This window comes from Leptidea sinapis, chromosome 32 (assembly GCF_905404315.1).
Source record: "Leptidea sinapis chromosome 32, ilLepSina1.1, whole genome shotgun sequence".
NCBI lineage: Eukaryota > Metazoa > Arthropoda > Insecta > Lepidoptera > Pieridae > Leptidea > Leptidea sinapis.
Genome location: NC_066296.1, coordinates 8,004,706 through 8,144,013, shown reverse-complemented (window position 1 = coordinate 8,144,013; position 139,308 = coordinate 8,004,706). Strand labels below are relative to the sequence as shown.

The window sequence follows — 139,308 nt, the reverse complement described above, 5'->3', positions numbered from 1 at the left end:
AGTGGGGAGATCCGCTAATTGAAGCTCCCTGGTGACCTTCTTTACTAACAATTCTCAAAACAAACACATTTCCCCAAACACATTCTCTCGCAGCTTCATTGGCAGCAACCACTTCAGCTTCTGTTGTCGAAATTGCAACGCTTTGCTGCTTCTGACTTATCCAGAAGACTGGCCCGCCGGCATACATGCAAAGTATTCCAGAGGTTGACCTACCAGTGCCAATATCACCTGCATGGTCAGCAACACTGTATGACTCTATAATTCCCTTTTTATAGTTCTTTTTATACATAATGCCGAGGTCAGGTATGTATTGTAGTTACCTCATTATACGTTTTACTCTGACACATTCCGCTGGAGTTGGTTTCTCCAGACTCCTTGATACTACGCTGACGGCAAATGCAATGTCAGGCCTTGTTCCAACCATTAAATAGGCAAGACTACTTGTCTGTAGTTATTCAGAATGAACTCATCATTCTCGTTTTGTGACACTACATCTTCCTTGACTATAGATGTAGTCACCGGTTTACAGTTCTGCATTCCAAACCTGTTCAAGACATTCTTAACTTACGATGTTTGATGTATTACTACTTCATCACCTTCTCTGGTTGAAATCTCTATTCCAAGGAAATAGAAAGCTGGTTTCGTTGTTATTTTAAATCTCCCCTTCAGTTCTTCAAGAAACTCGTCAACCAGTTATTGATCTGTTCCAGCTACAAGGCCATCATCTACATAGAGAACCACAATCAGTTGCCGGTGTCTTTCTCTCTTACAAACAGACAGGTATCTGCTTCACTGATTTTAAAACCAACTTCTTTAAAGAAATTTAGAATTGTTTGGTTCCAACATATGGAGGACTGCTTTAGCCCATGCAGACTTTTCTTCAATAAGCAAACCCTTCCTGAACCATCATCCATCAGCCTTCAGGTTGCTTTAAGAAAATTTATTCTTCCGAAAGTGATCCATACAAAAGAGCTGTTGATACATCTTCATACCTTCGCTTGCTGCTATGCTGATTACAGTACGGACAGTGGTCATTTTCGCAACAGGACTGAAAGTTTGATCATAGTCCTTTCCTTTCTTTTGGCGAAAACCCTTAGCAACCAGTCTTGCTTTGTATTTGTCAACTGATCCATCAGCATTCAGCTTCACACGAAAAACCCATTTACTTTCTATTTTTCGGCAATTTTTCTAAAACCTATGTTTCATTTTTCTTCAGGGAGTCTATTTAACTATCCATAGCTTTCTTCCAAAGCTTCCTTTCATTGCAGGATACTGCATCTTTGTAAAATGTCGGTTCGAAAAATCCATTTGTAATCATGACATAATCATTGAACCTAGCTGGACGATTGATTAATGATCGATCTCGCAGTACACTATCACTCTGTGCATTATTCAATTGTTCAAGACTATCTTCCTCTTCATCATCATTTTTAACTAACTGTTCAAAATAACTATTGTCATTTCTATTCTCTCCCCTTGGTTCAATTGGTTCTTCATGATTTGACACCGCATCTTCAGAGTTGTCTTCCTCGATAGCATGAGTATCAATCTCCAATTGAATTTCTGACTCATTATCGTCTGTTACTTTATTGTTAATTGGAGTCGTTGTCACTTCCTCGTTGCATTCCTTACGTACTAGAAGAGGAACTTCCACTTCTGTGATTTCCTGGTCTGGCTCTTCGAATTTATTTCTAATGGCATTTCATCTAAAATTATGTCTCTTGATCTGTCAATGTAATTTGAGTCTTTGTTCCATAGTCTATAGCCATCATCGATGTCGTATCCAATCAACACGCATCTTTTAGCTTTCCTTTGCAATTTCTTCCTGTACTGTTTAGGAACATGCGCATAACACACAGAGCCGATAATTCTCAGGTGTTTTATTCTCGATTTTTTCCCAAACCATAGCTCAAACGGAGTCTTTATATTACACGAAAGTTGGTCCTGTTCTGTTTAAAACGTAAACTGCTGTTTGTAACAACTCCACTCACAAATATTGAGGTAACTCTTCATGCGCATGCATCATTGCTCTAGCTGACTCTACGATCGTACGGTTTTCTCTTACACTACACCCAATTTGTTCGGGCGTATTAGCCTTTGGTGTATTCCGTATTTTGAAAGTTCTTTACGGACTAGTTCGATATCGAATTCACCACCATTATCACTAAGGAACTCCTTTATTCTGTGTCCTGCTACCTGTGATTCGGTCAGCATTTGCTTCAGCTTTTCAGGTACTTCAGATTTAGCTTTCATAAAGTAGATATAACGAAAGCAGGTGAATTCACCTTTGAAAAGCACAAAATATCGGAACCACAAACATCCGAATGTATTCGTTCTCCAGGCATTTTAGCTTTTTCACTTCTGCCAAACTTCTGTCTGTGTGCTTTTCAAAATATACCATTATCCTTTGCTTTAATATTGAGCTCTCTCTCTCTATAAGACCTTTTACATGTCTTTTATCCTGATGATTACGTTCATGGTAAAGCTGCAAGGTATCTACTGAATTGACCGATGCAGCTACCTTTGGTTTCACTGCTACACAGTTCAGTTTAAATAAGCCACCATACCTTTTCCTGGTTCCTGTTACGGCGATAGTTCCATTTATCTTTTAAAAACATGTAGTTACTCGTGACTCAAACAAACTATTTGTATTCTTATCCTGTATCGCTAGCACCGAAAATATATTCTTGCTAATACAAGGAACAAAACAGGCATTACTAAGAAAAAACTCATCTCCAATATCAGGGTGTATTCTAATTGTCCCTTTTCCTAAAGCCTGTATGACATTTCCATTAGCAGTAGTAACTGTGTGAGGTTGGCTGAAGTGCTCAACATTCTCAAATAAATCTTTTCTCATCGTAACATGATGTGTAGCTCCGTTATCTACAAACCACCCTTCACGATCTTCACTGCATTCAGTCATATTCAGTAGTACATCATATTGCTACTTCTACTACCGTTCCCTCAATCTTACTTATTCTTTAGACAATCTTTCCTAAAGTGACCAACCATTTTACAAACATGGCATCTGAACTTAGTAACTTTTTTATTCCCGGTGTCTGTTCCTTCGTTTGTTCAACAAACTTTTTACTTGTCTTTGTGAGAAGTGCTTCACTAGACATGCCCTTGTTGCTTTCTGTCATTGCTCTTTCATGCGTACAAAGTTGACTGGTAATATTATCGACAGTTCTATCTTTTTTCGACATCAACATCCAACTCGACTTAAAAGAAAAATAATTCTCTGGCAAAGTATCTAAAATCTTGCAGATTAAAAAAAAGTTCTGGTAATTCCTTACATTCTTCAGCTTTTAATAATTCCTGATTCAGTTTATGCCACAAATTTTTCAGTTTAGAAATATGCGTTGACATGTCATCGGAAGTGTCCTTTTGAACTTTAAAGAAATTTATACTTACTTCATATAACTTATCTTCGTTGACACCATCATATAATTTATGAAGTTCATCCCATATTTCCTTAGGACTTGAAAATCTTATTACAACATCTCAAGTACATTTTTATTTTTCCTTATTACAAGAAATTACAAAAGACAAGTGAATGACAAGCTAGTTTCAATTTTATGGTGGTACATTGTATCTCTAAGCAGTACGCATATCTTCTGAGGTTATATGCATTAACTTTAACAATAATTTGGTTACTTTATCAAACCAAATACCATATGATGCAAAATATTGAGTAAGGTAGGAATTTCATCTACGCTTTCTGTTAAAAAAAAATATCAAAAACTCAGCGCACTCGCGGAATAAAAAAATGGTATTTTATTGTACTTTGGTTTGAGCTGATGGCCTTTTTACCAATGCTCTAAATCAATAAATAAAATAATAATTATAGAATAATTATGTAGTGTCAAATGCCATAACAAACGTCAAATGTCATTTTTCATTGATTACATTTTGTAATTTAATTATGTTTTGTTCGAACATAGGTAAAATGTAATTTATTGTAGGTTCTGACAAATAAATCTTATTTCAAGAAGTTTGAATGAAATACCTAAAATGAATACCCTTGACAAGCAATTGGCAGACTTACGTATTTATGCGAACGAGTTGGATGCAAAACTACAGGACGATATAAACACAAAAACAAAACCTTCTATACCACCAAAAAAATCAAAACCCCCCTTGCCGCAAATACCTCAAAGTTACTCTGTAAAGTCTGCTTGTGAGCCGTCTTACTCATCACGATTAGAGTACGGTAGTCGGACAAGTTCTACATACTCAAATTTAGTTCCTGTTAAGAGCTGTATTGTGAGAAATTCCTCGCGAGGGAGAAGCGGCGATGTTATACTTTATAGTAACTTGGTACCCCCCGCGGGCGGCACTAACGTGTATTCGAATGTACCGATACATCGTAATGTAGAGAGCTTTTACGACAGAGATACACGGTCTGAGGTGTCCAGAATTAGTGATTTGGGCGTTCAATCAAATTATAGTGAATTGCGGCGACCCGGATCGGCGTACCCACCTTCGTCAGCATCTGTCAATGCCCAAGACTTTTCCACATATGGGGGATCTCAAGCATCATCAACATATGAATCACTATATGAACCAATTAATCCGAGGCCATGCAGTCAGTTATCAGGTACATCACTATATGCTGGGTATGTCGGGACAACAGTAGAGTCTACACCTGAGCCAGATGATGCACTTTACTGTGGCAACTGCTATAGATGTGGTGAGAAGATAATGGGTGAAACAACTGGTTGTACAGCAATGGAGAGAATCTATCACATCAAATGTTTCTGTTGTCAACAGTGTGGGATAAACTTACAGGTATAATTATGTTTATAATCACAAAAAATACATGCAATAATCCATTGTAAATTGTTATATAATCATTGCTTTGACACAAATTTTTCTATCATCTTCCCACTTCTTTTCATGTCATGAGTGTTTTTACATTTACAATGTCAGTTCTTGTACATGTTGGTTGTAGTTCACCTGGTGTTAAGTGATCACCGCCGCCCACATTATCTTACAACACTATTAAATTTCAATTATGATTCTCTCTTATCTTGGTAGTATCATCATTTCAAGCAAAGGGTTCTTCTCAAGGTTGTGTGAACCCCTTTTATATAGTTTAACTTTGTTGTTGCCACAATTTCTAATTAATTCATTTATTCATTTCATTATGATGTTATCAATATTGATTAGTCTCATGGCCTCTCTCTCTTTTACCAGGGAGGCTCCTTTTGCACAGGATGCCGGCTAGATTAGGGGTACCACAACAGCACCTATTTCTGCCGTGAAGCAGTAATGTGTAAGCATTATTATGTTACAATCTGAAGGGTGGTGTGGTTAGTGAAATTACTGGGCAAATGAGACTTAACATCTTATGTCTCAAGGTGTTGAGTGACATTGTAGTGCCACTCTGAATTTTTGGGTTATTTAAGAATCCTGAGTGTTACTGAATTGTAATGGGTAGGGGGTATAAATTACCATCAGCTGAACGTCCTGCTTGTCTCGTCCCTTATTTTCATAAAAAATAAAAAATAAATGGATTGGTTGTTGAATAAGTGAAATAAAAAAAGTCTGTATTCACAGCAGTAAAAGATCTAAAAAACAAACCTGAACCTAGGTATAGTGAATTTCATCCAAATCATTAGAGCCCATTCTTAGAAATAATAAAAATTCTTAAAGGCCGGCAACGCTCCTATGATTCCTCTGGTGTTGCAAGAGATTGTGGGCGGCGGTGATCACTTAACAACAGGTGACCCGTACTCTCGTTTGTCCTGCTATTCCATTAAAAAAAAAATCTGAGAATATATATACAGAAGTATATGCAAGAGTGCATTGTTTTAATATGTTTAAACATTCTAATGAAATGAAATTGAAATGTGGATTTAAGTCGCAATTCTATAATATAGTATTATTATAACACTAGAAATGAGGGATTGCTTGTAACTAATTCTAGTAGGCTTCATAAGATACATCATAGCTTTAAGGGTAAATGTATACACTTCTATAATAAAGTCCCAGCCACTGTTCAGGCATTATCTATAAATAAATTTAGATGTTTTACAAAAAAATGGCTCTGTCGTAAATCCTATTACTCCACTGCTGAATATCTAAATGATCGGACAGCCTGGGACTAGATTGTGATTATTTTAAAGCGATAGAAATGACTGTACAATATTGTATATTTTTATTGAGAAGAGCGCAAAAAAGAATGCTGGGAGAGTTTCTTGCGCCGCTTCTTCTCTCTCAGAGCGCCATTTGTTTCCGAAGCGGTACTAGTATCTAGTAGTTATTAGAAATGACATCAAAAAGAATTCTAAAGGAATCAATTTTGAGAAAATAAATGCCTTTTAAATGGGATACCTACATGGAATAAAATAGGACTATGAGTGTGACTACAAGTCAAAGAATTGTATGAGAGACTGCTGAGTAGCTTTGTTCATATAGAGAGAGAGAGCGGATGAAGGTAGATTGACAGCACAAATTTTAAAAGAATGATAATGAAAGTATTGAATAAGATCAACCTGATCAAGAGTACCAACATTAAGAACTTTTTTTAAACGGTTGATGCAACTTTGAGTCTGTGAAGTATGTATTAGGATCATGGCAAATGACAGGTGATCACCAAAAACAGATCTTGTTTTTGGTGATCACCCTTTGGAGAGCCAGACATTCTCATTAAAGATTTATTGAATGAATTTACAATTTTTATGCCATCCCTGTACCAGAAATGATGTCAAAAAGTATTTTTAAGTAAATTTTAGACAAATTACTGAGTTGCACTGCACATAAGAGTTTTTTTTATATGCTCACTTAAATACTAATAAGTTTACCAGAATGTTACTGTCTATCATTCCAAAGTATTTATAAACACATGGCAGATAATAGAATGTTTCTTTGCTACTCCTCATATAAAATATGACAAGATGAATAATTTTCTTCTTAATACTTCAGGGACGACCATTCTATGCAGTGCAAAGTCGAGCTCTATGTGAAAGAGATTACCTCGAAACATTAGAGAAGTGCTGTGTCTGTGGTGATCCAATACTTGACCGCATTCTTCGAGCTACGGGGAAGCCATACCATCCTCGGTGCTTCACTTGTGTAGTCTGCCAAAAGAGCCTTGATGGAATACCATTTACAGTTGATGCTGTAAATCGCATACATTGTATTGAGGATTTTCATAAAAGGTATTTTATTTTTTTGATAGTAATGTTCTGTTTAAATATTTACAGGTGACAAGCTGACCCGGCAAACATTGTTTTGCCATATAATTTATTTTTAGTGTTTTTCTCTGACGTATTTTACAAATACAACTACTATGAAAAAGTCTTTTCATTTTTTGGGTAAATATATAGATTATAGAGCATATATGACACTTTGGCTTTCTATTGACAACAGAATTTTCAAAAGCGGTTCAGTAGCTCCAGAGATAAAGGCCGGCAACGCTCTTGTGATTCCTCTGGTGTTGCAAGAGTATGTGGGCGGCGGTGACTACTTACAGATCACATGGTGGCCATTACGCTTTTAGTCCTCCTTTTCCATAAAAAAAGATTACCCTTAGAAAATTGTGATAATGATTTTAAATGGAAGAAAGTATTATCTTTTTTCGTCAATTTTGCAATGTTTTTTTATTATTCTGCTATTCGGACGGAGGCAAATCCAACAAATTACAAATCATGAAAATCAGTCCAGCCGTTCTCCAGAAATAAGTGTTCAAATAACTATAGTTTGTAGGGATATAAAGGTACGGATCTATGTATATGATGCAAAAGTTATAGCTATTCCATTGTCCTATGTCTTATGTCCTCCTAAATTATGTTAAACGATGTATTTCAGTCATCATAAACAAGCAGATTTTGCGATTAAGAAACGCGTGAGCAAGTCACGTAGAGTTGGCCATAGGAAACGCATGGCATGCCCAAATGTATGCCTGTTTATTTTATGGTTTGACCCCGCGATTTGGTGATAGTCATTGAAAATGCAAATTAATTGGAACTGCAGGCGATAAAATTAATAACTCCACCCGCAGTCCTCCGATCACCCGTATGCCCGTCCCACCGCCTGCCACCAGACCGCAGTACAATATCGCGCACTCGGTTGTTTCTCGTCATCGTCATAACTATCTAAATATTTGTTCAAACAATGTAGTAAAGACAAAATCTATCTACTATAAATATCTGTTATGTGAGTGTTATTCTGATATGTAAGCTATATTATTGTAGTTTAAATAAAATCCATTAAGTAGATTTCGCTTGAAAGAGCATCCATCCATTCATTCTTACAAACTTTCTTATTTAAAATATTAGTAGGTACTTCTTTGGAAAGCCAGAAGGTAGGGCTGAGATTTCTACAGGGTTGTATGATTATGTATTGATGTACCTATTTATTATTTCTGACTAAATGACTTGTTGTTCTCGCTCTTTGCCTCAGGTGGATATGACGTCCGTCACACACAATTGATTTAAAATGAATGACGCTATGTTTTTGTAGTGTTTTCCTTTCCCGCGGGAACCCGCACTTATGTCGTCATTGGATTTGTAAATTTTATAAAACACATTGTTTTACCGGCAACTTGACAAATTTTATTAAATAAGTGCTTAAGTTGCTGTGTACTAAATAAACTATATATGAAACTATACATTTTTAACGTTGCCATGGGAAATCGTTGATTTTACAAGATGAAAAGTATCCAAGATAGTGATCGGCAATATAAGGTATCAACATGCTAAATTTGATTAAATTATGTGCATAAGTTATTTTGCACTAAGCAATATAAGTTACTTTAGTTTTTCAACTATCCTACGGGAACTCTTAAAAATAGCGACAAAAAAGATAGTGACAGCTGTCACAGGCATCGACAGACGTATAAATTGTCTAAGTTCTTACGATAGCATGGAACACTTTGTGTGCTAGTCCAGACAAGCAAAATAAACAAACCTGTGAGAATCATAAGCTAGCTATCTCGACATGATGGCAGAAATTTTGACTTTTTTGGCTTACCTTCAACACATCGTAACGCAGAAATCAGATCTTAAGTAACTTCAAAACTAATTATCGTCGTGATTGCTTTAAAGGTATGCACCGCGCTGTGCACGATGCAGAGAACCGATAGTCCCAGAAAATGGGGCTGAAGAAACTGTTCGCATAGTAGCCCTGGATAAGAGCTTCCACATCATCTGCTACGCGTGCGAGGACTGCGGGGCCTCCCTGTGTTCCCGGGAGGAGGGCAGAGGCTGTTACCCGCTCGACGGACATCTGTACTGCAGGGAATGTAATGCTAAACGTATACAAGATCTTTCGAGAAATATTCAATATAAGTAACCTCTGAAATGATATTATTAGTGATTCAAGCTCTCAAGAGCTCCAGCGCTAGTCGCCTTGTGGGTATAGTAATTAAGGATTATTAGACGTAGAGATGCTTGTCGCCATTTCAAAACATTTTCAACTCAAAAGCAAGATTTGAAGGTAGTTTGAGTTTCTGTGACATTTTCTATTTTATGCAGTTCGTGATTAATAAAACTTCTAATTCCAATGACGTTCTAAATAATATTAATATAGTGACCTCTTTTCTATAAATATTATGATAATATATATTAATTATGGTACCGCCAGGAGCGCTGTAAAAATGTTCCCGAAAAAACCACCTGATAGCCCGGCTGACCAATTTTGACTTTTTAATGTGTGGGTTATCTATTGGTAAGCTATACTATAAATACCAAGTAGCTATTCTAGTAGAATCCTATAGAAATTCCAAGCGTGGCTGACTATTTACTTGTCAATCAGAATCAGTTACAGTTACTATGGATTCACAATCCTTTCTATCTTCCTGTATCTCTGTTAGAGATTTTCTTCTCTGTTCCCGTCTGTAGGGTGTACTGGTGTCTTTAGTGTTCTGTGATTGTATTATTGTGATGAATCCAAAGACCGATAATGGGTCATTAATTATATTACTTATATGGTATTTCTTTTTTCATAATAATAATAATAATTCTTTATTTGCAACAAAAAATACTATCACACTCAACACATTAGCCAAAAAGAGTATGCAAATTATATTAGTTACACATCACACATAGCACATAATATATCATTAAAATATACATGTCATATATATATATGTAGTCAAAGTTAAACACAAGATTATAAAAAGAAAATCACAAAGTGCTCACCTCACCAGGAAATGTGGTGTATAGTACTGACACGTATATTGATCTATTCCTTATAATCTCTAGATTACAACGGTATATTTAGTTAGAAATGATCTAACCGAAATACTGAGAAATACAACAAAAATGTGAACGTCAAAATAACCTAAAAATCATAAAGATACGATGATAATAAGATATTATGTAATATTTTGCCATAATTAAGTAGGGACTATGTGATATCAAAATAAACAGAGCCTGTTGGAAGAGTAAGGATACAAGCTGATAAAATATGGCTTACAATGATGCACAGAACAGAAATGTTCATCACACAAGTATGTTAAAGTGAGTAGGTACTATTATGTTTTTCTTATATTCTTCAGTGATTCAATTCATAATTGTACTTAGTTCCTGAAAAACGATCCATACATGTGGGTTGGGCTGCTAAGTCATGATGTCGTTTATAGAGTGACATTAGGGCTACCATTTTTTCTTAGTCTGTTAATATGAATCACATGTCCAGTTTTGTGTTCTTAACTCAATTTCGACATGATTGTGGTCTGGAGCGTTTTTCTGGCATTACGTCCAATTGGTGTTGTCAATGTTAAGCATTAAGTATCGAGTTAATTAGTAATTTATATTTTCATTCAATATTGTAGGGTAAACAAATATTGATGGTGAGTGATGTAAATTATTTGTAGATGTTTAATTTCAGTATAATTATTAAGATCTGATTTTCTGTAGATATTAGGAATCTCATCTGTGGGTATGTGTAATTGTTATTAAAATAATTCCGCGGCTTTTTGGCCTAATATACAATGTTTAAATATTAGTATTACATTCCAGTATGCATTTATTTATTTATTAGTTACATTATAGGGCTGTGTAGGAATCACCGTTTGACAGTATTAATGAACGCGAAAGATATTAGTGTAAGGATAGGTTTAAGATTAGTGGGAGGCTCCTTTGCACAGGATGCCGGCTAGATTATGGGTACCACAACGGGCGCCTATTTCTGCCGTGAAACAGTAATGTGTAAACACTACTGTGTTTCGGTCTGTAGGGCGCCGTAGCTAGTGAATTTTCAGGGCAAATCACACTTAACATATTTATGTCTCAAGGAGACGAGCGCAATTGTAGTGCCGCTTAGAATTTTTGGGTGTTTCAAGAGCCTGAGCCTTTCCTGAGCGGCACTGCATTGTAATGGGCAGGGCGTAACAATTTCCATCAGCTGAACGTCCTGTTCGTCTCGTCCTTTATTGTCATAAAAAAACCTGTATCACTTCTTTCTTTCTTTTTTTACGTTCTTACAAAGAATAACGGCAATTAAACGCCAATTTAATGTCTCCCTTCCTTTTCACTCTCTTCGGCACACAAACTTTTTCTCTTTCTTTCCGTAGCTATCTTTCGCTGTCGTTCGCTATATGTGGACCTGGCCTAACACTAGTTACTAGTGTCTAGTCGTTTAATCACAGAGTCGTCTTTGTAAACTATGTCGTGTAAAATATTCAATTGTTGGTTTCTAGAAGGTAATACATACTTTTTTTGTAAGGTATAGTAGATGGAAGGAAATAATATAAATGTAGTGAAAACTTTTTACTTGTAAAGGGTGTACAATAATCAATTTTACTTACTTAATATTTATTTTCTTGTGTATGTTATAGACTTAGAATATACTAGCTTATTATGACCTGAAGGCCTACCATCGCCTTTTAATTAGCGATTCAATTCCGATGCAGTTCAATTTAGGTACCTAAATTGAATCGCTAAGATTCGTACCATGAAGTATCTATTGCTGAATAGCGTTTGAATCGCTTATGGAAGAATGAACGAAAGAAATTTGTCTGGTCCGCAGTGTGAGACAGAGATGACGCTGTACAGTCGTTGCATAAGTCAGTCTCTCTTACTCGACCCGTTTCAAAACCTAAATTATAGCGGTTTTTTGAGTTTTTAATTTTTTTGAATCACTCACTTTGACACATATGCTATCCAGTTTAGGTTGAAATATTAACTCATGATTGACTTGATTTGACGTCAACCTAAATTGGATCGCTCTAATGACGCCGTGGTATGAAATAGCAAAGCAGTTCATTTGAAGTCGTCAATTGAATCGTAATAACAGTTCATGGTAGGCCCGCTAACAGTCCGATCAAGAGTGACCCATTTTGAAATATCAATGTGTGTTAGCTAGTGGTTTAATATTCAAAATACTAAGGATCTAATGAAAAGGCTGACCGTTTACGACTTGCCAGTCAAAAGCGGTTACAGTAAGAATATATTCGCTTTCCTTTTCTAGCTTCCTGTAACTTCATTAGAGATGTTCTTCTCTCACACTCCGATTGTATGTTTTAAGTTTATGTACTATAATTAATTTTATCTACACCCATGCTTTAAATCCTCTATGAAAAATTCTGAAACAGTTAGCTTATTACCAACATTAAAACACCCAATGTCGTAATAACCATTACGTCATCCAAACGAGTGTTGTAATGTTGTACTGAATTTTATAACAACACTCCTTGGTTTTTTTTTCGATCCCTTCATGCACAGAGTTTCAACAAACAGCCACATTCTTATTGCTCGATGCGTGGTATCTGTATGAATTTCAAAAAAAATACATTTTCGTTTACGCGCGTTCCACACTACCAGAACATGGCGCCCCATAAAAAAAAATGGTAGGTTATTCGAAACCCCGCCATTTTTCTTGAAAAAATGAGCGATTCAAGTTTTGACAGCACACCGCCGGATATTTTAAACGCTGCAAAATAACATAATAATCAAGTGAATTTTAATAATTGCACTATAGAAAATGTAAATAACTACTAAAATTAATAATTCTTTCATTAATACTTAGTTTATTTGTATAAAATCAGTAAGGGATGATATAAGGTTACTACTAGGGCTGGCTGTTTTAATGTTAGCAGTTAGCTGTTTCAGAAACTTTTAGAGAATTCATATTCTGGGTGTAGATAAAGTCTTGTATGCATATGCATTTGATAATTAGGTATTAAAACACTCATGTGATACTATTATCACACTCGGCTTCGCCTCGTGTGATAAACCCACGTTCGTGTTTTAATACCCCTTATTACACAACAGTTGCATAAATAACTAATGTAAACAAACGCGCCAATGTCAGTAATTATCGCCGCCATCACCCAAACCAACAGAATGTAATGATGGAAAGGTTAACACATTGTTGTAGCGTGCCTTGGCAAGGCCGCGTATAAAAATTTGTTGAGCCCTTATGAAGGGTAAAGATTTCTTACAAAAGAAAAAAAATGTATGCATAACATTAAAAGATTTTTTTACAAACAATTCAAATTAAATACTATACACTCTCCTTGCCTTTTTTTGGCAAAACGTTTAATTAAATCATTTATAGCTGATGATGACTTTAGTTTTTCTAAAGTAACTCTATGGACAATAGTGAATGGTCTTACAGGCATATTAGCTACGCCCCTGGGTTAACATTAATTTCTGATATTGTCTTCAATAAGTTTGTTATACCGTCAGACTTGTATTTAAAACACAGACATAATATATATATTTTACTTTTAAACATGTTTGGAATTGGTACAGATGTCCCCTAGCCTGGGCCAGTGCAAGTAATGTGATGAATTAAAATTCTGTGTTTTAATTAAAAAAAAATAATGATAAAATCACAGCATAATAATAGCCTTTAATCAACGAATATTATTATTAACGATCTACTAGATAATATTTTTTAAAGATGATGAACCCCAGATGGCGTTATATGCTTTTAAATGCGAACAATAACATCATAGCTTATCTGTATACTATTTCCAATCACGGACTAGTAAAAAAAGAAGGACTCCGCGCCGTGGTATTAGCAAGAAAGGGCCTTTATGCTAGTGTGTGTGAGGTTACGGGGTATACCAGTTACACAATTTTTTCTCCCTTAAATAATCATATATCCACAAATACTTTTTTCACAACGCACGACGGCAATTTTAAAGTATTTTATTGCGACGCAAACTGATCTGTCACAGACGATAGCAAATCTCATAATGGCTGCCAATCGGCGTGTATTAGTGTAAGTGTATGCGTGGGGCTATGTATTTACACGTTTACCGGCTTGTTATGTAAGGTGACACGGAGTCCTTATTTTTTTTCTCGTCCATGTTTCCAATGGACTTTATTTGTTTTGGAATGAAAGTATTTGAGATGGAATTGTTTGTGGTCAGCAAAACAGACGTTGTTTGATTTGTCAATGATATGATGGAAAAAAAAACTACGACATGTTTTAGGAAGACGACATTAGATAAGACGTAGATATATTATTAGCACTCTAGCGATCTACCTGTGTTACATCACAACTTATTTTGTGTGTATCATACACAATGATGTTATTTTTTTTTGTATTATAATATTTAAGTATCTCCCTTACTCGATAACCCCCATTTAAGTGCCATTTTATATAAAGCAGATTAAGTTTACATCTTGTTGTTATAAATTGTATACGTTTTATATTATATAGTTCACAAGTACTTAATATTCGTAGTTGTAAAGTGTAATGTGTGTATTTTAAATGTAATGAATATATTGCAATTATTGCCAAATATATATTAGTATTTTTATTTTATACTACCTTATTGCATTCTCTTTATTCGATTTGCTAGTAGGTACTTACTTCTAACTACAATGACCACAATTAGAACCAAACAGAGTAAGTATTTATTCAGTGGTCAGTAGAGTGATGAGAATTCTTAGCGCCCATAACATTGAATAATAACGCTCAGAACGATAGTTTCATTAATAGTTCCTGTAAATATAGAAGAAACATAATAATTAATGTGTGCGTGAGCGTCACGTACTTACATTCACCAACACGCAACAGACAGCCAAAGATTGTTGCAACTGAATAGACATTTTCCTAAATCAGCAAATTTTAAGAAATACTAGATTATATGTAATAAGAAAGAAGAAATAAAATATAAATTTAGAATTTAATAAAAACATCACGTATAGTTATATTTAATTATTGTTGCAACAATTTATGAAGTAAGTAGATATAAGTAAAGAAGTTCTTTAGAATCGTTGTTTTTTGAAACTCGATGAAACGAAAAAGCGAGACGATAGAGGCGCCGTTCCCAGCTATATCCAAGGTTTTCGAGAGTCCAGAGAACATTGTCCTGGAAGTTGACAGCGGGACACTGATGCGGCGGGAAACGTATGTGGTTTAAAAAGAACAACTTGAAACTACTTCATTTCGGTTGGGCCTACTCACGTTCTGAGCGTTATAATTCTAAGGCCCATAAACTCATCTGACATCATCTCCGCGAGTGATTGGCCCCTTCATCACGTGTACAGTGCGGTTGCAGCCTGAAAGTTTTTACCTAGTAAAGACGGAAGATAATAAGTCGATGATAAAGATAGAGGTTTAATATATTATTATGAACATTTAAAATAATTTAATGGTCTTTACTGCAAGTTTCTTATAAAATTATCACAAATTTTTATTTATATTGTTTGAATAAGTCGCCTGTATGCTCGGCCCACATCCGCTCCAACTGCCTGTTTGTTAGTTTCCCCTAATTTCGTGTAAGTAGGTATGGTTTTAGATAATAAACTGATATTTTTCTAATTTTATCATGAGCCGCTTTTTTATTTCATAAATATTTAACTAATTTTCCATGCATGGTACACAGATTACATTCAGTTCATTTTTGCTGGGTACTTATTATTAGTTACTGAAAAGCCACTGCACAAATAAAACACCACACTTAATCAATAAAATTTAATTCTGCGTACTAAACATGCATCCAAATACAAATCTCTGCCAACCATCAGTGAACCTTAACTAAGTTACTTCATAACAAGAAGACTTTGGCTTCTCCGCCTGCACCCGCACCTATTATTATTATATAAAACAATTATTAAAATAACACTTCATCTTATTCACATCAACTATATACAGACATTGACAAGCAATAATTCATACAATGAGAACAAATTCTGTAACATTATTACATTGTAAATTAAACTCAGAGCTGTTTAGACTTATTTTGGACAGACAATAATACATGTGTTGAAAGAATATCATTTACTGGTTTGTTGGCCCATCGGCCTGGGTCATCATTTTAATTCAGTCTTTTTAATACATTTGCAAAAATAAAACAACGAAATGGCCGAGCAACGGTTTTTCTGCAATAAGCCACATAACAATAATTTAATTTTGATCGCGTTATTTATTTCTATTGTACATATTATATGTAAAATACATATCTATGTACACAACATTATAAATATATGAAAATATTTTTAAATAACTCGTATTATTTACGCTGCAAAATATTCATTTGATACCAATAATGTTTTATACACAGACAAATCACGTCATATGAAAACAAAGCCAAAATATGGAAAATGCCACAAATTACACCATAATAAGTTTCAACTGCTGTATCTATACATTGCTGCATTTACTCCAGTTGTTTAAAATATTTTGGACAATAAGCAGCAATGTTAAACATTTACTCAGTTCAGATTTGATTCGGACAGTGACAGTTGACACACAATTAAGGAGAAAAGTCTGCTTACATTGTCTCTAAGCACACTTTTGCTTTTCCGCTGTGAGACTGCGAATATGTCCTTATATGTGTATAGAATGTCATTGTTTGATAGGATTTTGAAATTTTTTTGACTAAGAACATCCTCCATGTATTTTGAATGTTATGTGCAGGAGAAAAATAGCACTCACGCAGAAAAGAATAACTTTACACAAAGAGGAATTATACTTTTTGAGCAAATGTATTAAAAAAATATATTTGACAGGTTAAACTAATTAATTTTGAAACCCCCTTTAGTGGATTTGACTTTAGCATATTATGTCGTGTAGTAAAAATTAGGTATACTTAATAAACCATTCCATAGTTGGTAATGAAACATATAAAATCAGTAAAATATATTACAATATAATCTGGGGCCGGTGGTACAGTGACGATGTTGTATTCAATTTGTCGTCGTTATAACCAAAAGTCCACAGAATATACACAAACATCACACATATTAATTATTGAATACAAAAAACAGTGAACTAATTAATGTTAACATTGGTTTTCTAGTTTAGGAGCTTCAGAATTTGTTTCAAACAGCCAACACGACCCATATGGTCGATGAGGCACATAGTATCACATATATATTTACACGAGCGAAACAATATATTTACAGGTATCATTACTGGTGGTTCCTATAAATTAACAGTTTTGATTTTAATACATGGACCAGCTTGGTATCGGTCACTTGTATAAAAATTATATTTGTTTTTCATCTGTTTTGGAACACCCTATTGAATGTAAAGTGTGTTGGATGATGGGCAATAAACAAAGCACTTATTCAGAAATAATTTTACATCTACAGATAATTCCAAATATTTTATGCTCACAGTACCAACCCTTCTTTGGCTATATCCATAACATGTATCAAGGTGGTCAAAGGTACCCAGCGGCAACACAACAACGGCTGTGACAACATTTTTTGTTAAATACCGACAGCTATCACGGTCAACGGATTTCTGCTTTGATTATAACGATTATACGAACTAGGTATATACCTAAATGTATATAATTCTTCAATAATTGCGGCACAGTAATTCCCTCTCATGACATACCGATCCTGCCCGCGTTTCTCTTTCTATGCATTCATTTTATCTCACTGAGTTAGTCTTAAATGTAGGGTAAGAGCATTAACAACAATATATTCTTAACATTTTTGTTCCACCTTTCATATAAACATGTATACTTATTAATCACAGGAACCACTCACACATATAATTTGAAAAATACTACAAGTGAAATGTTAATTATGATCTCAGACACTATAATGTCGTCGAACATGAATACTCTTTAAGAGATTCACGTGATAGGTTCCCTGCGCCCCGCGTCCGGCGGCGGGCTGGCTATCTACACTACCACTGACCTGTATAAATACCACTGGACAGACTGTTCACAGCAAATCTTTTGTGCCTATTTGAAGCGCCACTCTCGGGCGTCCAGAGAACTAATTTTGACGTATAATACTCTGAAGTATTTTTGCATTTTGAATTAATTTCGTTATTTTTCCGTGTTATTTATACTTCAAGAATCAACGTAATAAAGTACACATTTTTTTTGTAAATAGTTTTCCTATTGATGTTTGTTTAGCTGAGGTTGTCATCACTAGTTTTAGTTCCGCAGACTCTCGCTATATGGCCAACAGCGCTAAAATGGCGACTATCAAACAGGCACAAATGCACTTTGACAGCCGCCAGTCCAGTGGTATATAGTAGAGGTCAGTGTACACTTCGCTATGCGTCGCGCTTGCACTCACACACACACACGCATTCACGCACGCACACAACTCTTAGCTACTTATATAATACTTGAAGAACAAAACAAACTCGGCTAAACCCCACATTCAATATGCCGAACAATGAAATACTTATATCATAAGACTAACACAGACCTGAAATTGTAACATCAATGTTCATCATTCATCAATCATGTTTTACATCAACATGTGACTGACCACACAGCAATAACATTATTGCAGTTGTCTCAAATCAGTTAGCTAAATAGTGGCAACAATACAACATTGACCTTTTAAGAATATGTTGGCTACACACTCATCTAGGATTCATTATATTTGTAACCAAAATAACAAATTGTTTAGATTTCAGAAAGAGCGACATCTCAAGTCATGTTCCTAATATGCAAATATTGGGGTTGAGCAGGTTATCAACTGTTAAGTAGATCCTGTAGATGGAGCCACAACCTCTCAGGTGAACAAGACATACCAAGATTTACGAACCATGCGTCACTCGGACGGTTGGCTCGGTTCTTAAGAGCGCTCGGACGGAACCCAAAAGGTCGCGGGTTCGAGTCGCCGAGCCGCATCGTTCATAAATTTTGGTCACAAATCTAATTTGTACTATATGACTTGAAACTGACAATGGGCGAGAGTGTCACAAGAAATTTGAGGTCTCTATGTCAGATCCGTTCACTAATACCGCAGCTGGCGGTTCAATAGAACTGAGCTTGTCTACAGATTAATAATAATATAGTGAATTAGTATTATTGTTAAACATTTTAGGCCAAGATCCTTGTTTACACTCAATAACTCAATTGTTATATTGCGCGGTACCAATTCAGAACAGAGATAAATGAGACAATATAAAATACATACACGACATAATTAAGAATTAGAGCGCGCGTCTGATAGATAATATAGTTGTAATTAATCTAGCTCATGTTTGACAAAGTTTTAAAGAAAGTGCAATCAATGGCAATCAAATACTATAGATAATTATAAATAGATTATAATATAACAAAATGCATGTTCTATGTAACTACAACAACAAAATTATCAATATTCTTAAGCACATTAATAAATCCAACTGTGCAGGCATTCATTCAATCTGCAGTTATATAAATCATCAATCAATCAATTAATGACTAAGAATCAAGACTTATATTAAATTTCTTACACACAATAGCATCATACAAATAAAAAATGACGTGTTAAGCACACCACAGAAGAGAATACTTCAGCCGAGCGAAGTTAATATTATCAAAGATAAATATTTATTTAAACTAAGTATAATTGTGTATAAATTACTTTGGTAAGTTTTGCCGTTTGATCACACTCTCCTAGTCGACTGAAGTGGACTTTACCCGAACATATCTTACATAATTTGTTTTGTTTTTAAAGAAATAACGCTCACTTCTAGGATTAAAACACAAATAAAATTTGAAAACAATATTTTATGAACAATGCGGGACTCGTTCAGCTCTGAACGGTTAGCTCAGTTGGCAGAGCACTCACACGGAAGGCGAGAGGTCGTGGGTTCGACTACCGCATCGTTCATTAAATTTTATTTGTGTATAAATCTTACATAGCCATAACCACCAAATAAACAAGTTTTCTATTTGTAATAAGTTCTGCTGAGTTTGTTGCGCCCGATCTTCTCAGTTCTAAGGCCAATATATTTGATGGATGTCAATTTTCAACAAGTGATCCAAAAAATATTTCTATTTGAATAGATAATAAACATAAAAACAAGTTAATCGATTGTATTGGCAAATTATGTAAACTTGTTATTTTCATTTTTGTTTTGTATTAAGTATGCTTTGGTATAAATGAATCGGTCTAAATATAAGTATTTTAGTTGCTAGCTTTTTCGAGCACTACACAATTTTTAATTTCTGTTATAAAATGTGAGAATGAATACACACAACACATCTAATGTTACAACTTCATTAAATGGGGACTCCTTTTGCTATACAAACAATTATAATGGAAGAGGTAAGGTTATAGTATAGGCTATTTTTCGATTTTTTAACATGTATTCGAACATTTGGCAGCCAACGGGAATTTTTATGTCATCAAAATAATTCCGCTTTACCCTAAGAAAAGTTGTTTTTAAAGTTAAACGATAAACAGTCGCGCCAAATAGGGAGCCGCCATTAACGTGACGTCATAATAACATAAGCAAAGAAACGTCAAAATAAAGTGCAGTGCAATCCATATTGACGTTTCTAAAAATAAAAATGATATTTCATAGTCCGTATCGTTGGTGTGTTGCTAATAACAGATTGTTTATGCTATAGTGACGTCACAAAATGGTGGTCGACGTTTTCGGTCGAATGACATACATATAATAAAACAGTTATTTTAAATTCGAAAATATAAATAATTCTAATGTGTTTTATTACCAATGAGTACTGAATTCGTATATCTATTGGTAAAAAAACTGTAAATAACATACTTTCATAGTTAAATTTTGATAGATGAAACTGACCTATTGTATTAAAATATAACTACATTTGACAATATTTTATATCGACCAATATAGCCACGATAATAACTCGACTATCACGATACTTGGATGAAGACGCACGCTCTATGACTTTTATGCAGTACACAAACACACACACACAGAAGGCACCTCAACTATATATATGATAGGATATAAATATTACAACAGCACTAAGGAATGTCGGCGCCATATTACACGGAATAATTTACACAAAGCCTTATAACTTATAAATAATCCTTAACTAATAAAGCTATGTTGTAGTGATCATTCTTTAAAAAAAATGATAGTTGAAGTATCTCTTCTGATCAACCAATGTAAAGTAAATGACAAACAATTATTATCTACTTCAGAGACATCTACTTACAAAATATATATTTTTAACAGTTGATTAATTATTATAAATAATTAGTCCAATTTAGTTATTCTGTCATTTCATATAATAAAGGCGATAATGCAATGTTCGCATACTTTGTCTTACTCAAAACCTCAATATTTTATTACATATCATTAAGAAAATGGATTGGTCACAATTTCAAGACTAATTAGGACTGTATTAATCTCTAGCTAAATGCCAAGTGATTAGGCAGATTACAAGATATTAAACTAAATATTAAAAAAAAAATCTTTGTCTAAAAATCTACAACAAAAATCACTTTTCAAGATATTGTACCTAAGGGAGGGTTTTACATACAAGAAATCTATTACTTTGGCCCTGTTGTCTGCCTGTGTGCCATCTTGTAGTATCAAATAATAAAAACTAAGATGCCTATAGTAAGACCTGGTCTCAGCTGGCACAGGAATGAGATAAATAGAGTTAAACAGGGGAGGCCTTTGCCCAGTAATGGGATAGCCCAGTTACGCAAATAAAAACTAACGAACATGTCTTTAATACCAGAATTTTTATCATAACATAGTTATATCATGCACATCAACATACATAAACACCCGCCTTTTAACAGGAAACATGCTCCAAGATTATATTAGAGTATAGACGTAACCCTATAATGGTGAACCCCTTAAGCCCAACAACAGAACAAATTCTCATTTTATTATCATCAAAAGTGTAGTATTAATACATAATTTAGGTCGTGTCGTCGCCCCATTACTAATTGTCGTTATGTTAAAATATAAAAGAATTCAAAAACGTTGTAATTTTTTTGTTACAGTCCCCCCTCCAGTAGATAATTTGTCATTTTTCAAAAATTTGCAAAATCAAGTGAGAATGGCTGTTTAACCTTAAAAACTAAATTTTAACACATTTAAACAATTACACTAACTGTGTTTCATATCATCATCCTTTCTGTATTGAATTTCAGTTTGATACTCTTCTTCTTAGCTTTAAATAAAAATGTTTAACAGATTCTAACATGAAACTAAGATTACTTATCACAGGATCCAACAGTCGACACACGCGCAAGACAAAAAAAAAGAAAATTACAATAGCTGATCTGAAGAATTAACAAAAATTAATATTAAATTGATTGGCTTAATTAAATAGCATTAAAATCAAGCATATTTTGCATATCATAAATGGAAACAAAAATGGTTTTATTATATTTAGTAAAAACATTTTTTGATGATATTACATAAGTGCGTGTCTCAAAGAGTATCAATTATACTCTCAATTAATTATGAAATATCGTTCATATTATTACAAATGATAAAAAATATGACACTTGCCAACACTTGGACACAAAGTTCTCATCAATGTATGCTTCAATCATCAATCAATTCAACTAGCACAACACAGAAAATTTTCAATGTTTTTTTTCATATAGGTCAAAAGTTTGCAAAATATTGATATCTCTCTGAAGTCTGAACACTTTGTGAGGGATAGACTGATTTGCTTGATGCTCATAAATAATCGGCGAACTAGTGACAGAACATGCCAGATATACACCATCACATTGACAAATGGTAGGTTTACTTGACATGATTCAGTATCATCTTTTCGTAACAATGAGAGTACGATCTAAATTGTAATGCATCAAAAGATTCCGATCGCAACGCACTGCGCCCGTATTCCTGGGACATACTTGTAAAAGTTACTTGACTATTTGAGGGAGGGTTTCCTTCGCTCCTTAAGGAGAGCAGGGTTCCACTCGTCATCGTCGGGGTCGTCTCCTTCGAAGATCAGTGGAGACATGGGAGACAGCGTACTGCTGTCGTCAGGTTCTGGCTCCGGGTCGACCGGCAGGGACGGCTTGGGACTGCTGGGCTGGTGGTCCTCCGGCATCACAGACAGCATCTCCCGGTACATATCGTCTAGCAGCGGGAAGTCACGCGGCGAGTACGGCCGCCCTGACGTCTGCAAATAATAATCTCCATTCAATTACAATTATACATGGGGCACACTAAAAGTTTTGCACTTCTAGCTAATCAGGACTATTTGAATTTCAAATGTTATATTTTTTGAAAAGTTGCCACCTTCTTAGTAATAAAAAAAAACAAATTTTGTGTTACAAAAAGTTCGCGAAAGACGATCAAAAATCCGTTCTCCTACATCATGACAACGTTTCTTCACACATGGCCAACCAAACTAAGTTATTTTAGCTTCCAAAAATGATACTTTGCTTTTGTCCTCCTTAAGTCCGTGGGTAGGTTACCTTATTTTTTTTTCAAACAACGGCTCCGGCTAAACATAGCGGTCTCTTCTAAAAGTTACGGTTACCTAAGAAAATATATTTAAAAATAATATTTTTAATTTATAGGAGATTCTTTTTTCATATTATTTTTTTTTAAACCTTCAACATCTCTATACTATAGAATATGTCTTAAATAACGTAGCATTTGAGGGATGTTATACCCTTTCTGATTCAGTTGAAAATCAACCAAAAGAACAAGCTGGTTTTCGAAACAAATTTTCGACGATAGATCACATATATGTCCTTAGACAAATCCTGCAAAAATACAATGAATATAAGAAAAACTATTATTTAGGATTCGTAGATTTCAACAAGGCCTTCGATTCCTTGGAACACAAGTAAATCTGGGAAGCACTACATACTCAAGCAATAGATGAAAAATAAATAAACATTTTGAAGAACGTTTATTCCAGAAGTACCGCGCAAATTAGATTGGAATAAACAGGAGAAGAGTTCTCTATAGAGCGAGGAGTCCGACAAGGAGACCCGATCTCACCCAAATTATTCTCAGCAGTTTTGGAGATGATTTTTAGGGATTTAGATTGGAGTGAGAGTGGACTGAACGTGAACGGCAAGAAATTAAGCCTCCTACGCTTTGCGGGTGATCTGGTTCTATTCTCTGAGTGCCCACGAAAGTTAGAGCAAATGTTGCGACAACTAGCAGACCGAAGTGCAAAAGCAGGACTATCCATGAACACCTCAAAAACAAAAATCATGACGAACTCTTCAAAAACATATAAAATCAAATTAAATACGGAACAAATAGAGTTCGTTGAAGATTACATTTATCTAGGACAGTTAATTTCAGGAACTAATACTATGAGTAAGGAATTGATAGGAGAATAGCTAATACTTGGAAGAGATATTGATCCCTCAGTGAAGTTATGAAGGATAAGGGAATGCCAATTAAAGAGAAAAGAAAGGTTTATAATACGTGTATCTTACCTTGCTTGACCTATGGTTGTCAGACATGGGCTCTAACCGAACAATTATCAAATAAAATAAATGTCTGTCAAAACAGTATAGAAAGAAGATCAATATGTAGAACACTAGTGGCGATGGATAGGACGTGTTAAGAGAAAAACAAGATAAATGGACAAAAATAATAACCGACTGGTATCCAAGAGATGGTAGTAGAAGAAAAGGGCGACAAACTAAACGCTGGGAAGATGAAGTAAAAAGAGTAGCTGGACCTAAATGGATCCAAATAGCGAAAGACAGAGAGGAGTGGAAATCTTTAGAGGAGGCCTTTGTCGAAAGACAAGCTGTTTAACCTAACATATAATTTAGATTTAAGTTTATATTTAGTTGAGTATCATTTATAATATTTGTGAACAGCAATAAAGGCTTATTTTATTTTATTATACCCTTTCTGATTCACGCAGCATAATGCCTCACACATCACACTCACCTCTCTAGCGGGCGAGGAATGTGATTCCTTCTGTATCTGTGGTTCTGTGTGTTGTTCGTCCACCTGAAGTATCAAAGGTTGCTCGTCCACTACTTCTTGTTGTTGTTGTTGATCCTTGTTGGCACGTCGCGAGCGTTTTTTCTTAGCGTACCGCAGCCACTCGCGGTGTTGAGCGCGAGTATGTCTGCCTGTCAACGTCGGTTCGGACATGTCCTCATTCTGTAATAATTATAAAATAAATAAATCTTATATATAAAAATGAATTGCTGTTCGTTAGTCTCGCTAAAACTCGTGAACGGCTGGATCGATTTGGCGAATTTTGGTCGTGGATTATTTGTGGAAGTCCAGAGAAGGTTTAAAAGGTAAACAACTATTTCTTTTTTCCTTTGATGTGTCCCCCGTCGTTCAGAAATCAGATAAAACTGATAGTTTTAATGAATTAGAATTTTTAAATCTTTCTAATTTTCTCAGGAGGTAAAAATTAAACTACCTTAAAACACGGGTATACTTAAAAAAAGGATTCCTTTTGTTTGTGTTAAGTTTATTTTAAACAAAAGTTTAGGTCTTTTATTTATCGATTGAGGCAGTACGAAGTCTGCCGGGTCAGCTAGTAATAAATATGTAAATGGAAAATTTACTGAATTAGTCGTTATGGGTAAACTCATAACAGGGGCGTGCATTCAATATAGACTATTAGGCATAGGCTAGCTCAATAAAAACCTAAATAAAAATTATATAGCACTAGTGTTATTAACCAAACTTACTAAGGTTTACATATCAAATGTTCCAAAATCATGTCTTCGCATTTTAACAGCATAACGTAAGCTAGCCTACTGGCCTATTATTGGTCTACCGCCAAATCTTAACGAATTATGTCGCAACTCGCGAGGTAACAACGATCCCATATCTGTCTCACTCGTTCCCATGTGCAGAGATAATAGCATTTTTCGCTCTACTGCAAAGTGGAAGGCCATTTTGTTTTTTACTTTTATTGCTCAATGTGATTTTGTGATTATATTTTGTACAGTGAAATAAAATAAACGAGTTTGCTGTGCGTTGTGTGTTAAAAAAAAATTATTTGGTTATTCAAATATAATAAGGGTGTGCCAGTTGTGGTAAACAGTTTTCTTTCAAATAAAAATAAAAATTGTTTTTTCAATATGTAGGCCAATACTAATTAATATTAGGTACTTGAGATATCTGTGATGGTGAAAATATTATTCGATCGCTGTTAACATTACAATACATACAAGGAACAACACGAAGAACTACGCTTTTTTTTTTTAAATTTTGGACCTACTTACAATATGTAGGAAAATAATTAAAATTAGTTTTGAATGATAAGTAGACCGATTATACTGTGTAATTTGTGTAGTTTCTATTTTGAATTCATAAGTTTAATAATTCTGTGGATTGAGTTTAAAGTTGTTTTTCAAGGCTACAAATACAGATTATGTATTATTACAATAATTAGAGTTCACATTGAATCATGGATGAGTGACATATACTGGTTGACTTAAGAAATATGAAAGTACACAATAGAATAATACGTCATATTTTTTTTTATGGAATAGGAGGACAAACGATCGTACGGGTCACCTGTTATTAAGTGATCACCGCCGCCCACAATATCTTGCAACACCAGAGGAATCACAGGAGCGTTGCCGGCCTTGAAGGAAGGTGTACGCGCTTTTTTGAAGGTATCCATGTCGTATCGTCCCGGAAACACCGCACAAGGAAGTTCATTCCACAGCTTTGTAGTACGTGGAAGAAAGCTCCTTGAAAACCGCACTGTGGAGGACCGCCACACACCCAGATGGTGGGGATGGTATCCTAACTTGTGGCGTGTCGTGCGATGGTGGAATTCGGCGGCAGGAATCAGGTTAAACAGCTCTTCGGAACACTCCCCGTGATAAATGCGGTAGAAGACACACAATGAAGCGACTTCTCTACGCAACGCCAAGTGATCCAGCCGTTCACAGAGCACTGGATCCCCCACAATTCGAGCCGCTCTACGTGATATTAATAATTATCGTGAAATCGATGTTAAATTTAAGCAATATCTTAAATGCATGAAAAATCGACCGACATAGTGATTTCAATTTGCGTCTTTACCGCCAGAGGGCGCTAAACATGAAAAAAATCTACATCATAGGTAATTTAAATAACAAAATTGTTTCTTAAAAAACTACGCCTACCTAGTTTACGGAGCTACAATAGGAAAACTAATTAACGTAATCTGGAAGCTAATAAATATGACTCTATATATGACATTTTCAAGAGTTTAATTTAAATCATATCAATATACATATATATAAAATGTAGAAAATATAAGATGAATTAATTAAATAAAATTTGTGCAGTTACAATACCTAAATTTCTAACTACGTTATTTCATATTATTAGATACCTCTATTCTACTTCTATTAGGTATCTAGAGTGTCAAAAACTAAAATTTTATATTTAAGGTGACCAAATGTCCCGAAACTATACGCGAAACAAAAAACAACTTCAATATTTTGACCTCAAAACTTAGCGCTGTCGGACTAAAGTACAACTACGACTACGCACGCCCCTGACCCATAATTACACAATGAGTTTAAATTCCGATAATATTTGTCTTCAAACAATTCGAGACGTGTTTCGCCTCTATGCGAGGCATCTTTAGGAGATGTTGACTCTCCAAATTCAGACACGATAACAAAAATTTGGCCACTATAAATAATATATGGCAATTGTTTCAGTTACTCACAAGTTTAATGATAAAATAAAAGGAAATGAGTGTCAACCTGCATATGCGTAACCTGTATTAAATGGAATAATAAGAAACTATTATTACAATACTCTATATAAAAATCTATATTACAATACAAATGATTAGAGTTTTCTTTAGTATTAATTCCGCCAATATTTGTCTTTAAACAATTCGACACGTGTTTCGCCTCTACACCAAAATCTGGCACGAGACTCAACGAGACGAGACAACACGTCCTGAGGATGCCTCGTGTAGAGAAAACTCAAGTCATTTGTATAATTATGGATTTCCGCAAAGTAACGCCTACATCAAAAAATTTTCTATATTACAAACTGTGCAATACACACATGAACCATATATGAAATTGAAGCCCTGTGCCATACAGAAAATTATATATGAAAATTTAAAAACATATAAATTGTATATATTATGATTTACAAAATCAATTAAAATATGTTATATCATAAAAGGAATTGCACTAAAAACAAAGAAAATATGATAATTAATACACTATATACCTCTTTAATCTCCTGAACAGACATTTGGTTACACTTTGATATACCGTTGTTCAGTGTTAGTACAGGGAGGTCCAGTATTCGCCATCTGAAAATACGTAATAATCTAATATATAAAATTCTCGTGTCATGGTGTTAAACTTTGAACTCCTCCGAAACGGCTTGACCGATTCTCATTAAATTTTGAGTGCGTATTGGGTAGGTCTCAGAATCGGACAACATCTATTTTTCATCCCGCTAAATGTTAAGGGTGGTCGACAGATTTTTTTTTTTTAATTTTTTTTTTACATTTTTTTTTAAATTCGATTATGAGTCAGCATTAAAAAATACATACAAATTCAATTTTTCACCCATCTACGATCAACAGTTACTTTTGTATCGCGATTTTAATATCCGCAATACAACGTTTGCTGGGTCAGCTAGTAATTTTGGAATGGGCTTACATATTTTTTTTATTACTTTAATTTTCCGAATTTTGGCGAGAATTCTTTTGAAAAAAAAATCCGGTAAGTGTAGTAATATGTAACCACAAGAGAGTGCAAATCCTTACCGGGATTAAATTCTGCGTGATAAAGAACATTATTTACACACACACATACAAACAAACACACACACACACACACACTTTCTTACACCATATTTAAATGCTATTGAATTACTAATTACAGCTTAGTTAAGATTTCAAATATTTTAATGAAAATAAATCTAATTATTAATTGGATATTATACTCAAATCAATATTATAAGAATTGATTTTACTAATTCATTTTTGGAACTAGATTTAATAACAAATACTGAAGAGACTAATTTAATCGATAATTTAACAAAAAGTTATAAGACTTATTTAATTTCTAATTAGATTAGCCATAGTACAACTTTATACAAAAAAAAAAAGTTTTGCGAGATAAGGACCCTTAGTCCAAGAGTGTAATTGCCTGTAACTTGGGATTCCTATATTTGATCTCAATTTTATTTTCAGTGTAAGTACCTTGTTTTAAAAGCATATCGATACCGATATCGAAAATAAATAAAGGCATTTCTGAAATTAATAAATTGTACATCTTTTGTGTGTTGTGTAATTGTATAGATTTAAGTATTTTTTTAAAGTAACTGGACCTATTTTGATGATATTTTTGTGTGTTCCAGTGAATTTGAGATTGGTGTGTGTCTTCAGGTGGATTCGAGAATGGTTTAGATTCACAATTATACCTATTTTGATGATTTTTTTGTTTGTTTCAGTGAATTTGAGATTGGTTTAGATTCTCAATACCGTCCATACAATATAATTCCCCTGCTCATGTGTATGTTAGTGAACCCCTAACGGCTGGACCGATTTTTCAAATTTAAGACGTGTTACAGGACAACGTCTGTTGGGTCCACTAGTAAATATATATAAAATAAATATTACAGCCAATGCAAAATACTCTATTTGATTGAAAAGAGTGGACGTTGAGTTTCTTATATTATGTTCTCCTCACGAGCTAAACTTTTTCCGAACATAATTGGTAGATTCAGTAATTTAAAAGAAATATTTACAGTGACGATTCAAAAGCGCTTAGCTTAACCCTTATTGAATAAAGTTTATTTGACTAACACTATAAATTTATGTTGTCAATAATTCAAATATTTTTATTCAAAATAGGATGCGAAATCACTTATTGAAAGTCAAAAACTACTAACCATTACAAAAAGTATAAGTAATATTGTACAATTAATGTTATTATTTAATAGCCTGAGGGTGGTCGCACTATTCTCAATCTGTGGCATCATTTAGTAAATCATTTATGTAACACTTCTTAACAATTCTTTTGAATATCGTAATACAGTTGTTTTGAACATTTTTTGGGATCTTGTTCTAAAAGCAAATATATTAGTAAAAGTTAGTTAGGCTAGCTGACCTGGCAAACATTGTTTTACCACATAAATTATTTTTGGAGTTAGACCGTTTCTTGGACATTGCAACATTACTTTATTTCTCTAAAATAAAAGATTATGTAGCCTAAGTTACTCCTTATTATCAGCTACGTGCCAATAAGTCCCGTCAAAATCAGTCAAGCCATTTTAGAGATTAGCAGGAACAAACAGACAGACAAGAATTGTAATGTTATTTTGTTGTATGTACCGTATAAATATTCATATACATGTAGAAGAAAAAAAACGGTTATTTCAATATTACAAACAGACACTGCAATTTTATTTATATGTATAGATATCGAGATGTAGGTTACCTGGGCGTCAGGATCTCCTTGTAGTTGAGTATCTCCGGGCGCGTATTGGCGGCCACACTCTGCGGGATCACAATGTTGTCGATGTCGAACGAGGGCCGGCGAGCGCCGCGAGACTCAGTGCTAGCGCGCCACGTGCGTCTGGAACACAACGTACAACTATCATTAGAACTTCAACTCTCACTGCCGACCAGATCTCAAAAAAAAGGTTGAAGTTTCGGTAAAGACAAAATGTGGACATCAAGGAAAGTGTTCTGTGAATACGATGGAACAAAATGACTAACTTGTGAATCACTACATGGCTGAAGATGACGGCGTCTTTGCGTTATTCTTATCGATGTTTTATATTTATTTCGTAAAAATGATCTTGTTTGTAGCAAGCGACTTTTTTTTATATAAAAGTGAACGAGACGAGCAAGACGTTTAGCTGATGGTACTTGATACGCTCTGTACATATACAATGCAGTGCCGCTCAGGATTATAGAAAAACAGATAAATTCTGAGCGGCACTACAATTGCGCTCGTCACCTTGAGACAGAAGATGTTAAGTCTCATTTGCCCAGTAATTTCAATAGCTACGGCGCCCTTTAGACCGAAACAGTTGTGGTACCCATCATCTAGCCGGCATCCGGTGCAAAAGAGCCTCCCACTGACTCATTTTTAACTTAGCGATCATAACAACGAAACCGTCTGTCGTACCGATCTGTGGCTGTGATATGCCACAGATCGGCCCAGGAGGTCTATTTCCAAAATCAAAAGCCTAAATTTCGATCCGAGACGAAAGAACGACGAACTTCGAATTAAATTACCAAAGTACTTCGGGTCCGGGTAGTGCGGACCTGATTTCATTTCGGAACCATAGACATAAAAAGTTGTAGTTACGATCATAATAATATCAAACAACGAAAAAGTAAATGCCAAGTGACATTGTTAATAAGGTAAACGAAAGACAAAATATCTAATCGCCAACTTTGTATCAGTCTACGGATCCGGAACACTTTCGTCATAGGGAAATGTACAATCCATCAACTGAAAATTAGTAGATTTTGGTAATAGGGCTCCTTGTCCGGTGCCTCAGTTAAAGCAGCTGGTTACTGCAAAAAACAGGCCTATCGAATCCATGTTGCAGCGGGCACAAAGAATCCGAACTGCAAATTCCTATACAAGAAATAAAATCTAAGTGCGTCGTCAAAATCGTTGAGTAGTCGAGCACGCAAGTTCTGCGGGCCTACCATGAACTCTTATTGCGATTCAATTGACAACCTAAAATGAACTGCTTTGCTATTTCGTACCACGACGTGATCAGAGCTATCTAATTTAGATTGACGTCAAATCAACCGATTAAATCGCAATGATGTCAATTGAATGTCAAAAATTATATCAACTGAATCGCAAACTGATTTAGTTCGTTCATTAATTCGTACCATGAGGTGTTATTTCAACCTAGCCTGGATAGCTTATCTGTCAAAGTGACCGATTCGAAAAAAGTTGCTACTTCCTTAGAGGAAAGTGAATCGTGTTGTTAATAACTTTTAAAAAATAGTGAAAACATAGAAAAGAAAAATTTTATTGATTAAAGATGAGATGAGAATATTTTATTGGGCTTTTTTGTAAAACAAAATACTGAAAATAAATACCAAAAATGAAAATACTAAAGACGAGGCAGTAAAGGCCCGGACTATAGACTGTTCGCAAGAACGAATTAAAAAAAATGTACTCTGTGGTCCTGTCAAATCAAACATCAATGGAGGTGTGTTCATAACTCGTTATTTTTACGGAAACACATAAGCAAACATTTAATTTGTAATTCAAAGAACTATATTTATTTATATTACTATTATTCAATAAGTATAAAAAAGGGTTTAATGTTTTATAATTTGACGCAATTGCGCAATTTTAAAATGTATTTTTAGTATTTTCTACGCAAAAAAAACAGCTAAAATCATATCATTTTAGGTTTCGAAACGCAATTTTATTTCGTTCATTCTTCATAAGCGATCCAAACGCCATTCAGTAAAAGGCACTTCATGGTACGAATTTTAATGATTCAGTTTGGATACCTAAACTGAACTGCATCGGATTCGCATCGCTTATTAAAAGTTGATGGTAGGCCCTCTGGTCGTTGTCGAAAGCTGCTCTTGGTGTTAAACCAGCCGTCTCAACCTGAGTAATGCACCCTGGCCCATACGACTAAAGAGAAAGCCTATCATCAATGCATTCTTTTTGCCTACAACTCGACTCTTGACGACAACGGAAAAACACCGCCGACCAACCCGCGGTGTCAGTGCTATTTGCCTGAAGTACAGTTCCGATAGAAAAGTTCTAGAGGTTTCTTATGCAACTCGATGTCGGCGATTCGTATACAGCAGGTCAAGTCTTCTAAATCTTAACATGTTTTGTAGTTCAAAGGGGTTCGGGGTTGGGCTAGATGAGGGCCCGTCTTCAAATTATTGGTTTTTTAATAGACTTTTACCCACTTCATAATAGTCAGCTAACTTAAAGCATTGCTAATTCTCACTCTGTCTTCTTCTATTGACCTAAGTCAGAATGAGAAAAAACACTCCTAAGCGGCTGTTTAAAGTTAATGGACCATTATGAATAAGGGGGTTACTGTGTGTTCAGAACAATATATACTCGGTATATCACAATAAGCAATAGTTGTTGTATCTGTCAAAGTGTGTACAAAATAGAAATCCATTTCATTTTGTTAGTTAAAAAAATAATCAAGTTAGTCAAAACAGCAATATCGCGCATATATTATACCAAATATCAGTGGTAGGCTCCTTTGCGCACAATGCGCCTATTTTTGCTGTCAAGCAGTAATGTGTAAGCATTATTGTGTTCTTGTCTGAAGGGTGCCGTAGCTAGTGAAATTACTAGGCAAATGAGACTTAACATCTTGTCTCAAGACAAAGAGCGCAATTGTAAATTGAGATATTTTTTTGGGCTTTTCAAGAATCCTGAGCGGAACTGTATTTGAATGGGCTGGGAATTACAATCAGCTGAATGTCTTGCTCAACTCATCCCTTGCAATGACTTTTTTCTTGAAGTTGGTTATATTATGAAGCGCCCTAAACTTAACCATATCTACATCTATTTGATAGTTGGGACGCAGATCAGATTTTTGCAGGATTAATGTAGGAATATATACAAAAGAATTGAATTACCTATCAGGACCCGATGTGGATGTGTCATCATCTCTTTCCCTTTCCTGAATCTTCCGAGACAGCGGAGGTCTGCCGCGCTTCAATTCTGAAATGTTGACAGATCATTATCATACATTCATACATAAAACCCCGCACATATCTTCTAGAGGCGAAGGCAGATTTTGAATTTGTAACCAAGATTTACGCACGGTACGTCACTCGAACGGTTGGCTCAGTGGAAGGGCACAACCCGAGGGGGGTGTGAGAGACCGGGAGTTCGAGCCCGCATCTTTCATAAATTGTGGTTACAAATTTAATTTAATTAGTCCTTGAAGGGAGGAATACTATTTTAAAAATAACAAATTGTTTAGATTTGAAAGAGTGACATCTCAATTTCCGAATAGGCAATTATTGGGGTTGAGCAGGTTATCAACTGTAAAGTAGATCCTGTAGATATCCGAACCATGCGTCACTGGAACGGTTAGCTTTGTTGGTAAAAGCGCTCAGACGGAATCGAAGAGGTCGCGGGTTCGAGTCCCGCATCGTTCATAAATTTTGATTACAAATTTAATTTGTATAATTAATCCCAGAAGTGAGGGATATAACTTTTAAAAATAACAAATTGATCTATTTATCATGTCCATACAAGAATAAATTACCTTTTTTTAACTTGCACCTTTTAAAACGAAATATACTAAACATTTTCACATATTTTTATTACATCCGCAAGAAGCACGATTTGTTGCATTACATGTAGTACAGACATACTAACTGGTACGTTTCTTCTCTTTTGTATTGGTGGTGTGATTCTGCACGGTGCTGGTGGTATTGTCGCTGGCGGCGTGGTGCTTGGAGGGCGCCGAGTGATGTCCGCCGCGGTACGACTTGAGCCGCGAGCGGAACCAGGGCCGCGAGATGAGCGCACTCATGTGTATTGATGGGGGGATATCTGGAAATACGACATATTTAATATAATACATATAATATAAAACATCACACAATAAATGGATAATATCGTACATTACGATACGAGTTCGCAAAGTAGGTCGCAGGATGACCCACGTGCGCACGAGTATCGTATAAAGTTGCGTAAAGTTCGACCACTTTAATTATTTTCAAACATTCCCGCACGCTCAGCTACATCTTCAATCGTTCAGTTGCATTCCCGCATGCTCTTGTCAACGTGCGGGAAAGTGTTACTTTACGAACGCAAATGCATGCGCAAAATCGAACTTTGCGCACGATAATAGGATATTTTTTTTTATGAAAATAAGGGACGAGACCAGCAAGCAGGACGTTCAGCTGATGGTAGTTGATAAGCCCTGCCCATTACAATGCAGTGCCGCTCAGGATTCTTGAAAAACCCAATAATTCTGAGCGGCACTACAATTGCGCTCGTCACCTTGAGACGTAAGATGTTAAGTCTCATCTGCCCAGGAATATCACTAGCTACGGCGCCATTCAGACCAAAACACAATAATGCTTACATATTACTGTTTCACAGCAGAAATAGGCGCCGCTGTGGTACCCATAATCTAGCCGGCATCCTGGGCAAAGAAACCTCCTACTGGTAAAAATATATCTATATGCCTACAATGGAAACTAAAGGACCACAACAGAGACATGATTTTAGCAGTGGTCCGTCACACAACGTCTAAAGGCCATTTCCTAGTTTCGACAGACATGTATATTTTTATGCATGTTCACAACACTACTCAAAATAATATTTATATCACAGCTAGCTGTAACCTTCATTTACCAGTGTAGGAACCATATTAGTTGGTGTACCAATTGCTGCTTTCCACATGCATAAATTATACAAAATTTCATATCAATTCGACCTAATTATGATACAAAAGATTAAAATCACTGCCACCAGCGCCACCTATCGGGCACTAACGTAACATGTTCGTAGTAGTGATTTCGTCTCGAGTTTTAGGTGAACATACATTCATTCATTCACACACACACACACACCTATTCTCTTTTAAATATACAGCCTGATACAAAACTACCCGTAAAGCCGAAAGGAGGTTAGTTAAATGGGGCCTTATAACGAGTCCATTCACAATATTTAAGAACCGTAGCAACGCTGTATAACATACTCCAAAAAAATAAAAAATATTATTTTCACTGATGTGCAAGCCCCGTTTCAGTAAAATTAAAGAGTAAACTACGCAGAATGTACATTTCTACCTGATTCGCGGAACGACAAAAATTTTAAAACACCTAACCTAACGAAACAACCTAAAAGAACACTTCTTTTTCATAATTAACGTTTGACGTTGTGTTCTTTTACAGAAACTGCTCAAAGTGTACTCCGCCTTGCTCAATACACAACCTCGCTCGTCGGGATATATGGCTTGTGTGGCATTTCGTGTATTGACTTCCTTGTATTGAGTTCAATACAAGGAAGTCATTATACTCAAGTACTAAACATTTATGAATGAAAAATAGAAAAACTATTAAAGAAAACAATTAAATTTTCCTTTCGGTATAACAGTACGTAGGCCTTTCTGTTTAATAAACTGGTTCCCCGTCATGATAGCTTACTAGGGTTGAAAAATTTTTGGCATTGATAATAAATCATCACTCTTACACTTGAAAATAATTCATTTGCGTTGTAAAACTGCCACAAGGTGTTGTGTTGTTGGCAATTTCAAGGGAAAATTTATTTATTTATAATTTTATATTTATAATTTTTTGAGTTATCTTGTGTAAATTCCGGTAATATTTGTCTTCAATCAATTCGACACGTGTTTCGCCTCTACACGAGGCATCCACAGGAGATGCTGACGCGCCAAATTCTGTCACCAGTGTCATGCCAGAGGGAAAGGAGTCAACGAGGGAGCTCAATGGGGTAGGTACATGTTTAACCTAAAGGAGATTGTCCAAAATTATATGGACCGCCGCCTAGACTTACTGATTACCATCCGCTGATCACCCAGTAATCATTTTTGAAATCAAAACCCGGGTTTTCATCTTATTTCATAAAATGTAACCTCAAAATCAAAGCAATTCGTATAACGTCCAGGTAATTACTAGCTTAGTTACAATGATATACAGTTGACATAACAGAACCTTTAAACTACAAAATGCTGTTTATTAAATGAATTTTCTGACATTTCGAAAAGAATTTACTGGACCTACCAAACCAAAGCCGGCCTAATTACATATTAACCTGCCTACTTAGCAGACTTGCAGATTTCGTAGACTTTCAAAGAAATAAGAAAGAAGTTCAATAAATGAGACTTCTAAATTACAAATATTTTTTTTTGTCTCAATATAGTAGGTACGAAGTTTTTATTGCTAGGACTTCTTAAATAAACTAGACACATACAGCCAGTAGGTTTATGTGAAACAGACATAAAAGCTGGTGCCTTATTCCACAAAATAGCTATTTTGCTGGAGAGTAGGTATGTAGTCTACTTCACGTCTAAGTTTCCCCGTGAATCGGTCGGTTATTGCATAGTTCAAGAATGTGTATGTCTGACAATTATAATGCACAATATTAATAGCTTAAAAATTTTAGAAGAAAAATAACTTATTAATATAATATTCCATGTAAGTAGCTATAAAAAAAACTACGTTTCAAAAAAGCCGTACATAAAAAACAATTATATCATCGAGGTAAACAAATTTCATAAAAAATGTTCATAAAATTAAATCTACTGGGCCCAACTATGTAAAATTTTTATGGGACCAAATGGCATCTATTCTGCATCGAACTAAAGAAAAATTACGTAAATCGGATCATAAATCTCAGAGTAATCTCAGGTGTACAGACATAAAAGAAAATGCCGATCGAATTGATAACCTCCTCCTTTTTGAAGTCGGTTAAAATATAATTAAAATGAACTGACCGTGAGCGTCGCTGAGCACGGGATGGTACGTGGGCAGTAGCTGAGCCACACGACGCGACGGCGGCTCGGCGAGCGGCTCGGGCTCCGTGCATGCCCCGCGCCCGGTGCACACGGCGCAGCTCTCGACACCGTACTGACAGCGGCACCTGCAACACGATTACACCATTACTCACACCATACCCTCGAGACCACTGACAAATCTATTGTGCCAATTTGAAGCGCCACTCGCGAGCGTCCAGAGAACTAATTTTGACGTGTAATACAAACGGCCGCGAAGGAAAGTACAATACTCTGAAGTGTTTTGGCATTTTGAAATAATTTCATTCGGTTATCCGTGTTATTTATACACGTTCAACGTTATAAAGTACACAATTTATTTTTGTAAATAGTTTCCCATCGTCTATGTGATGTTTGCTGAGGTTGTCATCTAGTTTTAGTACCGCAGACTATCGCTACATGGCCGACAGCGCCAAATTGGCGAATATCAAACAGGCACAAAAGCACTTAGACAGCCGCACGTCCAGTGGTATACACTAGAGGTCAGTGCTCGAGACTCAAGTCATGTATTCACTAGGGAACAAAGTCGTGCGACATGTCACAGCCTGTCGCGAGACAATTACGTGCGACCGTCCGGGGACAATGTCGAACGAATTTTCGCTCATACACACACCCAAGTTGTTGTCGAGATGTCCGAGGAGGTGGTGCTGTTATGCTCTCGGGAAACCCAAATGATGGGAATTTTAAGAGAAGCGCGTCGTGTCATTGATCAACTGGTAATCCTCTAGTGCCCATAACCCAGCGGTTAACAATACCTTCGATAACTTTGGAGAGCAGGGAGATAATATAACAATTATAGACCTGTAGCCCACCGAATCCCATCTGCCTCATTTTTATTGGATCAGATGGACAAGTTCGGACTGCCCGAGTCCCGGGACTACGCCTTTTGAATATGAATACTGGAATAAACGCGATAGGACAGGCGTCAACTCAGTGGCATACGTTCTCAGCAGGATGGGAAAAATGCCATATTACCCGCTCGACTTTAAAAATCAATGTCATCAAAATTAGCCAGACATAAAAATGCAGCGAAAGAGGTTTAATTATAAGACAAAGCACAACAAAAAGAAATCGACATGAGACAGAGACATAAATCTTACAATCAACCGTGTTATCGTATTTGAACAACTATGCAAAGCACGCAATTTATTATCTAATATAATATGATATATGGCCAGTTTGAAATAAAGTCCTTCCCAGTGACGGAATTTCACTAGAGACGTACTAATTACCCTCATAAGATTTAAGACCGAATTACTGTTCAAATGAACATCACCTTTATGGATTGCCTCCCACTGAATCAAATTTAAAGACGTCACTAACTTCTTGAACAGAAGTGTGGTGGGAAATTGTTTTGAAAGAATCAAGACAAAATCAATACAAAAGATCTTTTGGTAATTACCAAAAAGCTGAATTATTTAGAGTATGTGTAGTATTAGAGACGTAAATAATTCATTTGCTATTATTTTGTTATTGTTGTTTTATTTTGTGCTTGCTGGCACCAACCTGATATCTGATGGCTTGGCTGCTTTGGTGCTGGCAAGATGCAGGTTGTGCATCTGCAACAGTTTCCTCTTCTTGAAGGTGTCCCTCCGAAGCGGTCGGACCCGGGCGCACGTGCAAGCGTCGTCGTCACCAGGCAAGCTTCCTTCGTAGCCGACCGGCTCGCCTTCAAACTCAACACGCCCCTTCGCTTCTCGTAACTGAAAACGAAAGAGACAGTTATAAACAAAGTCAAAGTCAAAAAATCTTTATAGTGAATAAAAAAGTAGTGAGTAGAACTTTATAAGTTATTTAGTGCAAGTCACGATGAAGTACAAAAGTTACAATAGCATTCAAATGAGTATAACAATATTCATTAACAAAATTTAGAACATTAATTCCAACTATCTTTATCATTCAAATAATCATTCACATTATAATAGGCCTTAGATGTTAATTTATTTTTTACGATACATTTAAATTTTTAATCTGCAGCCCTACCCCACAATATAATTCCGTAAGACATGACACTATGAAAGCAGCTGAAATATACAAGTCTAGCCGTTTCAACATTTCAGCTGCCTAATTTTTTTTATCGCAAATACTGCAGAGCTAAGTCCATTACATAAGTTTTTTTATATAATCACCCCATTGTAGTTTAAAGTCTAATGTAATGATGCCTAGGAATGTTGTCGTTTCTACTACATCATGTTTGTCATTATTAATTTTTATAGGTGTTGGTTGGTGCTTTATATTTGGAAGTGTAAATCTTACACATTTTGTTTTCCCTTCGTTTAAAAGTAAGTTATCAACATTAAACCAATTTACTACTTCAGCAATGTCGTCGTCAACCTGACAGTTTTTTTTTGCTGGCGTTTTATTTTAAATAACAAAGATGTATCGTCAGCAAACAATATAATATCATGTTTATTTTGAATAAGATATGGTAAATCATTGACGGAAATTAAACCAGGAACAAAAAAGGACCCAAGATTGAGCCCTGCGGTATGATACCCATCGATATGATAGATCCAGTTGATCTTGTTCCATTAATGACTACTCTTTGAATTCTATTACACAAGTACGATTTTACTAAATCTAGAGAAACATCTCTAACCCAATAGTGGTGAAATTTTTTAAGTAAGGTTTCATGATGGACGCAGTCGAATGCCTTGGATAAATCACAAAACACTCCTAACGCATCACTTTGGAAATATACCGCAATGTACACTCTTATTGAAAATAAAAGCTAAATCTGTGGCTACAATTTCTATTACAGATTTCACTACGTTAACAGAGATTCCCAGAGATCTTTAGTTTTCTTAACGCTAATTAGTCTAAACGTTTTAATAATCTCTATGCGATCAACATGCAACACTGATGGATAAGTTACGGGTGATGCTCCATGTAAGGTAAATCAGCCCATTGTTAGCACTACACAAATTATCACCGATTTGGTAATTAAGTTAAAACTTGGTTTGTCAGTTACACGGTTTTGAAAATAATGTGGTAAATTTGCTCAGTGATTCGATCCTGGTCCAATCTTGAGCGCTCGCTCAACGTGATTGGTTCTCGCGTTTGACACATTGTCAATTTATAATAAAATAAATAAATTTTTGAACAATACATAATGTGTATAACCGACATAGTATATATATATAGATAGGAGAGTATTCATTGGGTATCTTCAAAAAACGCGTACACTAAAAGGCCAAGGCAACGCTTCTGTGATTCCTCTGGTGCTACAGAAGAATGTGGGCGGCGATGGTTACTTAACATCAGGTGACCTGTAAGTTCGGCAGTCCACCTCTTCCATATCAAAATACCTAAATCATGGTAGAATATACTAGTAGTTGCCCGATGCATTCGCAACTAAAGGTTTTATCTAAATACTGCCTGTCAGCTATTAAGTTGGCATAGCGACATCCCATTCTACACGGATGCACGCCAAGAGGTATAGGATTTAATGCAATAAAGATTTTTTTTTAATTCATAGTTCGTTTTGTGATAGTATATAGACCAGATCTTACTGTTTCTGATCTACCAATATTTCTGTTAATAACACTCTAAGAGAAATTATTACGTAAATCGTCAACGCCATAGCAATGTCTAAGGCCAAAGCCAACCAACATATTAAACAAATATCAAATTATCCTGCTATAACACTCAGGGGAGATATGTATTTTGATACATAATGCATGATTATTATCTAAATCACAAAATAGCTTCGCGCCTTCAGTGTGAAGGTATGACTAATGTATTATGAATATGGGTCATGGAAATGTCTGCGACAGGGTTTGCGACAAAGGAACTCGTTCTAGAACCCTCCAACATTATCATATAACTGCGCATAACGTATTTGCAACCAAGTGTTTTAAGATTCAAGATTTTTAAATGACGTCAATGGACGATGTTTGTTACAAAAACAGACTAACAGACGTCTAAGCAATTGTTATAATGTTTATCACATTCACAACCATCAAATCTTATATCTTTAAACGAGCAATTTTTATATATAAATATATATATTTATATAATCTGAAACTCGAAAACGGCTCGAACGATTTTAATGATATTTAGTATACAGATAGTTTCGGAGGCGAGAAATCGATCTAGGTAGGTTTCAATTTTAAATAATGTAATTTTATCCGTGTTTTAACGAGAAACACCTACAATAACATTAGAATACAAAGGTAAATTTCGCCACTATATACAAGACTATAATAGCTCAGATGGGGCATTGGGTGATCCGGAAAGTTCTGCTTTCCGACCGAGGTTTGAATCCAGATGTCCTATTAGTTTTATTTTTGTTCAAGTTTTGTACATTCTTAAAAATGCCAGCAAGGCTCGGTCGTCCAGATACTAATACTAAATAATCTAAATTAATAATTATGATAAACATAATACCATTATCTAAATTAACTTTCTTTATTAAAAAATAATATCTTAATTGTTTCTTCTTTCAGGGAACAAACTAAACCATTAATATGTCTTGCAAAAAATAGTAGTAATTTTACTAAAATAAAGTACTACCTTCTAAATGCAATGATAGACATCTATGTGTGTTTCTCCATAGAATATATTACATTAGTGCGAATAGATTACGAAAATTAGGTTATAGATAAAACTATCAATTCGTGTTTCCTTCGATTCACACCGACGTACGAAAATCCTAAGTGTTTTATGACGTTAGTACCTAGCTATAGACGAAGTACGAGGCGAAATCAAAGCTGGGGTTAATTAAATTTTGTTAGTAATAACTGTTTGACGACGCAATATGGCCGATTTTATAATAAGCTACGGGGCCCCGGGTACTAAACAAACATTCAAACTCAGCGGGCTTTTTTTTTCATAATAAAATTAGAGTTTACAAATTAATATTGTACAGTTAAATTATTATTTAATAGCCTGAGGGCGGTCGCTCCATTCCCAATCTGTGGTATCATTAAGAAAGTCATTTATGTTATAGTAACCACACCACACAATCGTTTTTTAACAATTCTTTTGAATAACGTAATTCTTTTTTTTTTAATATTTTCTAGGATCTTGTTGTAAAAGCGTATGCATCGCCCCACAAAAGATTCACTAACTCGGCTTAGCCGAGTAGTAGGCATTATAAGTTTATGTCTGTCCTGGTTTTAACATTGTGTTATCGTTATGACAGTTTCTAGCAAATTCTATTATTTTTATTGTATGACGAATGTAATGTATGAATTTGTATGACTAATAATGTTAAATTTGTTCACGAGTCATGGCCTTGATATGTATTTATGTACGTTTAATAATGTTTATTTTATTAATTAAATCATTGTCATTATTAATAATATCATAAATAAAGTGTGTCAATTATTTATTTATTTTATTGAGTGTCACAATCTAAATAACCATTACATTGTCAATGTAATTATTAACAGACGGAGGAGATAGGTTAACGCCCTCCTCAAATGTAGACGCGTGATAAGATAAGAGATTTGTGAATTAGACACCCCGCGCGTATGTCTAAACTTTAATAGAATGGTTTCAATCTTGCATAATATATATTATTGATACATATATATATCGAGATTAAAAAGATATTCCATTAATTCACCAGTGGGAGGCTCCTTTGCACAGGATACCGGCTAGATTGTGCATTGAAGCAGTAATGTGTAAACTTTACTGTGTTTCGGTCTGAAGGGCGCCGTAGCTTGTGAAATTACTGGGCAAACGAGACTTAACATCTTATGTCTCAAGATGACGAGCGCAATTGTAATGCCACTCAGAGTTTTTTGTGTTTTTCAAGAATCCTGAGCGGCACTGCATTGTAATGGGCAGGGCGTATCAATTACCATCACCTGAACGTCCTGCTCGTCTCGTATTTTCATAAAAAAAAATCCTCCATCACCGCATCGTCTGAAAATATTTTTGTTATATTTTACGCGTTTATTATTAACTAGCTATTAGCCCGCGACTTCGTCCACGTATTGCGTATACGCAACTGAGCACGTAGTAGCGACATTTCAATTAAAATTTTAAAATAAAAGAATACTTAAAACATATGCTATCGCGAAAATTTTTGAAAATAATGATGTGTTCTGCAAAGTCGTTGTACAATTATTTTATTCTATCATCAATACTTTCCACAGCGCTCGCGATGTAATTTAGGTAGTTTTTTACACCTTGGGTTACATTATTGGAGTTTTAGTAAGGATCCCTAATTTTGAAAATATAATATAACCATATCACCCACCCCACCCCAGTGTAGCTTTCAACAGTGAAAGAATTTTTCATAAGGTTTTTTTAATAAGCTAAATAAAATAATTAAGTAGAATAGGAATTTTGTAGTTGATTTCATTTTAAAATCTTATTCAAGCTGTGCGACCCTATAGGATTGCAATAAGATTTAAATGTGTTTTAATTAAGACCTTCGGTAAGAAATTATTGTAGTAATCTGTTTGGATGGCCTAAATAAATAAATAAATCACATCTCTCCTCTCTATAGTATTAGTATAGACAAGTGCTTACCCGGCAAACGTTGTTTTGCCATAATATAAATTAAGTACTCCGCGCCCGTTCATCTCATCTCACTTTGTTGACTGAATTATTTATATCGCTAACTGTATAGGTAATTACCAACATATCATATAATACGAAACACGTAGCATGTTATGTTCATAATATCAGTGTTAGGAATATTATACGTCCTAACGTTTGCTGAGAACTTTCCTTTTTGCGAATATCGCTGAATGAATGAAAAAGAAAAATGAAATAATTTTTATTTACGTAAGCTTACAAAAAGCATCTGTAAATATCATAAAATGTGCGCAAAAGCGTCAAAAAGTAAATTAAAAATATGTCAGTGGATGCTACAGGGTCGCTGAGACTCACGATATGCATGTTATATGCATAATCCTTAATATTATAGTAACCTTTTCCCATTAAAACAGTTTTTATTTATATCTTGAATGTTTTGTCAGACAATTATGTTATGGTCGTGGGGAACTTATTATAGCATCTAACAGAATTTCCCAAAAATGACTTATTTTCACACTTTTTAACATATTTATGCATATTTTTCTAAGTATACATAATATTTTGATAGATATATGCTGCAGCCTCGTTTCTTATCAATCTATGTTATTAAAATAATCATTTCATGTTTGTATAGCATTAATATCTCATTTTTAGAGTTTGGTAACCAAATGGCAAGAAACGGAACCCTAAGAGCGCTTTTGCACTACGTCCGATCTCAATCCGATCCGTACTCGTGAAAATACGGTTCGTTGCAGTCGTAGAACTTACTATCAAATGAAATGACAAAATATATGACATTAGAAAAACGATATTGAGATTGCTATTAGACAAACGATAAAAACAGGCCAGAAATATTAGTTTAGTGTGCGTGACAAGGTACGTTTTACACTCGCGATTTGTATGACACTCTATGTTAGCGTGCGTGAATTGCTCAAAATAGAGGTTAGTTCTAAAGTCTATTTTTCTCGACCTTTTCACAGCTGTCATACTCTATCTAGAGTCTAGACGTATAAAATATCTAAGAGATACTCTGTCTATATCAAATTATTAAAGTACAATTTTTGTTATGGCAAAAAAAAATGTGCTCACGAGAAATTTTGCGTCGTCCAAATATTGACGTTACATCAGGTTTGGCTATTATTTAACTATGGATTTCTTCCTCCTAATAAATGATGTGATGATGACATTAAATGAGTAACTTCCGAGTTTCTTGCGCCCGTTCTTCTCAGGTCTGAGACATGGTCAATGGGTGGTAGTTTTTAACTTCAATAAGTGATTTGAATTCTAATAATTAGTGATATAATTAGAGTCTCGCATCCTTCATAAATTTTGGTTAATGTATGATTTTAATTTTATTTTGAATAAAAATATTTGAATTAGAAGTAGACTGTGACTGTTTTTCGCAGTGTAACATAATTATAAGTTTCACTGTACGAATCGAGCGTGTAGAGCGCGCATAAAAAATTAATGCCAAACTAAACGTGAACACAGAATTGACCTTGAACAGCTTGTAACCATGTGACATGTTCGAACATGTTGAATGTTCTAATAGCCTATGATCCGCTGAATTCTGCAGGTACTTATTGTTTTGATGAAACTAACAAAGAGGATGTAAATACTACATAATAAGCAGGCCTGACTAAGAAAAAATTTAATTTTAGTTTGTGATTTGACTTATGTTTGAAATAGTAGTAATTACAGTATGGCGATTGGCCACGTAGTATAATCCGGCTAAGTTTGAAAGCAAACAGATGCATAGAACATCAGCCATCTCCGTTTTTCACAAGATTATAGCCGTCATCAGCTGTCAACCTATCAATGACTGTACGTTTCATACAATTGAGTGAATCACTTTTTTCTTAGAGAGTTTCGCTAAGCTGGAAACTAACTTTAAATGAACGTTATACGAGAGTATACAATGTATTAGCAATAGGTTGCCTATAAAAAACATTGGCCGCAAGGACCTGTAGTTTACTTTGGTACTTATAATTAATTTTCTGATGTGAATTGCAAGTGTGTTTTTTTTTTCAATTAATTTTACGTCATTCTATAGGAAATATGTAATGTAAAGATTTAAAGAATTGAAAAAAATATGGTTGCCAGCTCTCAGTCAGCTGCAACATAAAAGTTGCCAGGTGTAAACAGATATATTTTTACTATAAATTAGGTATTTACCACTGACTAGAGATGTTGAATTTGGGAATGTGAATGTTTGTCACTCAATATAAATATTTATTTCACTTTGCTTATAAAGTTATCTGTCTGATTGACATAATATGTGACAATAATTGGTAGAGGAGCAAAACAAGATACCTACTGCATTTTATATCCTATACTCTCAAAGCAAATAGTTCACTAGGTACCCTACCTCTATAAAAACTGATCAAATACGAATCTAATTTGCACATGAAAGATTCCTTACAACCACATAGGATATTTATTACTTTCTACAATATCTCCTAAAATTGTTAAATGTTGTAATTACCATTCTTGGCAGACATTTTCAAGTTAAACATATGTATATTATTAGTTATTGTACAACAATAGTAATTAAAACATGTTTTAATCATTAGTACCAATCACTACCATTAAAATTATAAAACAACTAGCTGTGCCCCGCGGTTTCACCCGCGTTTTTCTCGTTTCCGTGGAAATACCGAGATAAAATATTGCCTGTACATCATTTTGTTCTATTGTCAATAGTTTTTGCAGCGCACGCAAAAATAGGTTTTCGATTTTACACCTTGTGTTACAAAATAGCAATTTTATTACGGATCCCTAATTTTGAAAAAAAAAACATAGCCTATAGCCTTCCTCGATAAATGGACTACCCAACACTGAAAGAATCATTCAAATCGGACCAGTAGTACCAGAGATTAGCGCGTTCAAACAAACAAACAAACAAACAAACAAACACTGCAGCTTTATAATATTAGTATAGATTACTCTAAGCTTGGTCTAATCTAATTTCTTGTTTAGACTCAAGATTTAAATTACTTGTAATTCAAGTATTTTTGGAATTTTGTATAATTATGATTTTAACAAGTTAATTAAGCAGTAGACATTTTTAGAATAATTTAGAATGTGGGTAAGTAACAAAAAAAATATAAAGGATATACCATAAATAACAAACAATATTGAGAAACTGTAATTAAAAATTTCTCAACATTATGAATTGAATCATTGCTATCAACAAATGGCTAGGCACTATGTGTAAACATGTGACACTCGCTAATTGTCGTGTATCTTTCACAGAAACTACAGTAGGAAGAATATATTGGAACAATACTTATTGACACACTATCAAGATTTCCTATTGAGGTTGATGATATACAGGACTTTGACAAACAGATGGAAAAATGGACAGATAGACAGTGGACTCTTATTATAGCGTACCTGAAGATGATCACACCTTTACATGATCACTTCATTCTCCATCTTGACAGATAATAATCTAATATATAAAATTCTCATGTCATGGTGTTAAGCATTGAACACCTCCGAAACGACTTGACCGATTCTCATGAAATTTTGAGTGCATATTGGGTAGATCTGAGAATCAGACATCTATTTTTCATTCCCCTAAATGTTAAGGGTGGTCCACACGATTTTTTTTTTAATTTTTTTGACATTTTTTTTTAAATTTGCTTGATTATGAGTCAGCTTTAAAAAATAAATACAACTTCAAATTTTCACCCATCTACAATCAACAGTTACTTTTGTATCGCGATTTTAATATCGGCAATACAACATTTGCTGGGTCAGCTAGTAAAAGTATAATAAACACTTATAATTTGTAATCACTTGGCACAGGTAAGAAATAAACCTCAACAAAATATTTGGCAAACTAAGCCTATTCTAACAACATTTAAAACATTGTAAAGTGACATTAAGATAACATAATACAGGTTTTAATAGGATTTTTAAAGTTCAATTGAACCCTGTTCCCCAAACTACAGAACACATTGGATTTGCAGCAGTCTACAGTTTTCAAGGTCACCGATCTCATGAGATAATTTAGCAGATCAGAGGTTTAAGTCCTTGCAATATTATCACAAGGTTAAAAATTAATTTTACCACTAATACAAATTCAAAAATATAATAAGCACATCATATTATTCAGTCTAACTAACAAATCAAATACAAATTTGCATGACTTGCTCGAACTGGAACAGTTGGCTCAGTGGAAGAGCACTTGGATAAAAACTGAAAGAAATTTTGGTTAGGAAATTCATTTGCCATTGCCACGTTGCTATCTAAATAATATCATGTCCCATTCTATTAAATAAATTAAAAAACAATAGAGTGTGACCTGTGTATGTAGATCATTGTGCTGGCGGATCTTGTACTCCAGCTCTTGCACCTGGGCCTGCAGCCAACCCCAGCGCGAGGCAATGGAGGCGCGTCTCCTCTGCCATGACCACAGTGCACGCTTCTCACTGGAACATACAATTAACCATCACTATAATAATATACTAAACAATTATGGTTATTTTAATAAGACATATTAAGTGATAAAACACAACATTCATCTTTTTATGTAAATATCCATGTGTATTACCAGTGGGAGGCTCCTTTGCACAAGATGCCTGCTAGATAATGGGTACCACAATGGTGCCTTTTCCTGCCGTGAAGCAGTCATGTTTAAACATTGTCTGCTGTAGCTGGTGAAATTACGGGGCTATTGAGACTTAACACCTTATTTCTCAAGGTGATGAGCACAATCATAGTACCACTCAGAATGTATGAGTTTCTCAAGAGTCCTGAGTGGCACTGTATTGTAATGGGCAGGGTGTATTAATACTATCAGCTGAATGTCTTATTAATCTCAAAAAAACTAAGCATGTGGTTATTCTGAATTTAATTTATTAGTTCAAGATTGCCATTATACTTTAGATGAGGGCAGCTAAGGACCGATAATCATGGAAATATTTCGAGATATAGGAGGTGAGGATTGGGCAGATGTCCCAAAATATCCAACACAACTGGATCATGTCACTCCAACAAGATTCCAAAAACTCATCAATCAAAATGGCACATACATGTATTTTTAAGACAGTTCAATGAGATTATGCAAATTGTGTAACTATTGCATCATCAAATCATTCCTCAATGTATATTTTTATTTTGGGCTAAAGAATCTTGCAAGTCATATGATGATGAGCACAACACACATATAGGTTTGTTTTGCCTTAATACTATAATATATACCAGTGGGAGGCTCCTTTGCACAGGATGCCGTCTAGATTACGGGTACCACAACGGCGCCTATTTCTGCCGTGAATCAGTAATGTGTAAGCATTACTGTGTTTTGGTCTGAAGGGCGCCGTAGCTAGCGAAATTACTGGGCAAATGAAACTTAAAATCTTATGTCTCAAAGTGACGAGTGCAGTTGTAGTGCTACTCAGAATTTTTTGGGGTTTTTCAAAGAATCCTGAGCGGCACTGCATTGTAATGAGCAGGACTCATCAATTACCATCAGCTGCCCATCCTGCTCGTCTCATCCCTTATTTTCATAAAAAAAAAATATATGATACACTTTTCTATACCCATAAAAAAATATCTTGGTGAACTAAAACAGACTATTAAGGCAGATGGTTTCACTTAAATCAGACAGCTTGTTACATTACTTTTTTCATTCAAAAATAGTGTACATCTGCACACCCTATATCTTTGCATTTAAGATCACATATAGCCTCTTTGCTTGTGTTTTCATTAAACTTGGCATATTTCATAAAAACAATGTTATTAATTTCATCTAGCAAATCTATACTTAAACAAAACCATCGATATACATTGTACATCTCTGCAAATTGTTAGGCATATACATACATATAGAGATAATATTTTTATTATGAAAAAGAAGGACAAAGTGATCACTGTCATCAATATTCTCATGCCACACCTGAGGGATCACAAGGCCTTGGTCAAACTTTTTGTAGAGCTTACCATTGGGAGAGTTCTTTGCACAGGCCGATATTGTGTAAACATTATTGTGTTTCAGTTTAAAGGGTACCTAATAGCTAGTTACATTACTGGTCTAATAAGACTTTACATCTGTGTTACAAGTGATGAAAGCAATTGTGTGCCCCTCAGAATTATGGGTTGAATCAAGAATGAGTCATACTGTATTGTTATGGGCATGGTGTATCATTTAACATCAAGTGAATATCTTTTTTTCTCATAAAGAAATGTATATGTGAAAACATAATGAAAACTTATGAAGAGATTTGGTTCTAGTAGGTTGTTTTGAAACAGATTCTCTTTAGAAAAGCTGTGAATAAAAAAACACCTTTCTCTGTCTGACTCTAGACATTGCAGAAGAATTAAATATTAAAGAAAATAATTTGAGTTCCAACAAAGCAACTATTTCACACCTAACCATCATAAGATTATCAAAATCCAGCATATAAATAACCTTGAATTATGTTTCAGGAATAGTACTTATGATTATTTAATAAATATGTAATTATTTATCTATTTGAAACATCATAATCACATTATTTTTATGGAGGTATCTGTTGGTTCAACTTTGTTTTCATGATAGCAAGGATAATATAAAATGTCTTACATTGGCATGTGCTGCTGAGTTTGATTAGTGTATGGTACTGCCTCATCATTACTTTCGGCCCCTGAAGATGATGCTGTAGCATCTGAATCCAATTGGTGTTTCACTATTGACAAGTGAGATCTCAAAGCACCCGCTGTGTCCTCCAATCCAGTTAAGGTTCCTGATGCAATGCCCACTGACGAAGATTTTGACACATCACCTTTTGAGCTTCCAGCATTGTAATATGATGGCCCCGGTACACTTCTTGATGCTGCACTGGCCTGTAAAGCTGCTGTGGTCTCTACTTTCTTTATAAATGCTTTAACACCAATTTTCCTCCCAACTCCATCTTTTCGTGCCCCACGTGTACAACTTTCAAATGTTTGAGTTGCTTCTTCCGATATTCTCTTGCCGATTGATCTTGCTTGTAAAATTCTTAATCTTCGCAACAGAAATGCAGATCGGCGTTCTAATCTTGACTGTGTCGACTTTATTTTTTCTTCAGCAGCATCACTTTCTGAATCTCCAACTTCAGCAAGATCAAAACCAGACAGGGGGAATATGGCATCAGGTTCTTCTGTTGATAGACCATCACCACCACTCTCTAATGTCTTGATAGCTTGGAGTAAATCAGTCTGGCCTATGTCACTATTACCTAGGTCAACTAGGATCTGTTCCATCTCCTGTGAGTCCTTGGCCAAGCTGGGCTGGTTCTGCAGGCCCATGTCATCCTCCTCCATGTGTGAAGAGAGGTTATTGACGGACGCGAGCGCCCGTCGTTTCTCAGTCTCCACGACCTCGTCGTAGGTGAGTATTTCTGGAGCCACAGTGAGCGCCGGGGCCATGACATAGAGCGTCGCCCGCCACGGACGGCGGTGGCAAACGCGTCAGGGCGGGCTCCCAGGTTCGAGCATACCGGCCTTATGTAACACACGACCACACTTCACTTTAACACTGCGTGACTGCACAAGTAATCACTATAATATGTTTCACTGCTGTCATTCTCTGTTAACTTTCCCCGCCGGCTATATAGACAGCCAAGGCGAGGCGCACTACGATAAGAGTCGGCGCGCTTCTGAAAACACAATTATACACCGATTATAAGCCGGCCTATGCATAAACAACCGCATCACTGTGGTCTCTCAATTCACAACAACGCAAAATACTTAAAATTACATTAAAATTGATATCATTCTAAAATTAACCCACGTGATAACAAGAGTTTGCTAGCATTCGCAGTTCCTTGTTTCTGTACGATATGGCACAGGAAATGATACACTTCCACAACACTTTACAAGACACAACTGGCAAATGTTTTCGAACGCCCAACGCACATTAAATTTTACCGATCATCAACAAAACAGTGACAAGAGCGACTTAAAACAACAATGGCGGAATTAGCCTCAAAATCACTATTTTACCAAGGATTCAGCAGATACTATTGTCATAACTCTAGTGACGAAATACAGCGTAAACCGAACCAAACGCTAGATATTCACTGAGCGTTCAGCTTCAGAGTGTTCTGTATGCAAGAAAGAGATAAAAAATATATATCGGCTCCCAAAAAAGAGTACTTGCGCGGTAAAGACAAATCTGCAATTTTATATTAAGTTGTGAAATAATTTAAAGCATAACTTTATATTGATTATAGGGGTAAATAGAATTTGGTATTTTTAAAGATAATTTGTGCGTTTAATAATTGAGAATTGTATGGCTACAAGAATTTAAAACCTTAAAAAGGCCTTTAAATGATATCCTCTACAACAAAATCGTATGAACTCTGAACAGTGAACAATGGTTGAAACTTGAAATGTGAATATAATCGGAATTCAAAATGTGGACTACAAATCATTGTGAAATCTTGGTAAATAATATATGTATCGTTGTGAAAATATAAAATTACCTCAAAAAAGGCTATTTTAGACGAATAAAAATTAATTATATAGGAATATGCACGAATATGAATTTAAATATGGCAAGTTGCAACATATTCACATATTGAAAAGCTCTATGGTCAATAGTCAATACTTCAATAGTCTACAATCTACGTCGTACTCGTAAGTCGTTACGTACCACGTACGGCATAGGTACCTAGTTGGGTACTTACGTATTAGTAATAATTATTATAATGCACATTGCAATAGGCAGTATTCAGTACTGTAAAGTGTAGTTACTTACTAGTTAGTAAATTACACTTACTACTTAGTAGCAATTAAAATTTCAAGAATACTAATAAGTAGTTACTGGTCGAAGACTTGAAGACTGTACAATGTAGTGCGTACACCTATAATAAGTACATAAACTTTTTGTGTTTTATTATTAAATACTTATAAATTATTTTATTTTAGGAAATATTCACGAATCAAATTTAAAAACTATTGCAAGATGTGAAATAAATACTATGTAGATAGTACATAATTGATTACGAGTTCAATATTACTGTACTCTCGTTCCATTTTACATAATTTTACATTATAATGTTGCAATGTTAGTTCATAGGTGCAGCATTTGCAAAATCTTCTAGTACTCGTATTATTAATTAGGTACTATTATTTTGTAGTTCGCATTTTTGATCGCTCGCAATACAATTTTTTACCAAATAATGTTTTTAAAAATATTGTACTTGCCACCATTTTTGTTTAATATATTTTGACAACCACCGTACCTGTCTACATAAAACAATAAAATAAGCCTAAAATCGATATCTTTTGGATGGATTTTTTGCCCATAAACCTAACGGCGTTTTTTCTGAATTACAATCATACAAACCTAGTAGTTTAGAAATTATATTTTTAATTTTCTTCCGTTTAGATTAGGTAGATACCTAAGCATTAAGAGTATGCAGTTTTCGTTTGACGTAGGTATAGGTTAAACACGGCCAAAAACGTAGCTCATAATATTATGAATGTAACACCACCTATGAAGGATCTTATAATTCAATTTTTTTAATTATTTTATAATGACTAAACATAGATAACATCTGCTGCGTTACATAGAGCATTTTGCTGTTGGGCAACGCATAAAAACAGGCCAGGTTTATTACTTTAGTGTGCATCACGGACCAGCCACCGGCGATATGTATATCACTTTGTTTTAGTGTTGTGCATTGCTGAAAGTAGTAGTTTGCTGCTTTTTTTTGGACGTATTCACAGCTTTCATAATCTACCTAGATTCTAGACGTAATAAACCAAGTGACTAGTTACCAATGTCCAGATTTAAGAGGTACTGGTCGCAATATGGTTGGTTACTATGCTTTTCGTAGACAAAGATTGCTGATAAAGTCAATCCTTGAATTTAACACAACATTGTGTTATAATAATTTTATATAGGTTCCTATCTAGTATTATAATTATTAATTTTATAATACCTAAACTTTGGACGAATTTAAGGGTTAAGTTAAGAAAATCAATAGTAAAATCACCCCATGTTAAAACAACGAAATATTAAGCCGTGAACAATTATTAAATGGTCACATGTAAAGCCTGAATCATGATAATTTAAACTTTATAAATAAGTATGTACCTTGATATATATCATAAAAATTGTATAGTGGTACAAATTAATAATTAACCGGAATAAACATAATTTCTTCATAGATTATTCCCATAAATAAATGATGCAGTATGTGATGTATATGATATATTATGAAATATATAAAATGATTGAATTCTTATGAATATGATAAGTCCTAATAATATTTATAATGAAGATCTCTTTTTAAATGTATATTAAATATTAGAGAGATTCAATTTGAGAATACATTTTATACACTGGTGTATAAAATGACAATGAAAAAAGTAATTCATGTGAATTAGAAAATCTTAGATCTATAATGAATTTATATTATCACTAAACATTATTCACTAATGTTGAATTGCCTAATTATAAAAAACCATCATAATAAAAAACAATTTACATTTATGTACCTGTATATCATATAAAATATATTCAATTAAATTTAAAATAATAATATTTGGGTTCCTACCTTTGAATAGTATTTCAAAGAAAGTGATGTAGATTGTTCTTCACAAATCATCTTGCTACCAGCTTCCATGTTCATCTTCAGTGGATTCTTCCAATACTCAATTATAGCAATAAGTCTTAATCTTATAGCTGGTGGACCTATCAACCTATAGCAATAAACAAGTAGGTATTAAGTATTTTAACTTATTTTTGTACTTCAGATAGCAAAAAAGACAACAGTGACATTTGTCATTTTAGATGGTATGTATAATAAAAATGTCACATGTCAAATAAATTGAATCAAAAAACTATTTTTTTTGCTTATTTTATCAAAAAATATCATGGAATTAAAAACAATTTACAACCCTCATACACTAGCCATTTCACTTAATTCGTATAGAAAAAGATTTTAATTTTGTACAGGTTTATAAAACACAGTTATTTAAAGAACTATTTAAGTTCATCTTTAATTAACTGTTTTTCTTAATTGTTATGAATGAAGATTCAGTTAGTTAGTTAAACCAATATTTTACAGTATCTAGTGTATTATATCAAATGACCCTAAAATACACTGTTAACTGACATGGTTAATTTTTGAAACAGTATTTTTTTATTATATGAATTTCATCTAAATTAATATTGCATTGTGAACAATTGCTAATACATTACAACATTCATTTTTAACACACTAGTTAACATGAGATATTTACATCAGATTGAATTCATTACCAACATCTTTTATTTATTCAAATTCAAATATTTTAAATAATTAAATTTAAATATTTTATTCAAAATATAATATGATATCACTTATTGAATGTGAAAAACCAGCACCCATTTGGGAAATGCCTCAGACCTGAGAAGAATGGGCGCAAGAAACTCAGCAAGTGTTTGTAAAATTTGGATATAATAAAATTGAAATTGGATACAATAAAATTAAAAATAACCTGACAGTGGTTGCTCCATTCTCAATCTGTGGTATGATTATGAAAGTAATTTATGTTATAGTACATTTACCACTTAAAAATATTTTAACAATTATTTTGAATTACATAATATATTTGTTTTGAACATTTTCTGGGTGAATTCTGGGTTCATGTTGTTAAAGTATATACATTGCCCCAACAAAAGACTAACATGTTATTCATATAGTTTCATGACAATACCACTGATGCAGAAAAGATTTGATTGAGTGATTGCAAATTATTATTAACTTTTGGAATAAGCCAAGGGTCAAAGAAATATGTAGATAATTTTTCTTGTTTTGTAGTTTTTCATAGACACTCTTTTAGATATACTTTATTTTGATTATTTATACAGTGTATAGTATAATATGAAGAATGTATTACAGATTCTTGCAGAATATGAATACTGAAACTTTAAATAGATTTAATAATTTTTTATGGACTGATATTAAACAGCGAATTATTAAACTAACATGTCGGTATACATAATTCAATAATCACTTGATAATAATTTAAGTGGATTGAAAAATAAACTTGCTATCTACAATTAAGCATGTATGCATATTTACCTACTTTAATTTATTTTTACCTATATATTCTTTAAATTTAACAAAAGACAATATTATATTTTTTATCACACAGAAATTAAAATTTATAGAGTTAAGATTACTATTTGAGGTAAACAAGTTACACAGTAAATTGTAAATAAGGAGTTTAAGAACCCACCTATGGTACTTAATCTTTTTTGAATGTGTTGCAATAGGTTGACCTAAAAAAAATACAAGAATATTTAAATAATTTTTCTTGGAAACACACTTAGAAAATATATAATAGGTAATTAATGAATGTAAAATAAATAATGAATTATTTTATATAAATAAGAATTAAATCCTCAAATACAATTTAATCACTAATTTAAAAAAAAATAAGAATTATATATAAAACTCCAATAAATTTACCACTTATATTTTTATGATAATGTTTAAAAGTTCTGGTGATAAGATACAGTAGATACCTAATATATAAAATATTTTAACTTCTTTAATTTTAAATTTTGAAAGATGGAAAGACCAACCAAATCAAAGTTTGACGAGAATTTTTTTCATCTTGTATGAATCTGAACTCTGATTTCTGAACCAAACGTACTGTTTTATGTTTTTAGTCATAGACCTTAATCAGTGTACAAAACTTGTCCGTACTAAAGCGGCAAGATTCAAGTGAACATAATGTCACTCAAAATTGAAGCCTTAAAGCTTAAACACATGATCGGATTTGGTAAGGTCGAACAATCGGAGGGTCCGGTGGACGCCGAGTCGGAGTCACAAAGGGTTTTGCATCATTCAAGCTGCATAACTCGCATAAGTGCATGTAAGTAATTTTAATTTCTAATTATAACAGATATTGACGCCTCATAATTATTACATTCAGTCAAAATAGTATCGGGAATGGATGATGTGCTTATGGTTCCAAATTCAAATTTTTGTTGTTTTTAGATTGGCATAATTGTTTTCCACATTGGCGCGGAGTTTGAGTTGCATCTGTTATTTATATTAAATACAGTGCTGTTTTAGTTATATCATATGTGGTGTGTATTGCGAATTTCTTAATAGACAAAAACATCGAACAAAGAGTTTGTCTTAAATTTTGGATCGCCAATGGAATTTTGTGTTCGGAGTCACTGAAAATGTTGAAAGAAGGCTCACGATGAATCGACTTTATCTAAAACACGAGCTTATGAGTAGTAGAAACGTTCAAAAGCGGTCGAGATGTGATGGAAGATTTGCCTCGCTCTAGTAGGCCATGTCTGCAACTGAAGTTAACATCGCAAAAGGGAAGGAAATAGTGACTGAAAATCCTCATTAAAATTTGAGAGACTTAGCCCCCGAACTTTCTGTATACCACGAGTCGATCCGTACCATTTTAACTGGGGGTCATTGTTTTCATCAAGCTTTGGAGTGGCGCCTTCAAACTGAACCGAAACCGAAAAAACCACGCCAAAGTCGATCAAATGTCAATGTAATGTTGAGTGTTTTCTTTGACTATCGCGGTGTTGTTCACTCGGAATTCTTGCCGGAAGGTTGAACGGTAAATAAAGAATATTATTAGAACATTATGGAGAGCAAATTCGACGAAAAAGCCAGATTTGTGGAAAGAAAATTCTTGGATTTTGCACCACGATAATGCGCCTTCGTACAAGGCCAAAATTGTGAACGAATTTTTGACCAAACGCTAACCAAATACCATCGAGCAACACCATATTCACCAGATATGGCTCCAGCCGACTTCTTTCTTTTTCCTAACCTCAAATCCCCACTTCGTGGCACCCGTTTTTTATCGGTAGAAGACATAAAGGAGAATTCGCAGCGAGAACTGAACTCAATTCCGGAAACAGCGTTTAAAAATGTCTTGATGATTCGATTATTCGTTGGCGTAAGTGTATTGTTTCTGAAGAAGCATTCGTTGAAGGTGATAAAATAAATTTGGATGAATAACAAACATTTTCGCAAAAAAGTAAGTAATTATGTTAAAAGTTAAGTTCGCAAAAATTTTGAGGTTATGTTCATTTATTTAAATTATTATTCAAATAACATTAAGTTGATATTTATAAGCATTCATTTAATTCACTTTATATACATATTTTATTGTTTTATCATATAATATTCCACACACAAATCGCTGAAATTCTGCTTATTATTACTTTCGATATTCGATTGGTTCTTTATAGAAGAATCGTTTCATAACCTGCCACTGGGATTCTACTGTCTGGGTTTCTAGAAGCAATAAAAGGTTTGTCTGGGTCACTATGATTAATTTTATTATGAATTTATGCATGGACATCCAGACAATCATTTTCCAATAGTCTGCGTGAATGGTCGGTACTACGTGTTTTTTTATAAATGCCCTCACAACTTCTGCTGATCTTTTTTGGCACCTTCCAACCGTAGATGCTCACTCACGTTCTCTATCAGACCAAGAACTCCTCAATGTGTCTCCATGAAAGAAAAAAAATATATAGTGAACATCATGAGAAGTTAAATCTTAATTAAAATCAGTACTAATTTTGAATCAAATACTTATTCCAAAATATTATTATAGTTTCCAATGTATTGCTATTACACAATAAAACCTAAGTCTGGGCACAAAAATATTAATGTTCTAACCTAATATAGACTTTCTGGTCTCTCCCACTCTTATACTATAATAAAAAATTATAGTTTACCTTAATTATATTTCCTCTAGCTAAATTTACTCTTTCCTTCTTGCTCTTACAGGACAGGTACGGGACAGCCACTTCTCGGCTGTGCCAATCTACAACTGTTAACCGAGACATCTTTGTCCTCATCAGACTTTGATCATCTATCCGAGTAAAATCTTCCCAAATTACTAACATGATTCGCCAGTTATGGGCAAAGCAATAAAATTACTTAGACTGGCCATAAATACTGTTAAAATTAAAAAAATGGCGTGCTTACAAAGTACATATGTCAGAAGTGAACTTACTTTTGAAAACTTCTCTAAACCAAATTTTTCTTGTCAATATTAGAAATTATTAGATGTTCTACTTACTCGCGGCCGCGCGCTAAGCCTGTACTATACAACGCTAGGAGGGAAGATGTTATACTTACTCGCGGTCGCACTATTAACCTGCACGACACAACTCAAGTAGGGAAGATGTTCTACTTTTTCGCATCCGCGCGTTAAACCTGCACGATACAAAGCTTGAGGGGAAGATGCTCTACGTTTTCGCGGCCGCACGCTGAACCTGTACGATACAACTCTAGTAGTGAAGATGTTCTTCTTACTGGCGGCTGCGAGATCAACCAGTATGATACAACGCTAATATCGAAATTGTAATACTTACTAGTGAAGCAATGTGCTACGTTAGCCCTTTCTCAATCTCCCTCTTCTTGGTAAAAAATGTCGCACATTTTCGTGACAATTTATTGCGTTTCATCCGTAAAATTTTTACCGTCTTGCATGCAAGGAAGTTTCACTTCAAAAATGATCCCAAATTCGTTCTCTGCACCCTCGATAACCTCGGATACCATATTGTCGAAATCATAATTTTGCGCGGCGGCTATCTTGGATTAAAAAAATAACTGTATTTACTGCACAAGACGTTATGCAACAGAATTGACATCTAAAGTTCTACCCCCTTATTCATAATGGTCCGCTAACTTAAAACAGCCGCTTAGGAGTGTTTTTTCTCGTTCTGACATATGTCAATAGAAGAAGACACAGTGTGAATAAGCAATGCTTAAGTTAGCAGACTATTATGAATAAGGTTGATAATGTTTAACTACTACGAATACATAAACCAACAGCGTGTATTTTTTCTTTTCTTGATCTCCCTTACTCTCTCTCTCAATATTTCTTGCTAGCTCTCTGACACCTATCGCTCCATGGTACTGTGCGTGATGCGACGTTCACTCTATCTCACTCTCTCTCTCGATCTTTCTCACTCATTTGTCACCTACTCTCGCTCCATGGCAATGTGCTTCATGCCGTCTCACTCTCTTTCGATCGGTTTCAATACGTCTGTGGGTTTCAATCGCCCTCTTCTTCGACAAAAACGTTGCACATCTTCGTGACGCTAATATTATTATTATTGCGTGTATACAGATAAAAATTTACTCATGCGCCTAAAGAAGTTTCACTTCAATAAACTAAATATTACATTTGAATTTGGAATCTGTCATTTTTATATGATTTTTCATTGAGTTTTCTCAGTGTGGCACCAATTCGTTGTAAATTATTTTGCGATATTAAAATGGAGAGGGGTGATAAAGAGAATCAAATTACTGTGATTGTGTTGCATAAAGTACGTATGGAGCCAAATGGAAATTTTTAAAACTCTCCATAAGCTTGGTATTAGTAAAATGTTTGTGTAGCGCCCTATTAATAGGTACAAAGACACCTTATCTGTTTGTGACAGAAAAAGATCTGGCCGTCCACTTGGTGTTCGTACGAAAAAGGCGGTCAAAGCAGTAAGGGAAAGAATTCGAAGAAATCCTGTCCGAAAGCAAAAGATTTTATATTGGGAGATGAAGATAGTACCAAGAACCATGTCGCGTATTTTCAAAGATGACTGAGGACTTGCAACCTATAAGAGACGTACTACTCATTTCTTAACTGTTAATTTTAAAAGAATAGGATGGTAAAATCGAAACAACTACTGAATCGGTACGCAAGGGGAGGTCACAAAAAAAAATTGTTGTCGGATGAGAAAATTTTACCAATTGAGCAACATTTTTATAAACAAAATGTCCGTATTTATGTTTAAAGCTCTAAGGAAGCTTCCCAATAAGTCGACAGAGTGAATCGTGTGATCCATCCAATCCGACTTGAGTGATGTATTGGTGGGGAATTAGCTATGAAGGAATGACTGAGCCATACTTTTGTGAAAAAAGTATCAAAACATCGGCACATGTGTATCAAGGTACTATTCTTGGGAAGGTGGTGAAGCCCCCTAAAAGGACCATGTACAATAACCAAGAATGGTCCTTCCAGCAAGACTTGGCACCGAGTCATAAAGCTTGGTCTACGCAGTCTTGGTTGGAAACGAATGTTTCGAACTTCGCCAGAGCTGAAGACTGGCCGTTGTCTAGTCCCGATCTTATTCCGCTGGATTATGATATAAGATCAGTTTTAGAGAGTACGGCTTGCTCTAAACACCATGATAAGTTTGAGCCTATAAAACAATCTGTTCGATTGGTAGTGTAGAATTTTCCCATGGAAAGTGCTTCTATTGATAACTGGCCTCAACGTTTAAAGGACTGTATTGCAGCCAATGGAGACCACATCGAATAAGTTTTTATGTTTTAAATTTTTTTATATTTATGTATTAAACTAGCGCACTGCAAATGTAATAAATGTGATTTGCAATAGAAAATTTCTCGTTTTCTTTGTGTCAGTATTTATGGCAAGACTAGGTATATATTATGCTGATCATCCTGCGCTTTCATGCGGATAATCAAAATCCAAAATGCACGCAACGGTCATCCAAATAGCAAACAAGGAACCAGAGGACAGTCAATAAAAGCAATTAATACAAAAGTCCAAAAGAATAAAGAGTCGTCGCAATCATCAAATTACAGAATATAGAGCACATTCGCATATCCACAAGAGAAACGGAATGAAGGCTGATACCGACTCGACTGGCTATTGGTCGGGTTCAGCATACACACGAACTCATTGATTTTTGATTGATTTGATATTAATTCTTTATTAACATAATTATTACAGTTGTATGTTTCCAGTGTACATTAAAACCTAGAACTACAAGTAATAACAAGAGAAACACGTTTTTTAACACATATGGCCTGTATTACAAAAACTTTTAACAGGAAATTAAAAATTACATATACTTAATTTATATATACTTCATTATTATAATTAACAAACAGGTAACTTATATAATTATATGTATGCTTTATTGCCTAAGCAGCATTACATTTTCTACAATATAGGTAGATAATCCAAATTATACATTGCATTAACTGATTACACCAATTGGTACTCAGTCAGACAGCCATCGAAACATCGATAAAAATAATAATTTTGTGCAATGGACAATGTGGCATACCATCGAATTTAGTGCAGCAGCGGTACCGGATCACGCCTGATAGTTCGGATGTACCAATTCCGATCATGTGTTTAAGCTATAACATGTCCATTAGGTATTTGTTACGTACTTACATCCTCTTTGTTTGTAATTTTTGGCGGCGGCATTTGTGAATTGTGACAAAAGTCAAATGAAAACTGTAGTCGAAAAGAAGTTTAGGTATTACAGGTTGTCGGAAAAATCAAAGTTGAATACATTTAAAAACCAAATCATGAGTTTTGATAAAAGTCTGCTTTTACATTCAACACAGCGTACGCCCATCAAAAATAACAGAGTAAGACAAATACTAGGAAGGGACGAGGCACTAAATCTGTCGCCTATACTAAATGATACATCTTTGTTCAAAACCTTAAATGATAGTAGTTTGAGACAGGTATTAGACGAATCCTCAATTGTTTTAAATACAGGAACAGCGGGTAGCAGTTTAAGTGAATTGTTTTTCGAAATAATACAATCGAGTCGCCCCAGCGATATATTGGACACTTTATCGAGGTTAGCTCAAGCTTGTTGCGACTCTTTGGAATTAGTTGAGCCATGGAACCGCTACAATGCACAAAATTATTGGTTGGCAGAAGAGGCAAATACGTGGAGGCTACTTCACGCGTTATATTCAGATTCAATAGCTGAAGGGCCGGATACATTTGAAAATATAATAACGCAAACAACCATATCCCAGCATACTTTAGTCACAGCATTGTATAGGAGTGATTCAGAAATAAGATTGCTGCAATTACTTGTAGATTGGTTGGAAGCAACTGCAGCTTATCAAGATGAAGCAACACAAACTTCTGCACCAGTTGTTGGAAATAATATTCACTGGGGCAACACACTCCATCAACTGCTTATAGGATCAAGTTTATTTAACAAAGATAAAAACAAAGCTATGATTACATGCATGGATCCAGATGCACCACGGCGTCAGAACAAAACAATTCACTCTGATGATTTGAAAGATGATAATGATTTGTGTAAGAGAGTGTTCACTGAATTCAGATGTGGTAAATATAATGAAGCTGTATCATTGTGTATTAGTGCAGGTCAGGCATGGCGTGGAGCTATATTACAAGGATGGAAGTTGCTGCATTATGAAAAAAGAGAAGAAAATAGTAATACCCTGGAATTAAAAGGTAATAAGTCTAGAGGTTTGTGGAAAATATGTGGTCTAGCTATTGCCAATAATACTTCTGAAAACATGTTTTATAGAGCCACAGTTGGTCTATTATGTGGTCATTTACAAAGTGCAGTGCCAGTTTGCCAAGGAAATTGGGAAGATCTTTTATGGGCTCATCTAAGAGTACAAATTGAAGCAAAGGTGGATAAATTTCTGAATGAACATCATGCAACTGCTGAAGCAAATACAACACCACCAGAAGTCCTTGAATTGCTGCAGTCTGAATTGCAAGTTGTTGAGATATCGTTGGAGCAGATTTTTAATGCAGTGAAATCATTAATGGATGGTAAGAAGGAATCCAATTATCAGACTGTTCAGAGATATTTAATGTTAGGTCATATAAGATCTATAATGCAGGACTCCACACAATGGGTAGATAACACTGATGAAAGATTCATTAGATTTTTGGCACACTTGGTTCTTGTCTTGAGACATATGGGAAAAGACCCTCAACATGATGTGGGTGATATGATTTTGGAAAAATATGTGTTACAACTGATTGAAAATTTGGTAGACGGAGCATGTGAATCTCCTCAGATAATAGCTTATTACACAGCAACTGTCCCAAGGGAACGTCAAACATTAGTTTTTGCTGAATTCATGGAAAAAATTCACAAGAGTTGTTATAGAGAAGGAATAGTGAAAGCTGGATTAACTGCTGGAATAGATGTAGCTGAATCGGCCAGATTGACTATTAAGAGAGCCATTACAGATACCACGCAAAGCTATGGAAACTTTGATATGAACATGACACAGACCACAGCTGTTGAAAAAGAGAAAGATGTTGTAGGTAAACTAATTTCATCATTGGAATGGTTATCACTACTGCCAAATCAAATTGTAGAAGGCTTATGGTTAAGTAATGCGATGATTAGAACCTTTATATTCATGGGCAACACGGATGCAGCAATTGCCTGTTTATCAAGTATGAAGAATTTGTTTTCAGATTTTATGAACTCAGTGGCCAAAAATTCTGCAGAACTACGTGAACACCTGTGCTTGAAAGCTTATCTAGATGCTCTTGATGGTTTTGCTACTTGGTGTAGACATTATATTAGTGGTCAACCAAGAGATGTTGAACCATTACAACCAGATGCATCATTTGCAGACAAAGTTCATCATGAGCAAAAATGTGCACAAGTGGAACAGCAGAAGGCAAGATGGAAGAATGCCACTCTACACCTTTCACGAAACACTAAATCACTTTTATACAATGTACTAAAGTTTCCGGGAGGATGGCTTCTAGATGAAAATGATAGTACATCTTCTAAATATTTTTCTGAAGATGACAGAGAGGATAGGTTGAAGCAAATGGATACTTTGAGACGTCTGTGTATCCCTGAGGCTGTGAACCTAATCCTTAAGATACTTCAAAGCAATGACAATGTTGATAGTCATAAAGAGGCAGTGCAGCTTAGTAATTTAATAGCTGCAGAGAATCGTGGTTTATACAAGGTCTTTACAAAAAATAAAATTCAAGATTTATTGGAACGGATTAAAGAATCTTGTTTAGTACTAATGGAAAAAGATAGAGACATGTTTGGTTATGAATTAAATGAATAATTATTTTTGTAAAAAATTTATTAAATTTTTTTTATAAATTTGCATTTTATATAAAAATATTTACACAATAGCATAGATATCAAAATTATGAGAGAAAGTGTGATTTGAATGACAAGGTATATTCTGTTACCAATAATTTTGTCATCATTTAGCTGGTGATAAGTCTCAGATGACTTGGGCCTGCAATATACCATAGTGGAGATGAGATTGATTTGATAACCAATCATATTTCGTTATTTCCACTTCTCCTTTCTGCTTAGCTTTGGTGGAAATGGAAGTAGTAGGGATTCGCCGGTTCTGGCTCACAGTAGTAGGGATTCGCCGGTTCTGGCTCCTCGATTCTGGCTCACTTGCTCGTGATGCCTACTAAAAAAAAAAAAAAAGAAGTTTGGTGTCAAACTGGGGGTTTTGATGTATTTCCGAGCGATTGCGCTGATCCGTTTTTCGATATCTCTTATAGTTTCAAAGTTAGCTTTTTAAATTAAACAGATCCATAATCATTAATAATCACTGGTCATTTAGCTAATGATTGGTGAGCGACTCAATGTCTAAATTTCCATGAACGTGATACAGGTAATTTACTAATTACCTCTATCACATTCGTTACTACGATTAAAAAGACAGTTTCTGTATTTATTATTTATTTTTAAAACATGATTTAAATAAAGTATATAATAAAACATCATTGCAGATTGTATCATTTTCAAAATATTTGATGAAATCATTCAAACTCTTCTTATTAAACTTAAAGTATAGATACATTATGCAGTACTCGCCACACACTGCGGTATATTCATTCTGTACTCTTGCAGTATTGTAGTTATACATTCTGCAATTCCTTTGTAAAAACATCAGCTGGAATCCCTGAGGTGGACGACCATATGAATCGAAGTATTGTCCAATACCCTGCTCATCAATGTGTATTGCAACCCAGTGAGTGCCTGGCTTATTATCACTATCTAAATTGCTGACAATATAACAGGGCGTTACAACATATATCGGCAATCGGTTTGCCGCGTAAACATTATTTTTAATACTGGGATCGATTTTGTTCAAATAATTCTGTATCTCGATTGTATTCATATTAGTTGAGAACAGGGTCTTGTCAGTTGCGAGGATTGAATAGTTATGTGGATCATAATAACATAAGCACTCAATAAATAAGGCTTTAATGTATTTAAAACTTATATGGTTACAATAAAACAAAATATCATTACAAGCGATTCAAATATAAATCTATGAACATTTGATGAAATTATATTTTCATCAATTTTATTATAATATAAAAGCTGATTGAAAACGAACTTTGTACCTACATACTTACGTAGTCATTAGTACAATCTGGAAATGTTGACTCCATTAAACTATCAATAATTGAACTTATCATTTAAGTGCCATTATGTTTCACCACAATATTTAAAAACCAGTACTAATCATAAACAAATTTACTTTTACGATATTTTAGTATAAAATGCTAGAACTGTTCAGAAAAATAATCATTGAAGTGGTGTATTCAGTCAAATTATTATATATTTTGTGTGTTGTGTAATTGTTGAGTGATTTGCTGCAATGGAGGTAAGTTTTATCTATTATTCACTTTGAAATTAAAAAGTAATATCATTTGTTATATTAAGATATGTATGTATAATACTATTCTAAAGCAGTCTTATTGTTGTTGTAGAATGCATTCAACCCAACAATGGAAGAAACTACATATAAAACATTTTACTATCCATTATCTGAAGATAGTCAGGATTCATTAAAAGTTCCTCAACTTAAATCCTTGAAGAGGGCCAGCTCAAATGAAAATATAGATGCATTATTCGAAGTGAAAAAAACAAAACAAAAGAAAATATCATCATCAATATCCAGAGCACATGAGAATGGAAGTATTTACATTACAACTAATGCAGATGACGGAAGAAATGCATCACATTTGGTTAAAATAGAAATCTATGATCTCAATAAAATAAAAAACACGCCTGCACAAGAACAATGGAAATACGCTGATTATAGATTAAAATATTATACAATCGACAATAATGAAAGTTATAAGGACATAAAAAAGATTTTATACAATGTTACGAAGAAAATTTTAGAAACAGAAAATTATAAGAAATATAATTTTAACAATAAGTAGGTAGCTATGAAGAAATACATAAATATTAGTTCAGTTTAGTTATTAGTTTATTTATTCTCTTATACAAATAATATTATTATATTCTCATCATTTGGAAAATTAAATATAACGATATGGAACTCTGCTTTGTATGTAATGAGGTTGAAAAAATGATCAAGTGAGTTATTTTCTTTGTAAATTATTTAGTATTATATTATTGATGAAATGTGGCTAATATCATTCACTTATGTTGTAGTCAACCTGTTCTACAAAGTGGAGGAGGTTTTAAGAGAAGAAGTGCAGTATTACAAGGCAGTGAAGACAATGATACAAGTACAAAGAGAGGAAGACAAGGGGAACCATCCACATCATCGGGGCTCACCAGTGTGAACGATGAAATGGTGAACTGTTCTTTATGTCAAATCTTAATACGGAAAAGATATTATGCAAATCATCTTAGAAGTAACCTCCATAAGAATAACGTAATGCAATTACATAGTACTTTAAAAAATGTCACAGTACACGAATCGGCTTTTGGTAATAGAATTATCTCATATAAAATAAAGAGTAAATCCAACCAATTACAAACATTCGAAACACCAGAAATGTTTTTGAATTCTATTAAAAATGAAATTATTTCACTATTTGAGGAATCTGTTCGATTGCTTACAATTTTTAAAGTTAATTTTATTCTGCACGCTAATTTTGTTCAAGAAACAAAAAATATTTCTAATGAATTTGAATTTCAAACATGTAGTTATACTATAATGCAGGGTGAGGATTTAAATTTTTTCTTTTCGTCCTTATGTGATATGTTGATGACTAAAATTAGCACATTTGAGAAAAAAGATAGTGGTTGGAGTCTTAAGAAAATAAATGCATTAGACATGAATATAAACAAATTCAATCCATTACGTGGAAAATCATATATTGAATTACCTAAAGAAATCAAATTAAAAAAAAGTGTTATAAATGTACAAAACTCGGATGATTTATGCTTTAAATGGGCTTTGCTTTCTGCATTATATCCAGTTACTAAGAACTCTCAGAGAGTTTCATCTTACAGTAAATATTCAAATAAATTAAATTTTGACGGAGTTACGTTTCCTGTTAAAATGACAGATATACAGAAAGTAGAAAGGTTAAATAATTTAAGTGTAAATGTTTTTGGTCTTGAATACAATTGTAAAAAGAAAGTACATGAATTAGTTGGTCCATTGTATTTAACAAAATCACGGAAAATTGTTCATATCAATTTATTATTTATTTCGCACGGAACAATTAATCATTTTTGCTACATTAAAAACCTATCGCGTTTAGTAAGTGGTCAAATTTCAAACCATGAACATGCAATCTACATCTGTGACGGTTGTCTTTTACACTTCTCAACAAATGATAAGTTATCAGCTCATCAATTGAATGATTGTTGTCATATTAAAGTGGAATTGCCTAATACAGAAAAAACTTTAAAAGATTGGTTTGAACAACCAATTTCAAACAATGTCTTAAAATTTGATAAATTTAATAAGATGTTACAAATACCCTTTGTTATATACGCGGATTTTGAAGCTTTCCTTAATCCAATTCAGACATGCTTTAACGATCCATCAAAACCTTATACAACTAATGTTCACAAACACGAAGTTTATAGTTTTGGGTACTATATTAAATGTTCATATGATGATAGTTTATCAAAATATGAAACATATAGTGGTCCTCATTGTACTCATGTCTTTATGAATCAGTTGTATAAAGATTTAGAAGTGATTTGCACAAAAAATTATTTTGTCATAAGTCCAAAACCTTTGACTTCCAATGATAATGAAATTATTTCACAGTGTAAAGACTGCTTTATATGTCAATCTAATTTAAATGGTGAATGTGCATTATACTTTGACTCGCATACAGGACATTTTAGAGGAGTTGCACACGAAGTATGTAAGACAAAGTTTAGAATCCCCTATCACATTCCAGTTTTTTTACACAATCTTAGTCAATATGACTCTCATTTTATTGTTCATGCATTAAATTCTATTGAAGGGGAAATTGATATTATTCCACAAACGAAAGAAAAGTACATTTCTTTCACAAAAACGATAAAATTAAATAATCATAAAATTCAATTGAGATTCGTTGATTCGTTTAAATTTTTACCTTGTAGTTTAGACAAACTTGTTCAAAATTTGAAGGAAGAACAATTTCAAACATTAAAATATAATTTTCCAAATAAAAATGATTTTTTACGTCTTAGAAAAAAAGGAATTTATCCATATGAATTTATGTCATCACATGATTCCTTAAAACTTTCAGCACTCCCTAGTCGCGATAAATTTTACAATACATTAACCGACACACATATTTCCGATGAAGATTATGAACATGCCAAGGATGTTTGGCAACACTTTCATTGTCAAAATATGTCAGATTATTCTGATTTATATCTTAAAACCGATGTTTTACTTTTAACAGATGTGTTTGAAAATTTCCGAGCCTTATGTTTGCAAACATATGGTCTAGATCCAGCTCATTATTATACAGCACCTGGGTTAAGTTGGGATGCTATGTTAAAATGCACAAAAATTAAATTAGAATTACTTCAAGACTTTGAACAAATAGCTTTTATTAGATCGGGCATTCGAGGAGGTGTATCTCAATGTAGCAATCGTTATGCCAAAGCTAATAACAAATATATGCGAGAATATGATAAAGACACACCAAACTCATTTTTAACTTATCTTGATGCTAATAACCTTTACGGATGGGCCATGTCTCAATTCCTTCCTACAGGAGGTTTTGAGTGGGTAGATGTCACAACTAATTTTGATGTCCCTGATGATTATGAATATGGTTTTATATTGGAAGTAGATCTAGAATATCCTATTGAACTGCATGATTTACATTCTGACCTACCCTTATGTCCCGAGAATATATGTATTGGTAATACAAAAGACATAAAATTAGTTCCAAACCTTCGTAATAAAATTAAATATGTGATTCACTACAGAAATTTAAAGCAATGTCTGACAATGGGTTTAAAATTACAAAAAATTCATAGAATTTTAAAATTCAAACAATGCGCATGGTTACAATATTATATATATTTAAATACAAGCATGCGTAAACTAGCCACATCTGATTTCGAAAAAGATTTTTATAAATTAATGAATAACTCAGTGTTTGGAAAAACAATGGAAAATATCGAAAAAAGAGTAAATGTAAAATTATTGAGTCATTGGGAAAATCAGGGTAAAATTCTAGGCGCACAAGATTTAATTGCTAAGCCAGAATTCCATAGTTTATCTATTTTTAATGAAAATTTGGTTGCAGTTCAATTACGAAAGACGAAATTGTTCCATAATAAACCTATTTATTTGGGATTTTGTATATTGGATATTTCTAAAACTCTAATGTACGACTTTCACTATAACTATATGTTTAAAAAGTTTCAAAACAAATTAAAATTATTGTACACAGATACTGATAGTTTAATATATCAAATTTTTACAGATGATTTTTACAGAGATATAAAACCTGATTTACATTTGCGTTTCGATACATCTGACTATACAGAAAAAAATATATTTGGCTATCCAAAACTCAATAAAAAGAAGTTAGGCTACTTTAAAGATGAAAACAATGGTAACATATTTAATGAATTTGTAGGACTTAGATCTAAAATGTATGCATTAGATGTTGAGGGAAAATTCACAGCTAAAGCTAAGGGGGTTAATAAAAGTGTTACTAAGAATATGAAAATGGAAAATTATAAGACTTGCTTATTTGAAAATAAGAACGAATATTGTTCAATGCTTAGATTTAAGTCAATAAAGCATAATATTTTTACTCAAAGAATAAATAAATCTAGTCTGTCATTTAATGATACCAAACGGTACATTTTACCAAATAATATTGATACCTTAGCTTGGGGTCATCATAAAATAGAATAAATATTATATTAAATTTTAAGAATAAATTATTATAGTTTTAAAAAACCAAATGAGAGATTATTGTATTTAGATGTATAAGTTGCGGAGTAAAACATGATGTACTGTATATTGTTTCAATTATAGATTTTTCTGTTTAAATAAATGATGGTTTAATAACAGATTGTTTCATTACTATACTAAACCTTAACACACATAGACGTAGTAGATAATGCATCATTTCAATCATCCATTCACTGCAATAGTTGCTGGTCCAAGTGGATGTGGAAAATCAGTTTTCGTAAATAATTTTATAAAATTTTTGAATGATATCTGTGATGCAAATTTTACCCAAATCACCTGGTGCTTTGATGAAATGCAGCCTTTATATAATCTCAACCACATTAATTATCTTCAAGGTTTACCTGATTTATCTATGTTTGACAGAAAAAATCCTCAACTTGTAATAATTGATGACCTGATGAGGGAATCAGATGGTCGTATTGTTGATATATTCACGAAAGGAAGTCATCATAGAAACTTAAGTGTGTTTTATTTATCTCAAAATTTGTTTCATCAAGGTAAAGGACAAAGAGATATATCACTCAACTCAAGTTATATAATATATTTCAAAAATCCTCGAGATAAAACCCAAATTCGATACTTATCTCGTCAAGTATTCCCTGAAAATCCGAAATATTTGGAAGATTCTTACAGAGATGCTACCAATGAAGCTCATGGTTATTTAATGATTGATTTGAAACAAGAAACAAATGAATTGTGTCGCGTTAAGACAAAGATATTTCCATCCGATGGATATTGCACTGTTTATGTACCCACAAAAGGGTTTAAATATGGTAAGAATCAAGAAATTTCGATCATTTATAAATGATGCATAGACGTTTAAAGACGCATAAAGATTTGTTAATTGCTCTACATAAACTGAAGCCAAAATATCAAAAAGCTTTATTAAAATCATGTAACAAAACAGAAATAAATTACATTTGTGAATGTATTCATAACGTACTGCGGGGTAACGTTGAATTGGCCGAGAAAGAAAAATCTAAATTAAAGAAATATAAAAATATTCTTCGAAAATTGGTAAGAAAAGGTACGAATAAAATTAGAAAAAATATAATTGTACAAAAAGGAGGTTCATTTCTACCGATAATATTGGGTTCTATTCTAAGTGGGTTGATTAATTCATTTATTTAAGAAAATGGATAATGCTAAAAAAATGTTACTTATTGAACCATCATTATTGGAGAAGTTAAAACAACACAAAGAAAATGATACGCCAAGATCTCGATTAGATACTGATATGCAAAATATCTTACGCAGTGACATAGAAGATCGAAAGAAATGTATTTTATATTTGCAAACCCTTCAAAGATATCTAAACTTCGTCAAAGAGGATCGACAACCATACCACATACCACTTATAAATGATAATGATTCATATATTGGTTTTAATCAAGGTCATAATGAAATCGATACTGATTATATAAATCATGATGTGAATAAAATAAATGTAGTTCCTTCTCAAACATCAGTGGAGGTTAACAAAAATATTGGGGAAATATACACGAGCTCTGAAATACTGAAACTAATACCGAAAACATATGCTAAAAAAGGTGAACTTTTACTAAATTTGATTTCCTTGAATAAAAATAAAATAAGCTGGGATGAATCTGGTACCGTGATTATAGATAATGAAAAAATACCTGGGAGTAATATTGTGGACTTGGTGAGTGATACCTTGAGAGCTCTTCAGAAAAGTGAACCTATAGGTTGGGAAAAATTCGCAACAACTTTAAAGGAAATAAAAGTACCACTCACTTATATCGGGAACCCAAAGCGAGTGGATTTTATAAACCATTTGCAATTAAAAGAGGTTGAATCTAAATCAGTACCTGACGAAGAATTTTCTACACCAACAAGTAATAAGTACACAGGGAAACTAAAAAAAAGATCGGACTGGGAAAAATGGACCCCATATTAGAAATAAATAAAATTTATTATGATGCATCACATCCTGCTGGCTACAGCACTATTGATAAATTGTCAAAAGCAATGAAGGGTAAAATGGACAGAAATAGTGTCTTAAAGTGGTTACAATCACAAGAAACATATACATTACATAAACCTGTTCAAAGAAAATTTTCTCGTAACAGATATATTTTGTCTAATATTAATGAGTTATGGCAGGCCGATTTAAGTGATATGAGATCTTATTCTGAATATAATGATGGTTTCAAATACATACTTTGTGTTATTGATGTCTTTAGTAAATATGCGTATGTTCGAGCAATGAAAAAGAAAAACTCTGAAACAGTTAAGGAATGCTTTGAAAGTATTTTTGCTGAAGCTAATACTACACCTACACATATACAGTCTGACAAAGGAACTGAATTTGTTTCCAAATATGTACAAAAATATTTTAAATTAAAAAACATAAATTATTATACAACCAATAATCCAGATATTAAAGCAAGTATTGTCGAAAGATTTCAGAGAACTCTTAAAACGAAAATGTGGCGCTATTTTACACACAAAAATACTCATAAATACATTGATGTTTTACAAGATCTAGTGCATTCATATAATCATAGTTTTCATTCTAGTATAAAAATGTGTCCATGTGATGTTAATAATACAAATATAATGAGTGTATGGCAAAATTTATATGATAGAGAAAGTAAGATAAAAACATCAATTAGTACGGTGAATCCAAGAATTCACGTTGGAGATTATGTTAGAATAACAAAACATAAACATATTTTCCAAAAAGGATATGAATCAAATTGGAGTGACGAAATATTCATTGTATCTACCATAATACACCGATCTCCGTTTGTAGTATTTACTTTAAAGGATTTAGAAGGCGAAGAGATAGTTGGTACTTTTTATGAAAAAGAGTTACAAAAAATCATATTCGACCCCACTACTAAATACAAAATAGATAAAATAATACGCTCTCGATATACCGGTAACAGAAAAGAATTGTTGGTGAAGTGGAGAGGTTATCCAAATAAATTTAATAGCTGGATATTAGCTTCTACTTTGAAAAAAATATGAATAAAGATAGTTTTTATTTAACTTTACTAAGCAATAGTTCTATGGATTATTTTCCTGATAATACAACAACATTATTTTCTACGAAACTGCCAAAACCAACAATACTAGAAGGTGAATGGAGGGTTGGAGTAGTAGAATTTCAGTACCCATGCACTATGTTCACCGTTCAAGAACATGAAAACATTATTTATATAACAAAGTTGATGCAAGTACCCAATGAAAGTAAACCGTCATATGTTTATTACAAGACACATATTCCAGCCACAAATTACGATAACATAAATCATATTTTGATGGCACTGAATAACACTCGAGAAAAAATTAAATTTAAGTGCGATGAGGTTTCAAGGATTGTAGTTGCTACGATAACGGATGAATCCATAAAATCTGTAACTCTATCACCTAAATTATGTCTTCAACTAGGGTTCGAACCAAACAGGAACCTCGTTGAAAAAAATTTTGGAAAGTGTCCAGCTAATTTGCATTTGGGTTTACCGTCTCAATTATTTGTTTATTGTGACATAGTGGAGCCTCAAATCGTTGGAGATGTTATGACACCCCTTTTACGAATAATACCATTGGACCCCTCAAAATACATATATGGAGCGTACAAAATGCACGTTTTCTCTCCTCCCCATTACCTACCTGTGATGCGTAGAGAATTTGATACAATTGAAATAGATATAAGAACAAGCACCGGTCAAAAGATACCATTCCAATTTGGAACAGTGTGCATTAAACTCCACTTTCAAAAATTATAATGTACGGCAAACGTGATAATATTTCATGTCCATATGAACACTATTATACTCACCAGGCCGGATCGGGTATCGGAGTTATTTATAAAGGAGCACCGTATCAAAGAGGTCATGGAATCGGAAGTTTTCTTGGGGGGCTGTTTAGATCTATTTTACCACTACTGTCTAGTGGTGTTCGAACTATTGGTAAAGAAGCATTAAGTACCGGTGTAGGTATATTATCAGATATGGTTAATGCACGCCCCATGGAAGATTCAATAAAAACTCGTCTAAAAGAAGTCAGCTCAAATTTGAAACGAAAAGCTGATGCTAAAATAGATAATATCAACATGTTTGGATCTGGGTATATAACAAAACGAAAACGTCGTTCTGCGATCATTCCATCATTGACTGCGAAAGCGAAAGCTATTAAGAAATTAAAATTGAATCAAAAACAAATCAAAGACATATTTACTGATTAAATATGTCATTTTTACATAGTCAGTCTTGTGAATGCATTAAGTCCGAATTGGATTTATTTGCATTACCATCAACTCAAACTAGCATTGAAAGTGGACTATGGATTCATTATAAGCCCATTTCATCACTTGCTGATGATGGACCAATAGAATTTCAAGTACCTGGGGCAGGTGATGACTATGTGGATTTATCCCATACTTTACTCCATATAAAAGCTAAAGTTTTGAATCAAGATTATACAAAACTGACAGTACCGACAGTTGTGGCCCCAGTTAATAATTGGTTACATACACTTTTCAGTCAACTTGATGTATATTTAAATCAAAAACTTGTATCGCCACCGAATAATACATATGCATATCGAGCTTATATTGAAACTCTATTGAATTATGCACCTGCTGCAAAAGAATCTCATCTCACTTGTGGTCTATGGTATGAAGATACAGCTGGAAAAATGGATGCAACTGATGAACAAAATAAAGGATTTATTAAAAGACAAGAATTGGCTAGTGAAAGCAAAGAAATAGAAATGATAGGACATTTACATGGAGATTTATTCAACCAAGAAAAATTTTTGATTAATGGCGTTGACATGTGCGTAAAGTTAGTTCGTTCTAGAGAAAATTTCAATCTCATGGCTTCATCAACTGACCATAAATTTAAAGTGTCTATTACAGATGCAACTCTTATTATTCGAAGAGCACGAATCAACCCAACTGTGCTACTTGCACATCAAAAAGTTTTATCATCTACCACAGCAAAATATCCAATCACGCGAGCAGAAGTCAAAGTTTTAACTATACCATCAGGCATTCAGGGGAAAACCCTTGATAACATATTCCTTGGTCAAATACCCAAAAGGTGTATAGTCGGTTTTGTGAATAATGCATCCTTTAATGGTAGTCTCACCAAAAACCCATTCAATTTCGAAAATTATGATATTAATACATTTTGTTTATACATAGATGGACAACAGATACCTTCAAAAGCCTTACAGCCATCGTTTGACAATAATATTTTTACTACGGTCTATCATACGTTATTCTCAGGAACAGGTATACATTTCCTAAATGAAGGCAATGGAGTATCAAGAGAGCAATATGCCAAAGGGTTTTGCTTGCTAGCCTTCGACTTAACACCCGATTTATCAGCAAATTCTTCAAGTCATTGGAATCTTATAAAACATGGTAGTGTAAGATTAGAAGTTCGTTTTGAATCAGCTCTTACACAAACAATTAACTGTATTGTTTATGCGGAATTCGATAATGTTATTGAAATTGATAAAAATCGTAATATTTCTGTAGATTACAGCAGTTAGAATATAATAATTAATGTTTGAATCGTTTGTATCCTTGTGTATTTTTTATGTTGATTAAATACTAGATTACCTTATAAATTTATATAATAAAAATATGTATATAAAATGATATTTTGTTTTATTATGGTGAAACATAATGGCACTTAAATGATAAGTTCAATTATTGATAGTTTAATGGAGTCAACATTTTCAGATTGTACTAATGACTACGTAAGTATGTAGGTACAAAGTTCGTTTTCAATCAGCTTTTATATTATAATAAAATTGATGAAAATATAATTTCATCAAATGTTCATAGATTTATATTTGAATCGCTTGTAATGATATTTTGTTTTATTGTAACCATATAAGTTTTAAATACATTAAAGCCTTATTTATTGAGTGCTTATGTTATTATGATCCACATAACTATTCAATCCTCGCAACTGACAAGACCCTGTTCTCAACTAATATGAATACAATCGAGATACAGAATTATTTGAACAAAATCGATCCCAGTATTAAAAATAATGTTTACGCGGCAAACCGATTGCCGATATATGTTGTAACGCCCTGTTATATTGTCAGCAATTTAGATAGTGATAATAAGCCAGGCACTCACTGGGTTGCAATACACATTGATGAGCAGGGTATTGGACAATACTTCGATTCATATGGTCGTCCACCTCAGGGATTCCAGCTGATGTTTTTACAAAGGAATTGCAGAATGTATAACTACAATACTGCAAGAGTACAGAATGAATATACCGCAGTGTGTGGCGAGTACTGCATAATGTATCTATACTTTAAGTTTAATAAGAAGAGTTTGAATGATTTCATCAAATATTTTGAAAATGATACAATCTGCAATGATGTTTTATTATATACTTTATTTAAATCATGTTTTAAAAATAAATAATAAATACAGAAACTGTCTTTTTAATCGTAGTAACGAATGTGATAGAGGTAATTAGTAAATTACCTGTATCACGTTCATGGAAATTTAGACATTGAGTCGCTCACCAATCATTAGCTAAATGACCAGTGATTATTAATGATTATGGATCTGTTTAATTTAAAAAGCTAACTTTGAAACTATAAGAGATATCGAAAAACGGATCAGCGCAATCGCTCGGAAATACATCAAAACCCCCAGTTTGACACCAAACTTCTTTTTTTTTTTTTTTAGTAGGCATCACGAGCAAGTGAGCCAGAATCGAGGAGCCAGAACCGGCGAATCCCTACTACTGTGAGCCAGAACCGGCGAATCCCTACTACTAATGGATCAAGTGGAGAGGAGATGCCTCATTTTTCTATGGAATATGGCGGAGAAGCGTATGGGCGGGCGTGATGACGTTTTCCTTTCGTAAACATTACTTGACTGATTTAGCTTTGGTGGAAATAACCTGATAGCTTCGCGTCTTGTTTCCTCTCCCCTTTGGTGGACACCGGGCCTTAATCATCAGCTCATTAAGTGTTATAAACATAAATTATTATTTTGTATGTGACATCAACTATATAAACCGACTTCTCAATGCAATTCAAACAACCAATGGTCCTGGTATATTCTTAACTTCTGTATATAATACATAAGATGTATTTTCCTAACTAGTCTGATATCATTATAAGGTTGATAGTATGTTATATTCTGAGATAATTTATACATCTAGAGCTCTTGCTGTGAGGCAACACATGAAAACAGGCCAGGTTTATTACTTTATTGTGCATGACAGCTACGTCTTAAACTCGCAAGACATCAGTCACTTTGTTTTTTGTGTGTGTGTTGCTGAAAATAGATGTTAAAAGCTCACGGTTAATTTTTCGACTTGTTCACAGCTGTCACATTCTATCTAGATACTAGACATATAAATTATCTAAGGTTACATTATTTTATCACATGAAATATGACAGTTGCAATACTGGAAATTTATGACAAAACAGATACAGGATTTAAATTTATTAATTGATTACTACTCTCCGCTAGTTCTGTAATTGATACTCTTCCCCTTTGCTTGATAAACTTCGCCACAGCTTCTAATTCACTTTGGGCTATATAAATAAACTTTCCACGGTCATCAATAACACCAGTTAATGATCCTGATGCAGTCAACTCGTTAATCCGGTCAATGGCTGCCTGAGTTTTAAGTTTAAATTGAGCAGCTAAATCTTCAAGTAGTACAACTTTTTGTGTCTGAAATAAAGATAAACAAAAAGTAAGTGAAGATTTTACGAAAGAATAAGGGGTTATTTGTAGTTTGACACCCCTCATTGAGCGATAGAATAATGTAAGCATAGTGTTTACAGTAGGTGTATGAGCTGTTTGTTGTTTAAATGTATCTAAAACATATTGACTTGGAAACATGGCATTGGATGAATAGCACACATCCAAATGGTGCAGTTAGTAAAGAGTTGTGGCAAAACAACAAACAAAACACATATTGATGTGGCATTGCTACATGATGGTGTAATAGATGGAGCCATTCACAGAACCAGACCTCAACTTATTCAAGCTGAAACCGAGTTTCGGTGAAAATCAAGTAAAAACGATCACTACAAGGTGGTGTACCAAGAATTCTGGCAGCATTTCTGCATAGCTTAGCTGCTCTAATCTGTTAGTTGAAGTAGCGGCCAGTGTTAAATTAATCAAGTGTTAACTTTAAATACTGTATACCTTTGTATAAACAGTAATTACCTATTCTATAACCTCTAAACAAATCTAGGCTGACTTACATTGTGGCAGTGAGGTGTTAAGTCTTCTCTCACTCTATCAATAACACATTATCTATAGCCAAGGTACCATTGTGATCTTGTATTCTAACACTATTGGTAATAAAGTACTAATGTAATCTACTGTTGGACAATGATATTATATATTAGATTCTTAACAGTGAAACTTTATAAATATTCCTGTACTTCCCTGGGGTATAAAATAATAGAGAAGACCCAGGCCCAAGTCTTTCATAAGAGGTGGGAGGTTTCATTGCACAGGATGCCGTATAAGCGCCTTCTTCTGCCGTGAAGCAGTAATGTGTTTTGCTCTGAAGAGCTCTGAGAAGCCATAGCTAGTGAAATTTCTAGGCACATGAGACTAAACCTTCATTTTCAAGGTGACAAGGGCAATTCTACCCACTGCCGCTCACAATTTTTGATATTTCAAGAATCCTGAGTGGCACTGCATTGTAATGGGAACGGCGAGTCAATTACCATCAGCTGAACGACCTGCTCGTCTTATCCCTCATTCATTATCATAAAAAAAATATCCCCTTTCTTCCAGCTAACAAACTATGATATTAGACTTGCCTTAATAAATTCAATAAAGTCTCTTAGCAGATTGTCCGCATCTGCCTCTTCATTTTCATCAAAGCCCTCTCCCTCAACGGAGAATGCTGCCTTCATTGCTTCATATTCTTCCTGCTCACGTATTTTTCTTTCTTCTTCTGCCTTCCGTTCAGCTTCTTCAGCTTTACGCTCCTCTTCCTAATAATTTTAAGTTTGAGTTCGGCTTATACTACAATTTCATTCATTATGATCCAGATATTAAATATATAATAATCTGATAGTTAAACAATGACCTGAGTTTAATTGCAATTTAAAAGTGAAATTATTACTAGGTTGCTTACATTGACATAACACTGTTTGAAATACAATTATTTTACTCTGGGAGTGCTATATCACCATGGGCTTGGCTACTTACACCCATGTTCCACCAAATTTTTTGCACATTCAAGATCCAATATCTTTACCTAAGGAAACAGGGTAAATGTAAAAAAGAAAAACTGAAACTTTACCTCACAGAGCAAATCATTCTAATCATAATAGCATCTTGTCAGCAAAAAGTAAGTCAATCATAAGCTATCTGTTATGTAACTTCATTTGTTGGTGGTATTTACCCAGCAATGTTCACTTACAAAACAAAAATAATCCAATATATAAAATTCTCTAACTAAAACTCCTTCGAAACAGCTTGACCGATTCTCATGAATCATTTTGAGTGCATATTGGGTAGGTCTGATAATCGGACAACATCTATTTTTCATCCCCCTAAATGTTAAGGGTGGTCCAACCAATTTTTTTTTAATTTGATTATGAGTCAGCATTAAAAAATACATACAACTTCTAATTTTCATCCATCTACGATCAACAGTTACTTTTGTATCGCGATTTTAATATCAGCTATACAACGTTTGCTGGCTCAGCTAGTAATAGATAATTATACCTTGTGTCGAATAGAATTTGTATATAGAAACATAATAATAAGAATACTCATTAGTCAATCAGGTTAACACTGAGGGAATCAGAACAGTATCAAGTAACAGTGCTTTGGAAGACAAATAGTGTCAAATCGAAAGGCATGGAATACCCAGAAATGATAAGATTAATTAAAAAGATGAATTTCCAAGGAATTAAGTTGCATGATCAGTATTTTGTCCATCATTTTTCAGACAAAATTTTGTGTTTCTGGCTACTGTTTTCTATTCTCTGATTTTTGTAATAAAAAAAAATACGCATGTGCGACAAGAAAGTAGTGATAGGTACTTATTTAAACCTCCAGACACTCTTTGAATGTAGTTAGCGTAGTACTAAAATCAGCCCTAAAAATTAGAAATAAACTAAAGTTTAGTAAAACTTCAGAATACTATTTTTTTTATGAAAACAAAGGACAGGACGAGCAGGACGTTCAGCTGATGGTAATTGATACACCCTGCCCATTACAATGCAGTGCCGCTCAGGATTCTTGAAAATCCCCAAAACTTCTGATTTTCACTACAACTGCGCTCGCCACCTTGAGATGAGAAATAAGATGTTAAGTCTCATTTGCTCAGTAATTTCACTAGCTACGGCGCCCTTCAGATCGAAACGCAGTAATGCTTACACATTACTGCTACACGGCTGAAATAGGCGCCGTTGTGGTACCCATAATCTAGCCGGCATCCTGTGCAAAGGAGCCTTCCACTGGTAAAATGGATTTCTAATGAACGCACAGCGCGATTTTGGTTTAAACGCTTTCGTGATGGAAACTTTGATTTGAAGAACGAACCACGTGGAAGACCACCCACACAGGTGAATTGAAAGAGATGGTGGAAGCCGATCTGAGCCAAACTAACCAGGAATTAGCAGAATGGTTTAACGTTACTTTAACTCAAAATATTGACTCATTTGCGTCAAATCAATAAAAAAAAAAAAATGTGTGCATCATAATTTGACTGATCTGCAGAAAGAAACGCGTGTTGAAACTTGTGCTGCCTTGTTAAATCGATACAGAAATGAAGGAATATTGGATCGAATTGTGACATAAGATGAAAAGTGGATATTTTACAATAACCGCAACTTAAAAATGCAATGGCTGACCCCAGGTCAAACGCCGCAAGAGTGTCCGAAAGCAACGACCATTCAAATGATAATGGTAATGTTTTGGTCGTCTCAGCATTGTGTTATTCACTATAGCTTTCTCCGATCTGGTCAAGAAATAACGGCAGATGACTACTGTGCCAAACACCGAACAATGATAGAAAAACTAGCAATGAAACAGACCCGACTCATGAATCGATCTTCACCATTATTGCTCCATGATAACGCGAGACATACAGCACGAGAAACCGTTTTAAGCCTACAGGAACTGCAATTAGAAACCATTCGTCACCGTCGATCATCTACCATTATTTTCTTGATTTGGAAAATTTTCTACGTGATAGAAAGTTTTCATCTCAGGAGGCAGTACAAATGCTTTCACACAGTTCAGATCACCACAGTTCTATCGCAAAGGCATAAATGACCTTCCTATTACATGGCAGCAATGTATAGATTATAATGGTAATGAGTTTAATAAAATAATATGTTAAATAAAAAAAAACGTATTTATATTTTAGTATAAATCGGCTATTTCATATTTTGACCCCAAATATTAGGCTGAAAAGACGGTATCTTTTGATTGTGTTAATTTAGAAGCTTGATATTTTTACATCATCACGAGCGCTCAGATATATTAAAATTTGATGTTAATATATTTATCTACACCCATGCTTAAAAATCCTCTATTAATGATTCTGAAACAGTTAGCTTATTGCCAACATTAAAACACCCTATGTTCTAATAACCATCATCCAAACGAGTGTTGTAATGTTGTACTGAATTTCATAACAACACTCCTATGTTTTTTTTTCGATCCCTTCATGCGCAAAGAGTTTCAACAGACAGCCATGATTTTCAAAAAAATATTTTAGTTAGTCATTTTAGTTTACGCGCGTTCCACACAACCAGGACGTCGCGCGTCGTAAAAAAAGTAGGTTATCATTTTTCTTCGATAGTTTTATTGTTTTGTTTGCAAAAAATTAGCGATTCATTTTAAACGTTGCATAAGAACATTATATTCGAGTGAATTTTAATTATTGAACTATACAAAATGTAAATTACTCGTAAAATAAATAATTGTTTCATTAATACTTAGTTTATTTGTATATAATCAGTAATTGATGATATTAGGTTACTACTAGGACTGGTGTTTTAATGTTAGCAGTAAGCTGTTTCAGAATCTTTTAGAGGATTCATATTATGGGTGTAGATAAAGCCTTGTATGCAACTGTTGATAATTAGGTATTAAAACACTCATGTGATACTATTATCTATCACATATCCAAATCCCCATTCGTGTTTTAATACCCCTTATTACACAACAGTTGCATAAATAACTATTACATTCTGACATGGCTGTATGAGTTATCTTTTTCTTTAAAAGTATGGCAACATAAAATACAAACCGGCCAAGTGACAGTTGAACTCGCGTGGCGCGGGTTCCATACAATGACACATATTATATTGAGATAACCACTTTATTTTCAATTGATAGAATTTTTAAAGTTTTTCCTGTATCTACAAGCAATGAACTATATTTTTTTTTCAAAATGTTTGGCTCAGTAGTTCCAGATATCAGGGGGGAATGGTCAATTTTTTCTTCTTTCTTGAATAAAATCAAAACTATTTATTTTAGCCTTTTCATTTGATATATGACAATGTAAGGTTTAAAAGCCATATTTTTTTATTTTCCGTCGAAAATTAACTTTATTTAAAAGAATTTTCTTTGCACATCTGTGTTTGGGTCATATAATTACACTATCCTAACTCACCTGATTCAGCCCAGTAGGTTCAGAGCAAATTGGCTATGACAGACAGATGCCCAAGTGATCCTATAAGGATTCCGTTTTTTTCCAGGGAAAGATGTGAATATAGATATACTACAACTGAAATACCTGTTTCTTTTCTTCATTTTTCTTTCTCTCTTCTTCCTCCTCTTGTTCGCGTTTCTTTCTTACTTCTCTCATTTTCTCCTCAGCTTCTCGTGCCTTTTTCTTTTCCATTTTTGCTTCCAGCTTGGCCCTTTTCTAAAATATTAATAGATTACCTATAATTAGGATGATTTACATTGAAACAAGCTATAAGACCATGCAAAATAAACCATCTTATAAACAAAATAAGAGCCAGAACTTGGTGATAGAATAGTGTGGTGTACCACACTCTTGGTTTTGGTGCATCTAAAAAATCTAGTGCCCTGGGGCATTGCCCATTATGGAAGGTTAATTAAAACCAATAATTACCATGCAGAATAGCTCTTAATAATTAATATTATATTATTCTAATTTAATTTTATTAATATTATTGTGTTTCATAGTATTATATATCTGTAGGAATATAATATAAATTTATATGAAATAAATGAACACATTAAGAAAATAGATTGCCATTTCCTTACAATATATCATTGATAATGAATGCATTCTATTTACATAGGCATATTAATTAATATTCCTTATGATTGTGATAAATAAATAACCTTTGCTCCCATTTTGTCATCAAACTCAATTTGACTGGATTCACCCGTCTCATGTTCTTCTCCATCATCAACTATTTCAGGCTCTTCATCCAAAGGTACAGCATGCCTGGCAGCTGCAATAACAGATATCAATATTATTAAAATCTTTCATAACTCCACAAATATACTATGCTGAAACACATGGTTTACACACTAAAAAGTTTGGTAGTGTCTTAAGTCTAGAAGGTTACTCTTTATACCAAGTATCCCTGAAGTTTGAAAATACTGCTTCTCATAGAAGTGATAAATAAAGACACCTGTGTTCACATATATTGGCAAAAACATTTGTGGCTTATTTGGATTTTTTGGTGATTTGGGATGACTTGTACTGTAATGTGCCTAATTTTGCAGAAACTAACCTGCTACACAATACCATAACAAAAATGTGTTGTTGATATTTCTTCAAATGTCACTTTCCATAAGAATCTGTTTACAGATGGCCTTTTTATATTTTACAAATTTACTCTATAATAGAGTGACAATAATTATTGTCATACTCAATCCATAAAAGAAAGGGTTTTTAATATTATTCACAATTGTAAATTCTATTCTATTCTTCCTACTGTGGCTTCTGTGGAAGATATACCACAGATTTGCCAGAATCACGTTAATCACAATAAAACAATATGATGGGAGGTGACTTACCAACACATGAACATGATGTTGCTAATCCTTTGATAACTCAATTCCTATATTATATTATAATTTATATGTACCTTATAACACAAATAATAATATAAAAATCATTAAGAAGACACTAGTAAATATTTTTCAACCAATAAATGACCTCTAATAAATGATTTGTTAAATATTAATAAATGTTATTAAATACTACTAATAGTCAAACACACATATGATACAGTTGTGTCTGGTGAAATCATGAGGATGACTGTGACACAAAAATATAACTATTCTCCAACCAAAAAATAAAGGTTAAAGCTCTACAAGATCTAATGGAAGTACAGATAATGTTTGGGCAAATAACTGGATTTTGTTCAAAATTACCTATTTGTGAAAACTTAAGTACTAAGTCCGATTGATTGAGTTAAAGACAGATTGCATGAGAAATGATCTAAAACAAGTTTAGCTGAGCTTTTAACTAACTTAGCCTCTTGATTTGGCCATTGTGAAACTACACAAATTAAGTATTCATCCTCTCAACATAATATTTACTTATAATTTCTTACCATTTGCTCTCATCCTTGCTCGCTGTAATCTAACAGCTTGTAATCTCCCTGGAACACCATCTCTTTGGGCTACCGGTTTAGGTCTCGCACCACCTGGGCATGATATAATATATAGAATTCATGACTTTAGAGTGTAACTAAAATCATTTATTTTAATCTTTATTCATACTTTTTGTATTCATTTTGGTTGCACGTAGAAATGCTACTGATAAAATTAAAATAACTATGGCACTGATGATAGCAGCAATAATAAATGGATCCATCGTGAAATTATGTATCTTATACGTTACAGCTGAACTTCTAAGCCCCTTTGGATGTCTAAATTTGAGGAATACAGTAATGTGCTACTCAGGTGCAGTCTAATATTTGACCTGTTATGGACAGCAATATCTTAATATTCTGTCCTTCTCTTTTTATTATTATATAATTCTATAACGGAAATAAGAAAACAATGAGAGAAATAAGTGCTAATTATTGCATATAAAATTGTGAATTACAATATGTTTAATATTACAAATGTTTTCATAATATGACAACATAACTCATATGAGTTATGACACTTGACAGATCACTGCCCACTGGTTAGATGTTGTCACTTGTATTTTTTTTTAATAAGATTTTTATTGCCTTAAAACAAGATCTTTAAGCCGCCAATTAATGTTATCTATGATCTGGTCATACACATGACCATGTCTATGACCAGTTAATGAAGACTTGGCTGTATGGGCTTTTGACCCCTTTGCCTGTCCAGATGGACGAACAGAACCAAAAAAAAATGTCTATGACCAGATCACCACCAGAAGATGGTGACCACCATTAGACATGTATTACCAGGGGGAGGCTCCTTTGCACAGGACTGGCGGCTAGATTATTGGTACCACAACGGCGCCTATTTCTGCCGTGAAGCAGTAATAATGTGTAAACATTACTGTGTTGCGGTCTGAAGGACGCCGTAGCTAGTGAAATTACTGGGCAAATGAGACTTAAAATCTTATGTCACAAGGTGACGAGCGCAATTGTAGTGCTGCTCAGAATTTGATTTTGATTGGGTTTTTCAAGAATCCTGAGTGGCATTGTAATGGGCAGGTCGTATCTATCACCATCAGCTCAACGTCTCAACAAAGATACGCAAGAGGCCTGCTGCTCGTCTCGTTCCTTATTTTCATTAAAAAAATTTTTTTTTGAAAGTTTAATAGTGACGTGATGCAAATTGCAAACAAAATATTATCGACTTCAACGTGGCCTTATTTTCATGATTATTAATATTACTAAAAAAATATTCTTAACTACGATGCAAACATATTGACATGCCCCTCGGCTTGAAAGGGAATTTAAAATGCGTACAGGCCACAGTGCAATATAGCAATTACCAACTCTAAGTGATATTTTTGGGAAAAATAATTTTAAACTAATCGCTTACTTTAAGTCTCACAAATAATTCCTTAGAAGAACGTTTGGCTTTAGTTAAGGGATATTCAGCTACAGATGGAAATAATCACCCAGAATGAACGTGGTATCTTTTGTGAATTACCTTTAAGCTTGGCTTTTGACAGTCTCTTCAAAATTCAACGCTGGTTAGGAAACTGTCACTATTATATATCGGCATCAAATCAATAAAATATATATCGTGGGTACCCGTCATAATAATTACAATGTGTCACTATGGCGTAAAAGAAACTATAGGTACTCGATCTTCGGATTTCATATTATTACACATGAGTGGAGCGACCACCCTCAGGCTGTTTTTAACCCTTTGCGTACCGATTTTGTTATTAGGAAGTCTATCCTCTCTCTATCAAAGATTTCCCTTTGACCTTATTATGATATGAAGGCAAACAGTGGAGGGTTAGCTCTGACCAGACAGAATCGAACAGTCCGCACCACTCGATACCAAAATTTGTTAGTTTTATTATATTAGCAGTGCTGACCATACGCCAGAGTGAGTGCTTATTTCCGTGTATGTGTGCAGAGTTTTTTTTTATTTATACCAAATATTCGGTAAGGTGCTATTGTTTTAACACAATTTTATTATAAAAAAACCCTAAAATTATTTAAGTTTAATAGTACGATTTAAAGTATTTGTTGATATAGGTGGTTTTCCAGTGACAACATTAAGACGCATTATGCTTCGGTGCATCGTGACAGTACACGGAAATAGTTTTATCAGTAAATATTACTCTTTGTACGAACCCCCTTCTTGGGCAATTTCAGTTTTAAGTTATTTTATTTTTTTAATTACTGTCATGCATAGAATAATAACGCTTAGAACGTGAGTAGGCCCAAGGGAAATGAAGCACTTTCAATGTGGTCGTTTCAATTCAATTTCTGTGATATGGCGTGTGGCTGCACCAGTCGGGCGCAAATTATTTCGCCAATGTCGAGTGGAATTGAAGAGACACGTTATGGAAATTTTGTATGAATTTAATAATAATAATAAATTTAATTTATAAGTGGCAAGTTTTTTTGAGTATAGTGTTATTTTATAGTATGGTTAGTTTCTAGCCTGGACCAACACAATATTATACAAAATACACTCTACATTACATATTTACAGCTTAATATTATTATATTTGACATATTTACATAAAAAATTACAGTAAGGACTAAACACAGACGTTAACAAACATTCAACGTTTACTGGACGGAGAAATTTTGGTGGAAGAACGTCATAAAGGGGATGAAGATGTTTAGGACAGGAAAATATTATATGAGATACAGTACCGTCGTCCAACCCACATTCTCTAACTCTGATCTTGTGCAGGTGGACAGGTGTGCTGGAATGACCAAGACGTAGGTGACATATTGTGGAGGTAACCCATCTGTCTGCATATCTGTGGGAAAAAAACCATGGACGCCTTGGTATATCTGGTTGGACTGAGGCATAGAATTTACCTTTAACCAATTTTGATTCATTCCAGTATGTATTCCAGGACTTGTCGAGATAAGTTTTAGAAAGTGCACTCAGATCATGCGAACTATTTTTATAATGTTCATAAGAACCCATTTGTATAGCAGATTTAGCATAAGAGTCTGCTGTTTCATTGCCTGCAATGCCAGAATGACCTGGAATCCAGACAAATGTTAAATTTATTCCATTTTGATGACAGGAAAATAGAGCCTTCCTAATCTGAAGAATAATTGGATGTCTTGACTTACTCCGGAATGGGTTTTCCTTGATGGATGATAAATAACTAAGGGAGTCAGTAAAAATAACAGTTTGATTCAGGTTATGGGAGCGGGTAAACAAGATTGCTTCTAATAAGGCAACGGCCTCTCCTGTAAACACCGAAGACTCAGGAGGACATTTGAATTGTAAAATGACTATAAAGCTGGGGACCCAGCAGGCAACGCCAACACAACTTTGCTGAGACATCTTTGAATCATCTGTGTAGATAAGAAAGTGATTGGACCAATTCTGATGAAATAAGCATTGAAATTTCGAATAAGTATCGGGGGCTCCTTTGACCAAACCAAGATCAGTAACGATGGAAGGATTGAAAACCAGGGCTTTATATGATGTGGAGAATAAAGGACTCATCGATAAAGATAACAAGGGATGGAGATTGGTAAACTTACGGAAACTATCCAATAGATAAGAAGAGGGATTGCGTGGGCTAAGGACTTGAGATAGCTGGTCCAATTTGGTCCACAATGGGTGGGAGGAAAGCTGTAACATTTTGCTGACAAACCGGTCACATAGGTATTGCCGTCGGAGATGTAAAGGAGGATCAACACATTCGACTTCTAGAGCGTTAGTGGGGAAGACTTCATTGCACCCAGAATAATTCTGAGGCAACGATATTGAATTTTATTTAGCTTCTCAGACACTGTTTTTTTAAGGGGTCTAAAACAAACGAACAGTAATCAATATAGCTACGAACTAAAGCATTATATAAGAGTTTCAGGGAGTAGGCATGAGCACCCCACCAGACTCCCGGTACTGCGCGTAGAACATTGATGCCCTTTTCACATTTATTAATTACATATTCGATATGAGCCAATCCGTCCAGTCTGTAATCAAGGATAACTCCAAGGAACTTTGCCTTATCTACCAAGTTGATGAGTTGGTCCTCATAGTAAAAGCTAAAGGTAGGGATAGATCTTTTCCTTGTAAACACAACTGCCTGGCATTTAGACACTGACAAAGATAGGCCGTGGTCGGAGAGACATTGCCCTAAATAGTACAAAGCAGAGTTGAGGCATTGGGATATTTCCTCTACAGAGCCTGAGCTATGATAAAGGACAATATCATCAGCATACTGCAAGATGTTACAAAAATTATTAACGGACAGTTCTAGATCCTGAGTATATATGCTGTATAGCAAAGGACTGAGAACAGAGCCTTGGGGAAGACCTTTCCACACTAATCTGGGTGGGATACTGGAAGACTGGTGTTTTACGATAACTGACCTGCCAGAAAGCAGGTTACATATGAAATGTGTTATCCTCGGCGGTACAATCAGCTGGTGCAGTTTTTGCCTGAGCAACGGAAGAAGTACATTATCATATGCAGAGGCTACATCGATAAAAACACCCACAAGGTATTCACCCTTACCAAAGGCAGTTCGAATGTCTGTAGTCAGTAAACTGAGGCTGTCTGCAGTACTGAGGCCCTTGCGGAAACCTATAATGCTGGCCCCTTCGCAGTTCGAAGGGGCCAGCATTCCTCTGCCTTCCATGATCCACTCTAATCGGTTCTTAAGGAGGATCTCCGTAACTTTTGCTAAGGTGGACGACAGTGCAATAGATCTGTATGCATTGGGATCTGATGCTTTTTTCCCAGGCTTGAGAAGAGGGATCACTATTTGAGACTTCCAGGAATCTGGAATTATTCCTTTTTCAAAAAAACCATTAATCAAATTTAGAAAGGAATATTTGGATTTGTTATTTAAATTTACCAAAAAAGAGTAGAAATAGGGAGCTGGCGTAAAAATAGGGAAATCACCCGGATGGGGTACATATGGTGGAGCAAGTTTGTCAGCGAAAGTACTAAGCCACTCAGATGGATTGTTAGAGTTTGGATCGGAATAGTTAAGAGTTCTGCGAAATCTTCTTATATTTAGCCAAACAATAGAAGAAGGCGATCTGGGGTTGTGATTCACAGAACTTAGTCCAGCCAAGCTTTTTCTTCTTTGAAACCATCCTTTTAGTTTTAGCATCAATACGTTTATATTTCATGAAGTTCTCTTCTGTCATTTGGGATGCGTACTCTTTCCCTGCTACCATTCTCTTATTGAACAAGTTCTTGCATTCCCCATCCCACCAGGGAGGGGAAGGCAAATTATATGATACAGAGAGATTTTAACGGGAAATATTGGAATCGGCCGAAGAAATAAGAGATTTGACAAACTGTTCATAGTAAGTCAAGAGGTTACCATCACTCTGAAGATCAGGAAGGGAGCCCAACAAATCATCCACGGTTTGAGCATAGCGAGATCAATTTGCGTTCCGCAATTATATTTTAGTAAAGGGTTAGGATTTGGGCGAGGAATTGTCCTATTATTTAGAGTAAGGATAATAGGGAAGTGGTCGCTACCATAGGTAGTCGGAAGAGTTTGCCAGGATAGCTGAAATGCAAGGGAAGTTGAAGAAAGGGATAGATCTATTGCCGATTTTTGGTTCTGATTGGGGTAAACTCTGCGGGTCGGAGAGCCATCATTCAGGATACAAAGATTCATATCCTCAAAGATGTCAACCAACAACGGAGCAAACCCATCACAGTTGTAACTCCCCCACAAAGTGTGGTGGGCGTTAAAATCACCCATAATTACAGTGGGACTGGGGAGAGAAGTTAGAATAGTTTCAATTTCTGGAATAAAGGAGGGGCTTGGATGTGGAATATACAAAGAGAGGAAGGAAATATTTACAGCTCTCACAGCAACAGCATTAATCTGATTACTGTGAGGGGGGATAGGAATAGAAGAAAACGAAATGTTTTGCCGAATGAAAATTGCACTACCCGCATAGCCGTCATCTCTGTCATCCCGCAAACAGAAGAAACCAGGGACCCGAAATCGGGCTCCAGGCCTCAGCCATGTCTCCGAGATGGCAATTATAACAGGGCTATGAAGGGTAATTAATAATATAAGATCTTGTTTCTTAGCACGGATACTTTTACAGTTCCATTGCAGAAGAACTGTTGGGGCCATTGTTCAAGGTGAACAAGACGAAAAGACGGGTTAGATTGTGGGCAACGTTGGGCGGTAATGGAAGTTCGCTGCATGGAGCAACGATGCTGAGGAGCAATGACGAAAGGTCTTCTAACATTTTTCCTTGGGATTGAGGGAAGTCGGGTTGGCTGTTGCCAAGAGCACAGCCATTGGGTTGAGAGGAGGGTGGGAGATTGATGATAGCGTCATGGGCCTGCTTGTTGTAACCCTTTGCTAAGGGGGTACGGGGGCGAGGAGAACGAATAATTGTCTCCCGATAGGATCTTTTAGGGTTAGAGCTGGGTTGAGATGAGTTGGTAGGTTGGGAAGAGTTAACGGGCAGAGGGGAGAATGTAGGAGAGGAGAAGAACTCCCTTGTCATCTCCGCATATGACCTGCGGACTGGGGGGAAACGAGCCGATGCATCTATATACGATATATTATCCTGAGACATAATACGCTTTATGTTTTCTTGGCGTGAAAACTCTGGACAGTTCTTATCCGACGCAAAATGACTGCCTGAGCAATGTAAGCAGGAAGCTTTTTCTTTTGGTACATCGCAGGACTCACCTGTATGGAGCTGGGCACATCTGTAACACCTGGGCTTAGACCTACACTGTGCTTTAACGTGGCCAAAATGACAGCAGGCACTGAATAGTAGGAAATTTATAGATTTCTACGGGAAGGGACGTATAAAATGAAAAAATTTTGGAGGGAAGCATCTGGCCTCTAAAAGTCAAAACAACCGATTGAGTGGGCACCCACTCGGCAATACCTTCAATGATGTTCTTGCGGTTTAAGCGGCGGGCTTTCAAAACCTCGCCAATCGGTAGCTCTAGGGATTCGACAAAGTCCTCCATAGACCAGTCCACAGGGACACCTCGAACTAGGCCCATCCGAGTAATATTAAAAGTCGGAATTACTGCTTTATATTTTATCAAAGTCAAAATTTGGTTACTTAGAAAGTCATTAGCTGCTTGAGCGTTTGAAAATTCGACACTTACTCTGTTGCGGCCAACACTTTTAACACCGTCCTTAACAATGTGCGTGAATTTATTTTGGTGTAGGAACAGTCCAAACTTCAATGCACGGATAGATGTGCCTGCAGATGGGTCCGAGACCTCCCTGGTAACGTGAACTATAAACGGACCTTTGTCATCCCCACTGTAACCTTTAGGGCCTTCAGCGAACGAAGGATGCGTGTACATAGTTTGTACGGATGCTTGGGGCGGATTTAAACCTGATTTTTTCCCGCTTTCTGTAGCGGGCTCATCGGATTCGACATGCGGCTTCCGAGAGGAGGCAGCCTGTCGAGACGTATTTCTAGACCCATCGGGGTCTGGTGGAACCGGAGGGGGTTCCACCTCCATTCCCAACACACTAAATTACACCACCACCAATAAACAATAGGTAAAACACAAAAACCGGCCACTTTTCAACAAAAAAAAAACACTCCGAAAAACACCACACGTGTGTCAACCAAAGCCAACACGACGGTACTCTAATGTGGTCGTTTATGACCACATACGTTTCCCGCCGCGTCAGTGTCATTCTGTCAACTTCCAGGACAATCAGTGCGTGAAATTTAATTGAAACATGACTTACTGTGCAGTGAAACGGTGTCACACCTTTTTTCACAACTTTAAATTTAAGCTAATATGTGCGTCAAAACAGCAAAATATTAAAAAAAAAACCGACGCCATTAAAAAATATGTTGCCAGCTGTGAAAGTACTATTTACTACGAGTTCCTCCGCTGTGATAGCTTTTTGTGTTTATTGGTAGATATTGATACGACGCCACATGATGTTATAAGTATTCAAAGTCAAAGTCAAATAATCTTAATTCAAGTAGGCTTAAACAAAGTGCTTTGAATAGTAACTATAAATATTTCTTTTAAATGACTGAATTTACCATATGTTCGGAAAAAGTTGAGCTCGTGAGAACGTTACCGGCCACTCTTTTTAACCGATTTAAAAACGGAGGAGGTTCTCAAAACGTCGGTATGTTTTTAAAGTGAAACTTCTTTATCGACGAATGAGAGAAATTGTATAGCAAATCGTCACGTTTTTCGAATTTTGTTTTTTTTAAATCCAAAATGGCCGCCGTGCACCCTCGAGAACCTCGGATACGATATCCATATTGTTGAAATCATAATTTTGCACGGCGGCCATCTTGGATTTCAAAAATGAACCCAAATTAGTTCTTTGCACCCTATAAAACCTCGGATATAGCTGGGAACGGCGCCTATATCGTCTCGCTTTTTCGTTTTATAAAGTTTCAAAGAACAACGATTGTAAAACACTTCTTTACTTCAAAAATTGTTGCAACAGTAATTAAATACGTGCTGTTTTTATTAAAATCTTAATTTATATTTTATTTCTTCTTACTTATTACATATAACCTAGTATTTCTTACAATTTACTGATTTAGGGAAATGTCTATTCACTTGCAACATTATTTGGCTGTCTGTGTGCGTTGGCGAATGTAAGTACGTGACGCTAACGCAAACATTAATTATAATGTTACTTCTATATTGACAGGAACTATGAATGAAACTATCGTTCTGAGCGTTATTATTCTATGCTGTTTTAGAGACAGAGCGTTTGGCGATTAAATAAAACAACTGCTTGACTGTGAGGAATATGTGGAAGATATTAGACACTTGTGTTAATTGATATTATTGGTTGTAGGTACAGCTACAGGAGTCCCCTTCAAGTGAAACGCACCGGCAACTTGATGAGTCGGCCTGTCCTTGACATTTTGATAGGCTGGTACGTCAAGTTGTTCGTAGGGTCTGGTAATGTGGTATTTCGGGTATTGGTGGTATGTTTTTCAGGTATGGTATCGGTAAGGTTTTGGGTAACTTGTACAGGTAAAGGTAATGAATATAATGTATTGTTTTCTTCAGTTTCATTTAATAAATATGCAGGTTTTAAACGGTCGATCGATATGTTTGTTTGTCGACCTGGTACCTGAATGGTATAAACTTTACCGCTTCGTTTGATAACACGGTACGGTCCTTCATATGGTGTTTGTAATGGTGGTTTTACTGAATCTATTCTAATAAACACATGACTGCATGTATGTAAGTCTTGATGAACAAATATGTGTTTGTTATTACGATGTGAAGTAGGTGAGTGTGGTTTATTAGCTGCGATATGTGTACGTAATTTATCAACGTAGGTATGATCCAATGAGGTAGATGATGTTTGTGTGTTTATCTCGAAGAAATCACTTGGTAGACGAAGGTTATAGCTGTATGTTAGTTCGGCGGCGCTAACGCCTGTGTCCGATCGTAGAACTGCGCGCAGGCCTAATAATACGGTTGGTAGTTCATTGACCCATGCACAGGTGTTCGTTAACCTTGAACGAAGGGCTGTCTTCAAGCAACGATGAAAGCGTTCTACCTTTCCGTTACTCTTTGGGTTATAGCTAGTACTTCGTATCCGTTTAACTCCCATAGTTTTCATGAGGTTGGTAAACAGAGAGCTTTTGAATTGTCGACCTTGATCGCTTGTTAGTGTCGCTGGGCATGCAAATCTTGAGATCCAGTGATTGTATATGATATCTGCAATTGTCTTGGCTGTAATATTGTCGCTAGGGATTGCCTCAGGCCAACCAGTATGTCTGTCGATCATTGTTATCAGATAACGATGTCCTTGAGCAGAGGTAGGTAGAGGTCCAACAATATCTATGTGTATGTGCTGAAAACGATCGCTTGCGTCATAACATTGAATTTTGCTGACTGTGTGGCGTTGTATTTTACTTTTCTGACAATTTATACAAGTTTTACTCCACTTCCCGATGTCGATATTCATTGATGGCCAAAAGAATTTTTGTGATATTAATTTACGTGATGTTCGTATTCCTGGGTGAGTAATATTATGTACACTATTAAAAATTTGTTTACGGAATTCTGTAGGTATGTACGGACGTACATGACTTGTTGATGTTTCGCAATATAATTCTAGGTTCGTGTTAGGTACATTTATTTTCTTAAAGGTTAAGTTTGGTTGTTGAATGAGTTGTGTTATGCTGCTGTCTCGCTCTTGTGCGTTTGATAATTCGCTGTAGTCGATCGTAGGTGACACTGTTATTGTTTCTATTCGACTTAATGCGTCGGCAATAATATTGTTTTTTCCACTGATGTGTCGAATATCGGTTGTGAATTCACTGATGAATAATAATTGGCGCGTTTGGAGTGGCGTTTCGTTTGCAGTATGTGTTTTATTCATAGCGAATGTGAGGGGTTTGTGGTCTGTGAATATAATTAATTCACGTCCTTCAAACATCTTACGGAAATGTTTCACTGACTTATAGACGGCTGAGAGTTCTCTGTCATACGCTGAGTATTTCTTCTCCGCCTCTGAGAATTGTGAAGTAACCGAGTGGTTGCCAATTATTTTCGATGTATTGTTGTAGGACTGCACCTACTGCATTGTCAGACGCATCGCAGAATATTGCGATAGGGGCATCATGTGATGGGTGAGCGAGTAAGGTAGCTTTGGATATACTATTCTTGCACTCTTCGAATTTTCTTGACATGGTGTAGGTAAGCGTTTAGCGGAGCTTGTATTGATGCAGCGTTCGGTATGTGGTCACGATAGAAATTTAACATGCCTAGAAATCGTCTTAAACCTTCTATAGTTTTCGGTTTTGAATATTCGGTAATGGCTTTTATCTTCTCTTCTGGTGGCTGTATACCGTTTTTTGATACGATCTATCCAAGAAATTTGACTTCCGTTTGGCCTAAGTTACACTTCGCGGGGTTGATAATGATACCGTTTTCTTCCAATCTTCTAAGAACTGTTCTTAGGTTATCGCGATGCTCAGTCTCGTTTGCTGAGGCTATGAGCAAATCGTCGATGAATGGGAAAACGTAGTCTAATCCACGGAGCACTTCGTGAATAAATCGCTGAAATGTTTGTCCCGCATTCTTCAGACTAGGACACATGCGAGGAAATTCGAATAAACCCATTGGTGTGATGATAGCTGTCTTCTCTATGTCTTGTTCCCTGGTCTTCAATTGTTGGTAAGCGCGGTTGAGGTCGATTGTGGAGAATATTGTTTTGCCAGACAGATGATGGGTGAAGTCCTTGACTCTCGGCACTGGATAACGATCGGGTTTGGTTATGCTGATCATACTCTATAATCATCGCATACCCGTATATCGCCATTCTTCTTTGGTACTATATGGAGTGGTGAAGACCATGGACTTTTACTCGGTCTGCAGAGTCCTTGTTGCATCACTATTTCATATGATGAGGTGGAATGGGACGAGCACGGCAATGTAATGGAGGTCCTTGTGTTTCAATATAATGTTCTACGTTAATTTTTGGCGATAATTGCATCGATGTTAATCTCGTGGTACCGGGGAATTCGGCGAGTATCGCGTGGTACGGGGCCTGTATATCGATACTTCGTATTGTGGGCGAGGTCGTTGACATTATTGGCGCGTTGACTTTAAGACTTGTGACGGCATCAATTAATCTTCGATTTTTTAAGTCTACGATAAGTTGATGGTGGTTGAGAAAATCGGCACCTAATATTGGTTTCGTGACATCAGCTACAATAAACTTCCACTTGTATGGTCGACGGAGGTTGAGATCGAGTTCTAATGTTTTCTCACCATAAGTTGAAATTGTTGTGTTGTGTTGCAGCGTACAATTTGAATGGTAGAGGCGTTGCTTTCAGGCCTTGTTTTCTTGGTAGAACGGATATATTGGCACCGGTATCTACTAAGAATGACATCTTTGTTTTCTTGTCTGTGACAAAAAGGCGGTATGAAGTGTGAAGGACGCCGGGTTCCGCCGCAGCTAACGTCCGTTCTAGTTTCCCGATGGCTCTTTCTTGAAGCTGCAGGGCGTAGTAAGTACAACGTCGTGCTTCACTACCAAATCGGTGATGGTAATAACAGTAAAGTGTTGGTGAGCTATTGAGTGTGCGGGCTACGGTGTTGTGACGAAGTTCTATTGCGAGATGACGAGCGAAATCGGTGGCGATGATAGTGTTGAGATGGCCTTGACTTGAGTTCGGCGACTTCTAGTGATAGTTTTCGTATCTAGTTCATAAGGAATTGTGTGTGATCTACCTGATTTGACGTCGATGATTCTGGACCTGATGCTGGTGGCTGGCTGGGGACGGCTGGTGGCTGGCTGGAGACGGCTGCTACCTCCTGGATTTGCTCCATCATCGTATCAACAAGCAACGCTAGTTCCTCCAGCGTGGACTTCGCGCTGAATGACTCGCTGACGGCGAGCACGGAGCGGACGTGGGCTGGCAGCAGCTTACTCCATATCATAAGGAGGGTGGAGTCGGTAACCTTGTCCCTTGCAAGGTTACGCATGCGTCGCAGTAGCTGTGAAGGCTTCTGGTCTCCGAGCTCTAGAACTAGCGGCTGTCGGATTCTTCATACACCGATATGAGACGTTCCTTGATTGCTGAGTATTGTTTGTCTCTCGGTATGTTAAAAATGTCGGAGATTTGTTCGATGTCAGCCTTTTCTAATTGGACAAGCACCATCTGTGTCAGCTGGGCTTGACTCCTCTTGAGATCATCGGTGGCGGCTTCAAAGCTGTGATACCACAATCGCGGATTTTCCCGCCAAAATGGTGGTATGCGCATCGACAGTGAAATGCTGGAGATTTCTGTCGCGGTGGGCGCTGGGAGTGGCTGAGCCTGGTTTGTGTCTTCCATTTCTTCGTCGGGTTGATATTCCTGGAGCAGAGATTCGTCGAACAGGAATTCGTCGTTTCGGAGAGCTGGTGGAGCTGTTCTTCGATGTGTAGCCGGGCAGAGGTTCGGTGTTCTTCTGTTCTGGCTTCCTTCCGTCGGCGTTCTTCTTCGGGCTTCCTGGCTTCCGTCCGTCGGCGTTCTTGTTCGGGTTCCTTCTGTCGGTGTTCTTGTTCGGGGTCACCACTTTAGAGACTGAGCGTTTGGCGATTAAATAAAACAACTGCTTGACCGTGACGAATATGTGGAAGATATTAGACATTTGTGTTAATTGATATTATTGGTTGTAGGTACAGCTACACCAATAATACCACATATGATGATTTTATTGCATTTTATTCAATTTATTGTAATGGGTTTTAAATACCTGAAATAAATGACATATTATTTTACACACTTTATTCTGGATCTTATTTCCTTTATTTATAATTATAACATATTTATAAGAAAACCTCACTATGAATATAATTATAAAAAAATATTTACTTATAGTTTAAAATTCTTACATCGCTTCGTTTTTTGTTATTTCTCGTATTGATAATATTTTGCTATTACAAGACAAGGGTGAGTGCACTGGGTTAGTCTTATTAGATTAATCTCGTGCTTTCGACAGTATCAATGTGGAATTGCTGCTTTCTAAGCTTGTCTATTATGGATTCAGTGATCAGACTATATTGTGGTTCAAAAGTTATTTTGGAAATAGGTACTATAGTGTTGCTGTTACAGACGATAGTGGAAACACACGTTATTCCCTATATAAGTCGATATCAAGAGGTGTACCGCAAGGATCTATTCATGGCCCATTACTTTATAACCTTTACACTGCTGATATCATAAATAATATACAGCATTGAAAGTATCACATATACGCGGATGACATACAGCTTTATATTTCGTTTCCTACTGATCAGACTCAAGTAGCGATAAATCAGTTGAACGCTGATCTACAACATATTGCTGAGTGGCTGGAACGAAGTGATTTAGCCTTGAATGCAGATAAGACTAAATATATGATTCTTGGTACACCTTCTCTTATAAAAATCTTTAAAAAAGCTAATCCATTGATACATATTCAGGGAATATCGCTGGGACGCGTGAATGAAGCTCGGAATCTTGAAATTTTTTTTGATGAAAGCTTAAGGTTTGACAATCATATCGACCAAGTAATATGCAATTGCTTTTATCGCCTAAAATTACTCTACCGTATTAGAAATCACATCACTCCTAAACTCCGGCAGAAGCTATGTGGTGCGCTGGTGCTTTTTAAATTAACCTACGGTGATACGGTTTATGGCGATCGCATATTTGTTCGTACACAAAATTATATTCAGCGCATTCAAAACTCGAAAATCGAAATCGGTTGGCGTGATATTGAGTTATTCGTGAATTTATCATCCACTTTGCTATACGTATGTATAGCAAATTTAAGACTTTTATGGTTTTCTCATGGATGCCACTGTCAGATCTGGACCAAATTACAATGGGACCACACGAGAAGCACAAGATTTCAAATAAAAAATAGAATTATCAAATTCGGTTCACCCAGTCGAAAGTTTTGAAGTAACAAACATAAAAAAAGAACATACCGATGAATTGAGAACCTCCTCCTTTTTTGAATTCGGTTAAAAATAAGCCGAGGTCCAACAGCAGCGTGATCGAAAACATCTCTTCAGGTAAACGGCACATTATAGTTCTACTAGATCAGATAGTTTTTTCCTAATGCATGTTAATTAATGTTGATGTTTAGCACAATATCAAAAATGGCATAAATAGAAGCAATTTCATGAAATGGTTACATGAAAAAGTAATACCCAATTTGAATAAGCCCAGTGTCATAGTAATGGATAATGCTTGTTATCATTTGAATAAATGATCAAACGTCCTGTTAAAAAATTTAAAATTCAGAAATGGCTTGCTGAAATAATATACCATTTGATGAATACGTTGCTAAGGCTGAACTACTGCATATGTTTTGTTAAAGAGAATAAATCAGCACCTTTATGTAAAGCAGAAGAACTGTTAAGACAGTATAGTCACGACGTAATAAAAATTACTGCCTTATCAAACAACTCAACGCCATTGAATTACAAAGAATAATAGCTAGAACACATTTAGGAGTTGACAACGCAAAAATAGAGAAGTTATAGACTGTTTTTCAGATGTTACTCCAGAAAACTGTAAAAAGTATACAGATCATACACGTAGTACATAAGTACACAGATCAAAATTATATTAAGAGAGGGATAGAATATCAGATACTGCATTGGAATTGATTCATTTTCTGGAATTAAATATTTGGAATGTTAGTTCGATTATGAAACCGAATAAATGAAAACACATAAAAATTATTTTATTATTAACTTATTTAAAAAAAGAAGGAGGTTTTCATATCGTCGGTATGTTTTTTTCCTTTTTTGATTAAGAAAACATTGTCTACATTTCCTTTACCTTGTCAATGTACAATGAAGTACGTATATTAGAGAGAGTATACAAGATAAAAATAAACAAGGAATCAAAACCATTTTCCACATAATATTCAGTTCCCCTTTTTTTTTAAATTTCCCGTTTATTTCTACTGCAACGACTCGCTGGCCAGACTCTAATAAGATTGTAGAAAAACACATTTCATCGCAGTAAAAAATATTTCTTTATAATACCAAAGGTGTCATTGATTCTGGATGGGAAATGGCTTGATTCCATGCAGGAGCATAAAAATAGTTACAATCAATATTATATATTTAGTACATTTGGACGTAGTTAAGCAGAACGGACTCAAACCACACAAAGGCGCTTTTGAGTTAAAGGCATTTGAAGTTTCAGCTCTAAATAATCTTCCATATGAATATCCTATAAAAAATACAAAAAAAAATATCATTTTCCGTGTACATTTTAAGAGTAGGGTTTTCACTACAAGACAGATTCGACCTTCAGGAGTATGGTGGCATACTTAACTCTATTTCAACCAAATTGTAGTTTGAGTCCTTTCTACCTAACTACGTCCATTTTATAATTAAGTGCCTAGCTCTCTACGTTATGTACCTATTTTTAGTGTATTGAACATTTACCATTAACAATACTTAGTATTTACATCCTCTTTGCATTTATTTGTATTTTGATGACGTGTGTCATATGCTGTCAATTAATTGACACCGGTGATTGAACAAACAATTTCTCCGTATTTTTTAATAAATAGGTTTAAAAATGTTATTAAAACTATCAACATTATTTTTATTTATTGATATTGCGTGGGGACTATACTTCCACATAGCTGAAGGCGAGCGAAAATGTTTTATAGAAGAAATTCCAGACGACACAACAGTTCTTGGTAGGTGTTTCTTTCGTTCTCTTTTTTTGAACTCAAGTTACGATATTGTATGCTTATACTTCATTTTACACGTTACAGTGAACTACAAAGTCGAGTTGTATGATCCAAGGTCGGGAGGTTTCATGCCGTCTTCTCCCGGTATCGGAATGCACGTTGAGGTCCGTGATCCTAGTGAGAAATTGATGTTGTCACGTGTGTATTCATCAGAAGGGATGATTTCGTTCACTTCCACGTCACCCGGAGAACATGTTATTTGCATGTATTCTAACAGTACATCATGGTTCAGTGGATCACAGTTGAGGGTGAGTGATATTGACTTTTAAGTTCATCTATCAGAAGTCAGTCAATTTGAAACAAAGTTAATAACATAACAAATTAACCCAAATGAAGTTAATTGTAAATGTACATAATTTTCTCAAAAAATAGTTTAAATGGTCATATACATACTGTGCTATATTGTTATATATAACATTATTGGAAATAGTACAAATATAAATGGTTTTATGTTGTTACTGGATTGTTTAGTTAGTATGTCTTTATTATAACTTTTACAGAATATATGTGAGAAACATTTAATCATGTGTTGTCTTCTAGGTACACCTTGATATACAAGTTGGTGAACATGCTGTTGATTATGCAAATGTTGCACAAAAAGACAAACTCACAGAACTGCAGTTGCGAATTAGACAATTGTTAGACCAGGTTCATCAGATAACAAAGGAGCAGAGTTACCAGAGAGTGAGTTATTTTTTTTACAAATTAATTAGTCTTGCTGCATAATATGAAAACCATATATATATTTATTACTAGCTGACCCGGCAAACGTTGTTTTGCCATATAAAGTATAATTCACGCAATAGTTTTGTAAATAATAAATAGCCTATGTGTTATTCTGGTGTGGAAGCTATATTATTGTAAAGTTTCATCCAAAAATCCAATCAGTAGTTTTTGCGTTAAAGAAGTTCAAACATACATCCAGACATACAAACTTTCACATTTATAATATTAATAGGATTTTTTAATGCTCATTCACTCTCAAAAACATTTCATATTAGTGCTCAGTTTTTATTGACATTAAGCTTTCTTAACACATTCACTGCTTTGCAGGGCATGTAAAAACAATGGTGTTACAACTTGTTATAATTATTATTGAGTTGTATCAAAATATAACTACTAGCGACATCTAGCCTATTGTATATATACTAATATGATTGTAATTACTCTGTGGAAAACGCAACTAAATAACTCTGCACTGAATAACGAACATGTTTGCATATTAGGCTATGGGCCCAGCACACTTAAAGTGTGAGCAATAAATGTGTATTAAAATCATGGTCATTTCTTATTTAAGCTGCTCAATCATTAATAATTTATTTTTTAAAGCACCGTGAAGAGAGGTTCAGACAAACATCGGAGAGCACAAATCAAAGAGTCATTTGGTGGAGTCTGCTGCAAACTGGAGTCCTCATTGGTATTGGATACTGGCAGATGAGACATCTCAAGAGTTTCTTTGAGGCTAAGAAATTAGTGTAAATTGTAATTATTTCCCTAGATTATCTATATATTATATGTAATCAACAGTAATTTGTTTCACGACTTTTGTAAGATACTTAAATTATTTTCAGTCAAAATAAATAAAACTATTGTTTTTGTAATAATGATCTGTAAGGTTTTCAATAAAAATATAATTGATTTTGAAAATATTGCATTTTTTATTTGCTAACTTAGGAACAATTTAATTTAGATTGTATTTAAACATGAGTATTTTTGATTACCATAATAGTATCAGTGTTATATATTAGCATATTTTACATATAATCTTTAGCAGCTTTTTGGATGCCCATTCATTGGAAGTACAATGGTTCCTATTTACTGTGTTTCTGATTTCTATTTTCTATTATTTCCCTGGGCCATTCCACTATCAATAACCCTGTAACCTAGATCATTTCCACCTACTTATTATTTTATGAAAAAAAAAATGATGAGAATAGCAAGTCTTTCAGCTAATAGTTAGCTATAACCATTGCAATGCAGTGCCACACAGAATTATAGATAAAAACTCAATCTATGAGTCCCTGTACATGTATTCATAATGTCATGGCATGTGAAATGTACTCTTATTACCCCAGATCTTTCACTAGCTATGGCTCTCTTCAAATTGAAACACAGATTATGCCTGCCCACAAGTACTAGATCCTACAAAATATGAGTTAGGCATTTGTCCTTCATTATCATTATTTCAGACAAAAGACATCCACTGTTGGACAAAGGACTCGACCTAAATTTCCAATCAGTCCTGTGCTGCCCTTAACAAATATAATGATTTTATTATTATTTTTTATGAAAAAAGTTATGACAGACTAGTAGATTCAGCTGATGGCAGCCCCGGACCATTACAATGCAGTGCCATATTTTTTATTTTGGCCTTAAATCAACAATATTATGAACAGAACACATCCACCAAACATCCTGTGCAGAGTAGTCTCCCTCCCGCGGGTTCCAATAAAACAAATCAAATTTTTTCATTAATGTTAACAAACTGCATTTATGAATCTCAAAGTTAAACAAATGATTTGAGTTTTCTTTAGTGTTAATTCCGCCAATATTTGTCTTAAAATAATTCGACACGTGTTTTGCCTCTACACAAGGCATCCTCAGGGTGTGTTGTCACACCAAAATCTGGCACGAGACTTAGTCTATAGAATTAAAACTAAAGAAAACTCAAATCATTTGTATAATTATGGATTTCCGCAAAGTAACGCCTACTTCAATAAATTTTCTCAAAGTTAAAACTTCGTTTTTACATTTACCATCACACCAGAAAATTGATGACTAGTGGGATGAATAAATATTTATAACATGATAAAAATATATTAAATTAATAAATTTTAGGCATAAAACCTATTTCATACAAAAATTAATGTGACTTGTCTTTAATTTGTAACATATTATCTAAAGCCTTAAAGAAAGGTTGTGGATTGGAGTCAGGGAAAGGCACTAACATGGTGAAATCAATGCCTTCTAGAGTATCTTTCAATGTATCACAGGTACAATAAAACAAATGTCCATCAATTTGCAATTGCTCTGCTAATTCCAATTGATGGTTGTCCATTAGATCTTCGTTAATAACAACAAGAAGTGGTTTTTTCGCATCTAAAACTTCTAAGCAACTGCCTGCACCAGCATGGCTTATAACAAAATCTGCATTTCTAATGTCATTTTCTATTGTATTTTTAAATCTGTACATGTTAATGTTTATTCCTTCCATCTCAAATTGTCCAGGTTTTCGATCACTATTGCCAATTTGGAATGTAATGTTTTTACAGCCCATTTTTTTTAATGTCTCCAATACTGGACCTGAAGTAATATACTCGCAAAGTAAATCAAATCTTGTGGTTCCAACAGTTACAAAGCAGTTCTCGTAATGTTGTTCAGGTTTCATTGTGGATACTGGATTATATTAAAATATCAGCATAGGCACTGAGCAGGTTTCAGAGCCAAATTAGAATACCAAATTGTGATTTGTTTTGACTTTTGTCAATTTGACAGATATTAATTTTTTTTTAAATTTTTTTTTAAATTAATTCGTTCTTTCGAACAGGCTATAGCCAGGGGCCTTACTGCCTTGTCGTTAGTATTTTCATTTCTTTGGTTTGACAGATATTAAATATTTTCTTATTTCGTTCAGTTGACAGTGTCAAGTGTCATTTGTGACCGAAGGAGCGATGACTGTAGTAATAGATAAATAATGAGAATAATTGACAGAGAAAATAGGCGCTGATTTAATAATAGAATTATGCAAAGAGAATATGTTATATCAGACAGATCATTTTATTATAGTTTAAAATTATCTATATATCTATACTTATAATAAATCTGTAGAGATCAATATTCTGTACAAAGAAAAAAAAATGATCAAAACCGAGTCAGGGGATGTTAGAAGAGAAATAGAACAAGTCCTATTTTTTTTGGAAATTTTGTTTCTCTCTCTGTTTGTACGGGCTAATCTCTGAAACTATTGGACCGATTTAATTGAAATTTTGCATGATGATACTTTTCATCCCAGAAAATTAAAGAGTTCCCGTTGGACAGTTAAAAACCTCTACTTACTTAAATTGTGTAGTACACAACAACGTTTGCACATAATTTAAAAAAACTGACATGGAGGAAAGCGGTAGTGATGGGAATTCTAGCGCTACAGGAAACCGTGCGTTTGCAAGTTTTAAGAAAAACAGAAGTAGCAACACTAGTGGGAGCAAAGACGGGGCAACATTTACTGTTGAATGTTGTGTTAGATTTACAACGGAGTTGGAGAACTAGTGGCCACAGCGCATTTGGTGATTGGTGTATATAAATTGAATATGCCTGAGGGTTGGTCAGCTATAGCAGTGATGTCAGCTGAAGTCTGGCATTGCAGGCTCGGACACATAAATAGCAATTATTTAAACAAAATGCAGAATGCAGTGGAAGCCTTGAAACTTGTCAATAAGTCACATATATCAAAGTTGTCTTGTATAACATGCTGTGAAGGTAAACAGTTACCTCATCCAATTTAACCCCCAGAAAACTCAAGTTTGCGCGTTTACCGCTAAAACAACACCGCTCTTCGACAACGCTTTCCTCACAGCCTCGCCTATTATCGGAATACGGGGTCTCGGAATCTCAAGCGATCGCTAATTCCGCGCTGGAGGGCAAAGCCAAATTGGCTTCAAAAAAAGTGGGCGTAATAAATAGAGCACGGTAATTCTTCAAGCACATTCTAGCGCTCTACAAAGCGCAGTTCCGGCCACATATGGAGTATTGCTGTCATCTCTGATCTGGCGCACCCCAGTATCAGCTCGATCCATTTGACCGCGTGCTCGAATTGTCGGAGACCCAGTGCTCTGTGAACGGCTGGATCACTTGGCGTTGCGTAGAGACGTCACTTCATTGTGTGTCTTCTACCGCACTTATCACGGGGAGTGTCCCGGAGAACTGTTTCACCTAATTCCTGCTGCCGGATTCCACCTTCGCATGACTCGCCAAGGTTAGGATATCATCCTAACCATTTGGATGCGGTTTTAATGGAGCTTTTTTCCACGTACTACAAAGCTGTGGAATGAACTTCCTTGTGCGGTGATTCCAGAATACCGATACGACGTGGGTACCTTCAAAAAAAGCGCATACACCTTAAAGTCCGGCAGCGCTCCTGTGATTCAAATTCAAATTTTTTTTTCAAAATAGGATTCTAAATCACTTATTGAACGTAAAAAACTACCACCTATTCAAAAGAGACTGCCACACCTCTGCTCTGACCTGAGAAGAATGGGCGCAAGGAACTCAGCGGACTTTTTTTTTAATATAAAAAAATATGGATTACATTGTGATATCGTACAATATATATTAATAATTAAGGAGCCTGAGGGTGTTCACGTTATTCCCAGTTCGTGGTGCCAATAAGAAAATCGTTTATGGTATAGTAACCTTTCCCACACAAACGTTTTTTAACAATTCTTTTAAATTTCGTTACACATTTGTTTTGTACATTTTCTGGGATCATATTGTAGAAGCATATACATCGCCCAACAAAAGATTTACTAACTCGACCCAAACGAGTAGTAGCCATAGCAAGTTTATGTTTGTTCCTCGTGTTAACATTATGAATGTCACAGTTTCAAGAAAATTCCTCTATGTGCTTATGAACATACAAAACATTATCAAAAATGTATTGAGAAGCAACAGTCAAAATGTTTATTTCTTTAAATTTTTCCCTTAATGATTCTTTAGGACCTAGGTTATAAATCGGGCGAATAGTCCTCTTCTGCAGCACAAAGATGGTATTAATATCAGCCGCACTTCCCCATAACAATATACCATAGGAAATAATACTATGAAAATAACTAAAGTATACTAGTCGCGCCGTATCTATGTCAGTTAACCGTCTAATTTTTTGACATTTGGCGCGGTAAATTTAATATATTTGGTTTTATGACTATTTAACAATAAGTTATTGGCGCTAAACCAGTACACGATGTCAGGTAGAGCATTGTTTACTTCGTCATATAAGACTTGGCTTCGTTTCACTTTGAATATAAGTGAAGTGTCATGCGCACACAATACCACCTTGTGTTTTTTTCTACAAGGTTAGGTAGATCATTAAAATAAATTAGGAAGAGGAAGGCTCCAAGAATAAACCCTTGTGGTACCCCATACCGAGAGGAGTTCCAGGAGATCTCCTGCCATTCACATCGACCCTCTGAATCCTATTATTTAAAAATGAGATCAGAAGATCGAGCGCGGACCCTTATATCATAGTGCATACCTTCCTGACCAGCGTTGAATGTTGAAAACAATCAAAAGCCTTACAGATAAATAAATGACAGAAGATACCAAGTGCATTCTGTGATTCCTCAAAAATATTCCTGATGAGTTCAACACCTGCATTCCTTTGGCGTTGCAAGAGAATGTGAAAATAATTCGATGACTGACAAGTTTTAGTGATCAAATCAAATCAAAAATCACTTTATTCATGTAGGCCAAGGAAATGACACTGTCTTACACGAGTAAGTAAAAAAAAAGTAAATTAAATAAGTAAAAACACAAGAGTTATTGAGTACAGTAGATGCATCAACCCACACACACCGTAAATAAATAAAGGTATTATGGGAGCATTTTACTAGCGATTATAGTAGTTATATGTGTCGGGAACTCGCGTGTTTTGGCCGATCACAAATACTGTCCAAGGAAATTTGTGCCGGTCTAACATTGCACCACTTCAAAGTGACGATGACTCGATGGCCCATTTACCCATCCAACTCGACTTGGCCAAGGTGCACCACCACTAGCTACGGCGCCCTTCAAACTGAAACATAATGCTGCAAGCATAATTGTTACACGGCTGAAAAAAGCCGCTGGTGTATGAGTCGAAGCCTTCCACTGCAAGTTATTTAATTAAGAAAAAGTGAAGTAATAAAGGGTTTTATAGAACTAAGAAACGACACTGATATAGACGAGCGTGTACCCCGTAATTATAAATTAATTATTCATTCCTGACATTTAGTAGCGCCCTGAAAACTATTTTCTTTATACAGTGTGTTCTTATAACAATATATAATTTTATGTATTAGTCGTAGATGTGATGATATAGGAATTATGCCATAATAAAGTCAAAGAATCAAAGAAATTGTTGCAATTATTACGACCACAACATCTTTTGAGTTAAATTAACTCCGATGCTCGTTTAGATCATACACTTGTGTAAAGCATTAGTGTATTAAAGATATACCTACCTATGAATTATTATACAGGGCATACGAGAATAATATAAAAATTGTCAATACTAGTTATCTTATGTATCAAGGTGACGAGCGCAATAATTGTAGTGCCGCTCAGAATTTTGGGTTTTTCAAGAATCCTGAGCGGCACTGCATTGTAATGGGCAGGGCGTATCAATTACCATCAGCTGAACGTCCTGCTCGTCTCGTCCCTTATTTCATAAAAAAAATATCTCATTCAAAGTATAAAAATCGTATACATTTGAAAGGGCTTCTCAAAAGCAATGTAATTTGATATAGTCCGGTGGTTAGTGATTCTTCCCATTCAACTAGAAGTCCCGGGTTCGAATCCGGTCCCGGGTTCGTCTCAAAGATGTAATACGTATGTATATTTTATAATTAAATATATCGTTCTCTTGCACCCATGAATACAGGTTATACTTCGTTTGGCGCACGGTAATTGGTGTCATAAAAAAATTGCAGAGGTGCTAGAAACATAATATAATGAAGGTATCCGAGCGCATGAACGACCGCGTCTGTACATCTGTGGCTCGAAAGATATGTAATTGTCGTTCTTGGATAACAGTTGGTATTGCCCAAAAGACAAATATTTACCATTACTAATTTATAAAAATGCCCTAGACGAACCAGTGGCTGAAATATTTATTGATTTCTTTCCTGACCCAAAGTATGGAAAATCAGCAATTAAAGTTGTAGCCCCGTTTTCATTAGGCGACATTTATCCTGCGACCTTGTCGTGCGACATGAATTCTACGTGTCGGATGACGTCGCGCGGGACATCGCATACTACATCTACATGTCGCGGGACATGTCGATGTTCGGATAGCGTCGACCGTACGCTACCTCGAGTCTCTCGACAGACGCCCGACGATTTCTCTAGATTTGGGTAATGAGGACCAAGTGAGGACGTGTGTAGTACAACTATCTGCGACTATGGCAGTAATGTGGTCCACAGATACTGTGTAAACGCTTATCCATTGCGATGGGACACTTCTCATGGTGATTATAAAAATAATCAAAAGAAATGATGCATGGGAATCCATCGCGACTACATTGAATGGTAGGCGCCCAGTGCCCTGGTCTTGTTGAAGAGGGAAATCCTTGCGTCCAATTAAAAGTAGACTAATTAAGTAATATAATTCACTAATGAAGGATTGAAGTTCAGACGACACCAGTCCGTTCGTATCTAAGTGACGATCGCGTGTCGCTAACATTGAATAAACTCAAAAACCCACCACCGTTTTTTGTTTTGGAAAGCTTTAGCGAATCATTACGTTAGTCGCACATAACAATACTACCTCCTCAGGCGACATCTTAACCACAAGTTGTGGTATGTGGACTAGCGAAATGTCTGTCGACATTGTCTCCAGACAGTCGCAGGTAAATATCTCGCGACAGTTACCTAGTGAATACATGGCTTGTTAATCTGAAAGAAGAAGTGTTTATTTTTATAAGAATAAGCGACGAGATGAGTTGACATTCACCTGATGATAAGCGATAAGCCTTGCATATTATTTTATTGCAATGGACATGATCACTCAAAAATTTGGGTGTTTTAAGAATCCTCAGCGGAACTTACCATGGTAAATCTTGCTCGTCTCGAAAAATTTTCTCATGAAAATAAATTAAATGTATCAGCCTGTATAAAGTTACTAACTTGGCGTGTCCAATATATCTTCAGTTATAGTTTTCTACAGTAATTAGTGATTGGTATTGAATTGAACAATATTCTGTTCATTCTTTCATTAGGTGCTTAATAATAATAGAAATTTAAAGGTGTTATCGAAGAATTATGACAGGCGATTCACTTTTGAGCAATACTTTTATTGAAGCGCGGTTGAAGATGCGACCATTTTGTATTTTTATCACTTTGTTTTGGTGTGCTGTTGCGGAAGATTTTCCATCGCTGATATCTGCAAATGCTTCCATAGGTAAGTGTAAATAACACGGGAATAGCAGTTCTCAAGGCATCCTTTTCAGGTTTGCGTGAAGATGTGAACATTATTACAAGGAGTGACGGTATTTATAACTAGCTGCTGCCCGTGGCGTCGTCTGCCCGGTTGCAATAAAAGCAGCAAAAATGCCTGCAGTTAGGTTATAATGTAGTATTAATGTTGTCCCAACCTCATGCTTATATTTATGCAAAATTTAAATTAAACTTATTCAGTACTTAATGCCTTTTGCCCGGACGACAATTTTGTTACAATTTTATTATACTTTTATTTTACTAAAATTATATGTGAAAGTGCTTTTAAGTCTGTTGATACTTCATCTATCATTATATTTGGCAGTCAGCAAGTCGACCCTCTTGGTCCAACAATATTAAGCCTTGCCATTAATTCCGCCATATTAAAATTTAAGGGGAGGAAAAACGTGTGGATAGGTCACCTAATATTAAGTGATCACCGCCGCAAATGGTTCGAGTTGATACTGGGGTGAACCAGACCAGAGATGACAGCAATTCATGGAGGTTTTTGAAGGATTAGTAGGTATTATCCCGGAGATACCGCACAAGGAAACTCATTCCAAAGAATTATAATACGTGGCAGAAAGTTCCTTGAAAACGGTGGCAGGAATCAGGTGAAACAGCTCTTCGACACACTCCCCGTGATAAGTGCGGTAGAAGACACACAATAAAGCGACGTCTCAACGCAACGCGTTACGTAAGCTGAGCGTGTCTCATTCTCAATCAAAATTCACAAAGAAATTATCTCTTCAAAAATTGAACTGGATACAAAGATTGATGATTCCATAGTTTTTTTTGTGTGATCTACGGATATAACATCATAACATCAGTGTGAGTATAATAAGCATTCCAGGATACCTTGGTAGATCTCCACGACGATCGGTCCTGCGCCGCCCTCATCCAACGTATTCCGGCGATCTTGACATACATTTAATTTTAAATTTCTGATATAATTAAAATTTCGTAGCTGTTGTACTAGACCACCAATTCCTGGGAGACCAGTCCCAGCCGATATTGGATGAGCTAAAGAACCACATCAAGGAACTTTCGAGGGTAGAGCTGAAGCATGGCGGTGTCATCGTGCACTATTATGCTTGGACTGCGATAAACCTCAAAAAAGGTTCGTAGCAGTAGGTCTGTTACAACACCAATTTCTGCCGCAAGATGGCGCTGCACTGCTTGCTAATGTTGTTTTGTTGGATCTCGGGCGCAATGTTATCCTTTTTTTGACGAGACGAACGTTTAGATGATAATCGCGGCACTACAATTGCGCTTGTATCCTTGAGACATAAGATGTTAAGTCTCATTTGCCCAGTAACTTCACTTCCTACGGCGCCCTTCAGACCGAAGCAATAATGCTTATACATAATATTTACCACCAATCCATTATTACCCATAATCTAGCCGGAGTCCTGTACAATAAAGCCTCCTACTTGTGTAACATGATTGTAGTCACGAAGTGAGTAAGTATTTGTTCAAGACTTGACTACTAATATAATAACATATTAAAAGTAAAAAGAATATCTCAAAAGACTCAGTATATTTAAAAAGGCATAAATGGGATTGCAATTAGAATAACCCAAATTCCAACACTGATTTTCAGTCCGTACTTACCGAGTAAGATCAGTAGCCGTAGACAATGAAACACACAAAAAATTGAAATTTTGAGTTTTATTTAAGCTGATACCTTCTTCATCCGCGTGATCTTTTTTTTATGAAAATAAGGGATGAGACGAGCAGGACGCTCAGCTGATGGTAATTGATACGCCTTGCCCATTACAATGCAGTGCCGCTCAGGATTCTTGAAAAACCCCAAAAATTCTATGCGGCACTACAACAGCACTCATCACCTTAGGACATAAGATGTAAAGTCTCATTTGTCCAGTAATTTCACTAGCTACGGCACCCTTCAGACTAATAACAGGAATGCTTCACGGCAAAAATAGATGCCGTAGTGGTACCCATAATCTAGTCGGCATCCTATACAAAGGAGCCTCCCACTGGTAAATAAACTCACATGACTGGGCCCGTAGTCCTTATACAAACGTTGCTACTTAAAAATTTATTAGCTTTATATTAAATGTAGATATAGCAATATTTTTCTTTTGATTAGAAAACTTTATATCTATCCAGTTACTTTTCCATGATGCGCGCTAAAATAAAAAGGGTGAATATGGAAGATGCTTAAGTAATTCGAAGTCATCAACATCTAACGGCAGACAAATGAGCCGGGGCATTAACGCGATGGAAGAAAAATGGAAGAAAACAATTTTAATTAGTTTGCCTCGCTGTTTCTTACGATTTTCGTTACAAAGTTTTTAACTGATCTGTATATACTCGTGATGAGGCAGTAACACTAGCACCATGGTCGAGATATTTAATCATGACCAGTGTTCACTAGACCACCAGTTTTTGGAAGACCAGTACTAGCCAATATTTGATAAGCAAAAGAACCACATTAAAGAACTTTCGAGGGTAGAGTTGCAAAGTTTTTAAGAAGCTCGAGAAATGTTCAGTCTTTTTTGTTTTTCAGTAACGGTAAGCATTCTGATAGCCCAGCGTGTGGTAACATTTAACGTCCCTAGGCTTTCATGTAATAGTTATTTATGCAACTGTTGTGTAATAAGGTGTATTAAAACACGAATGTGGGTTTATGATAATAGTATCACATGAGTGTTTTCAGATCTAATTAGCTACAGTTGCATACAAGACTTTATCTACACGCATAATATGAATCCTCTATAAAAGATTCTGAAACAGTTAGCTTACTGCTAAAATTAAAAAAGCCAGTTCTAGTAACCATAATATCATCCAAACGAGAGTTATTATGAAAACGGATGATATAATGTTGTACTGAATTTCATTACAACACTCGTTTGGATGATGTAATGGTTATTGAGTGAGTGTTTTGATGGTAATAAGCTTACTGTTTTTGAAGCTTTAATAGAGGATCTATAGCATGGGTCTAGATAAAATGCTATACACACTACCATTCGACATCATTGTTTTTTCGGGTATAAAACATACTGTAATAGGACGATCTGCTTAAATAAAATTTTCAATTCTTTTTTCTGTGAGTAACATTGTTGAGGATTTTCTTCCATGTTTGATTTGGGCGCACCAACTTCCCAACTGAAAACTGAATAAAAACACTTCCATTTCTAAAATAAGAAAGATATTCTTTTTTCTTTTTTCACTATTTACTTTTTTAGTTACAAAGAGTTTACATGTTATTCTCAATGACACTCGCTATATCTAACATCATCTTTCAGCTCTAGTATTGTGGATGTCAATGGCACGACTTTTTTTGGGTGAACCACTAGCCCTTTTGCCTCTTCTTCTACAAAATTTGCTGGTCACATTTCTTTGCCCAACCCGAATTTATACCACAAATTCCATACACAAGCATGGTATACTTACACATATTTTCCAGGTTTTCTGGCTGTATTCAGTGTGGCATCCTGCCAAGATACCTGGTCTTTGTACAGACGAGTAATGGAAGAAGAAATATTCTTATTTGCGCTCACTGAAGTGGACTGTCCAAGATTGCCAAGGAACACCGCATTGACGGTGACCTTCGCTGCACCTGGTGATGAGCTACCACAACTGCTTTTAGACTTGAGGACCGAGAGGGCATTTAACTGGAAGTCAGCAGTTATTCTGCATGATAATACGTTAAGTAAGTTTCAACAAGTCTTTCTAGTAAATTGGACATTATGAATGCCGTGAGCATAATTTTGTATACTTATAGGATCGAGTCTTTATACGCGTTCACTTTTCTGAACCTACACTTCGCCGGTCTGCCTGGTCTGACAATACTTTACACAAATAAAATTTAAAAACAATTTTTTTATGAACGAACCCGCGACCTCTCATGTTCCGCGCAAGCGTTCGCATTAAACTCAGAAGTGAGGGTTATCACTTTAAAACATAACAAATTCGTAATGAATATTTATTATCCTGTACAATAAGCCTTCGCTTTACTCTTGATAGTGTTTTTGGATTTTAGCCAATCCAACCGTCCTTACAAATGTCATTTGTATAATTAATCTCAGAAGTGAAGGATTATCACTTTAAAAATAACAAATTGTTTAGATATTTAGAGTACTAGTGACGACATGGCCGTCCCTTCGTGTCTCCTGTCCATTTTTGGCATGTGCTATTTTTTTTTATGAAAATAAGGGACGACACGAGCAGCTGATGGTAATTGATACACCCTGCCCACTACAATGCAGTGCGGCTCAGGATTCTTGAAAAACCCCAAAAATTCTGAGTGGTACTACAACTGCGCTCGTCACCTTGAGACATAAGATGTTAAGTCTCATTTGCACAGTAATTTCACTAGCTACGGCGCCCTTCAGACCGAAACACAGTAATGCTTACCCATTACTGCTTAGCGGCAGAAATAGGCGCCGTTGTGGTACCCATAATCTAGCCGGCATCCTGTGCAAAGGAGCCTCCCACTGGTAAAACGATTTAATGAATAAACCTCATTTTCAAAGTACCTAGCAATATAAATATATTTATTTACCATAGAGAGTGCCAATGACATAACATATTTCAACAGTACTTGGTAAATTTCATGAAGCTACATCAGTTCGTAATGGGGCCTTGACATGCGGAGAAAAACTGAAAAGAAATTCCCGGCGCATCTTTTAAAAACATATAACAACTTAGCCGACTTTATATAATGTTATACAAAATTTATTGAAGTAGGCGTTACTTTGCGGAAATCCATAATTATCCAAATGATTTGAGTTTTTTTTAGTGTTAATTCCGCCAATATTTGTCTTTATACAATTCGACCCGTGTTTCGCCTCTCCACGACATCATCAGGACGTGTTGTCTCGCCAAAATCTGGCACGAGTCTCTGTTATACAATTTTATGTGGCTTGCTCAGAACCAGGCAAGAACCATGCATCATTATCCTCTTTAAAATCTACTGTACCATAGTAAGCCTTCTTTGTCAAAGAAGCTTTATTATATTTCTTGAATTTATTGTATTGTCCTAGTATTGGAACTGTAGCTTTTGATATCGACCACCCAGAAACCCAAATTCAATGATTTTATGCTTTTCTCATCAAGATCTTTCCAATGATGTATTATGGGGGTCTAACCTATTGTGGTTGCTGAGAGTTGCTTGATTTTATATACATGTATTTCATACCTGTGAGTCTGTCTGGCAGTCCCTAGAAGAATGTTAAGACAACAGCCTATCTTTGCTGTACCATTCTGTCGCACGAACTAAAGAAGAAACACATTTATTTTAAGGGAGATGCAGTAATATAATCACTTTTGTGACACGGATAAAATAGATCTTTTTAGCTCCAGTATTAATTGAATGAGAGCCTATTTGGTAAAACAATTTTTCATTTCTCATACTCGGAAAGTAATGTTCTCTTGATCTGATTATTGGGTGGAAAATGCTGCTTCCCTCCATGGAGAGGGAAAAACTCATACAAATTACTTTCCACCTAAGGGCCGGAATGAACTTCAAAAATAGAACTGCTTTCAGCTGTGAAGAGTTTTATGTAAAAAAACTAATTAAAAAAAAGCTGCGGTCATGTGACTTTCTAAACAGCCAGTGTGAACTTCTTTAAGCGGAATAACCCGCAACAATTACGCGGTGAGTTCCATATTTAAAATTTAAAAAGTCGCCATAAATTGTCCTAATTTGACAATTAATTTTGAATAGGTACTACTAATATTATGATATATTATCAATAAATAGTTTAGATAAACAACTAGTTTTATTTTCCTCATATTCGAAATGAAAAGTAAAGTGATTAACACGGGTAAAATAATCAATTCCTACTCGGACTATAGCCGCCCTCGCTGCGTCTAAATACCTCGGGAATTGATTCTTTCGACCCTAGGTTTAAATCAAATCAAATCAAAATATTTTATTGCAAGTCACATTTGACAGTAGGATGGTTGGTACATTAATGGGTAGACAATATGTGACGCCCTGCAAGGGCACAGCAACGTTATACATAAAATAAATAAGTCTTATACATTTTTTACATTCTTATACTATATTGTAACTAATTCTCACACTTGTAATTAAAAAATTCGGGTAAATCGTAGAAGCATTTTGAAACTAAAAATTTTTTAGATGTCTTTTAAATAGAGAAGGCTTCTCTTTATTTTTAATTTCGTTTGGGATGTGATTATAAATTTTTATTGCCATGTGGTGAGGGCTCGATGACACTAATGACATACTTGTTTGGGGAATTTTTAATTTGTTTAAATTTCTATTATTTCGCTTGTTATTTGGTAGTGTTGAGTATAAGTCCGAATGTTTTTTAACAAATTTAGATGCTTCTAGGATGTAAATTGAAGTAAGGGTTAAAATTTTGTGTTTAATAAAATATGGTCTACATGAATCCATTTGCTGAATATTTTCTAAAATTCTGATACATTTTTTCTGTTGAATAAATATTTCTTTTATTTCACTACAGTTTCCCCATATTAATATTCCATATGATAATCTAGAATGTGCATATGCATAATAAGCAGCAAGGGCAGATTTGAAATCTGTTACGCGTTTTAGTTGGTAAAGAGCATAAGTAAAAGATGACATGTAGATGTTGCTTTTTAATTTCTGTAGATATGGCTTCCATGTCAAGTGTGAGTCTAAATCAATTCCCAGTAGTGTAGCTGTGTCAACTGTTTCAAGTTGTGAATTTTTGTAAGAATAAGATATATTTAAGGGGGATTTTTGATAAGGTTTAAAAGGTATAATTTTAGTTTTATTAATATTAAGTTCAAGATTATTATTATTTAGCCAATAAAAGATTTTGTCCATTGTAATATTTAATTTTTCTTCTAGTTGTTTTAAATTAGAGCATGGGATCAAAATAGAAATGTCATCAGCAAAAAGAGTACAATCATCGTCTATTAAGTTAGGAAGATCATTTATGTATATGAGAAACAATATACAACCCAACACACTGCCCTGTGGAATCGATCCTGATAAGTGAGCTTTATTAGATCTTATGTGGTCTATCTTTCCAGTCTCGAAGTTAGTATTTTCTATTTCCACATATTGAAAACGATTATTAAGGTAAGATTTGAACCATTTATGGGCAATTCCTCGAATTCCTGAGAGAAATAATTTTTCTAGTAAGATATCATAAGAGACTCTATCGTATGCTTTGCTCATGTCAAGCAGTAGGCCAACTGAATATTTTTTATTATTAAGTGAATCAAATATTTTTTGTATGTATTTGTATATCGCTAAAGTTGTGGAATGGTTTTTCCTGAAACCATGTTGGCTTTTATTTAGGATATAATATTTTTCCAGAAAACTACTTAGGCGTATAGCCATTGCAGTTTCAAATATCTTCGCTGATGTAGGTAGAAGGGCAATAGGTCGGTAATTATTTACATCAGATGTGTTTCCTTTCTTATATACCGGTTTTATTATGGATATCTTTAGATCGTCCGGAAATAATCCTTCACAGAATGATTGATTAATAAGTTTAGTGTACGGCTAGGTTAAAATATCAGCACATTTTTTTATTAAAAAAGGGGGGATTTCATCTATTCCGAAAGAGTTTTTATTCTTAAGATTTTTTATTATGTTAAAGATGTCTTTGGGTTCAAACGAATTTAGAAATAACGAATTAATTAATTTATTAGAATTTATAGCTATATTGTCGTTTTTTACTTTAGGGCTTGATGAGATGGATAAATAGAAACTATTAAATGTATTAGCAATAATTTTCGGATCTACTATAATATTATTCTCTGAAGATTTAAGACTTATGTTTTGCTTTATTCTTATAGTACTTTTATTTGTTTAATTTTTTATTATTTTCCACATGGATCGTGTTTTATTATCAGCTGAGCTGAATTTACGGATATTTATAATTTTCTTAGATTTATTTATACAACTTTTTAAAACTTTGCAATATCTCTTATAAAAATTTGTTAATACTTTATTTTTGGTTTGTGATACAAGGAGTTTTAATAAACTTTTATTTTGACATGATTTTTTAATTCCTAGTGTTAAATAAGGTTTATTTTGTTTAGAGTAAATTTTGTTAGTAATTTAGGTATGCATTTATTCAGGGCAGTAACAATTATATTTAGGAATATCTTATAGTTTTCGTTAACGTTATTGTTAGGCTTAAGTTGATCATCCCAGTTGATATTCGCAAGTTCGTTTTTAAATTTATTTATATTAAAGTCATTAAATTTACGTTTTAATTTAATGAAAGACTGTCTATTGTGGAAAGTAAAAGGTAATGTGAAAATGATGCCCTTGTGATCTGATAATCCAAAATCATATACTTCAATTTTTGAGCCTTCTAGATAGAAATTTGTAAAAATTAGGTCTATGCACCTTTTAGTTGTAGGAGTTATTCTAGTAGGCTTTGAGACTTTTTGATGGAAGTTATAACACAACAAGAGGTTATTGAGTCTGCTTTTTTCCTTTGCATCTAGAAAATCAACATTCATGTCTCCCATAATAATAATGTTTTTATTCATTTCTTTTTTATTAATGTTAATGAGGAGATTTTCTAATAAGTTGTAAAACAATTCTACTTCTCTACTACTATTAGGCTAGTACATATTAATCAGTAGTAGATTATTTTTAGGTATCTCTATTGCACATACTTCGAATACCATTTCGTTAGAGATAACTGACATATCAACACGTTCTAAATATTCTAAATTATTTTTAACAAATATGCAAACACCGCCGCCATCATGATGTACACGACAGAAGGAAGCTGCCATGATATAATTATTTATGTGTAATGTTTTTTGTTTTTCTATATATAACCAGGTTTCCGAGATACACATAACTAGTAGATTAGGTAATTCAAAAGTTAAATGGTCAAGTAGATGTATTTTATTGCAGATGCTTTGCATATTTTGATAAAAGATATTTAACTGTTTTGACGATCTGTTTGTAATATTTTGTGTGTTCATGTCTGAACTAGGTCCGAAAGTTATATCTATTTACCAATTTAAGCCTCATTTCTTAATTCACGATCAGTTCGGCGTTGTACATTACTTATATTTTCACCTATATTTGTAGCGGGACGACGTCGAGTTGAATGCTCGCCCGGCGATTTATTGAAGGTACATTTAGATTTCACGCCATCGGTAATATTGCATTTCTTATTGTTTATATTAATATGCTGTACGTTCTCTAGCGATGAAGTGCTGTGTTCTAAGTCTGTTGAAGTGTTGATTATAGGTTGTGGTGTATTTGTTGAATTGTGTAATGACAATCTACTATAGCAGTGATTAACAAATTAATATTAGGAATGAAATTACTCATTTTTACCATGCTTTCAACTAGCGAAGGGAGTTCAAAAAGTTATTATTATTTAATAATTATTACTATTAATTTTATGAAGTTTTATTTAATAATTTTTAATTATACTTGTGTTGTTTGCTTGTAATTAATATGTTAGATTTAGTAATATTATACTTCTTCATATGTACATGTGGAAGCCTATTGTTAGCTCGAATGAATTATGTTTGTTAATTATTTTAATGTATGTACAACTAGCTGTTGGCTTTCTTAAAAATTAAAATAAAAAATACCTAATTTGTTTTTTTAGACAGAGATGTCGTATCACGCGCGGTACAATCTCTAACTTCACAAACCGACAACCAGCTGCCGTCGACCTCCGTGACCGTCTACAAAATGCGATACGTACTGAACGATTATTTACGACGAAAAGAAATCAACAGAGTTCTGTCTAAACTCCCGGTGCAGTATATAGGTAAAGTGAAGATTTTAATAATAGATTAGAAGACGACTTCAGACCGAAACACAGTATACATTACTTACACATTACTGTGTTTCCGCCGGAAACGTAGGCGACGTTGTGGTACCCATAATCTAGCCGGCATCAGGTGCAAAAGAGCCTCTCACTGGTAAAATTAAATGTATTTTACAATGGCTGTAATATACATACCAATTTAGTATTTAAGCTGCATCCAATATATGAATCGTGTTTAAATAATATAAATTATTTCATAAAAATTAATAAAAAATAAACTGTATAAATTATCGTTACATGTTAAAATCTAAAACACAATTATGTAATATAGATTACAAATGAAGTATTATCATGTATGTTGCATCAATAAGTACCAAATTCAAAAAAAATCTTTATTCACTGTAAAACTTTATAAGTTATTTAGTGCTAGTCAGAATGAAGTACAAAAGTTACGATATCATTCAAATGAGTATAACAATATTCATTAACAAAATTTAGAAACATTAATTCCAACTATCTTTATCATTCAAATAATCTTTCACATTATAATAGGCCTTAGATGTTAATTTATTTTTTACGATACATTTAAATTTTTTAATTGGTAATATTTTAATATCATTAGGGACTTTATTATAAAATATAACACAATCCACTTTAAGAGATTTATCAATTTTACGGAGCCTAATAGATGGAACCTACACTGTATTACAAACAGAAACAGCTGTAGTAAGTTTTGCGCAATACGTCTACATGTTTCCGCTTGTCTCCGCACTGCAGACAAAAATTAAGGTGCCAAAAAGACTGTGAATTATTTTGTTAGAAGTTAAAAGTTGATTTTTTTATATTTGAGGAAGTAGTAGGCAACCTGATTTAATGCGAATCTTTTGTGCCATCAAATCAAATCAAAATTACTTTATTCATGTGGGTCACGGAAATGACACTTATGAATGTAAAAAAAAATATAATAAAATATAACAAAACAAATTGTTTAGATAGGAGTATTATCAGTTTTTATTCCTTTTGGAATCTGCATTACACAGCTAGGGCATTTCCACCACTAACTTATTTTAGGAGTCATCAGATTTTTCAAAGTCAAAGTTAAAATATCTGTTAAGGTTTGTAATCGATTACAGTTTGATGTTGTTCATAGATGTCGCCCTAAGCCATCAAGGACGCATTATCTAAGTTTATTATAGAACTGTGACCTTACTTATTATGTAACTGGTGAAGATACGGCGACTCTGGCACTGTATGCAGATGACGCGGCGTATATTACATCGTCACTCAACCTAACGCACGCCGCCGTGAAGATGCAGCGCCAGCTGGACACCCTGCCAGAATGGCTCAAGAAGTGGCGGCTATCGGTGAACGTTGGCAAAACCCAGGCGCTCGCGACTGGGAGTGTGCACACTGGCCAGCATAGGTTGCAGCTAAACGGACAGGACATTTCGTGGTCCCCGACGGTAATGTACCTCGGGGTCACCATCGACCGCCGGCTCAACATGAACGAGCACGTCACGAAAACCATCGCGTCGACAAACGTCGCGATGGCCTTACTTCGTCCAGTGCTCTCCTCAAGCCTCCCTCTGAGGGTGAAGGTCTTGGTGTACAAGACCCACCTACGCAGCCGACTCACGTACGCCGCGCCTGCATGGTACGCGCTCGTAAATCTAACTAACCGGAAAAGGTTGCAAACCGTGCAGAACAAGATCCTCCGCCGCATCACGGGCGCACCATGGTACGTGAGGAACCAAACAATCCAGAGGGACCTAAGAGTCGAGGGCTTGGACGACTTCACTCGTCGTCTCGCCGTCAACATGTTCGCGCGTGCCGACTCGTCCGATCTCCATCATCTGCGAGATCTGGCCACCTGACAGCCGCCGCTACCCGCGTGATCTCGTGCGGGACGAGGATGAAGAGTGACGTGTTTGCGCGCGGCTCGGCTGATCGCCCTCCCTCTTCTTCGGGGCTGATCGTCAAGGCCCGCGCAAACCGGCAACAATCACCGGATCTCAGCTGAGGGAACAGGCGCTCCCTCAGCTCCAAAAAGATGACCACAAAGGGGGGGGCGCTCCCCCAACCATACCATAAATTAAAGAAGACGACCGCAGAGAGCAACGACTCTCACTCCCAATGACCCGCCCGTTTCAACGGGCGGCGAGTGATCCTTGCTGCAGGGGACGAAAAGTCCTGATCAGCATTCCCCCACCGCGCCCATGTGGGCGCGGCGAGAGAAGACCACGAAGTGGTGAATATATCCCCACAAGCACACAGCCGGTCTGAGGTTCGAGTCTCCTTAGAAGACGCCCCGCGACTGTTGTTGCGTAGTCTTTGCGGCCTCCACGGCCCACGTCCTACTTCGCTGTGAAAGCCAGGGCTGCTAACAGCACAGAAGAGGTTTTAGTCGGTATGGGGTGTCCGCTTACGCGGACACTCGAGTCCGACATATTACGCCCCGTTCCGGGGCGTAAATACGTAACTGTATTACCTCCTCTCAAAAAAAAAAAAAAATGGTGAATATACGAATGGTACGCCCCTATTAAGTGTTTTAATACCTTAGTGAGTGGGATTTGTACAATATCTATATTCATTGAAATATTTGATCAAATCGTCAATTTAAGGTTTCTTTTAATAATAAGAGCTACATAATGTAGTTTGTAAAAATGTTACATATACTCTAGAAAATTACAAATACATATTTTGTTTTAGTAAAACAGGGTTAGAGCAAGTTCATTCCCAAGCATTTTTATCATCTGAGTAATCTGTTATTTTATAATAAGCTTTTTTATAAAGTTTTCGTTTAATTGCATTTTTAAATTTGTTTACTGTCAGATTAAGCATATCACTTGGGAGTTTGTTATAAAAGTGTATACATTGCCCTTTAAATGGTTCATCAACTTTATAGAGTCTTTTAGTGGTAACAGCAAGTTTATCATTATTCCTCTAGTATTAAACTTATGACTATCGCTATTTTTATGAACAAGTTAATATTCCTGTGCACATACATCTGATTTTCATAAATATATTGGCATGGTCATTATACTTATCTCTTCAAATTTTTCATAGAGTGATTCTTTGAATCCCATATTATTTTCATCTATACTAAGACAGACAAAGTGGTAGAATTCCTTACACTAAAAACAAGTAAGGAAATTTTCTCCTTCAAAAACTTCTTGACAACAACCCCACTTATGTGAGTTAGAAGCCACGTTGTTAATATTTCAAGCGCTAAAGTGTGCGTAACAGAGTTTGTTATTTTATTTTCTCTTAAATATAAAAAAATGTTTGAAAAAAAACACGTTTTGGTTGAAATTCCTGCGACTGACGATAGATGAAAAAATTAACATTAACAATAAATCTTATTTTTCAAATTGAAAAATGAAATAATTTTATCATATTAATGTATTGTCATCGGCCCTCGATAAGCCTACGAAGTTGGAATGAAATCTGGCCTTTTAAAGTGTGTCAAAATCGTGCCCAAATGAGTCGGTTACAAACAAACATACATACAGGTGAAGCTCAAAGAAAACTAAATATAATAACAATAAAAATATTTGCGCATAAGATTAGAACCAGAACTATTATACTCAGCTCTCCGACCGTCTGTTTGTCCGCTAAAAATTAATATTAATTGATACCAAGGTGGAGAATTCCAAAATAGCTGATAATATTATGTAAATCCAAAAAATCAAAATTGCAAGGAAAATCATATAGACAGTTATGAAGACAATCTTATCAAGACAAGAAAATAGCTTTGCTGATGCGTAAAATATAATCTACAATTATGAAAAGTAGCATCTTGCCAGCCACCTAAGTTTTGTATCCATATGCAAATTCATGTCCATCTGTTGCTCTGAGTTTTGGCTCGGGCACAAGTGGAAGAAAATTATTAGTTTAATATATTATGTAATGTAATCTTGTAGTGCGAAATCTATGTGTTGGTTAATAGCGTTGCAGTGAAAGAATAACTTTAATAACTTTATTATAACTTTATTATAAATCCTTCATACATTACTTAGTTCACTTAATTCTACTTAATATTATTATACTATAATAACAATACAAGTAATGGAACATACATTTTTCTGGACAAACAACACCAAATACATCAAAATAATTTTTAGATATTCACAATGCTTTTGAAAATAATCGCACCACTAATCCCGTAGGATAAGTAGTGTTTCTAATAGTTAATTAAAATATTTTATATTATTTTAGTTGTCACTAGCATTAAACTAGGCCGGGCCTGTATTTTAATACTAGTTACTTCCAGATACATTGTTTTTTACAGATAACTTCAATACATAAAAGCGTATATAAGAATTTAACTTATGGAAAAAAAAATTTTAACAGTTCTACGAGAAAATAAATAACATTTGTCTATCATACATATTACTGGTTAGTACTTGAGCGGTCAGTAATAAAATTGAGGGTATACTTAAAAACATTTGGGTTGACTACAAAGACTGTTGACTTGGGCTATTTTCATATAATAATATAGTAAGGTATTATTGATTGGGTTTATTTTGAACTTTTAAAGTAATAATGTATAATAAAGTATTAAAGATAATAAATTTTAAAGATAAATATATAAGGGTACATGTATACATATAGATAAATATAAATTTTAATTTATTGTAGATGTGAAATATAAGCTATTATTATGCATACTATAATTTTATAAGATAATGGTATAAAATAAACAATGAAATTTAAAGTTTTTTTTTTCTGTATGTTTTGCGTATATCGGTAAGGTAAGTAAGGCTGCATAATTAATAATTTAACGTATAGCTATAAATAAATTTTCAATTTCATCATACTTTTTATTTTTTAACCAAACAGTTAGCTTTTTTTTACAGTTAAATTTGTTTTCAGAGTAGATATTAATGATTTTGTTTAATTTATTATAGAGCATGGGACCAAGATAGCATTGAAATTTACATATAAAAAAAGTTTTAAAAGTGTTTGTAGGAGTTCTTTATCTTTACGTCGTTTTGTTACTGCTTCTGGAACAAATATAAGTTTTGAGTGCTGTGCCATTATAGTGTCCCTAATAAACAATTGTCTTACAGACAAGACATCGCATTTAGTGTATAGTTCACAAGTAGGATACCGAAAGGGTTTGCAAATAATAACCTTTAATAGAGCACGTTGGGCCCGTTCAAGCTTCAAAAGATATGATTTTCGAGCGCCACCCCACGATTTAATACAATAAGGTAATAAGGATTGTGCTAATGCAAAGTAAACATTTCTCAAAAGAGTGAAATCAGCAATCTGACGTAAGGTTTTAAATACGAAAATAAGTTTTCTAGTCCTTTCTGACAGTAGATCAATTTGCGGTTTCCATGATAGGGTCTCATCTATTAGAACTCCTAGGTATTTAATTATTTTCGTTTTATTAAGGTAAACACAAGAGCATCCTTTATTTTGAGTCAAGACTTTCTTACAATTATGAACTTGTACGGAAAAAATTTCGTCTGAGGGAATTTGTCTTGTAGTAATGCCAAAGGTGATATATTTTGTTTTAAGAATGTTTAGAGTTAACAAATTCTGTTGAAGCCATTGAAAAGTTTTTCGAAGTCCTATTTCACCTTGGTTTTGACATCTGCCCAAGAATCGGCATGAAAAATTAAGGCCGTATCATCGGCATACATAAATGTTTTGCAGTTAATTGGATTAAGATGACAAAGGTCGTTCACATAAATCAGAAACAAAGCAGGACCGAGCACGCTGCCCTGAGGTACACCGTGAGTTACTGGATGAAAAGAGCTTACATATTCACCTATTTTTACACTTTGCTTTCTGTTTGTAAGGTAATCCTTAAAAAGTGAATGCACCTTTCCTCTTATTCCAATTGCCTCCATTTTGTCTAAAAGAAGTGGTATAGAGACGGTGTCAAAGGCTTTCGCAAGGTCAAGAAAAACGCCCACGCATTTTTCTTTAGCATCTAGACGGGCTGCCACAAATTCTGATAGATCCGATACTGCATCCCCTGTTGATCTTTCTGCCCTAAAGCCATTACTGATGCTTAGATAAGATATTTTCTTTATCTAGAAAGGACATAAGTCTTTTACTCATAATTTTTTCAAATAATTTGGAAATAGTCGGTAAAATTGAAATAGGGCGATAGCTATTGGCACATGATTTTTCTCCTGATTTATATATGGGTAGAATTATGGAGAGTTTGAAAACCTGTGGAAAAGTACTCGTTTCAATACATAAATTAAAGATGTGTGTTAAAAGTGGAACAAGGATGTGTCTGCTCAATTTTATTATTTTTGGTGATATATTGTCCCATCCAACAGCTGAGTCATTTTTAAGGTTCGTTATTAAGTTTTCTATTTCTTTTTCTGTTGTTTTCAACATCACCATAGAGTTTGATGGCGTCATTGGTTTTTTATTAGAACAATTTAAATCTACGGGACATTGAACGTGAGGAATTTTGTCTGCTAGGTCCTTGCCAATACGAGCAAAATAGTTATTAACTTTCTCAACTGCGTTTTCAGGCTTAGTGTCAATCCTCAGGAGATCCTGTTGTAATTCTTTTTTGTTAGTTGTGTTTGTGAATTTTCTTATTAGTGTCCATGTGTTTTTAGGATTTTTAGCGTGTTTTTTTAATTCATTTTGTTCATATGTTCTTTTTAATCTTTTTAATAAATCGTTACAGTGGTTTTTGTATCGCTTGTAAGTAATACTGAGAATTTGATTGTCAGGTTCTTTTTTAGACTTTGTATGCATTTTGTCACGGGTTTTGATACAACGTATGAGACCAGGAGTAATCCAAGGCTTGATACAGTTATACTTCTTGGGAATTAATGTTGTGGTTGTATATTTTAAGATTGTTTTAGTTAAAGTATCAACTATTTCTTTAGAACACCAATTGGGATAATTTGAGTTGATGATAGGCTTAAAGTCTATTTTCTCAATTTCTTTAGCGATCAAATCATATCTTATTTTGTTTTTTAATATCTTGGTATTTTGCGTATTTTTAGAATTTAAACTAATCTTAATAATGACCGCTGAGTGGTCTGTAATCGATGGTGTTATAACAAGGGTCGTGGATGGTAATTTCGCTTTTATCATAGCGTGGTCTAAACAATTTTTACCTCTGGTAGGATAGTTGTGACCAGCCATGAGCCCGTGACTTGCCAATAAGTTTAGATAATCAGCAGAATTAGAATCAATGTCATTTCTTACATCAATGTTTATATCTCCCAATATAGCAATAGTTTTGTGCGTTTTATAAGTATCAAGTAAATTGTCAAGTGAATTCACAAAATTGCTTGTGTTTTTAAAAGAAGGAGAACGGTAGAGGCCAATAACTACTGTATCTGTATTGACCTCAATTAATATGCAAGTTGCATCACTTAGTATGTGTTCTTTTACTACATAATTTAAGCCTTGCTTAACGTAAACAACGATCCCATCGTTTTGATTGGAATTGTTCTCAGTATAGTAGGTATTATATCCTACCATAGAGGGAAAATAAATTGTTTTAGAATTCCAGGACTCTGTTAATATGTAAATATCAAAGTTCACGTCAATTCTTGTTAGTAATACTAGTAATTCTGAAAAATTACGAGAGATACTTCTTATGTTCTGTGTAAGGATTTTAAGGTTTGTGGTATCATTCGGGGATATTAGCAATTCTTTACATGTTTCAGGACGACATTCATATGCGTCCCCGGCAGATATTTGATCCAAGTCATTAGCTAGAGTTATATTATTTGCGACATTAAATTTTATATTTGATTAAACATGACTTTTGAAATCCTATCGGAAAGGGTTTGAAATTATATATTATGTCCCTAAGTGTATTGTTACCCAGTTCCTGCTCTATGTTTATATTACTTGATGTTTTTACTACCAGTTTTTTACCTTGAGAAAAATACAATAAATATGAGTATATGCACAACTTATACAGAAATAATGGAAAATTATTTGTATTCAACAAAATCGAATCTAGTCACTTTTTGCTTCTGAGACTGATTAACTGAAATTCGTTTTTGGTTTCCATGTGTTGCGATTGATCGGTTTTCCTCACAAATATTTTACCGTTACTTACCCAACAGTACTTAAATTCTTCTGTCTTGGCTAAGTCACGCGCTAGATAGAATAGTCTTCGTGCTTTGTAAGTAAGTGCCTCAGATATATAGATACGTTTTTTATCACCGTCTAGTCCTATAACAGAAGTATTCAAGCGAGAGTTGGGGTGTTGTTTATTGTACAATTTTACACCTTTGATGACATTATGTTTTACTATATTAGATGTGAATTCAGCCACAATGGTATTGTTACCTCCTTTGCCACGTATTACGTATATATCTTTTAGTTCTCGTTTCTCTATATCAACATTTAGAGCCTTACAGGTTTTAACTACGATACTGGATAGCTCATCCTTATTTTCATAGTTTTTCATAGAAGGCATATTTCTTATTTCGATAGATGATGATTTCAGTGTAAGGTTTAATTCTTCTACATTTTGTTCAAGAATTTCGATTTGTGAAATATGCTCTTTGCGTTCACTTTCCAATAATTCCATTTTCTTCCTCATAGCTTCATACTGGCAATTCAAGAATTCTAATGCTTTTTCAATTTCATTGTTAGATTCTTTTATTTGAGTATTTTGATGTTTGATTTCGGCTACGTCATTTACCAGTTTATTAAGTAGAGAATTTTCGTTATTCTTCCATTCCGCCAGTATATTCTTGATGTCCTCCGTTGTGCATGACTTATCAGGGGATCCTCTACGTCTCTTGCTGCTGCGCTGTGTCGCTGTTTCATGAGTTTTTGTTTGTGCTATGTCAGAGTCTGACAAAGTATGCTGTACATTTCGATTTACAGGAGATCTGATTAATTTCGACATTTTTCAATATACCTAAGTAACTTGAGTTCAAAGTTTATGTGGCCGCACAAAGTATTTGATTTGCAACGAAAAAACTTGGTTAAGTTTACCTTGGTTGTTTGTTGATATCGGTATTGAGTTCCAATTTGTGCAGTTCTTTAATGTTATTCTACGTTTTGTGCTATATTTTGAAGTGTTTCTGTTTAGTGCCACACTTTTCAAAGCTGGTCGTAGAAGAACGTTGCGGTGAATGTCGTCTTTATAGTTGTAAGTAACTGGTGAGTGGTTATTCACTGATCGGTGGCAATTAAAACTTATTTCTAATTTCAAACTGAATATTAAAGAAGATAGCTAGTTATTTAAATAGATTATACTTAATTTGCAACTTTCTCGAAAAACAAACAAAATAAAATACCGTATATGTACTGTCAGTTAAGAGGTTCGGGCGGAATTTCCGGAAGAATACTTGAATTTGAACAGTTTTTTGAATTTATTTATTGTAATGAATAGCGTTAAAGATAAATTTTACACTCATAATAATAAAACGGCCTTACAAATAAAATAATCCGGATGCCGGCTAATTATGGTTACCACAATGGCGCCTATTTCTGCCGTGAAGCAGTAATGTCTAAACATTATTGTGTTTCGGTCTTAAGGGCGCCGTAGCTAGTGAAATTACTGGGCAAATGAGACTTAACATCTTATGTCTCAACGTGACGAGCGCAATTGTAATATCGTTAAGAATTTTTCAGTTTCTCAAAAATCTTGAGCAGCACTGCAGTGTTTTCGGCAGGGCGTATATATATTACCATCTGCTGAACGTCATTCTCGTCTCATCCCTTATTGTCATAAAAAACTTGGTATAAAGTTATATCTGAGAACAAACCAAGAATATGAAAAATGTTGATTATATCGCTGACGAAACTGTCAATACAAAGATAATTCTGAAGTTTTCTGAATATCAAGCAGCCTTGAAAATAAACGCGGGAAATGTTAAATGTCTGAATAAACTATTATAATCATAAGCAAAATGTCTATGTGTAAACATTTTGCATAATATTAACACACTTTAACACAAATCATCTTGCCCCAAACTAGGCATAGCCTGTACTATGGGTACAAGACAACAATATATTTAATATAATATACTTACTTAAACATAAATAAATACATATATAAACGTCCATGACTCGGAAACAAACATCTATATTCATCATAAAAATGATTGCACCTACCGGGATTCGAACAGTAGGCAGGCTCACTAACAACTAGGCTATAGGTTTTTTACTTTTGTAAGGCCGATAATGTTTTAATGATAAGTAGTACTCAGCCTAGCGAAACTCTCTAAGAAAAAAGCGATTCACTCGATTGTTCGAAACGTGCAGTCATTGATAGATTGACAGGTGACGGATATAATCTTGTAAAAAAATTGTTCAACTGTTATAGCCGGATTATACATCGTCGCCAATCGCCACACTGTAATTGCTATTTTAAACTTATGTCATGTCAAATCACTGCACGTTTCATACTAAACTAAATGAATCAATGCAAATTTTACTTAGGCAGTCTCGCCTCTTATTAGGTAGTATTTACATCCTCTTTGGTAGTATTGCCTGCTATAATGCAGTAGAAGCTCACTAACGATATGCTCAGAATTATTGAAAATCCAAAATTCTGAGCAACACCACTTGCGTTTCTCACCTTGACATGTGACGTGACTTTTTTCAGTAGTCTGGTAAATTTAAACCGAAACACAATAAAAGTGCTTGCATTCTTTCTAATGGCAAGCCAAAGAGTATCTTTCACGGATTTCTATGATACATTCACACGGTTTTCCAGGAACTTTCTTCCACGTACTACAAAGCTGTGAAATGAGCTTCCTTGTGCATTGTTTCGGGACGAAACAACATGGGTACCTTCAAAAAAGCGCGTACTCCGTCATTAAAGGCCGGCAACGCTTCTGTGATTCCTCTGGTGTTGCAAGAGAATGTGGGCGGAGGTGTTCACTTAACATCAGATGACCCGCTCGTTTGTCCTCCTTTTCCATAAAAGAAAAGTAAAGCTAGTATTGATTTTGTCTGTAATGTTTTGGTTGTTAATGTTTGCAGAAGTTTCTTGCAAGTATCATCAATCACACCTTAGGAAGTCAAAACTGCCTCTATAAGACTAGTTTCGCTCTTTGAATTTTCTGCTGTTGTTGGTAGCGTTTTTAAAAAAAATAAAGTGACTTTAAAAATTGTAAATCTTTCTAATCTAAAACAAAATTAGTAAGCTTTGGTTCGACTGCCGAAGACAGCAAGCGTCGCAAATATGATGGTCTCAATGAGTCATACATCTTTGCGCCGTTTGGTGTCGAGACACTTGGCCCGTGGGGCCCAGAGGCGCGGAGAATGTACAAAGTACTATCATCGCGCCTCAATAAGGCTACTGGAAACCCAAGCACTGGCAGCTATTTCGGTTAACGTGTCAGCCTAGCTATCCAACGCGGAAATGCTGCCAGTATTCTTGGTACGGTTCCACGTAATGATAGTTTTAATTTTATGTAGTCTTAGTATTGTAAATATAGTTATAAGATTTGTTTTGTTTGAATAAAATATCATTGCATAAAATAAGTAAGCTGACTGATAATTTTTTAGGAGAAAACTTTGTCGCAATAGTCAAATCAGAAATGATGCTGACTATGGTGGAAGCAGCCCGGGACCTGGGCATGTCCCACACCATGGCACAGTGGCTCTATATCATCACGGATTCCCGGCGTCGACACAACACCACACCCAACGAACTGTTCGAAGGAGAGAATGTTGCTTATATTTACAATACGACCACCGATAGCATGGACTGTAAGGTACCTAGTAACATATTTTAAAAAGAGAAGTACCTGTAACATGTTGACTGTTGCTTCTCAATATATTCTTGATAATGTTATGTATGTTCATAGGGACATAAGTCAATTTGCTTGAAACTGTCATAACCTTAATGTTAACACTAGGAACAGACATGCACTTAAAATGCCTAATATTCGGCTGAGTCGAGTAAGAAAGTCTTTTGTGGGGCGATGTATATGCTTTTACTACAAGATCCCAGAAAATGTTCAAAACAAGAATATTACGTTATTCAAAAATTGTTGAAAAACGTTTGTGTGGTAATGGTTACTATAACATAAATGACTTATTGGAAATGAAGCGATCGCCCTCAGGCTATTAAATAAGTTTAATTGTACAATATTACTTTGCGAACATATTTTTTTGAAAAAAAACAATGGCCGCTGAGTTTGTTGTTCCCATTCTTCTCAGGTCTGAGTCATTTGTTTTGTTATGGGTCGTAGTTCTTGACTTTCAATAAGTGTTGCCACATCCTTTTTTGAATAAAAATATTTGTATTTGAATTTTACGAACATAGAATAAAATAAAATTATTTCTTAGGAATTAAGACCTGAGTAATTGTAACTGAACTTTTAATATTGTAACATTTATTATTTCACTAACTTAGCCGCCTCGTGACCACGATTTAATATAGATAAATTATGTTAAAATTCATTTATAAATATGGTTTAGTCTTTGTTTTTATTTAAAATTGTATTTTCTGTAAAGATTTACGATTAAAACATGTTTCATATTTCAGAACGGCATACTATGCTATTGTAAAGAGTTGATGGGTGCATTTATATCTGCCCTAGACACGGCTGTTCAGGATGAGTTTGACGTGGCCGCTCAGATCTCTGACGAGGAGTGGGAAGCCATCAGACCCAGCAAGATACAGAGAAGGGATATGTTACTCAGGCATATGCAAGTGAGTTATGTCTGAATTTGTAATAGTTTGGGACCGTCTTGTCTTTTCCAGACATTATAGATCAATCAAAATACGTATGAATTAAAAATACAATTTGATAGAGTCTGGCTAATGAAAGCTGAACCCAGGCATTTATAGGAATGGCAACTATAAGTAAAATATCATTTTGCACTGACATCTACTATATAACACTGGACTGGCGGCTGTCAAAGTGCTTTTGTGCCTGTTTGATATTCGCCATTTTGGCGCTGTTGGCCATGTAGCGAGAGTCTGCGGTACTAAAACTAGTGAAGACAACCTCAGCAAACATCGATAGATGGTGGGAAACTATCTATAAAAAAATTGTGTGATTCTTGAAGTATAATTTACACGGAAAACGAACGAAATTAAATCAATATGTAAAAATACTTCAGAGTACTGTACGTTTCTTAGCAGCCATTTGTATTATACGTCAAAATTAGTTCTCTGGACGCTCGCGAGTGGCGCTACAAATAGGCACAAAAATTTCTTGCATTGCGAGCACAATCCTAGAGCAACTTGGGTTTATTTTTCAAGAAATAATAAATCTTTGTTATGTATTCTTTACCCAGCAATACATATCAGTGTACAGCGGATGTGGCAACTGTAGCAGATGGGAGGCGATGGTGGGAGACACGTGGGGAACGACGTACCAACGACAAACCGACATCATGGATGACAACCAGGATGGAGGGAATAAGACGAATTTGATAGAACATGTCGAGTTGTTGCAGGTGAGTTTTTTTATTTAATTGTACCGATGGATGCGAATATTTGTATGATGAATTTCAATGTTTTGAATCATGGAAGATTTAATATGTTTTTGTATTTTTATTTTAATTAATACAAAATTCTCTTGCACCTGTAGACATTGCTGTGCCAGTATGTGCGAAAATTAGATCATTTGTGTCATAATGCATAAACTTAGATTAAGGATTGGTCTCCGCTGCGCTCCAACTAGACACCGCAGGCATAATCGTAAAACGCGGCAGCTAATGCAACGCCCAAGTGGGCGTACTCGAGCCAGTCTCTGACAATGTGTGACGTTGAAGTGCCACAAGCTCTGTTAATCTTTGGTAAAACTAGAATGCCGGGTTGCGACTTTGTTAAATATTACTACAAGAAATAAGAAAGACTCTGGGATCACACATTATCATCAGTAAGTATTTTGTATTTTATTAATTTCAATGTAAAATAACACGAAGCGTATGTTACCAAATTTGAAAGACGCCACTGAGTGTCAAGATGCCACGCACACAAGCATGCCGTAATAAGAAAGCTATTGTTCTAAGTTAGTGCGGTATCTAGTTGGAGCGCAGCGGAGACCAATCCTTAATCTATTGTAATAAGATTTGTTTTGTTTGAATATTAGTTAAAGTCGGAACATAATTTATTTCTAGTATCTGGAAGTTCTCATTGACTGTAACAAAAATTGTTGTATTTCCCTCGTGGTAGAGAAAAGCCTAGGTTATTACTTAAATTTAATGTAAGAAAAGGTTATTTACCAATGAAATCTTTTATTGATTATAAAAAATATATTTTATTCTTTGTTACAATTCTTGAAAATGTACATTAAATTTTTGTGTATGTACATTATTAGTAGCATTATTTAACCCTATAAAAGTAACAATTGGTTAGAGTGAGAGAGGAGGAGCCGGCCTACCGCTGCCGTATGCGTGAAGGAAAGGGAAGCCAGAGAGACCGTAACGCGTTACGTTACAAAGCGGTTTACCCTCCCATAACAAGTTATCACTTCAAAAAAATAGACCAGTGTTTTCTTTGATGTTCAGGTTGGGTATTGGCGTCCAGTCGATGGTATCAAGTTTCAAGACATCTTGTTCCCACACGTCCAACACGGCTTTCGTGGCAAAGAATTACCCATACTGACTTATCACGTAAGTCTTTATATTTTTGTCATATACTACTTCATAGGTACTTTCAAATTGTATATAGTTTTAAAATTTTAGATTAGATATCACTTAAAAATAACAAACCGTTTAGATTGGAAGGAGGGACATCACAAGTCCATTTCCTAATATGCAATTTTTGGGGTTGAGCAGGTTATCAACTGTAAAGTAGATCCTGTAGATAAAGCCACAACCTGAGAGTTGAACAAAGCATACAAGATTTTATAAACGATACGTCACTCGAACGTTTGGCTTAATTTGTAAAGAGCGCTCTCACGGAACGCGAGAGATCGCGGCTTCGAGTCCTGCATCGTTAATAAAATTTTGTTTTCAGATTTATTTACGTAATTCAACCCTGAAGTGAAAATTATCACTTTAAAAACATAACAAATTGTTTAGATTTACAAGAGCGACATCTCAAGTCAATTTCGTTATATGCAAATATTGGGGTTGAGCAGGTTATCAACTGTAAAGTAGATCCTGTAGATGGAGCCACAACCTGAGAGTTGAACAAGACATACCAAGATTTACGAACAATACGTCACTCGGACGGTTTGCTCAGTTGGTAAAAGCGCTTGGACAGAATACGAAGGCGCGGGTTCGAGTCCTGCATCGTCCATGAATTTTGGTAAAATTTTTATAACTAAGTATCTATAGCTGAGCTTAGACTTAATTTCCTACTTCCAGAATCCCCCGTGGACGATACTTCACACAAATGCCTCAGGGTCGGTTGTAAGCTACAGTGGATTGCTGTTTGATATCGTTGGTCAGTTGGCAAAGAGCAAAAATTTTACGTGAGTCGAGCCAAAACTTCATGATCCGGATAAATAGTAATAATAAATTTACACCTAGATATATTTCCCAAAAGACAGAAGGCAGAGTGCTTGTTTAATTATTCTTCGAATGTAATAATTTGATGAGCTCTATACAGTGTGTATCAGAAATGAGGAGATCCGTAGGAGAACCAAAGTTACCGACATAGCCCAAAGGATTGCGAAACTGAAGTGGCAGTAGGCAGGGCACATAGTACGACGGACAGATGGTCGTTGGGGCAGTAAAGTCCTCGAATGACGACCACCTACCGGAAGACGCAGTGTTGTTATGGCCCCCCACAAGATGGACTGACGATCTGGTCATGATCGCCGGAATGCATTGGATGCGGGCAGCGCAGGACCGATCGTCGTGAAAATCTTTGGGGGAGGCCTTAGTCCAGCAGTGGACGTTTTCTGGCTGATGATGGATTACGGCCGTTCCCAATATTCAGTCTATCTCTTACTTGAGATAAAAATCGTAACTATCGTTGACTTTTCTGTCCCAATAAACTTATCGACGGTAACTTACCTTATCCGAACACGCTGTCTGTCAATGGGACGACGTATAACTTACCAGCGTTACAAGTTTGTATGGAAATTGCAAATCACGCGTCCCAATATAAGGCGATAAGAATGACTTATCGGGTATATTGGGACAGCTTCAGATTATTGACAGCTAATTACTGACAGTAGAAGGTAGTAATTTATCTCTATCTGTAGATAGTATATTGGGAACGGCCGTTTGTCAACTATTTATTCATAGAGTGATAATTGCTATTAATTCTAAACAATAAAAAAACTAGATTGCTAATTCCAAAAATATCACTATACAAATTAATATTTTGTTGTACAAAAGCATGTACTATGTAATATTCTGGTACAATAAAATCTAGTATTTTGTTAATTTCGCGCAAACAAATAAATACAAATAAACTTTGAAGAAAACCAGCTCATTGGTCGAATTGAAAAGTAAAAAAAATAATTGTTAATTCCAAAAATTCCACTAATTAAAGTTTTCTAGTACAAAAGTATGTAGTTTGGTATATTATATCTTGTACGATAAAATCGAGTATTTTTTTTATTTCGCGCAAACCCTTCCTTAAAGGCCGGCAACTCTCCTGTGATTCCTCTGGTGTTGCAAGAGAATGTGGGCGGCGGTGATCACTTAACACCAGATTACCCGTTCGCTCGTTTGTCCTCCTTTTCCATAAAAAAATCTAGAGATATACGGGGTTATACCAATAACTACCCAAATTTTTTTGAAAATTTTCAATGTGGAATTTCAAAAATATACATATGTTTTCATGCGATGGCCAAGTCATTCTTATTATTTAAAACATAAAATATTTTCAAGGTGTTGTTAGGTTAGCTAATTTCGTAATAACTTAAGGCAGAAGAACACCTAATCAGAGACTAAATAAATTGACGACTTGGTATTACATGGATCTCATAACTTTTTACGGTAAAAGAACTGAGTTTCGAGACTTGGTTTTTATAAGTAAATATATGTTATGTTTTTGGTGACATCTTATTGTTTTGTAATAATAGTTGTTACATTAATTCCAGTATTCGAATTATTTTGCCCGGACATATACGGGAGGAATCTTCGAATGAAACATCTACTGACGTAAGTTCAAAATTTGAATATATTTTAGTTTTAGTGTTATGTATCTCTAAAAGTAAAAAAAAATACCTGATAGCAAGATTGCCTTGTTCGCCCGTCCCTCTTAAAGGCATCAAGTTGAAATTAACATCTCTTGGCCCGAGAAGCTGTAAAGAAATCAAGGTTCTTGATAAACTTTTTCAAAAAATACGGCAATGTCGGCGTAAATATTAACCCCCTTATTCATAATAGTCTGCTAACTTAAAGCATTGCTAATTCTCAGTCTGTCTTCTTTTATTGACCTTTTATTGACCTAAGATAGAATGAGAAAAAACACTCCTAAGCGGCTGTTTAAAATTAGCGGACCATTATGAATAAGGGGGTAAAGTATTTACGCCGAAATTGCCGTATTTTTACAACAGGGCTATCAACATTAACACAGAATCAGGAAAGTTGTCGTGTATCTAAGTGTGGCATCAAAAGTAAAGGAAAATACCATTGTTATTACATTATGTTACGCCATCTTACGTAGGTTAAGTACCTCCAATATTCTACTCAATTACTTTTTGTGTGTATAACACTTTACTCAACACTCATACCATATGGCTCACAATAAAACACACTCTTGCACTTACACCTTTATTCTTCTCAAACACTATATTGAACAAATACTAAACATGAGTATAAGACCTTGACCTACATGAATAGTAAAGAACACATGATAGTGCGATGTAATTTTGTACCCTTTGGGCACAACGCCATCTCTCGGAAATTTTAGGAATTTTATTGATTACAAAGCAATCATTTCTCACTAACTTAGACATTCCGCCCATCAAGGACTTGTCCTTCAAATAAATATCAAACTCTTTAACAAAAAATAAACTGAAATTAACAACTCAAATAAAGCAAAGTAAACAAAATTAAACTTTTGAATCTAATACTTAATACAAGAAAACACAATAAAAATTAGTATAAATCTAAACCGTTACAAATTTATGAAAACATTTTACAACCACTATTTGATTGGGTGGGAACCGCCCACCGTGACAACTATTTTAAATAATGAAAATTCTAACTTGATCTAGGCAAAAAACATAATTTACTAACAGGTCTTTTAAAAAATGTATTTTTACACTTTATAGTTACAACTCTTGTGATATTGTCTTTACCGGTATGCTTCTCAATAATCTTTCCCAGTACCCACTTGGCTGGAGGAATGTTATCTTCCTTAACAATAACAATATCATTTATTTCAGGTTCGTTTGTTTCTTTATTCCATTTATATCGCTGACTTAAAGTAACTAAATATTCCTTTGACCATCTCTTCCAAAAATCATTTACCATCTTTTGCATCAGCCTCCATCTATCTAATCCAGTAAATTTATCTTCGGAATAGTCTTTATCTGGTATAGTAATAAGTGGCTCGCCGACAAGGAAATGACCTAGTGTCAATGGTAGACAATCATCAGGATCATCGCTGAGTTGAGTGATTGGCCGTGAATTTAAGCACGCTTCAACTTGTGTCAACACAGTGGACAATTCCTCATATGTAAGAGTACTG

The 139,308-nt window shown here is 34.9% G+C and overlaps 7 protein-coding genes across 8 annotated transcripts; 4 read left to right on the top strand and 3 right to left on the bottom strand.

Moving 5' to 3' along the window:
* Window positions 1-3,920: 3,920 nt before the first annotated feature.
* Window positions 3,921-14,711, top strand: LOC126974456 (lipoma-preferred partner homolog). The gene is made up of 3 exons (XM_050821953.1): window positions 3,921-4,791; window positions 6,931-7,166; window positions 9,054-14,711. The coding sequence occupies exons 1-3, from the start codon at window positions 4,015-4,017 to the stop codon at window positions 9,298-9,300; spliced, it is 1,260 nt and encodes a 419-aa protein (XP_050677910.1). The 5' UTR covers window positions 3,921-4,014; the 3' UTR covers window positions 9,301-14,711.
* A 1,160-nt stretch (window positions 14,712-15,871) lies between these two features.
* LOC126974416 (KAT8 regulatory NSL complex subunit 1) lies at window positions 15,872-56,628 on the bottom strand. 2 transcript variants are annotated; one of them, XM_050821900.1, is made up of 12 exons: window positions 56,609-56,628; window positions 54,591-54,735; window positions 50,627-51,680; window positions 48,368-48,494; window positions 39,067-39,263; window positions 37,504-37,649; window positions 34,413-34,589; window positions 33,662-33,746; window positions 30,498-30,635; window positions 28,273-28,357; window positions 25,000-25,218; window positions 15,872-23,251 (listed from the first exon to the last, which is right to left on the bottom strand). In XM_050821900.1, the coding sequence occupies exons 3-12, from the start codon at window positions 51,448-51,450 to the stop codon at window positions 22,997-22,999; spliced, it is 2,253 nt and encodes a 750-aa protein (XP_050677857.1). In that variant the 5' UTR covers window positions 51,451-51,680; window positions 54,591-54,735; window positions 56,609-56,628; the 3' UTR covers window positions 15,872-22,996. The 2 variants fall into 2 exon arrangements, with proteins under 2 accessions (XP_050677857.1, XP_050677856.1); XM_050821899.1 differs by lacking the exons at window positions 54,591-54,735; window positions 56,609-56,628 and adding an exon at window positions 51,815-52,123.
* A 5,649-nt stretch (window positions 56,629-62,277) lies between these two features.
* Window positions 62,278-64,930, top strand: LOC126974413 (nuclear pore complex protein Nup107). The gene has a single exon (XM_050821895.1). The coding sequence runs from the start codon at window positions 62,289-62,291 to the stop codon at window positions 64,890-64,892; it is 2,604 nt and encodes an 867-aa protein (XP_050677852.1). The 5' UTR covers window positions 62,278-62,288; the 3' UTR covers window positions 64,893-64,930.
* Window positions 64,931-77,810: 12,880 nt separating this feature from the next.
* On the bottom strand, window positions 77,811-86,116 carry LOC126974469 (DDRGK domain-containing protein 1). The gene is made up of 6 exons (XM_050821978.1): window positions 85,747-86,116; window positions 85,578-85,670; window positions 84,352-84,464; window positions 83,771-83,902; window positions 79,827-80,003; window positions 77,811-78,717 (listed from the first exon to the last, which is right to left on the bottom strand). The coding sequence occupies exons 1-6, from the start codon at window positions 85,838-85,840 to the stop codon at window positions 78,454-78,456; spliced, it is 873 nt and encodes a 290-aa protein (XP_050677935.1). The 5' UTR covers window positions 85,841-86,116; the 3' UTR covers window positions 77,811-78,453.
* A 15,474-nt stretch (window positions 86,117-101,590) lies between these two features.
* On the top strand, window positions 101,591-103,487 carry LOC126974491 (transmembrane emp24 domain-containing protein eca). The gene is made up of 4 exons (XM_050822005.1): window positions 101,591-101,784; window positions 101,863-102,086; window positions 102,379-102,522; window positions 103,168-103,487. The coding sequence occupies exons 1-4, from the start codon at window positions 101,661-101,663 to the stop codon at window positions 103,315-103,317; spliced, it is 642 nt and encodes a 213-aa protein (XP_050677962.1). The 5' UTR covers window positions 101,591-101,660; the 3' UTR covers window positions 103,318-103,487.
* On the bottom strand, window positions 103,473-105,310 carry LOC126974494 (UDP-N-acetylglucosamine transferase subunit ALG13 homolog). Its single transcript, XM_050822010.1, has one exon. The coding sequence runs from the start codon at window positions 105,224-105,226 to the stop codon at window positions 104,702-104,704; it is 525 nt and encodes a 174-aa protein (XP_050677967.1). The 5' UTR covers window positions 105,227-105,310; the 3' UTR covers window positions 103,473-104,701.
* Window positions 105,311-110,901: 5,591 nt separating this feature from the next.
* Window positions 110,902-136,130, top strand: LOC126974324 (ionotropic receptor 93a). Its single transcript, XM_050821782.1, has 9 exons — window positions 110,902-110,989; window positions 111,992-112,144; window positions 114,458-114,703; window positions 120,609-120,773; window positions 132,255-132,463; window positions 133,240-133,407; window positions 133,998-134,159; window positions 135,216-135,320; window positions 136,020-136,130. The coding sequence occupies exons 1-9, from the start codon at window positions 110,902-110,904 to the stop codon at window positions 136,128-136,130; spliced, it is 1,407 nt and encodes a 468-aa protein (XP_050677739.1).
* Window positions 136,131-139,308: the final 3,178 nt, after the last annotated feature.

Bases quoted from the DNA above. Each gene is read 5' to 3' on its own strand.
- LOC126974456 (XM_050821953.1), top strand. From the start codon at position 4,015: ATGAATACCCTTGACAAGCAATTGGCAGACTTACGTATTTATGCGAAC. The intron at 4,792-6,930 runs GTATAATTATGT...TTAATACTTCAG, and splicing joins AGTGTGGGATAAACTTACAG to GGACGACCATTCTATGCAGT. The intron at 7,167-9,053 runs GTATTTTATTTT...ATTGCTTTAAAG, and splicing joins ATTGAGGATTTTCATAAAAG to GTATGCACCGCGCTGTGCAC.
- LOC126974416 (XM_050821900.1), bottom strand. From the start codon at position 51,450: ATGGCCCCGGCGCTCACTGTGGCTCCAGAAATACTCACCTACGACGAG. The intron at 37,650-39,066 runs GTTGGTGCCAGC...ATCGTGTTGCAG, and splicing joins GCCAAGCCATCAGATATCAG to GTGCCGCTGTCAGTACGGTG. The intron at 34,590-37,503 runs GTCAGTTCATTT...TCGTATTTCCAG, and splicing joins CGTGCTCAGCGACGCTCACG to ATATCCCCCCATCAATACAC.
- LOC126974413 (XM_050821895.1), top strand. From the start codon at position 62,289: ATGAAAACTGTAGTCGAAAAGAAGTTTAGGTATTACAGGTTGTCGGAA.
- LOC126974469 (XM_050821978.1), bottom strand. From the start codon at position 85,840: ATGGATCCATTTATTATTGCTGCTATCATCAGTGCCATAGTTATTTTA. The intron at 85,671-85,746 runs GTATGAATAAAG...TATCATGCCCAG, and splicing joins AACCAAAATGAATACAAAAA to GTGGTGCGAGACCTAAACCG. The intron at 84,465-85,577 runs GTAAGAAATTAT...CTGTTATTGCAG, and splicing joins AGCAAGGATGAGAGCAAATG to CTGCCAGGCATGCTGTACCT.
- LOC126974491 (XM_050822005.1), top strand. From the start codon at position 101,661: ATGTTATTAAAACTATCAACATTATTTTTATTTATTGATATTGCGTGG. The intron at 101,785-101,862 runs GTAGGTGTTTCT...TACACGTTACAG, and splicing joins AGACGACACAACAGTTCTTG to TGAACTACAAAGTCGAGTTG. The intron at 102,087-102,378 runs GTGAGTGATATT...GTTGTCTTCTAG, and splicing joins TCAGTGGATCACAGTTGAGG to GTACACCTTGATATACAAGT.
- LOC126974494 (XM_050822010.1), bottom strand. From the start codon at position 105,226: ATGAAACCTGAACAACATTACGAGAACTGCTTTGTAACTGTTGGAACC.
- LOC126974324 (XM_050821782.1), top strand. From the start codon at position 110,902: ATGCGACCATTTTGTATTTTTATCACTTTGTTTTGGTGTGCTGTTGCG. The intron at 132,464-133,239 runs GTACCTAGTAAC...TTCATATTTCAG, and splicing joins CCGATAGCATGGACTGTAAG to AACGGCATACTATGCTATTG. The intron at 134,160-135,215 runs GTGAGTTTTTTT...TTTGATGTTCAG, and splicing joins AACATGTCGAGTTGTTGCAG to GTTGGGTATTGGCGTCCAGT.